Below are 109,877 nucleotides of genomic sequence, written 5' to 3'. Positions count from 1 at the left end.
GATGCTATATCGTTCACAAACTCCTAGCATGCAAAATTGACATACTCGGCAGGCAAAGGGCACTTCATGGGGTAAATCTAGAAATTTACATAATATCTGCCTGTTCTTTACCTGCATATGAAGGATAGTGAGGGAGACCACAAAATACACCTGCTGAGTTATCTAAGCAGAATCAAAGTCAGGCGAGGGCCATTGTGCCAATCTTGGCTTCGCTTTAACAGCTACCTGTTTGAAACCTATTCCTCAGATCTTTCCCCTCACTGTTTAGTACTTTTCTGGATCAAATGTCTTTTTTCATTTCCCCAGAACTATTACGATTGACTTGACTTCAATAGACACATATGTTAAAGCATTCCATTTTCCAACAATTTGTGTGTGAAAGAGAATTCTTTTAACCACCCCCTTTTTGTTTCTACTACAAACGTTAAATTTTTGTACGCTTCTTACTGATTCACCAACCAGTGGAAATAATTTTTCAATATTTGCCCTTTTAGATCTTTTCAAAACTTTGAACAATTCTGTTAGTTCCCTTCTTAAATGTAGCCCTAGTTTTGAAAATGTCTCATCCCAACTATATCTTTTTATCCTGTGTAACAACTCCTATGGGCTGAATTTTATTCTCCTGCCGCCAGAAGCAGCGGCGGGCAAACAAAATGGTGGGCCACGTGCGGGCCGTGCGCCGCCGTGCCGCCGCGGTCTAGCCCCCAGCAGTTCATTTACATACGCAGGACTGTCTGCACCCCCCCCAATCGTGTGGCGGCGGTGAGCTCTGCAACCAACAACGGCGTCAGTTGCCTCTGCGCAGGCGCTGGCGTCGTTTTTAAAGGGCTGCCAGACCTGCACAGTTGAAGCCTGTAACCACCACCCCCCCCCCCCCCCCCAATACACCTTAAATTGATTTCCAGCCCGTAACCCCCACCCCCAGCCAGTACACTGTAAATTGATTTCTGGTACGTACCCAGGCCCCAATACAAAGAAAATAAACGTCCGCCCTCTTCCCCTCCCCTCCCATCCCAAAACACTTACCTTTAATCTCCGACCTTCTCCCCCCAACCACTGCACAAAGTGCAGAGGTCACCCTTTCCCACCCACCCCACCCTCCCCCCACTCTAGTAATACAGAGTTGACCCTGTTCCCCCACCCCATTTCATTAAAAATCCTAAGTTCACCCCTTCCCCACATCGGTGGCAGCTCAACAAAATCCAGCCTTATGTTGCAATGGGCTGGATTTTGTTCTCTCCTAGGCGTCGGGTTCTGTGGTGGGGTGGGGGGGCCTAAAGATGCCTCCAGGAGAGGGTCGCCATGCACCCCGACGCCGGGAGGGCCCGGCCCGATATTAATGGTGGTGGCGAGGCCTCGTGGTGGCCCCCATGTCGCTCGACAATGGGGGCCCAATTTGAATATTTAAATAAATTAAAACTACTGAATTACTGATACGTCGCCACCTGATGTCCCGCTGCGATCTCCGGCCCGGTGGCCGGCACACCCGTGCCTTCAGATCTCTGTCCGGGGAAACAAGGTGCAACACTGGTGGGGGAGGGGGGGAGGTACGTTTCTCAGGGCGGGGCAGTGGGGGGGGGGGTGTTGGTGAACAGGGTCAAATTAATATCATGGGTGTAGGAGATGGTGGGAAGGGTTGGAGTTGAAAGTTTGTTCGGTTTTGGGGGAGGGGAGGTCAGATGGTAAAGGTAAGTGTTTTTTAGTGGGGGGAGAAGGGCAAATAATTAATTTAATTGTTATTGGGGAGGTGGGAGGGGGGTAAAAGAGATGTATTTATTTATTTTATTTCCATTTTCGTTTAAATATTTATATTTCCTGGTAGGCCCTTTAAAAATGGCGTCAGCGCCTGCGCACAGGCAGCTGACACCGTTGCCGGGGACGGACAGCCCGTCCCCTTCACGTGATTGTGAGGGTGGGCAACCCGCCCTGGCTATTTAAATGAGCCGCCGAATGGAAGACTGTAGTGGCTCCGCAACATGCGGCCCACACGGGCAGACCGCCGTATATTTCGGTGGTGGGCACAAAAAGTTCAGCCCAATATTTCCAGAGCTCCAATATCCTTTCTATAATGGGGTGCCCAAAACAGTAGACACCAGTCCAACTGTATCCTATCCAATATTTAGCGCAGATTCATCATCACCTCCTTGCTTTTGTATTCAATGCCACAAATAAAAAACACAGAATTTAATTTGCCCTTTTCATCTCTAATTCTGTTTCTATAGGTCTGTGTATATATATCTCTAGCTCTCTGTCTTTCCACTATATTGAGAATTTCACCATTTACCTTATAGCTCAATTCTCTTTTTATCAAAAAAGTGGTTCACGTTATCTGGGAATACAGGAACAGAAGCAGGTCATGTTTACCCCCTCGAACCTGTTCTGCCATTCAATGAGATTATGGCTGATCAGTGATCCAACTCCATTTACCTGACTTTGCCCATATCCCTTCATACTTTTGGTTAACAAATATCTATCAATCTCAGTTTTAAAATTAACAATTGATCTAGTATCAATCACTGTTTGCGGAAGAGAATTCCAAACTTCTACCACCCTATGCATAAAGAAGTGTTTCCTAATTTCACCCCTGAATGGACTTGCTTTCTCTATGCGTCCTAGATCTAGACTCCCAAACCAATGGAAATAGTTTCTCTCTTTCAAACAAGCACTGATGTGGTCAGATCCTTCATGCGCACCCGGAGTCTCAGCGGCACCGTCCACTTTTCTCGAGGTGGCTGCGATTGAGAAGAGACAAACTCCTTCTGGAAGGGTACTTTGCAAAGAAGGTCTGGAAAGAGATGCAGTGGTTTCTGTCGAGGTTCATCCCGAGCAACACCATAACCCAGGACTTTGTGCTCTATGGGCTGTTCCCAGGGACGCACACCAAGATAAACATCAACTGTTGCTGGAGGACCATCAACTCGATGCAAAACGCTTTTTGGTCTGCCTGAAACTTGTTGGTCCTCCAGTGCAAAGAGTTATCCACGACCGAGTGTTGCAAACTGGCACATTCCATGGTCCAGGACTACATGCTTAGGGATGCACTAAATCTTGGGGCAGCCATTGCAAAGGCTCAATGGGGAAAGGCCACAGTCTAAGGCCTCCCTCCATAGTACACCAAGGGGCTGGAACCCATGTAAAAACCCTTGGGCTGTATGTACCAGAGAATGTTTGATATGAAATGTATACTGTAAATATAATCTGTAATTGTAAGTGCAGTGAGGCACCTGAGTGCCACACACAGTATGAAAGAAATTGAACTGTATTGCACTTAATGTCAATTTGAACTGTTACGGAATGTACTTTTACAAATTTTGTGAATAAGGTACACTTCTTGAAAAAAAAAGTTTTTCTCTATCTCCCCTATCAGTTCCTTTTAATATCTTGAAAACTTGGATCAAATCATCCCTTAACCTTCTAAATTCCAGGGAATACAACTGGATGTTTGTGTGATCTCTTATCGTAATTTAACCCTTGGAGTCTAGGTATCATTCTGGCAAATCTACATGGCACTCCCTCCAAGACCAATATATCCTTCCCAAGATGCAGTGCCAGAAATGTTCACAATATTCTGGCTGTGGTCTAACCAGGGCTTTGGATAACTGAAGCATGACTTCTACCACCTTATATTCGAATCCTCTTGATACAAAGGCCAACACTCCATTGGCCTTTTTGATTATTTTCTATACATGTTCTTGATATTTTAATGGTCAATGTACCTGGACACTGATCTACGTACTCGTTTAATAGTATTTAGTACAAAGCTGCCCAGTCCGCTAATTTATGTTTCACATTCTTCCTCACAATTTGCCATGCTTCCAATTTTGTCACCAAATGTGGTATTATTCATTCTATAACTAGGTGTGTGTCAGCTGTGGCTTCGTTGGTAGCAATCTTGCAGCTGAGTCAGAAGGTTGTGCATTCAAGTCCCACTCCAGAGCTTCAGCACAAAACTCGAGGTTGACATTCCAGTGCAGGACTGAGGGAGTGCTCCACTGTCAGAGGTATCATCTTTTGCATGAGACATGAATCCAAGGCCCCATCTGCCTTCTCAGGTGGATGTAAAAGAACCCATGGCACTATTTCAAAGAAGAGCAGGGGAATTATCCCTCCATCAACATTACAAAGGCCGATGATTCTAGTCATTATCACATTGCTGTTTGTGGGAGCTTGCTGTGTGCAAACTGGCCATCATGTTTCCTACATTACAACAGTGACTACACTGCAGAAGTACTTCAATACCTGTAAAGCATTTTGGGGTGTCTGCTGTTTGTGAAAGGTATTATATAAATGCAAGTTTTTCTTGTATAACTATGTACAAATCATTTAAGTACATGGAAAACAAGAGAGATCCCAACACAGATCCCTATGGCACACCAGTAACTATATTTTACAATACAAGAAGCATCCATTTACCCTGTATATCTGCTTGTCTATGTCTTTCTTCACAGTAAAAGACACAAATTACATACCATAAATAGAGGGCAACCACGGGACTAATAAGAGTGAGGAACTTAATGGACTTAATATCAGCAGAGAAAAAGTATTGGAGAAACTTAAGGGACTAAAGGGCAACAAATCCCCAGGACCTGATGGCCTACATCCTAGTGTTCTAAAAAAGACAATGGATGCACTGGCTATGATTTTCCAAAATTCCCTAGCTTCGAGAATGGTCCCAATGGATTGGAAGTTAGCAAATGTAACACTGCTGCTCAAGAAAGATGGGAGAGAGAAAACAGGGAACTACAGATCAGTTAGCCTGACTTTAGTCATTGGGAAAATGTTGGAATCTATTGTTAAGGAAGTCTTAACAATGCACTTAGAAAATCACAGTATGATCAAACAAAGTCAACATGGTTTTACGAAAGGGAAATAGTGTTTGAAAAATTTCTGAGAGTTTTTGAGGATGTATCCAGTAGGGTAGATAAAGGGGAACCAGTAGATGTAGTATACTAGGATTTCCAAAAGGCATTCGATAAGGTGTCATACAAAAGGTTAATAGGCAATATAAGGGCTCGTGGAGTTGTGGGTCATATATTTAGCGTGGATAGAGGATTGGTTAATGGACAGAGTAGGGAGAAATGAGGCATTTTCAAGTTGTCAGATTGTAACGAGTGGAGTGCTGTAATGATCGGTGCTGGGGCCTCAGCTATTTACAATCTTTATTAATGGACTAAATGAAGAAACTGAGAGTAAGGTATCTAAGTTTGCTGATGATGCAAAGCTAGGTGGGAATGTAAGCTGTGAGGAGGACACAGAGAGTGAAAGACAGGGTAAGTGAGTGTGCAACAAGGTGGCAGATGGAGTATAATGTGGGAAAATGTGAGGTTATTCACCTTGGCAGTAAGAATAGAAAAGCAGAATATTTTTTAAAAAGTGTGAAGCTACTAAATGTTGATGTTCAGAGGGATTTGGGTGTACTCGTACAAGGAACACAGCAAGTTAGCATGCAGGTACAGCAAGGACGCTCTGCACCTGAACAGGACTGGGACAAATATCCTTGCAGGAAGGTTTGTTAGTACTGTTGGGGATGGTTTAAACTAGATTGGCAGGGGGATGGGAACCTGAGCGCAGTCTTAGGACAAGGGAGGGAACAGGAAGCAGAAAATTAGTAAAATTAGTGAGTGACTCTGAAAGACAGATGAAGCAAAGGTTAAAAAGTATGCAACACAGAAATCTGGCAGTATTAAAGGGTATTTATTTAAATGCAAGGAGTATAGTAAATAAAGCCGATGAGTTGAGGGCACAGATAGACACGTGGCAACACAATATCGTTGCTGTAGCGGAAACTTGGCTTAATGTGGGGCAAGTATGGCAGCTTAACATCCCTGGATATAGAGTTTTCAGGTGTGATAGAGAGGGAGATAAAAAAGGAGGGGGTGTAGCATTATTAGTTAAGGCATCAATAACAGCTTTGAGGAGGGATGATACGCTAAATGAATCATCAAATGAGGCCATATGGGTGGAGCTCAGAAATAAAAAAGGGGCAGTCACATTACTTGGACTATACTATAGACCCCCAAATAGTGAGAGGGAGATGGAAGAACAAATATGTAGGCAGATTTCTGAGTGCAAAAACTTTAGGGCAATAATAATTGGGGATTTCACCTACCCCAATATCAACTGGGATACAAACAGTGTGAAGGGCACAGAGGGGACAAAATTCTTGAACTGTGTTCAAGAGAACTTTTTTAGCCAGCACATAACAAGCCCAATGAGAGAGGGTGTAATTCTGGACTTAGTCTTCAGTAATGAAGCTGGGCAAGTGGATGAAGTAACAGTGGGTGACCATTTTGGAGATAGTGACCATAATACAGTTAGTTTTAGCATAATCATGGAAAAGGACAAAGATAAAACAGGAGCAAAGGTTTTAAATTGGGGGAAGGTAAATTTTACGAAACTGAGAGGTGACCTGGCGAAAGTGGACTGGATACAGCTACTTGAAGGAAAATCAGTGGCAAACCAGTGGGAGACATTCAAGAACAAGATACTACGGGCACAGTGTAGGCATGTCCCCACAAAGAAAAAGGGTGGTACTGCCAAATCTAGAGTCCCCTGGTTATCTAAAAGCATACAGGGTATTAAAGCAAAAAAAGAAAGCTTATGACGATCACAAATATCTTAATACTTTAGAAAGCCTAGAGGAGTATAGAAAGTGCAGGGGTGAAGTAAAAAAAGAAATTGGAAAAGCAAAGAGAGGACATGAAGAATTATTGGCAGGTAAAATAAAGGAAAACCCAAAGATGTTTTATCTGTACATTAAGAGCAAGAGGATAACTAAGGAAAGGGTAGGGCCTATCAGAGATATACAGGGGAACTTATGTGCAGATGCAGAAGATGTGGGCAGGGTTCTTAATGAGTTGTTTGCCTCTGTCTTCACAAAGGAGAGGGTTGATGTCGCCATTATAGTTAAAGAGGAGGAGTGTGAAATATTAGATATGATAAGCATATTGAGAGAGGAAGTGCTTGAGGGTCTGACATGCCTGAAAGTGGATAAATCACCACGACCGGATGGATTGCATCCCACGTTGTTGAGGGGATCCAGGGAGGAAATAGCTGATGTGCTGAGGATCATTTTCAAATCCTCACTAAATACAGGCGAAGTGCCAAATGATTGGAGGTCTGCAAACGTTGACCATTGTTTAAAAAGGGTGCGAGGGATAAGCCAAATAATTTAGGCCAGTCAGTCTGACCTCGGCGGTGAGTAAATTGTTAGAATCTATTCTGAGGGATAGGATAAACTGTCACTTAGAAAGGTATGGATTAATCAGGGATAGTCAGCATGGAGTTGTTAGGGGAAGGTCATGTCTTACTAACTTAGTTGAGTTTTTTGAGGAAGTAACAAGGAGGATTGATGAGGGTAGTGCAGTGGATGTGGTTCACATGGATTTTAGTAAGGCATTTGACAAGGTCCCACATGGCAGACTGGTCAGTAAAATGATAGCCCATGGGATACAGGGGAATGTGGCAGGTTGGATCCAGAATTGGCTCAGGGACAGGAAACAAAGGGGAGTAGTCGAAGATGTTTTTGCAAATGAAAAGCTGCTTCCAGCGGCTTTGCACAGGGCTCAGTGTTGGGTCCCTTGCTGTTTGTGGTATATATTCATGATTTGGATTTAAATGTGGGAGGCATGATTGGGAAATTTGCTGATGACACAAAAATTGGCCGTGTAGTTAATAGTGAGGAGGAAAGCCATGGACTCCAGAGTGATATCAATGTTTTGGTTGAATGGGCGGAAAAGTGGCAATTGGAATTAAATCCAGAGAAGTGTGAGTTATTGCATTTGGGGAGGGCAAATAAAGCGAGAGAATACACAATAAATGGGAGGATATTGAGAGGGGTAGAAGAAGTGAAAGACCTTGGAGTCCACAGGTCCCTGGAGGTGGCAGGACTGGTGGATAGAGTAGTGAAGATGGCATATGGATAGCTTTCCTTTATTGCCCAAGATATAGAGTACAAAAGCAGGGATGTGATGCTGGAACTGTATAAAACACTGGTTAGGCCACAGCTGGAGTATTACGTGCAGTTCTGGTCACCACATTGCAGAAAGGACATAATTGTTTTGGAGAGAGTACAGAGGAGACTCACAAGAATGTTGCCAGGGCTTGAAGGTTGCAGCTATGAAAAAAGATTGGATAGGCTAGGGTTTTTTTCCCTAGAACAGAGGAGGCTGAGGCGTGACTTGATTGAGGTGTACAAAATTATGAGGGGTCTAGATAGAGTAGACAGGAAGGACCTGTTTCCCTTAGCGGAGAAGTCAATTACCAGGGGGCACAGATTTAAGGTGATTGGTAGAAGGATTAGAGGGGATGTGAGGAAAAACTTTTTCACCCAGAGAATGGTGGGTGTTTGGAATTCACTGCCAGGAATGGTGGTGGAGGCAGAGACCCTCAATTCTTTTAAAAGGTACCTGGACCTGCATCTGAAGTGCTGTAACCGGCAAGGCTATGGACCAGGTGCTGGAAATGTGGGATTAGAATGGGAGGCTAGTTTATTGGGCTGGCGCGGACACAATGGGCTGAATGGTCTCCTTCTGAGCTGCACTTTTTCTATGGTCCTATTAGGAAGGCAAGTGGTATGTTGGCCTTTATTGCAAGGGGATTGGAGTATAAGATAAGGAAGTCTTGGTACAATTGTACAGGACTTTGTTGTGACCACATCTGGAATGCTGGGCTGCATTTTAAAAGCCTGCCGCTGAAATAGGCAGCGGGTGTAAATATTTGCGGCCTGCACTCACAGGGCCCACGTCGTGGACCTCTTGCGATTCCAAATGTGGCAGCTCATTACCATGTCCAGGGCGACTGCCCACCCCCAATGACATGGAGGGGGCGGGCGAGCTGTCCCCGGAAATGGCGTCCGGCGCCAATGCGCAGGTGCTGGCGCCGTTTTTAAAGGGCTTACCGCCCTCAATGGGCATTTAAATTTTAAAGAGACAGTGGCCTTTAAGTTTAAAAAAAAAGTTTTCCATGCCATCTCCCCCCACCCCCCCAATAGCATTACACATTATTCCTGCCCTTTCCCCCATGCCCCCCCAGAACCCTTACCGTTACAATTTGACCTTTCCCCCAACATAGTTCAGAACCTTTGTTCTTTACCGCTTCCCATCACCCCCCCAACCAATCAGAAGCATTTTAACCTCACTCCCCACCCTCCTCTGCACAAAGAAAATCACCTCCTCCCCCCTGGTGTCGTGCTTCGTTTCTCCGAACGGGGATTCGAAGGTGTGGCATTGCCACCCGTCATAATGAAGATACCAACCTGCTGGTAGAATTGCTGCAGCCTGCATGTTCATTACAGGCAAGTATCAATTTGCATATTATAATGCAGGTCCCGTCATCAAGTGGCAGGGCAGCCGCCAATGAGGTCTCACTGCTGCCGCCGAGATCGGTACGGGGCCTGTGGTGGCGGGGTCGGTGGCAGGCCTCCTCCATTGCAATCTTCATCCCCCCCCACCCCCCACCATTCCCGGCGGTGGAAAGGCTTTAAAATCCAGCCCACTGTGTGCAGTTTTGATCTCCATATCTAAGGAAGGATATACTTGGAGGTGGTACAGTGAAGGTTCACTAGATTGGTTCCTGGGATGAGAGGGTTATTCCATGATGAGAGACTGAGTAAATTGGGCCTTGTAGTATAAGGGTTTCAAAGCGTTAATGTTTGAGACAGTGTGAGGAGTACCTCCCACCATGATGATGTAAGTGATCACATAAGAGAAACTGGAGGGAGAAGCAGTATGGCTTCAGAGAAGACATACAGACATATGAAAAGCTGTATATAGTTAAAATGTAATGAATGAGTGACTGTTAAATTACTGAAGCCTCAGTAATCTCTCCTAGCTAGACTGACCAAATATACAAATAGTGGCAGACTAACCAAACATACAACAGGCCTATACTCTCTGGAGTTTAGAAGAATGAGAGGTAATCTCATTGAAATACACAAGAGATGTTTCCCCTGGCTGGAGAATCTAGAACACAGGGGCACAGTGCCAAGATAAGGAGCCAATCATTTAGGACTGAGGTGAGGCAAAATTACTTCACTCAAAGGGTGAATATTTGGAATTCTCTACCACAGAGGGGAGTGGATGCTCCATCGTTGAATATATTTAAGGCTGGGAGAGACAGGTTTTTGTTCTCTCAGTGAATCAAGGGATATGGGAATGCCCGGGCAAGTGGATTGAGGCAGAAGATCAGCCATGATCAGATTGACAGAGCATGCCCGAAAGGCCATGTGGTCTACTCCTGCTCCTACTTCTTATGTTCTTATGCTCCCATGTTCTTTTTATCCTTCAGCTCTCTTCCTATCCATAATCATATGTTTACTTTTAGTACCACAGACTTTAGCCATTGCAATAGGCCTATGCAACACTTTGCCATAGAGCAAATATACCTGCCTACTATATTCCCAACTGCTTGATAACTTCCTTGAAGACTTTGATTAATTTAGTCAAGTATGACTTGCTATCTTCAAATCCATATTGATTCCCCTTAATTAATCAATACCTTTTTGGATATTCACAAATTTTATTCCTTATGGTCTGTAGCAATTTTCTGCTGCTGAAGTGAGCCCTTATTAAGAGGCTTACCTAAAATAGTAACAAGTTTCATGCAAGAGCAGGCCATTGGCAGAGATAGGCACCAACATGTTGCACCACGGACATTTGACAAAATTACTGACTCAGCCATGGACATGGGGGAAATTAATCCGCATATGAAGTGTATAGCCAACCTAATTCCATCAAAATACAGTCCAATTTAAAACATATTCCTCCTTATTTAGTGGGATACCTGGTACTGTTTTAGCTTGCACAAGTAGTCAATGTCTGCCCACACACTTGATGTAGAGATGTGAAGAATTTGGATAGACATCCATCTGTCAGGAGTGATCATGATCTCTCTTTCCCCCCTCTCTGTGTCCATCCATCTCTCTCTTCTTTGTGTCCATCCCCCTCTGTGTCTCAATCCTCTTATCCCCTCTCTCTGTCAATCCCCCTCTCTCCTCTCTGTGTGCCCATCTCACTCTCTCCACATCCCTCTCCATGTGTTCCATTCCTCACCCTCCCCGTGTCCATCCCCCTCTCCTCTCTCCCTGGGCTGGATTTTATAAGCTCGCTGCTGATCTCGCCAGCGAGCTTCAAAAGGCAGACCGCATGTCGCGGAGCCCGCACGATATTAAACACGGTGGCTCATTTAAATGGCTGGGGCAGACCACCCCCTCTCCCCTGCCCCACCATGACGTGGAGGGGGCAGGCGGTCTGTTCCCGGCAATGGCGTCAGGTGTCACTGCGCAGGCGCTGATGCCATTTTTAAAGGGCTTCGAGTCCTACACTGCAATTTAAAATTTAAAGGGACATTGTTTTTTAAAAATTAGATTCTGACCCTCTACCCCCCCCCGCCCAATAACCATAGAAGTAAGTACCTGCCCACTCCCCTCAACAAAAGCTTGGTGCACCTGACCTTCCCTCCCCCAAAGTTCATAAACTTTAAACTTTAACCCTTCCCACCATCCCCTAGACCAATTAGATTACTCTGACACTGCTCCCCACTGCCCCCCCCCAACACTGCCACACAGAGAAAGGGACCTTCTCCCCCCTTCCCCACCAGTGTTCCGCCTCGGATCTCTGGACGGAGATACAAAGGGGCGGGAGTGCCGGCCATTGATACCAAAACGGATGGACGGCGGAAGCGGGTAAGAAATTAATTCATTTATTTAAATAAGTTTACCCTATGCAAATTTGGCTCCGGTTGCAAGTGGTGGGAGGACCGCCGCAAAGCCTCACTGCCGCCGGCAATATCAGGCCGGGCCTTCCCGGTGTCGAGGTCCGTAACGGGGGGACTGTAAAATCCAGCCCTGTGTGTCCATCCTCCCTCCACACTGCTGTGTCCATCCCCATCTCCCCCATCGTGTGCATCCCCCTCTCACCCCCATGTCCATCTCCCTCTCCTGCACCCCCGTGTCCATCCCCCTCTCCCACCTCCCCGTATCCATCCCCCTCTCCCGCCCCCATGTTCACTTCCCTTCCCCCCCCTCATGTCCATCCTGCTTTCCCGCACCCCCTGGTCATTCCCCTCCCTACCTCCCCTGTGTCCATCCCCCTCTCCCCCCACCCCTCCTCCATGGGCCAGTGCTTGTTTAAAGGGCTGCCTGACTCTCAGTGTGCTCCATCCACACCAAGGTCCTGCTCTCCCCTTGGCCTTTCTCTCGCTCTCCCCTGCAGCAGACATTCCTGCACACTCCCTGAACCGTGTGAAAACATGCAGGTCCCACCTCTGCCTGACGTACCCTTTAATAGGAGAGCTGTCAATCAAAGCCGAGCCATGGGCAGCCCACTGTCGATCACAGAGCATTGGTGGGCTGGATGGAAACCACAGAGCTCAAATTTTTTTTACCACAGACACTGGTGTGAGTGTATGGACATGTTGCCGAGCCTGGATATTGGGTCATCTAAATCATCATTCAGCCCCCTCTTTTCCAAAAAAAGCCACCTGAACACCATGGGCCATCCTCAAATCATAGCTGGAATGAACATAGTCTTCCTGCCTCACACTTCTTTCAATAACGTAATATCCTTTCTGCATGCCCTGTCTATTCAAACCCCAGAATCATTGTCCTATTACAACAGAGCAGGAGCATTTCCATTTAGTATATAATCCATTCAATCCTTTAATTTTGTAACCTTACTTGTCTCCATATAAAATTACATCTACCAGTTCTTTTTCCACAGCCTTAGCTTCTCTACGTTGCTTTGGATTTGTACACATCAATAACTAGCATGTAAATGCTTCTCCCAATTAGCATCAAGTGCAATTTTTCACACTTTGGACACAATTCCAGCCTCCAAAACATTATAAACAATGCTAGTCCCAAAATTGACTCCTGTGGCACACAACTAACAAGTGACCACCACCCACATATCCCCTAATATACCATAACTCATTATCTACCAACCAGTCAAGTCCTAAACCCATCTGGTATATTTCCAGCTATCTCATGGTCATGAACATTTAACAGTTATCTTTTAATTGAGCAGTGCTAAATGTCTTTCAAAAATATAGGTGCACAACACCCACCGTCTCATCCTGATTCACCAGAGATAGAAAACAACTGGTAATGATTAAAGGAGTCAGGCTGGGGTGGGAAGAAGATATTGCATGGGTTACCCCAGGGTTTAGTATTAACTCAATGCAAAGGCCATGGAATCAAAGAAAGCAGCTAAGAAAGTACAGAGTGAGTTAAACAAAATGTGTAAGTGGGAAGAACAATGTCAGAAGAAATGTAATGTGGACAAGTGTAAAGTTTGGAAAATAGATAGTTAAGGGAGGAGTCGAAGGACACCTATTAGCATTAGTAGACTCAATGCTCAACATTTATTTAGAAATACAGCACTGAAACGGGCCCTTCGGCCCACTGAGTCTGTGCCAACCATCAACCACCCATTTATACTAATCCTACATTAATCCCATATTCCTACCACATCCCCACCTTCCCTCAATTCCCCTACCACCTACCTATACAAGGGACAATTTACAATGACCAATTTACCTATCAACCTGCAAGTCTTTGGCTGCGGGAGGAAACCGGAGCACCCGGCGGAAACCCACGCGGTCACAGGGAGAACTTGTAAACTCCGCACAGGCAGTACCCAGAATTGAACCTGGGTCGCTGGAGCTATGAGGCTGCGGTGCTAACCACTGCGCCGCCACATGTCCAACCAATGCACAGCAGCAATCAATAAGACTAATAGAAAGTTGAACTACACAGCCAAAACAAAAGAATACAAGTCAGAGAAAGTCATGATCAAACTGTATAGTACTTTGGTCAGACTGCACCTTGGATATTGTGTCCAGTGCTTGTCACCGAGAAATGATATACATTCAAGGACAGGAGGCAGTGCAGAGAAGAACTACACAGCTGAGACCCAATGCCAGGGGTTTCTCAGCCTGGAAAGAAGGCGCCTGAAAGATGATCATGAGATAGTTAAGGAAATGGAAAAAGTAAATCTAAACCATTACTCTAAGTTTTGAGAGTAAGACAAGGAGACACAGGTTCAAAGCTCTGCAGTCCTGGCACATCCAGTCATGAATGGTGGTGGATAATTAAACAACTGATGGGAGGAGGAGGCTTCACAATCATCCACATCCTCAATGATGGTGGAACCAAGCACATCAGTGCAAAATACAAGGCTGAAACATTCAAAGAAGTGGCAAGTGGATGATCCATCTTGGCCTCCTCCTGAGATCCTCACCATCACAGATGTCAGTGTTCAGCCAATTCAATTCACTTCAGGTGATATCAAGAAACAGCTGAAGGCACTGGATACAGCAAAGGCTATGGGCCCTGATAACATCCTGGCCGTAGTACTGAAGACAGTCCAGGTAAGGCTCACAGATTTGTAATTTCCTGATTTAACCTTAGTCTCTTTTTGAAAGTAGGAGTCACATTTACCAATATCACATTATCCCATCCTGCAGGATATGACCTGAGTCAAATGAGCTGTGGAAATATTTGGTGAAAGTATCCACAATATCCTGAGCCAACTCTTGCAATATCCTAGTATCAGAGCCACATGCCTTATCTGCCATCAACTTCTGTACTTTGTTACAACTGAGGTGGGAGGAGTGCACTGTCTTTTCTCGTCCCACTTCTCTGCAGGTCACAACATATTGTCAGGCAAGCTCCCCACCTGCCAAGAATGAGGAAAATCAATTTCGCCACATGAACATTGATTTTAAACTGTTGTTGAAGAAAGAACTTGCTTTAAAAAACAATTGGAGACTTTGGCTGGAGAGAAATATTAGCATATCAACAGACAAGTACTTCAAAGGACAAAGGGGCTATTCCCTGCTCCAATTTAATCCACAATGGACTTTTGATTACCAGACGTTGAAGGTGGAAAGGCTCCCCTTCCAGGTTAACTGCTAAAATAGCCGAATGCACAAACAGACGTGGTCAGACCAATTTAGTCACATGACTAACTGACTGTTGGAGTTTTTTGAATTTGAACTTCCAACAGGGAATTTGAACTCAGAAAGCTGTTTGCTCCTGAACTGGAAAAGATCTCTCTTCTGTCTGCTCTCACCAGCTTTGGAAACCATTGAAGACATATGAACCCCTAGAGAGAAAAGTCTCCAACAGTGACCAAGGTTTAAGAAGAATACTGGGCCCCAACGAAAAGCAAGACTACCTACAATCAAGGACCTTACAGTGAGCTTGAAAAGCACTGTAAAAAAAACCCTCTTCAGAGATTGCCTCAAACCTCTCAATTTTATTTTTCTTCTGCTCTTTTCTGTCCTTATTTGCATGTGTGTATCGTGAGTGCATGCTAGCGTGGGCGCATCGTATATCCGTCGGGGTTTACCGAATTAGAGTTTAAATTTAACTTTCAATAAATTTCACTTTTCTTCTTTAAACCTAAGAAAACCTGTTTTTGCTCATTTCTTTGCCTTATAATTGGAAAGTGGTGAACAAGGATTCACCAAAGGAGGAGCTCAAAACACAGTGTGTTTTAAAAATTTAACCCTGCTACAATAAGACCAGGTGAAGACAGTAAAAGACCCCTTGACACCTTTCTCACCTGGTTGTAACAATATATTTGAAAAATGTTGACCCAGTTACTGAATCGGTCAATTATCGCAGAATAAAATACACCAACCAGGTTTCTTTAATAAACAACAAAATTATTCGTTTATTTTCAAACAAGACTTATCCAGTACTGAATCAAAGCTTTAACACACAAATTAAAATATGAAAGTTTCCTTTTTAAATCCCCCACACACACACTGAAAAAAGTACAGAAATTCTCTCTGCAGAGATATGTTACAAAAAAAGAATACTTTGGCCAAATACTTGCTAATTCTTGAAGAAAATAGAGAAGATATGGAAGTAAGTCAGTTGTCCCTTTTGGTCTTCCGTCTGGGTATACAGTGATGGGTTACTGGGGATCGTTTCTGAAGCAGTTCTTTTCAGGCGGCATTGAGAATTAATCTGGCAGGTTTTTCTAGCTTCTTTGCAGGGTTTCTTCAAAGAGGTAGAGAAAGTAGTGATCTGGGTGATTTTACCTTGGCAAGTTGACCTCCAACTGTCTTATAAACAGTTCATACCCTAAACAAAAAATCAACCTCCTGACCTCCATAAACCTTGACATGTGGCTTCTCCGTAAACATCTTCCCTAGGTCACCAAGTTTTCTGTTTTTTAATGTGCCCAAAGCACATGATTTCCAGTGAATGTTGTTTTCAAACAAGATCTCATTGTCCTTTCAGTGAACTGTCAACACCAAAGCAAAGTCCAGCATTTATGAAATCTTCAGCCTTCCAACGCATCCATCTCTATAAATTAAATGAGTCCGCAACCTTTGCTAATATATCATCCCTTATAACCATTCAGTCCCTCCAACCCATTCCTCCATTCAATGAGATTATGGCTGATCTGCAACCTAACTCCGTATTGCTTAATACTTTGGTTCACAAAGGCCAACAATCTCAGATTTAAATAACAATTGAAGCAGCATCAACTCCCATTTGTGAAAGAGAATTTCAAACTTCTACCACCCTTTGCATGAACAGGTGTTTCCTAACTTCATTCCTGAAAGGCCTGGTTCTAATGTTTAGACTATGTCCAGAGTTCTAGATTCCCCAACCAGTGGAAATAATTCCTGTCTTTCTAATCTATCAGCCTTAATATTCCCTTAGTATTTCTTCAGCTTCCCTAGCCCCAATTGCCACCTCATGATTTCCTAGTTGCCCAAAGTCTCTGCACTGTTTGCTTGCTTCTCACATATTTGAAGGCTTTGCTGTTCTCCTCTATGTTGGCAGCTATTTTTTGCTCATGTTTTCTCTTGTGTCTTTCTTATCAATTTCTTTGCATTCCTTAGCCTGTCTTTATACACCTCCCAATCATATTCACTTCTGCTCTTTTAAAAATTGTGTACCAGTGGCGGTGGTGGTGAGGCCTCTGCTGCATGGGGAGGATGCCTTGTGAAACGAGACACCCTCCTGCGGGCTTGGTGAGCCCCTACTACATGGGCAATTTGTGGCCCACAAAGGACCCCCCACCGGGAACATCTTTACCCCCCTGGGCCCCTCTCCCCAAACTACACCTGCCAATCATATTCCCTTCTGCTCTTTTAACAATTGTGTATGTTTCCTCTTTCTTCCTAAAGCCTTTCAGAACACAAAGGCTTTCAATCAGAAATGATGGATAAGATGTAACTTAGGTTAACTTTTGTTTCTAAATTTGTCCAAACGTAAGAAAGGGTGGAAACAGATTCAATAGTAACTTTCAAAAGCGAATTGGATAAGATAAATACTTGAAGAAGAGAAAATTGCAGAGCTATGCAGGAAGAGCAGGGGAGTGGACTAAGTGGATAGCTATGCCAAAGAGCTGGCATAGACACGATGGCCGGGATTTTGTGAGGCCCCCTGAGGCAGGTTCAGAGGTGGGGGCGCACAGAGTATCGCATCGGGTGGTGGGTGCAGCGGGGCACAGGACCCGTCGCCCAGTGATCTTCCCAGGGGCAGGATAGGCCGACAATGGCTTTCCTGCCCAGAGGCCAATTGAGGTCCTGAGGTAGCCTAATAAAAGGGCCTTTTCCCGCTGCCGCTGGGATCTTACCAGTGGCGGGGGCGGTGCAGCCTCCGCTGCATGGGGTGGATGCCTTGTAAAATGAGACACCCTCCTGAGGGGTGTGAAGGGGCCCTCCTTCACAGGCAATTTGTGGGCCACCGAGGACCCCCACCAGGAACAACTTTACTCCCCAGGACCACCCCCACCCCCTTCGCCGCGGCATTCTGGACTGGCACGAGGCGAACCTGGCTCACCTCCCTTTTCAGGCGGCATTGAGAATTAATCTGGCTTATTTTTCCAGCTTCTCAGGAGAGATGCAGCACCAGGGATTTTAACTCTCCCACACTGGATCTTTGCAGGGTTTCTTCAAAGAGGTAGAGAAAGAAGTGAGCTGGATGGTTTTTCCTTGGCAAGTTGATCTCCAACTGTCTTAAAAACAGTTCACACCCCAAACAAAAAGTCAAACTCCTGACCTCCATAAATCTTGACATGTAGCTTCTCTGTAAACATTTTCCCCAGGCCACCAAGGTTTCTGTTGTTTACTAAACCCAAAGCACATGATTTCCAGCAAAGGTTGTTTTCAAACAACATTCAGTGTCCTTTCAGTGAACTGTCAACAACAAAGCAAAGTCCAGCATTTATGAAATCTTCAGCCTTCCAATCAATCCATCTCCACAATTTAAATATGAGTCTGCAAAAAAATATTGAACAAAAAATATAGAAGCATCTTCATAACAACCTTTATGAATATATCATCCCTTATGACCTTAAAAGTGTCTAAGCCACACATAACTTTTAAAATGCTTCTTAATTTTTGGCACTTTTTTCCTTACTTCATTTATGAGCAGTGTTGCAACATAATGGTTTATAGGAACAGGAGGAGGCCATTCAGCCCCTCCAACCTGTTCCTCCATTCCATGAGATTATGACTGATCTGCAACCTAACTCCGTATGCCTTAGTATGATTACTATAAATGGGTGGTTGATGGTCGGCACAGATTCGGTGGGCCGAAGGGCCTGTTTCAGTGCTGTATCTCTAAATAAATAAAAATAAAATAATGTGCAGACTACGTCCCTAGTTCTAGATTCCCCAACCAGTGGAAATAATTCCTGTCTTTCTAACCTATCAGTTCCCTTAGTATTTCTTCAGCTTCTCTAGCCCTAATTGCCACCTTATGATTTCCTAGTTGCCCAAAGTCTCTGTACTGTTGGCTTGCTTCTCACATATTTGAAGGCTTTGCTGTTCTCCTCTATGTTGGTAGCTATTTTTTGCTCATGTTTTCTCTTGTGTCTTTCTTATCAATTTCTTTGCATTCCTTAGCCTGTCTTTATACACCTCCCAATCATATTCACTTCTGCTCTTTTAAAAATTGTGTATGTTTCCTCTTTTTTCCTAAAGCCTTTTGGAACACCAAGGCTTTCAATCAGATATGATGGATAAGATGTAACTTAGGCTAGCTTTTGTTTCTAAATTTGTCCAAAGGTAAGAAAGGGTGGAAGCAGATTCAATAGTAACTTTCAAAAGCGAATTGGATAAGATAAATACTTGAAGAAAATATTGCAGACAGAGCGATGCAGGAAGAGCAGGGGAGTTGGACTAAGTGGACAGCTGTGCGAAAGAGCTGGCATTGACATGATGGCCGGGATTTTGTGAGGCCCCCTGAGGCAGGGTCGGAATCAGAGGCACACGGAGTATCGTGTTGGGTGGTGAGGTGGTGGTGGTGGTGCGGGGCACAGGGCCTGTTGCCTCCCCGTTGCCCAGTGATCTTACCAGGGGCAGGATAGGCCGCAATGGCTTTCCTGCCCAAAGGCCAATTAAGGTCCTTAGGTAGCCTATTAACAGCCAATTAAGGGCCTCTTCCCACCATAAGGTCATTCAGCAAGTTGAAAGGTAAATTCATAATACTATTCGTAACCAAACTTTTGAGACTAAGACAAGGGAAGAAAAGCTCAATCTACTAACAGATAAATTTAGTACTGATATCAGGAAGTTCTTCAAACAAAGAATTATCAAGACTTGCAGTTAGAATAGTGAAGGCAGAAACTCTGGAAACATTTAAGAAAGGTTTATTTGGGGCAATGGGGAGATTGTAGGGTCTTTCTGGGAAGGTGAATTAAGAAGGGCTGAATGGCCTTCATCAGTGAGTATCTTGAGATTTTGTGACCCTCTTCATTGTGGTACAATCTTTTTATTGTCAGTTTGGCTCTGTGGGTAGAACTTTTCCCTCTGAGTCAGAGATTATGGCTTCAAGTCCCACTCAAGAGACTTGAACCCATAATCTAGGCTGACACCTAAATGTACTACTGAGGAAGTGCTGCACTGTCAGAGGTGATTGAATGGATTTTAGGAGCTTGGCAGTGAGCTCAAAAAAGGCTGGGGTGCACGCAAAAAAGCTTAAACAATCTTAAGCGCGGCAGCTCATTTAAATAGCCAGGGCGGCCCACCCTCTCCAATCACCTCCTTGAACCAGCTTTCAGTTATTCCTATGATATTTATTCACAACACTTCCAGCTTACACACTTTGCTCTTTACACTCCTCATATTCATACAAATACGACTCAGGTCATCCTTCACATGCCTTCCTTTAATTATCCTTGGCAAGTGTTCTGCTCAGCTTTCACCTATCCCCCTCCCCTCCCATGTTATTACATTAAAGCTTTTGCCAATGCCCTATTTCCTAGGATATAGGTAGCAATTTTCTCTTTATTTGAACATTTGTCACCCGTAGTCCTTTGGTACAATATTCTTTTCCAAAGAGTTTTGGAAGAGTTAGCACCTGTGCTATTTCAAAACTAACCTCCCTCAGTGCCAGTTATCTTTTGTAAAAGGCTTTATGACAGTGACATCTGGAGGCTACATTTCATTTAAAGTGCCTCCGCACCGGAGTTGTTTTGCCCTGGTCCACTTTTAAATAGACAGTTTCAACCGGCGTATCAGAAATGTTTGTGCTTTTTAAATTACTTGTGTGTCTCGTGATGTGGCAGTATTAATTACTGAGGCTGTTAAAAGTTTTCAATGAATTGCTTTTGTCAGCAATGCAAATCTCAACACTTGAAACATGATCCCACCATATCTGGTTTTAGATTGGAAGCCATGGTGTATATTAATTCAGCTTCTTTATACTGTCAGGCAAGCCCCCCACCTACCAAGACTAAAGCACACATTATTTCGCCATATGAACATTAAGACTTAAAATTGCAAGCCCCTGACTGGAAAGACATTTGCATAGTAACAGTGTTGGAACAATGGGGGACCCAGTCGTTGCTTCCCCAATACACAGAAGAAGTGGTCAGACCAGTTTTGGTCATATGACTAACTGGCTGTTGCAGAGATTAGAACTGAGAGAGTTTTAAATTGGAGAAAGAGTGTTTGAAAGAGAGAAAGCAGAGTGCTCCTGGTTGGAACAGAACTTCCTCTCCAATCCTGCCTGCCTCCATCTCTTTCCCACGGAACTGAATCTTGTGAAAACACATGAACCTCAAAGACAGAAAAATCTCCGACATGAACAATGTTTAAGAACAACACTGGGTCCCAACGAACAGCAAGACTACCAACAATCAAGTGAGCTCGAAGCACAGTAAACAAGAAACTGTTCTGATACTACCTCAAAACCCTCTCTACTATATTTTCCTCTCCTCTTTTCTGTCTCTATTTGCATGTGTGTATCGCATGTGCATGCTAGCATGGGCGCATCGTATATCCATAGGCGTTAACCTTATCAGAGTTTAAGTTTTAATAACATTTCATCTTTCTTCTTTAAACCTCAGAAAACCTGTGAATTGGTTTCTTTGTCTTATAATTGGAATGCTGTGAACAAGGATTCACAAAGGATGATCTCAAAACACAATGTGTTTCAAATTAAACCCTGTTACAATAAGACCAGGTGAAGATAGTAAGAGACCCCTAGACACCTTTCATACCTGGCCATAACAATACTGTCAGTGTGAGGGTCTTCTCCCAGTTGGTTGCTCCAAAGATGTTACTTAAAGGAAATCAACAGAAACAGATGAATAAAAGCAAATTTCCATGAACCTAATTTATTTATTCAGAGATACAGCACTGAAAAAGGCCCTTCGGACCACTGAGTCTGTGCCGACCAACAACCACCCATTTATACTAATCTTACATTAATCCCATATTCCCTACCACATCCCCACCATTCTCCTACCACCTACCTACACTAGGGGCAATTTATAATGGCCAATTTACCTATCAACCTGCAAGTCTTTGGCTGTGGGAGGAAACCGGAGCACCTGGCGGAAACCCACGCGGTCACAGGGAGTTGTTTGTAACTGTTTGATTTATAAAAGGGACCAGATTCCATCTTCGAATATTAGCTGAGTGTTACAATTGGCCTCTGCACTCCTGGATTAGTTGGGAGTGTAGAAATTAGCTTGAGGTTCCCACTCCAGATCACTATTCAGGGACTCCTGTTGGAATTTTGTCTGTGATAGCATATATACGTATGTGGACATCTGGTAGGACGGAATTGGATTTGGTTGTGATATTGCGAGGGCAGAATTGGAATCTTATACGTTAGTGGCAGTTTATAAATGCAAGTTGTTGTTGTTGAATATCCTGTTGGCTTTCATTGTTCAGACTCACACATAAATGACTGCTTGGGTGAGGTCACCAGCGGCATCCAAACCCAGTGTGGAGTCAAGATGGGCAAGGGAGAAAATTGAAAAGGAAAAAAATAGAAGGAACAATAGCAGCTCCTCTCTAACATACTCGGTCTATTCATTTCTATACAGGTGTCTATTTTTTGAAAGAGGCATTCAGACAAAGGATGTCTATTTTTTCATTCATTGCTGCCTTTGCATTACTGATATTTCTTCTGGTCGTAATCCTCTTTTGAGTAATAGGTCTGATGGAATGGCTCCTCTCAGTCATGAGTGCTCTTTAGAGCTTTTATTCTTTGCAGCACAAAGGACCTTGTGCACAATCTCAAGCAAATTGTAAAATAAGAAATTACATGAATGGCCCACCAGTGAGGAGATATATTAGGACAATTTTGTGCCAGCATGTTTTCAGCCTTTGTGATGGATAGGCTTCTCAGTTCCAGCACCTTGTGCCTAGAATTGAACTGCACTCCTGCCATAGATCAAAGAACAAAATGTTTTCTCTCACCAAGTGCTTATATAATCCTCTATATGAAATCCAAAAACAAAGTTTAATGGCAAAAGAAAGAAAATCAAAAACCCAGGTACTGATGAGGAGATTAATTTTGTTGAGTATAGAGGATGACTATGTGCTTGGGCCACACTTAACATATTGTGTTTTAAGTTTGTGCACTCTACCTCAAGAACTGTGTCAAAGCCATGAAGAGGGTTTGTAGAAAGGGATTCAATATACTGGGAATGAAATATTTATGAACAGAAACAAGAGCAACTGTGGTTCCTTTCATTACAGTCAGCGGGTTAAAAGGAGATCTTATTAAGGGGCTTAAAATTATAAAGGGAAGATAAATAGGGGAAAACTACTATCACTGGTCGCTAACATTCATAAACAGTTTCTGCCCAGTCCAGCAATGTTTCTGAGACATTTCATCAATGACAACAGCGTCCCTTTAAAGAGCCCCATGCCCTGTCTCTCAGTGTCACTCGCCTTCCATGCAACTAGAGGGCATAAATTTAGGACCATAATCAAAAGAGAGGAGAGATTAGGAAAATGATATGGGGTGGAAATTTGCCTTGGGTGATGGTGGAAAACAGAGAGTATCAGATCATCCACCCGTTATATGCACCACCTGATATTGACCACAATGGAACAGAATATTGGGCAGTGTGTAACTGGCAGCCATTGCGATACTGCCCGGTTTGTACTATCACCCAAGTTGAGTTTCAAACCCTATATATGTTATTTTACAAACAGAGAGCTCTTGACATGGAATATATGAACAGAAATAAGAAAAGTGGATAGAAGCAAAATCCATAACAGCTTGTAAAAGAGAAATGGGTACATATGAGACTTAAACAATAGAAATGGTATGAAGGGCAGAAGGAGAAAACAAAGTGGATTACTTGTTCAGGGCTAGCACAGACAACAGGCCTCCTGCTGTGCTGTAAAATTCTCTCTCTTCAAAGCAGCCATTGCATGGATCCACAGTACAAAACTATCTTCAGTCTAGTCTAAGTTCGGTAATTTTTTTTTTTTAAGAGAGGTGCTGTGTGAATGGAAAATACATTGATAAATCGAAGATTACAGCACAGGAGGCCTTTTCAGCCCACTGTATCTACATTTCTTCTTTGTGAGAGTCATTCAGAACTAATCCCATTGCCTTGCTCTGTCCCAGCAGCCCTGTATCTTCCTCTATTTCAATTGCTTATCCAATTTTCCTTTAAAAGATACAATGGTCTCTGCCTCATTGGAAATGGTCCAGATGGCATTTAGTCTGGATAATTGTAATGGCACGCATGTTGGTAGGACGAGGCACAGAATACATTTACAGGAAATGATACTGAACAAAGCACAAAAGAACAAAGAACAGTAGAGCACAGGAACAGGCCATTCGGCCCTCCAAGCCTGCACCGATCTTGATGCTTGTCTAAACTAAAACCTTCTGCACTTCCGGGGTCCGTATCCCTCTATTCCCATCCGATTCATGTATTTGTCAAGATGCCTCTGAAACGTCGCTATCGTACCTGCTTCCACCACCTCCCCCGGCAGCAAGTTCCAGGCACTCACCACCCTCTGTGTAAAGAACTTGCCTCGCACATCCCCTCTAAACTTTGCCCCTCGCACCTTAAACCTATGTCCCCGAGTAACTGACTCTTCCACCCTGGGAAAAAGCTTCTGACTATCCACTCTGTCCATGCCACTCATAACTTTGTAAACCTCTATCATGTCGTCCCTCCACCTCCTTCGTTCCAGCGAAAATAATCCGAGTTTATCTAACCTCTCCTCATAGTTAATACCCTTCAGACCAGGCAACATCCTGGTAAACCTCTTCTGTACCCTCTCCAAAGCCTCCACATCCTTCTGGTAGTGTGGCGACCAGAATTGTACGCAATATTCCAAGTGTGGCCTAACTAAGGTTCTGTACAGCTGCAGCATGACTTGCCAATTTTTATATTCTATCACCCGACCGATGAAGGCAAACATGCCGTATGCCTTCTTGACTATCTTATCCACCTGCGTTGCCACTTTCAGTGACCTGTGGACCTGTACGCCCAGATCTCTCTGCCTGTCAATACTCCTGAGGGTTCTGCCATTTTCTGTATACTTCCCACCTGCATTAGATCTTCCAAAATGCATTACCTCACATTTGTCCGGATTAAACTCCATCTGCCATTTCTCCGCCCAAGTCTCCAACCGATCTATATCCTGCTATATGCTCTGACAATCCTCATCACTATCCGCAACTCACCGACCTTTGTGTCGTCCGCAAACTTACTAATCAGACCAGCTACATTTTCCTCCAAATCATTTATATATACTACAAACAGCAAAGGTCCCAGCACTGATCCCTGCGGACCACCACTAGTCACAGCCCTCCATTCAGAAAAGCACCCTTCCACTGCTACCCTCTGTCTTCTATGACTGAGCCAGTTCTGTATCCATCTTGCCAGCTTACCTCTGATCCCGTGTGACTTCACCTTTTGTACCAGTCTGCCATGAGGGACCTTGTCAAAGGCTTTACTGAAGTCCATGTAGACGACATCCACTGCCCTTCCTTCATGAATCATCTTCGTCACTTCCTCAAAAAACTCAATCAAGTTAGTGAGACACGACCTCCCCTTCACAAAACCATGCTGCCTCTCGCTAATAGGTTCATTTGTTTCCAAATGGGAGTAAATCCTGTCCCGAAGAATCCTCTCCAATAATTTCCCTACCACTGACATAAGGCTCACCGACCTATAATTTCATGGATTATCCTTGCTACCCTTCTTAAAAAAAAACAACATTGGCTATCCTCCAGTCGTCTGGGACCTCACCTGTAGCCAATGAGGATACCAAGATTTCTGTCAAGGCCCCAGCAATTTCCTCCCTTGCCTCCCTCAGTATTCTGGGGTAGATCCCATCAGGCCCTGGGGACTTATCTATCTTAATGCTTTGCAAGACGCCCAACACCTCCTCCTTTTTGATAACGACATGACCCAGACTATCTACACTCCCTTCCCCAGACTCATCATCCACCAAGTCCTTCTTATTTATTTATTTTATTTAGAGATACAGCACTGAAACAGGCCCTTCGGCCCACTGAGTCTGTGCTGACCAACAACCACCCATTTATACTAACACTACACTAACCCCATATTCTCTACCACATCCCCACTATTCTCCTACCACCTACCTACACTAGGGACAATTTACAATGGCCAATTTACCTATCAACCTGCAAGTCTTTTGGAGGTGGGAGGAAACCGGAGCACCCGGAGGAAACCCACGCAGACACAGGGAGAACTTGCAAACTCCACACAGGCAGTACCCAGAATCGAACCCGGGCCGCTGGAGCTGTGAGGCTGCGGTGCTAACCATTGCGTCGCCCCTTTGGTGAATACTGATGCAAAGTACTCATTTAGTCCCTCGCCCATTTCCTCTGGCTCCATGCATAGATTCCCTCCTCTGTCCTTGAGTGGGCCAACCCTTTCCCTGGTTACCCTCTTGCTCTTTATATACGTATAAAAAGCCTTGGGAATCTCCTTAAACCTGTTTGCCAATGACTTTTCATGACCCCTTTTAGCCCTCCTGACTCCTTGCTTAAGTTCCTTCCTACTTTCTTTATATTCCTCAAGGGTTTCATCTGTTCCCAGCCTTCTAGCCCTTACGAATGCTTTCTTTTTCTTTTTGACTAGGTTCACAATATCCCTCGTTATCCAAGGTTCCCAAAACTTGCCAAACTTATCCTTCTTCCTCACCGGAACATGCCGGTCCTAGATTCTAATCAACTGACGTTTGAAGGACTCCCAAGTCAGATGTTGATTTACCCTCAAACAGCCGCCCCCAATCTAAATTCTTCAGTTCCTGCCTAATATTGTTATAATTAGCCTTCCCTCAATTTAGCACGTTCACGTGAGGACTACTCTTATCCTTATCCACAAGTACCTTAAAACTTACAGAATTATGGTCACTGATCCCGAAATGCTCCCCTACTGAGACTTCGACCACCTGGCTGAGCTCATTCCCCAATCCCAAGTCCAGTACAGCCCCTTCCCTAGTTGGACTATCTACATATTGTTTCAAGAAGCCCTCCTGGATGCTCCTTACAAATTCTGCCCCATCAAAGACCCTAGCACTGAGTGAGTCCCAGTCAATATAGGGGAAGTTTAAAATCACCCACCACTACAACCCTGTTGCTTTTACATCTTTCCAAAATCTGTCTACAAATCTGCTCCGCTACCTCCCGCTGGCTGTTGGGAGGCCTGTAGTACACTCCCAACATCGTGACCGCACCCTTCCTATTCCTGAGCTCCACCCATATTGCCTCGCTGCATGACCCCTCCGAGGTGTCCTCCCGTAGTACAGCTGTGATATTCTCCTTAACCAGTAATGCAACTTCCCCACCCCTTTTACATCCCCCTCTATCCTGTCTGAAGCTTCTAAATCCCGGAACATTTAGCTGACAATCCTGTCCTTCCCTCAACCAAGTCTCTGCAATAGCAACATCATAATTCCAAGTACTAATCCAAGCTCTAAGTTCATCTGCCTTACCTGTTATACTTCTCGCACTTCACACCACCAGTCCCGCTGTGCTCAGCAACATCTCCCTGCCTGCTCTTCCTCTTAGTCTTACTGGTCTTATTTACTAGTTCCACCTCAGTTATTTCACCTGCTGACCTACTGCTCTGGTTCCCACCCCCCTGCCACACTAGTTTAAACCCTCCTGAGTGACACTAGCAAACCTCGCAGCCAGGATATTTGTGCCCTTCCAGTTTAGATGCAACCCGTCCTTCTTATACAGGTCCCACCTGTCCTGGAAGAGATCCCAATGGTCCAGATTTCTGAAACCCTCCCTCCTACACCAGCTGTTCAGCCATGTGTTTAGCTGCACTATCTTCCTATTTCTAGCCTCACTGGCACGTAGCACAGGGAGTAATCCCGAGATTACAACCCTCGAGGTCCTGTCTTTCAACTTTCTACCGAACTCCCTGAACTCCCCCTGCAGGACCTCGTCACTCTTCCTGCCTATGTCATTAGTATCAATGAAAGCGGTTGACAGAAAGAAATCTAGATATTAGTGTGCTTAGATCAGTGAAGATTCATGACCAATGCAGAAAGTCTGTGGCTAAAGCAAACAGGCCATTGGATTGTATTAATCGAACCTTTCAGTACACCATTCTGTCATGATATAGGCTGTTAGACTTCATCTGGAGTACTGCAGTCCTTTTTGTTCCCCTCACATGGTGGCTTTAGAAAAGCTTCAAAGGAGAGCTGCAAAATTATCCCTAGTATAAAAAGAACTTTAGTCACTCAGATAGGTTTAAAGAGCTGGGTCTACTTACTCTTAGGCCAGTGTAGGTTTAGAGGCAACTTGATAGAGGTTCATATAGTAATTAAAGAACCAGATTGCATTCCTATTGATAGATTATTCCAGTTTGGCAGACTGGGGAGGATCAACTTTTAGATGTTTAAAACTATACAAAGGTAAAAATAAGCTAGATGTTAGGAGGTTCTTCTTTTCCCCAGACATGGCTCAGTTGGTAGCACTCTCACCTCGAGTTAGAAGGTTATGGGTTCAAATCCCATTTCAGGACCTGAGCACAAATATCAAGGCTGGCACTCCAGTGCAGTACAGAAAGAATGCTGCACAGAGGTGCCGTCTTTCTCACAAGTTGTTACACTGAGGCCCCATCTGCCCTTTCAGGTGGGTGTAAACGATCGCACGGCACTATTTTGAAGAAGAGCAGGGGAGCTATCCTCAGCGTCCTGGGCAATATTTATCCCTCAATCAACATGACAAAAAAACAATTCTGATCATTATCAAATTGCTGCTTGCGGGAGCTTGCTGTGTGCAAATTGGCTGTCGCAATTTCTACATTACAACAGTGACTAAACTTCAAAGTATTTCATTGGCTGTAAAGCGCTTTGAGACATCCAGTCGTCGTGAAAGGCACTATAAAAATGCAAGTCTTTCTTTTTAACCTGTATCTGAACTGGGAAAATTTTGATGCAAATACTAGGTGCCAAAAGCAGACAAATACATCATTGCCCTGACATCCTTCACCATGATGAGAACAATTTCGCATTGTACTTAATTAACTTGGTCCAGTTGCTATTTTAGACACTGCTTATAGAAGCCATCAGAATTTGCTTTCATAACATCACACAATCAATGCTCCCCTTTCAGCTCCATTTACAATCTCCCTTCATACTTCACTGCCTTTTTATGCTTGATTTTATATGCTGATAGCAGTTGCCATTTATAGATCCTGTGGTTAAATTTTTGAACAGGACGATATGCTATCAAATCAGTTGTTGATCCTGTGAACTAGATTCCAAATGCAGCGGAATGGTTAGCTCAGTATTTCTGGTGCTTTCATGATAAACATGGTAGCACTGCCTGCCAAGCTTTGTAATGTTAAGCCTTCCTCTACTGATAAGGAACTGGAAATTTTGTTAACTCTAAAGAAAACTACTGAGCAGCTGTCAGATCAGCTTTCTAATGTCTCACTGATTCTTGTATTGATGAAACAAACACCACATGCATGGACTGGCTCAAATTCTCCCATTGGCAATGAAAATATAGCTTGATTATTCACGGGATGTGGTTCATTTTTTTGTAAAGATTAATAACAAGAGGTACAGGGTGGCACGGAGTCAGAACAGTGGCCTTTCACTTGACAGATTGAGTTTGAATCCAGCTAAAACTTGCCATGAAAGAATTTTTAATTCAGCAATAATTTGACAAAATCACTCAAAGAGCATGAGACTAGCAGGCACAGAAAATGGAAACTTCATTAATTCACAGCAGGTCTGCTTCAGAGGATTGGGTAGTGTAGAAGAAACTTCATCCTGTATGTCTGATCATTCTCCTATCCACTGAAAAAGTGTTTCCTCCCATGCACTTTCTCAGCTGCTGATCACAATGCACACCTTCCTCTGCATGCTTAGAGCACTATAGTGCACATATTTTGTCTATCAAAATCACCAAAGTTACTCTGTGATCCTTTCTAAGGAGGAATGATTCAAGCCAGTGTCACTGGATATCACTTTACAGCATTCAATACATAATCTGATCAACAAGCAAAATTGCCCAAGTGAGAAAAGTAAAACACATACTGCGTTGATATGTAACATGACCGTCTAAATGCAGTTAAATAAACCAAGCACCTGTACCTACCTGAATGAATATTTTAGTCCAGACTCTATACTGTGACAGTTGACATAACACAATTGAATGAGAAGTGTTGATATCACAATTTGCAAAGGTTAATGATGACAGAAAACTGTGATGCAAAATCATGACAACAGGAAGTAACATTTGAGAGAACAAAATGAATTCCTTGTGCAATCTATCTATTAAAAATCTAGCAACGTGTTACAACTGGAGACTACACATTATGGTAATGAACGTTTAGTTGGCGACATTTAAGAAAAAACTGCAGAAAATATTCCAAGAGGTCTTTCTTCTCAATTATTAAATTCTTCTTTGGCCTCCATGTCTCGGGAGACAATGGGTAAGCGCCTAGAGGTGGTCAGTGGTTTGTGGAGCAGCACCTGGAGTGGCTATAAAGGCCAATTCTAGAGTGACAGACTCTTCCACAGGCGCTGCAGATAAAATTGGTTGTTGGGGCTGTTACACAGTTGGCTCTCTCCTTGCGCTTCTGTCTTTTTTCCTGCCAACTGCTAAGTCGCTTCGACTCGCCATTCTTTAGCCCCACCTTTATCGCGGTCCGCCAGCTCTGGCAATCACTGGCAACTGACTCCCATGACTTGTGGTCAATGTTACAGGCCTTCATGTCACATTTGCAGACGTCTTTAAAGCGGAGACGTGGTCGGCCGGTGGGTCTGATACCAGTGACGAGCTCGCTGTACAATGCGTCCTTGGGGATCCTGCCATCTTCCATGCGGCTCACATGGCCAAGCCATCTCAAGCGCCGCTGGCTTAGTAGGGTGTATATGCTGGTGATGTTGGCTGCCTCGAGGGCTTTTGAGTTGGAGATACGGTCCTGCCACCTGATGCCAAGGATTCTCCGGATGCAGCGAAGATGGAGTGAGTGGAGACATCGCTCTTGGCTGACATAGGCTCGAGAGTCTGAATCGCCTATTCCTGCTCCTAAGTCCTATGTTCCTACCTCAGTACCCCAGGGTTAAGAGGAGGCAAACCATGCTCCCACAAAACAACTAGAATTCCCACTCGCGACCTTTATCATGACCCCTGCTGGAAAGACGTGTGCAAGATCTGATTGGTGTCCGCCCCTCGAGCCTGCTTCGCCATTCCATAAGATCATAACTGATCTGGTTGTGGTCTTAACTCCACTTTCCTGTCTGCCTCCCATAACCCTCAACTCTCTTGTCTATCAAAAATCTATCTAACTCAGCCGTGAATAAGTTCAATGACCCAGCCTCCACTGCTTTCTGGGGAAGAGAATTCCACAGACTAACAACTCTCGAGAGAAAATTTCTCCTCATCTCAGTCTTAAAAGGAAGACCTCTTATTTTTAAAATTGTGTCCCCTAGTTCTAGTCTCCGCCACAAGGGGAAACATCCACCCAGTATCCACTATATCAAGACCGCTCAGGATCTTGTATATTTCAATAAGATCACCTCTCATTCTTCTAAACTCCAAGGGGTATAGGCCCCACCTGTTCAACCTTTCTTCATAAGATACAATCCGAGAACACACTGGTCTAGCCTCACAAATGACTAGCCATTCGGGTCAGGCACCAAATCTGTTAAGAAGAAGGGATACAAACAATCAAGGATTTTTGCCCAAAACTCAGATATGAGTTTTGCCTCTGTCAAAATGTTAACTGATTTTCAGGACATCAGTTATCTGGAGGTGCCAATTCGATGCTGGAATCTAATAACCATCCAAAACCAAATGTGACACTTTTGTAAAAGGTTTATTGTATAAAGCTTCTCACAGTGCAACAATGTCCAAGAAATTCTAGAAATTAAAACCGATCAAGCACATAATATTGACGTGGAAACAGTAACAGCCTCGACAGCGCACTCCGACCTGAAACCTCTATCTCTTTGGCCAACTGTGTCTGAAGCCTCTACATATTGGGGGAAAAAGGAAAAATACATAGAATTAGTCATAACTTGATTTCAAATTGCTGACAATCCACAACAAAGGGGATAAATTAAAATTAGAGCTAGGTCATTCAGGGGTCACATAAGATTGGTGCACTATAAGCACAAATCGCCGTGTGGGAATATGATGTAGCAGCAATAACGGAAACTTAGCTTAAAAATGGTGAGGACGGAGTGCTTAATATTCAAGGATACAAAGTGTTCAGAAAAGACAGGGAAGGAAAAAAGGGAGGTGGAGCGGCTGATTTGGGAAGACAGTGCAGTGTTGGAAAGAGAGGATGTCCTTGAGCGAGTATACAGAATTCATTTTAGTCATAGAGAGATACAGCACTGAAACAGGCCCTTTGGCCCACTGAGTCTGTGCTGACCAACAGCCACCCATTCATACTAATTCTACATTAATCCCATCTTGCCTACCACATCCCCACCATTCTCCTACTACCTACCTACACTAGGGGCAATTTACAACGGCCAATCTACCTATCAACCTGCAAGTCTTTGGCTGTGGGAGGAAATCGGAGCACCCGGCGAAAACCCACACGGTCACAGGGAGAACTTGAAAACTCCACACAGGCAGTACCCGGAACTGAACCGGGGTCGCTGCAGCTGTGAGGCTGCGGTGCTAACCACTGCGCCACTGTGCCGCCCCTTTGATGAGAGCTGAGAAGCAAAATAGGGATGATCACTCGACTTGAGGTATTCTATAGGCCTCCAAATAGTGAGATAGAGGAGCAAATCTGCAGGAAAATCACAGAGATGTGCAAGAACTATACAGTGATGATATTGGGGGATTCTAATTACCCAAATATCGATTGGGATAATGTTAAAGTAAAGGAAAAGGAGGGGGAAGAATTTCTGAAATGTGTTCACGAGCAGTTCCATGACCTATATGTTCTCGGTCCAACGAGAAAGGAGGCATTGCTGGATCTGGTGCTGGGGAATGTGATGGGCAAGTGGACCAAATGCCTGTGGGGGAACAGGTGAGTAAGAGTGATCATTCTATCATAAGGTTTAGATTAGCAATGGAGGAGAGCGAGGAACAATCTAAAGTAGAACTTCTAAATTGGAAGAGGGCCAACTTCAATGGGATGAGAGGGTATCTAGCCAAGATAAAACAGAACCAGAAATTGGCAGGAAAAACTGTAATGGAATAATGGGTGATCGTTAAAGAGGTAATGTCTCAGGTATAGGCTAGGTACATTCCAACAAGGGCAAAAGGTAAGGGAACCAAAGCCAGGGCTTTTTGAAGGAGAGGGAGATAGAGAATATGAAGAAACTAAAAAAAGGGTGTATGATGTGTGACAGGTGAATTCTTCAAGCGATAATCAATCCAAATACAATAAGTTGACGGGGAAGAGAAGAGGAAAATACAACTGGCAAAGAGAGAATATGAGAATAGAATGGCAGTTAATATCAAGAAAGGAGAGAGACAAAAAGCAGGAAACTACAGGCCAGTTAGCCTAACATGTGTAATAGGGAAAATGCTAGAATCCATTATTAAGGAAGTAATAGCAGGACATTTAGAAAATCATAACACAATCAGGCAGAGTCAACATGGTTTTGTGAAAGGGAAATCGTGTTTGACGAATTTATTAGAGTTCTTTGAGGAAGTAACAAGCAAGATGGATAAAGGGGAACCTGTAGATGTGGTGCATTTGGATTTCCAAAAGGCAATCGATAAGGTGCCACATCAAATGTGACTAAACAAAATAAGAGCTCATGGTGTAGGGGGTAACATATTAGCGTGGACAGAGGATTGGTCAGCTAACAGGAAGCAGAGAGTAGGGATAAATGGGTCACCTTCGTGTTGGCAAGCCGTTACTAGTGGAATGCCACAGGGATTAGTGCCGGGGCCTCAACTATTTACAATCTACATCAATGACTTGGATGAAGGGACCAAATGTGTGGTAGCTAAATTTGCTGATGACAAAGATAGGTAGGAACGTAAACTGTCAAGAGGACATAAAGAGTCTACAAAGGGATTTAGATAGGTTAAGTGAGTGAGCAAAAATTTGGCAGATGGAGTATAAAATGTGGGAAAATGTGAACTTGTTCACTTTGTCAGGAAGAATAGAAAAGAAATATATTATTTGAATGGAGAGAGACTGCAGAATTCTATGACACAGAGGGATCTGGGTGTCCTGGTACATCAATCACAAAAAATTGGTATGCAGGTACAGCAGGTAATTAGGAAGGCAAATGAAATGTTGGTGTCGATTGCAAGAGGAATCAAGTATACAAGTTGAGAAATTTTGCTACAGCTGTACAGAACCTTAATTAGACTGCATCTGCACTATTGAGTGCAGTTTTGATCTCCTTACTTAATAGAGGAATTAATTGCATTAGAAACAGTTCAGAGAAGGCTCACTTGACTGATTCCTGGGATGAAGGGGTTATCTTATGAGGTAAGGTTGAACCTATACCCACTGGAATTTAGAAGAATGAGAGATGATCTTACTGAAACATATAAGATCCTGTGGGGGAGTCTAGATTAATTCATTCATGGGATGTGGGCGTTGCTGGCGAGGCCAGCATTTATTGCCCATCCCTAACTGCCCTCGAGAAGGTGGTGGTGAGCTGCCTTCTTGAACTGCTGCAGTCCATGTGGGGTGTGTACACCCACAGTGCTGTTAGGAAGGGAGTTCCAGGATTTTGACCCAGCGACAGCGAAGGAACGGCGATATAGTTCCAAGTCAGGATGGTGTGAGACTTGGAGGGGAACTTGCAGGTGGTGGTGTTACCATGCATTTGCTGCCCTTGTCCATCTAGTTGGTAGAGGTCGCAGGTTTGGAAGGTGCTGTCTAAGGAGCCTTGGTGCGTTGCTACAGTGCATCTTGTAGATGGTACACATTGCTGCCACTGTGCGTCAGTGGTGGAGGGAGTGAATGTTTGTGGATGGGGTGCCAATCAAGTGGGCTGCTTTGTCCTGGATAGTGTCGAGCTTCTTGAGTGTTGTCAGAGCTCCACGCATCCAGACAAATGGAGAGTATTCCATCACACTCCTGACTTGTGCCTTGTAGATGGTGGATAGGCTTTGGGGAGTCAGGTGGTGAGTTACTCGCCACAGGAATCCTAGCCTCTGACCTGCTCTTGTGGCCGTGGTATTTATATGGCTACTCCAGTTCAGTTTCTGGTCAATGGTAGCCCCTAGGATGTTGATAGTGGGGGGTTCAGCAATGGTAATGCCATTGAATGTCAAGGGGAGATGGTTAGATTCTCTCTTGCTGGAGATGGTCATTGCCTGGCATGAATGTTACTTGCCACTTATCAGCCCAAGCCTGGATATTGTCCAGGTCTTGCTGCATTTCTCCACAGACTGCTTCAGTATCTGAGGTCACGAATGGTGCTGAACATTGTGCAATCATCAATGACCATCCCCACTTCTGACCTTATGATTCAAGGAAGGTCATTGATGAAGCAGCTGAAGATAGTTGGGCATAGGACACTACCCTGAGGAACTCCCGCAGTGAAGTCCTGAAGCACAGATGATTGACCTCCAACAACCACAACCATCTTCCTTTGTGGTAGGTATGACTCCAACCAGTGGAGAGTTTTCCCCAAATCCCATTGACTCCAGAGTTACTAGGGCTCCTTGATGCCATACTCAGTCAAATGCTGCCTTGATGTCACGGGCAGTCACTCTCACCTCACGAGTTCAGCTCTTTTGTCCATGTTTGAACCAAGGCTGTAATGAGGTCAGGAGCTGCATGGCTCTGGCAGAAGCCAAACTGAGCATCACTGAGCAGGGTATTGCTAAGCAAGTGCTGCTTGATGGCACTGTTGATGACACCTTCCATCATTATACTGATGATTGAGAGTAGACTGATGGGGCGGTAATCAGCCGGGTTGGACTTGTCCTGCTTTTTGTGTACAGGACATACCTGGGCAATTTTCCACATTGCCAGGTAGATGCCAGTGTTTTAGTTGTACTGGAACAACTTGACTAGGGGCGCGGCAAGTTCTGGAGCACTGGTCTTCAGCCGGAATATTGTCAGGGCCCATAGCCTTTGCCGTATCCAGTGTCTTCAATCGTTTCTTGATATCACGCAGAGTGAATTGAATTGGCTGAAGTCTGGCACCTATGAAGCCGGGGACTTCAGGAGGAGGCAGAGATGGATCATCAACTCGGCACTTCTGGCTGAAGATTGTTGCAAATGCTTCTGCCTTATCTTTCACATTGATGTGCTGGGCTCCCCCCATCATTAAGGATGGATGTGGCAGGACTGCAGAGCTTAGATCTGATGTGTTGGTTATGGGACCGCTTAGCTCTGTCTATTGCATGCTGCTTACGCAGTTTGGCACGCAAGCAGTCGTCTGTTGTAGCTTCACCAGGCTGACACCTCATTTTGAGGTATGCCTGGTGCTGGTCCTGGCATGCCCTCCTGCACTCCTCATTGAACCAGGGTTGGTCTCCTGGCTTGATGGTAATGGTCGAGTGGGGGATATGCAGGGCGATAAGGTTATAGATTGTGGTTGACAAACTAGGGGACACAGTTTAAAAATTAGGGGTCTCCCATTTAAGACTGAGATGAGGAGGAATTTTTTTCTCCCAGAGGGTCGTTAGTCTGTGGAATTCTCTTCCCCAGAGAGTAGTGGAGGCTGGGTCATTGAATATATTCAAGGCTGAGATAGATAGAATTTTTGATCGACACAGAGTCAAGGGTTATGGGAGACAGATAGGAAAGTGGAGTTGAGGCCACAAGCAGATCAGCCATGATCTTATCGAATAGCAGAGCAGGCTCGAGGGCTGAATGGCCTACTCCTACTTCTTCTACCAGCATGTGAATAGTAAATGGGTCATAAAAGGTGGGGTGGGGCCTATTAGAGACAAAGAAGGCGATGTATGATTAGAGGAGCAGGGTAAGGCTAGAATACTTAATGAGTACTTTGTATCGGTGTTTACTAAAGAAGAGGATGCTGACAAAATATCGGTAGAAACAGAGATGGTTGAGGTAATGGATGAGAGTTAGGTAGTGTGTACTGGAATGGCTGGCTATATTTAGAGTGGATAAATCGCCTGGTCCAGGTGGCTTGCATCCCAGGTTGCTAAAGGAAGTGGGAGTGGAGATAGTGGAAGGGCTTCCCATAACCTACCAATCGTCCCTAGATACCGGGGAGGTGCCAGAGGATTGGAGAGTGGAAAATGTGACATCCTTATTCAAGAAAGGGCGACAGGCCGGTCAGTTTAACATCTGTAGTGGTTAAGTTTTAGAAACAATAATCACTGAAAAAATGAACGGGCAATTTGGAGAGGTTTGAGTTAATTAGCGAGAGACAGCACAGATTTGTAAAAGGTAGATCATGCTTGATTTTTTTTTAATGAAGTAACAAAGACGGTTGATGAAGGGAAAGCAATGAACATTGTCTATATGAATTTTAAGAAAGCCGGTGATGAAGTACTACATAAAAGGCTGGTTAACAAAATTGACTTAAGGACAGAAAACAGCAAGTCATGGTAAATGGTTTTTCAGACTGGAGGATGGTAGACAGTGGTGTTCCCCAAGGTTCAGTGCTCGGACCACTGCTTTTGTTGATTGATATATATATATTATATACATAAAAATGATTTTGATATTGGAATACAGAGTAAAATTTCAAAATTTGCCGATGATACAAAACTTGGAGGTGTGACAGACAGTGAGGATGATACTCATCAACTGCAACAGAACATAGATAGGCTAGCAAAATGGGCAGACAAGTGGCAAATTGAACTTGAGAGAAATGTGAGGTGATACATTTTGCCAGAAGGGATAGGGAGAGGCAATATCGACGATATGGTACAGCTCTAAAGAGTGTACAGGGGCAGAGATATCTGGGGGTTTATGTGCATAGATCATGAAGGTGGCTGGACATATTGACAGAGTAGTTAGCAAAGCATAGGGGATCTTGGGCTTCATAGGGGGTATCGAGTACAAAAGCAGGGAAGTTATGCTCAACCTTTATAAAGCTTTGGTTCGGCCACAACTAGAGTATTGCGTCCAGTTCTGGTTACCACACTTTAGGACAGATGTGAAGGTCCTTGAAAGGATGCAGAGGAGATTTACCAAAATTGTTCCAGGGATGAGGTATTTTAGTTATGAGGTCAGGTTGGAGAAGGTGGGGTTGTTCTCCTGGGAGCCAAGGAGATTGAGAGGAGATTTGATAGAGGTGTACATTTTCATGATAGGTTTAGATAGGACAGACAAAGAAAAGCAGATTCCATTAGCCTACGGTACAAGGACCAGCGGGCACAAATTTAAAGTTTTGGGCAGGTGATGCAGGCGGGATGTAAGGAAGAACTTTTTTTACGCAGCGAATGGTAATGATCTGGAATTCGCTGCCTACAAGAGTGGAGGAAGTGGAGACAATGAATGATTTCAAAAGGAAATTGGATGGGCACTTGAGGGAAATAAACTTACAGGGCAACGGAGATAGAGCCAGGGAATGGGACTAATTGGATTGCTCTAGAGAGCCGGCATGGAGTCAATGGTCCGAATGGTCTCTTTCTGTGCTGTTAAGACTCATGATTCTGTAAAACACTTCTTCATACAAAGGATGATTAAAATCTGGAATTCTCTCCCCCAAAAAGCTGTTAAGTCTGGGGGTCAACTGAAAATTTCAAAACTGAAATTGATACATATTTGTTAGGCAAGGGTCTTGAGGTGTACGGAATGAAGGTGAACAGTTGTGAGTTAAGATACAGATCAGCCATGATCTAATTGAATGGCAAAACAGACACGAGATGCATTAAGTTTGAAAGTACATTTGCACATGTTCATGGGCAAGGCCACAGGCTTATAGTGAGCATTTAAGTCAAGCATCTCTGTTTATTAACAGATTACAGGCTTTTTACTGGTATTCTGGGAATCACATTCAGTGATTCTGCCTGGTTTACTGAGAACGGGGCTACCTGTGGATTCGGTTACAATATACAAAGGGGCTGCTCTTCCCACTATCAAATGTGTGCTTGAAAATATAGGGATGTTTTAAAATGAAACCACTTAAGAATCAAAATATTTTCAGCGAACGGTCTCAGTTCTTTCCACAATGCAGCATATGATTACTATACATTGTAGTATCCAGTGTTACTCCTTCATACAGGTTGTTACACGCCTCACATCTTGGTGCAAAGCTGAAACTTTCAGAGATAACTAGTTTAAAAACACTTACCTGTCTGATTTACTGCTGGTGAAGGACATGCTTTTATTTCCCGCAGATTGACGATTCTTCTTTCCAGTTTTCTAAATTGAGGAAAGTTTAGTCAGGACAGTTTAAAGATACCTTTAAGTCTTCAATAAATAAATGTTCATAAGAAGAAATAACTCTTTATAGCATTTCATCTGACTGTGGCATCGAGATGAGGTCAACATCACAGAAAAAGCTGTAATCAGATTTTTAAAAGTCTGCCAAAACACTTATTAAAAGTAATTTTGACTTAAAGATATGAAAGCTGATTTTCCGATTCAGTTATGGTGATGAACAGATGTAATCTAGGAGTGCAGGAGAGAAAAGGACTCCAATCTTATTGAAACAAGGCCCTGAAGCATCAATGCACCCTGGCACAGATCTGGACAGTTAATCCCTGACTAGCATGATGGCAAAAAAAAATTCATATTCTCCTTTAGTCCCCTCCAAATTATTTTGTGTATTTAATTGATACGAACCTGTTAAATTTCTGTAATGACTCAAGTAACTTGCTACTCAGAGTTAATTAGAGCAGCCTTCTTTTTTAAAGAATGAAAATTGTCATCTGATACTTTGATACTTAACAACACTTTACAATCCAAAGTCTGTTAAGACATGGAATGCCGTACCAGATGTGGTGGAAGCAGGATTCATCATTCCTTTCACTTTTAAAACAAAAGGAAGCAGATAAATAGTTGCAAAATAAATTCTTTAAAAAGGGTATATGGAAAGGATAGAAGAACAGGACTAAGTGGACAGATTTCAGAGAGCCGATGCAAATGCGATCAGCTGAATAGCCTCCTCCTGTATGGCAAAATTCTATGTTTCAAAATCTATGCAGCATCATTTAAAATTCTCAAATACGGAATAATGACAGGTGGCTAGGGGTAATCTACTGATATGCCTGCAGACAATGGGCTGAATATAGAAGGAGCTGTAGTCCAGTTATAAATTTGATATCAATACACCAATCTTATAACCAACAAAGGCCCCATACATGTGTCATATATCCCGTCATTTTAGTGAATAATACAGGCACTACAATTCACATTTTTGTTGTGTAAAAACCATGCCTAAGTCTGCATGACTAGTTAACTGTAAATAATGTTCCATAATGAAGAATAATAGCCCTGTAACATCACAGGAGACCAAGGACAATAGGCCCCAGAAAAATAACACATTTATAGGGATGCAATTTTCAGAACTTACAGGGAGAGATAGAATATGGCAAATATCATAACTGAACATCTCACCGATGTCAATATATTCCTAGCTACAATACTGACACACTTTATCAAGTGACTGAGCACATATCCAATGTCTGCTACATTACGCTTGCAATTACACATGCCTTTCACAGCTTTAGGATGTTCTAAAGTGCTCTCAACAATCGACCAATACTTTTGAAAAGCAGTTATTATTCTTAAGATGGCAGTTGATCTGTGAAAGGCAAGGGCCTGCAAACAGATGAATGCCCACTTAAACTGTTTGGTGGTTAGGGTTGAAGGATAAATGTTGCCCAGGACACTGGGAAAACTCCTTGTCCTTCGAAAAAATTGCCATGGAATCTTTTCTAATTCATATGCATAATATGGGGCCTTGGTTTAACAGCTAATTTGAAAAACAGGACTTTTGACAATGCAGCATTCCCTTAATACAACTCTGAAATGCCAGTGTGGATTACATGCTCAAGCCCTGGGGTGGGTTGCACCTACAAACATTCTGATGAGTGTTAGGAGTGCTATCACTAAGCCAAACGGACACAGCAAATCATTATTAATGGTTTAAAAATAAAGATTTATTTTTATAACAGATAACAATGAATGTTATAATATTTATTTATTTTACCTTAACAACAAAATAAAGAAGCAACATGCAAGTCATTTGCTTACATTTTTCAAACGTTTTTATTTCTCCCTCTAATTTTATCTCAGTTTTTGCTCCTGCAAGCCTCGTGCTGGGTTACAGTGCCGCTGGTGCACAGTGCCAAGGAGTCGTTTCTGCTCTGCTACCTTGTCTAAGCAGTCATTCTTCATGAATTAACCTGGACACTAAGCTATTGAAATTTTTGGGCCTTGGAAGGATGCTGGGCAGTGTAAACTAAGACCGAATTTGGGAAAGAACAAGTTCCGCTGGTAAAAAATCTACAGTCGAAGTGTAGGCTTCTTGCAGTCACACGCCTCTGTGCTGACGTTGGAGGAAGAGGTGGGATTAGCGAGATAGCGTCACCCACCAATTCTGCTCCAGTGCCTGCAATGCAAAGTAAGTGTGCAGGGTGCTGGTGCACATGCATCAGGGTAAGATCCTTGTGGTTGTGGATCCAGGTTGCTGGTTTTTGAATGGCTTCTTTAAAACAAATAATTAGCTTGTTTTAAACAAGTTTTTACTGATCTTTGATTGGAATGGCACAATCCCTGCAGGGAGCAGTAAGGTGCCAGTTTACTAAAAAGAAAATCGAAGTTGTATCAACGTATGAGTTGGCCCTCAAATACAATAAACAAAAACTTGCAGAATGCTGCAATTTATGCACTATATTTTACAGCAGTGGTTTTACCTTAGAATGAGGCACATCTGCTTCATGACTGGGATCAAACTGGGTTGATTCCTTAGACTTGCTGCCAGCTGAAAGGATAAAAATATTGTAATATAAATGCACACTTTACACAAATAACATCTCCTAGCGGCTGAATTTTTCAAAATTGGCTACAAACTTGTTTTACCCACGTCTGTGGGTAAGAGAAGTAGAGTACAATCCTTTTCCCTCTTTGCTTCCCAATTCCCTGAAGGTACAGATTCCTGCTGAGAAATGATTTGACAACACTGGTCACTCTCCTCTGCCTCATTCAAAATCTGCAACTTCCATGTTTTAAAGATAGATAGGGAATGCTATGCTAATAGGCTATTCATCATGGAAGGCATCACAGCTCAGCAGACCTCATCAAATGTGTGCATACAAACATAGACCACTGTCTGACAAAAATCCTTGGGTGGTGATCAGAAGTAGAAATACCAATTGATTTTCCTCTTGCCAGCTCAGGGGGCTATGGCTAATCCTGGTGCCCCTACAGCTCTTCGAACTGAAATAAGCTAACTCGGTACAAACCCAGCATGAACCTGGACCCTCCTAATTGGTGTGCTTGGTACTGGGCTAGATAGTGTCAATACCCAGTGATTCATCAGGGGGACCTTCCCTGCCATAAGTTAAAACCACATTAACACTGAACCGCTGACAGACATGATGGCCGATTCTGGTTTGTCCAATAGAGAAATGCTCTGGATGTTGGAAACTACACACAGTTTACTAGGGTTAAAGCATAACAGGGTGTAGGTTACCAGCAAGTTGAATGCTTTCCAACTTGCTCAAGTTTCCTGAGTGTGAACACCAAAGTGTTTGACTTTTCGCCATAGTGCACACAGTGGAAAGTTCTGTCTCAAGAGGGTAGAGAAGCACCAGATGGAGTCTTACCCGTGCATCTTGTGTCAACTGATTAAGAAGATGCATCAATGCCATTGTGCAGAATTCTACCACATGAATCGGTGTTTTGTACTGATCCTTTCTCCAAGGCTACAATAACAAATATTGCTTGAGTGCCAATGTCAGGGAGGCTCCTAAATCTTGCAGTCCAGAATAAGAGGTGGGGCTGCACCAGCAAGTGAGTTCCTAATTTCAACCTGTTGTGTAGTTCTCAAAGTTCAGACATATCACCACAAAAAAGGGAAAAAACTGACGGACAGTTCTGTTAAAGACACAACACCTATAGGTTCAACAGAACCCCTTGTGCTCTATGGATACAAGACAACTTCTCAACAGGTTTCATGTGCAGGAGAGGGGAGATAACACTGAATGAGATCTCCGGGCTCAAGGAGAGTTTGGCTGCAGAATATCCATTAAAAATTAACCTAAAGATTAAGCCACAACTGACCCGCAAAAACTTTGAAATCGGACTTGCTGTAATCGAATGGTTTGAAGTTTTTGGGATTTTTCGGCTCCTCTATCCCTGATTTTGGCTTCTTCTTTTCTGGAGGTGCTGTCTCACTTCCTGATCCACTCTTTGCTCGCTCCCTCTTCACCGATTGCTGTTCTGCAGCCATCTGAGGTGGGAACACATGATTAAGAGTTAAGGTATACATCGATCCTGCTATTCCCAGCCATTTCAAATCTTCCGACGAGTGACCATGTCATGTAGCGCCTAAATCTACGAGGCACAACATTTTGTAGAATAAAATTACAAAGCAGTGAATGAGACAATTAGAGATACGAATTACATCAACCTTTTTCCTTGAATTTAATATGAGAAACCCAAATATTGAGTTTGTGAATTGAATGGACTAGGCTTTGCTGATGGAACGGGGACGCAGGGAAGGCAACTCCAAAGCACTATTGATACCACAAAACCTAATGCTCAAGAGAAGCAAAGCAGGTCAGAAATGAAATCAAAACAGAAAGGAAGGCAATAAAAAAGTAAAAACAGACTACAGCTCGAGGACAGACAGCAAGGCTACAGTGTGGATGACCAACCCAAACTAGGTTGACCACAATAGTTATAATAGAACAAGCAATGCTACATAATAATGAGAATCTGTACTAGGACCAAGTTATGACAGAGTAACAGTCTGCAACTGGGGTAGAAACTCCAGATTTGGAGAGTATCGTAAGGTCATTGAAACCGCGACAAACACACAACGCAAACAGAAACCGCAACAGACACTCAGCAGGTCAGGCAACTTCTGGCGAGAGAACTTCTTGAACTTTCCAAGGAAGTGTCCTGGACCCAAAATGTTCACTGAATTGTGTTCTCTCAGCAGATGTAGCCTGATCTGCTCAGCGTCTCTAGCAGTTATTTTGTTATTTGCTTAAAGAAAACAATCTTTTGATAAAAGCCAATTACTTCTTTAATGGTTGTGCGATATTGTACAATACTAGACTCAAGCGACTTGGTGCTGTGGTGACCTTTAACCTCAGGGTCCTAGGTGCAAATCAAGCTACTGAGATAAAAGGTTTGATGTGAATGAGTTTGGGCCATCCTGAGGTCCTAGTTGAGATGGCAGCATAAAAACCACTGAATTGGGAAATCCACTCACAGAAGCCAGACAATGGCTGGTGTGGAAAACAGAAATGACAGATTAGTGCAGTACAGGAAATTCTCCTGAGGTTATGGTTAAGGCACATTGTTGAGGCTAAGCAAAGGTACAGCTTTACTCTTTATTTTAGTGCTAAACCTGACCTGTGAATGCTGGATGACTGAAACGAAAAGTGTTCCATTTCCCAGTACTAAATTCCTTTCACTGTACCTCAATGCACAAAAATGCTTTCTAATGTGTTTTGTCTTCTCCCAGACTCCAACTCCCAACCCTCCCAACCTGAGAGCTCACTTCATTCATGGTTGGAGCAGCACCTTTAGCTAAAGTCACTCACAAATATAACTCTGGTGCTGATTGGTTTCAAATTGTTCCGTTTGTACTATTGATGGGATCGATAAAGCTATTACTAAGAGGCAGTGCTTAAGTACTTCATATAAAAACATTGCAAACGTCAGTTCAGAAAACCAATCTTGGGCAAATTTCTTCATAGTGCTTTGATGATAGAATTCATACCACTTTATCAGAGTTTAATTTGAACTAAAATTACTTCAATTTGAATTAAGTATAAAGAAATGTCTCTTTGCAGCTACACTTTCAGTACTAACAAAGGCACCAACCATAACATGAAAGCAGATAACACATGAACAATGAGCAGTGACAATTATTCTTGGCTCTGACATTAACTAGGAAAACTGGCAGACAATGTTATATGGCGGGCACTAGCAATATGAACCACCTCCAGGCGCTTACCCATTGTCTCTTGAGACAAGGAGGCCAAAGAAGAAGAGCAATATGAAGTGGGATATGAAGTTCACTTTTTTTTTAAAAAACAGGGAAGCAGCTGAATTGCCATTTTATCATGCACTGCAATATTAAGAGTTTTCTAAAAGTTTTCAAAGCACCACATTTATTTCTCTTAAGCCACATACTCTAACTCAACACATTCTCCTCCCTGCATTTGTGATCATTGCACCATATCCCACTCCAATTCATTCTCTCCCAAGACATGAAAATGGTGCAGCTTGTTACCTCTCCCATACGACTCCCTCCCTCATCTCCTCTCCAACTCTTTTTAGATTAAGATTAGATTAGATATACAGCACTGAAACAGGCCCTTCGGCCCACCGAGTCTGTGCCGACCATCAACCACCCATTTATACTAATCCTACATTAATTCCATATTCCTACCACATCCCCACCTATCTATATTTCCCTACCACCTACCTATACTAGGGGCAATTGCTAATGGCCAATTTACCTATCAACCTGCAAGTTTTTGGCTTGTGGGAGGAAACCGGAGCACCCGGAGGAAACCCACGCAGACACAGGGAGAACTTGCAAACTCCACACAGGCAGTACCCAGAATTGAACCCGGGTCGCTGGAGCTGTGAGGCTGCGGTGCTAACCACTGCGCCACTGTCCCTTTTTTTTTACTGTATTACAGGCCTTGGCTCCAGCTTTTTCAATAAAAAATAACTTCACCTTGCAATAATACAACAACATTTTTGGTGATTTAAATATTCTAGCTGTGGTAATATTTCCTCCAAGTTGATGTTCCCTTTTCTCAGCAGGAAATCCATTTCACTATTCACAGCTGAGAAAGTCTCTCTGAAAACAGTCACTTGGAATTCCACAAACATAGTCCAGGGAAGGCTAGCTCGCCAGATTTCTCTGCCTTTGTAGAACTGCCTGGCTTTAGCTCATTGCTTTCCCATGGGGTTTCAGTGTAAGTCAGGAACTCAGTGGTGGAGGTAAAGACAATAATTGATGGGAACCCACATCACAGTACTCCTTAGTATTGTACACACCAAAATGTCGAAATTATAGCAAGTTAACAGCTTTGGCTTATACAACTTGTCCCATTCTAGCAAAGGTTTAAAAAAAAAACCCTTAGACTCACTGTGGCCTGCTGTCTGACTGAAGGGATCTCTTGTACTGCAGCAATATAATCCTGTTGCACCTGTTGTCGCACAACTGAAAGGCAAAGATACAGTTCTCAAAAAACTAGAACTAAGGATAAACAGCACTGGCAATGAGTCTTCGGGCTATAACGACAACAATTAAAAGCCTTTCCTGCTCCTTTTCAACAGATCTGGTTGCGTGTAAATCACTATAAAACAAGGAAGTGCTACTGTAGTTACTGTGTTGAGTTTAGGGCATTCACATTAAGAAGGTTGCACTGGCTTTGGAGAAAGTCCAGCCATGATAATACTGGAGGGATAAAGGGACTGAGCTATGATGACATAATGGGTAACTGTAGGAATATTCCCTAGAGATGAGCATGTTCAGGTATGATTGAATGAAGGTGTGTAAAGTAATGAAGATAATTGAGAGCACAGATAAGGAACGGCTCTTCCCTCCAGTCAGGGACTCCAGAACAAGGGGACACTGCCCTAGAATTTAAGCTAAACCAGTTAAAAGTGAAGCCAGGAAAAATCTCTCCACACACAAGGTCGTCAGAATATGGAACAAACTGCCCCAGAGGAAGATAGCTGCAATGTCAAAGGTTATTTAAAAGGGAGGGAAGTAACTATATTCCGAGGTAGGGAGAAAATATAGCTACTGCGGCTGGCAAAACAGTGCAGCAGGTTTGAATGGCCTTCTCTTGTTCCTATGTATATTTTATAGATGCATATAGTTTTAGGAACATGTTCAAATACTTCTAACAGAATATACATCTACAGATATGTTGATATGCAGGAATCTCTCCTGTACTGCTCTACTTTAATTAAGCTGAAACCTCATGTCTAATGTTCCAAATCGACTTTTACAACTGAACCTGATTTTTTGTTGTTTCTCACTGGATATTTCTGACATGTGTGATTACATGCATGAATTAAATTTGAAGCAGCATTTCTAAACACAGGGAGAGCATTACTTCAAGCACTGATACACAAAAAGGATGGTGAAATGTTATCTTGTCTTTGACTCATGGGAGTCACTCAAGGAATGCTGCTACACAAGATATGAAACAATTTTCTAATGCTAAATAAATTACGGCGCCACAGACAAGAAAATATGAACATAAGCTTCTGCTACAGCTCTGACTGGCAAACAAATACACGGAATTATTGCATTCAGTCCATGCCAAACTATCTGACAGTTTACCACCTCTAATTTAAATGATGCAAGACAAGTATAATTTTGGATATATAGTCAAGTAAATGCAGTCCCTGACTGCTTAGGTGCTGAGGCTGCAGCTAAGTAGGCGGAGAGGTGCTGATGGCAGAGAGAGAACATTGGCAATGATTTTACCAGTACTTACAGGCTCCACAAGCGAAAGCGCTCAGGGTGACTGCGACTTCTCTCCGAGAAGTGTACACAACTTGGTTACAAATAGGAGAAAATTTCAATCAATAAATTGGGAAAAAAATTGAATCATGTTTCTAAAATAAGAGTGCACACATACAGCTTCAGCTGCCTGTCTAGATTTATCTAAAACCAGTTCAAAAGGAGAGTGTGAAATGGCTCCCCTCTCTTTAGTCATGTGCATTATCCCCATTAAAGGATACGGAACTTAGGCAGATAAATGGAGTTAGGATACAGATCAACCATAATCTATTTGTATGGCAGAACAGGCTCAAAGGGCAGAACAGGCTCAAAGGGCTGAATGGCCTAGTCAAGTTCTCACGTATTATCAATGGAGTCCATGGATGGCTTGCTCCCGAATGCATCAATGAATTAATGCACGTGGTGAGTTGTGGATACAGACTGGGGTGGTACCACCCACAGTATGTTGATGTACTAACTCTCCAGTTCAGTGTTCCTTGTTAGAGGCAATTCTGTTCATATGGTTCTGTGATCTAATGGAAGCATGAACATCAGAAAATAAAAAACAAAAAAAACTGACTGTGTTCAAGAGATTTGACAGACACTGGTCATGTACAAACGACAAAGTTGCTGATGACAACCTGCAGGCTTTGGGGTGTCTCTTGCTTTCTTGATTTGCTCTTGCTGTTTGGTGGCTTCTTTCTGTAAGTGTTCCTGGCTCAGCAACTTCCACCTGTTACTGACCTGAAATTACAAAACACTGAAAGGTTGAGGTTGTTTGATGTACACTAGCTCCTTTTAACAAACTTGCAGGTACTAAGCATCAATGCCCGCTATTTTAAACAACATACACACAAACTTCAAATAGATTAGGTAGTGTTATACAAACATGCTCCATTCTGCAGTCAATCAATTATTATACTATTGTGCTAAAGTTATATTCCCACTGGTATGTTATTTCAATGATAAAGCAACCAATTGTCAAAGGCTGCAAAAATATGCAATACCCTAAAACTGCAAATCAAAATTTATAAGTCGTAACCAGAGTATGATACAACACGTATGTACACTTGTGGGAAAGACACTTGAACTACCCAAACAGCTTCACTGATGGGTGAATTTACACTGCTGGCCATGACGTATCCTCTATAGCCTGCTCCTGTGCTTCTGTGTATATCATCACCCTTAGAAACTGAATATTATTCTCCATCTGTTCCATGCACTGTACAGATATTTGACATCAGCAGGTAGTGTGTGCTATCCAAAGTAGCTCCAATCAGTGCTTTTGTTTTATTTGCAGCACGAAATGTCACTTAGTTCAATGGGTTTTAAAGGTTTGTGATGTGGATCCCCGACAAACACTGGCAGGTTCCCAAAGGACACCTTCATATTTTGACAGATACCCAGGAGACCTGCTGTAAATAACTGACACTCTCCCAGGAGACCTGCTGTAAACACTGACACTCTCCCAGGAGACCTGCTGTAAACACTGACACTCTCCCAGGAGACCTGCTGTAAACACTGACACTCTCCCAGGAGACCTGCTGTAAACACTGACACTCTCCCAGGAGACCTGCTGTAAACACTGACACTCTCCCAGGAGACCTGCTGTAAATACTGACACTCTCCCAGGAGACCTGCTGTAAACACTGACACACTCCCAGGAGACCTGCTGTAAATAACTGACACTCTCCCAGGAGACCTGCTGTAAACACTGACACTCTCCCAGGAGACCTGCTGTAAACACTGACACTCTCCCAGGAGACCTGCTGTAAATAACTGACACTCTCCCAGGAGACCTGCTGTAAACACTGACACTCTCCCAGGAGACCTGCTGTAAACACTGACACTCTCCCAGGAGACCTGCTGTAAACACTGACACTCTCCCAGGAGACCTGCTGTAAATAACTGACACTCTCCCAGGAGACCTGCTGTAAACACTGACACTCTCCCAGGAGACCTGCTGTAAACACTGACACTCTCCCAGGAGACCTGCTGTAAATAACTGACACTCTCCCAGGAGACCTGCTGTAAACACTGACACTCTCCCAGGAGACCTGCTGTAAACACTGACACTCTCCCAGGAGACCTGCTGTAAACACTGACACACTCCCAGGAGACCTGCTGTAAATAACTGACACTCTCCCAGGAGACCTGCTGTAAACACTGACACTCTCCCAGGAGACCTGCTGTAAACACTGACACTCTCCCAGGAGACCTGCTGTAAATAACTGACACTCTCCCAGGAGACCTGCTGTAAACACTGACACTCTCCCAGGAGACCTGCTGTAAACACTGACACTCTCCCAGGAGACCTGCTGTAAACACTGACACACTCCCAGGAGACCTGCTGTAAATAACTGACACTCTCCCAGGAGACCTGCTGTAAATACTGACACTCTCCCAGGAGACCTGCTGTAAATACTGACACTCTCCCAGGAGACCTGCTGTAAATACTGACACTCTCCCAGGAGACCTGCTGTAAATACTGACACTCTCCCAGGAGACCTGCTGTAAACACTGACACACTCCCAGGAGACCTGCTGTAAATAACTGACACTCTCCCAGGAGACCTGCTGTAAACACTGACACACTCCCAGGAGACCTGCTGTAAATAACTGACACTCTCCCAGCGGACCTGCTGTAAACACTGACACACTCCCAGGAGACCTGCTGTAAATAACTGACACACTCCCAGGAGACCTGCTGTAAATAACTGACACTCTCCCAGAAGATCTGCTGTAAATAACTGACACACTCCCAGGAGACCTGCTGTAAATAACTGACACTCTCCCAGAAGATCTGCTGTAAATAACTGACACACTCCCAGGAGACCTGCTGTAAATAACTGACACACTCCCAGGAGACCTGCTGTAAATACTGACACTCTCCCAGGAGACCTGCTGTAAATACTGACACTCTCCCAGGAGACCTGCTGTAAACACTGACACACTCCCAGGAGACCTGCTGTAAATAACTGACACTCTCCCAGGAGACCTGCTGTAAACACTGACACACTCCCAGGAGACCTGCTGTAAATAACTGACACTCTCCCAGCGGACCTGCTGTAAACACTGACACACTCCCAGGAGACCTGCTGTAAATAACTGACACACTCCCAGGAGACCTGCTGTAAATAACTGACACACTCCCAGGAGACCTGCTGTAAATAACTGACACTCTCCCAGAAGATCTGCTGTAAATAACTGACACACTCCCAGGAGACCTGCTGTAAATAACTGACACTCTCCCAGAAGATCTGCTGTAAATAACTGACACACTCCCAGGAGACCTGCTGTAAATAACTGACACTCTCCCAGGAGACCTGCTGTAAATAACTGACACTCTCCCAGGAGACCTGCTGTAAACACTGACACACTCCCAGGAGACCTGCTGTAAATAACTGACACTCTCCCAGAAGATCTGCTATAAATAACTGACACTCTCCCAGGAGACCTGCTGTAAACACTGACACACTCCCAGGAGACCTGCTGTAAATAACTGACACTCTCCCAGAAGATCTGCTGTAAATAACTGACACACTCCCAGGAGACCTGCTGTAAATAACTGACACTCTCCCAGAAGATCTGCTGTAAATAACTGACACACTCCCAGGAGACCTGCTGTAAATAACTGACACTCTCCCAGAAGATCTGCTGTAAATAACTGACACACTCCCAGGAGACCTGCTGTAAATAACTGACACACTCCCAGGAGACCTGCTGTAAACACTGACACACTCCCAGGAGACCTGCTGTAAATAACTGACACTCTCCCAGGAGACCTGCTGTAAATAACTGACACTCTCCCAGGAGACCTGCTGTAAATAACTGACACTCTCCCAGGAGACCTGCTGTAAATAACTGACACTCTCCCAGGAGACCTGCTGTAAATAACTGACACACTGGGCTGGATTTTGTAGTCCCGCCACCGTGAGCGATGGTGACACTGAAAATGGCAGCTGCTCTGCGCGGAAAATCCGCCTCCATGTGGCCGCCACCCACCAATCACGGGGTGGGGGCTGCAGTGGCAATGCCATTCGCGACATCACCAATGCAGAAGCAGATGCTGGCGCCATTTTTACAAGGCTGCCAGTCCTGCAAACAGTTCAACAAAGTGCAGGGCTGTCCCCTTCCCCTCCTTCCCTATGCACAAAGTGCAGAGTTCAGCCCTTCCGCACCACCCCCACTATACCAAACCGCGTGCAGAGTTCACCCCATCCGCACCTCGGTGGTGCCAGCTTTCCCTGGACAGGAAGTGAAAGCGCATGAGTGCCGCTCATTGCGCTGAGAATCAGGAAGTGAAGGTAAGATCGCTGTGGTTTAGATTTTAATTCATGCAAATGTGTAATTTAAACATGCTAGGTCGGGTCCTGTCACAGAGCGGCGAAGGGGTCATCATGGAGCTTCCCTGCCATTGGGAAGATCGGGCCCGACAATCCCGGCGTCAGGTTCCATGGCAGCCGTTACCGTTCTGATTTTCCAGCCCGCCCTGCCACGGAGCCCGACGTCAGGCTGGGAACAAAATCCAGCCCGCTCTTTATCGAAGTTCCAAAAACTGGGGTTAGTTTCCTTAAGACAGTTTGAAAACCTCTTTAGTTATATTATAAAATGTATTTAATCCATATAATGCCTGAACAGCCAAATAGGTTGTAACTTCTTGCGGTGCATTCAAACACCATCTATTAATGATAATGAGAGGAAGGAACCATTTTCTAGCAATAATGAGGATGATCTATTTGATCTGCAGACCTAAATGCCCATGTCCAGCTCTTGGTAACTTCAGACCACAACGTAAACATGATATTTTGGCGTGCAGGTCCCAGAATGCAGGGCTAGGAGGAAAGTTTATTCCCCACAATTTCTGAAATTGTTGCAACATTGGTGGTTTCTCCTGGATAAAATGAAAAACAATTCCAATGTCGCTAAAAGTTATCTAACTGGTGTACATGCATCATCAGACAAATCTCTACAAGCTCAGTTTGTGTTTTGGTGGTGCCTGTGTGAACAAGAACTTGGGAGCAATTCACTCCTAGTTCAATCATTGGAATACTAATGAACCTTTAGTTGCCTGTGGTACTTACTTCATAGATCTTGGTGGAAGGGTCAAACTTTGCTGCTTGTGAGATGTATACATTACTGTCCTTGGAAGGCAAATACTGAAAACAGACAGAAAAACGCATTAAAGAATTTTGGGAAATTTCAAATCAAAAACATTTTTCAACGATGATGGAAACTTTTCTTTTAATCAGAACCTGAAGGGAAAAAAAATCATGCATTTACCAACCCCCAACTGAGTGTGTGCCTGGTCACCTCTCCACACCACAGACATGGCAGCTCAGAGACAACCAGGTAGATAATGTGTTCAAGCAGGGAAAACTGGAGATCATGACCTCTTACTGCAGTCCCCCACCACCTCCCCAATAATGAAGTTTGTTCTTACAATTGTCAAAATTTTCCATAACAGGGTAAGAAAACAAGGCTTGCATTTAAATAGCGCCTTTCATGACCACTGGAGTTCTCAAAGTGCTTTACAGCCAATTAAGTATTTTTGAACTAAAAGCAAAAAATACTGGAAATACTCAGTAGGTCAGGCAGCATCTGTGGAGGGAGGAACAGTTGACAATTCAGGTCTGTGACCTTTCATCAGAACTGGGCAAAGTTAGAAATGGAGGTTTTCAGCAGGTGAAAGGGGGAGGGTGGGAACAACAACAAAAGGAAAGGTCGGTAATAGGGTGGAGGGCAGGAGATTAAATGACAAAAGGTTTCATGGTGCAAGGCCAAAGGGAGTGGTAATGAGCCGAGTAAAGAAACAGAAAGCTGCATCTAGGGGAGATGTGAATGGCAGGATTCTGAATAGCTGCTGTCCGAAAGCAAAGTGAAGGAAATAAAAGAAACGAAAAAAAAAACTCAGCACAGAAAAACAAAACAAAATGGGGGCAGAGGTTACGATCTAACACTGATGAATCCAATGATGAGTCCAGAAAGCTGTAATGTGCCCAGTCGAAAGAAAAGGTGTTGTTTCTTAAACTTGGAACGTTGGAACACTGCAGCAGGCCAAGGACAGAAAGGTCAGAATGGGAGAAAGGTAGAGAATTAAAAAGACAGGTGACTGGAAGCTCGGGGGACGTTTAAGGACTGAACGAAGATGTTCTGAGAAGTGCTCACCCCATCTGCGTTCGGTCTCCCTAGTGTAGAGGGGATCACATTATGATCAGTGAATACAGTATACCAAATTGAAAGAAGTAAAAACAAATCGCTGTTTCACCTGGAAGGTGAGAAGGGAAGAGGTAAAAAGGCAGGTGTCAAACCTGCTGCACGCAAGAAAAGATGCTGTAGAAAGGGAGGGAGCGTTTGGGAAGATGTGATTGGTGGTGCAATCACACTGGAGGTGGCAGAGGATGATTCATTGAATACTGAGAATGGTGGGGTGCAAGGTGAGGACAAGCAGAACCCTATCGTGGTTCGGGGAAGGTGTGAGAGCATAAGTGCGTGAAATAGAATAGTATAGCATTTCCAGCATTTTCTGTTTTTATTACATATTATTTGTATTCGCACTGTTGAAATGTAGGAAACGTGGCAGCCAATTGGCGCACGGCAAACTCCCAGAAACAGCAATGTTATAATGACAAGATAATCTGTTTTTCTGATTCTGATGGAGATATAAATATTGGCCAGAACACCCGGGATAACTTCCCTGCTCCTCTTCGAAATAGTGCCATGGGGTCTTTTACGTCCACCTAAGGGCAGACGGGGCCTCAGTTTAATGTCTCATCCGTAAGACAGCAACTCTGACAGTGCAGCACATCCTCAGTACTGCACTGCAGTGTCAGCCTCAATTTTTGTGCTCAATTCCCATAGTGGGACATGAATCCACAACCAACTGAGCCATGGGTAACACCATAAGATTTATTTTGGTAGCAACATGTTGGCAACATTGTAAAAACAGTTGGACATTTCCTACAATCAGATTCTCAGGAAATCCTGAACATTTTGCAGTGCATTTAGATTTTTTTTTATATTTGTTCCTGGGATGTTCCTGGCTAGGCCAGCATTTATTGCCCATCCCTAATTGCCCTAGAGAAGGTCGTGGTGAGCTGCCTTCTTGAACCGCTGCAGTCCATGTGGGGTGCTGTTAAGAAGGAAGTTCCAGGATTAAGACCCAGCTGCTAAAGTTATGACATCACTAACAGATTGAGATCCAAGGAAATCTAACCTTCCCCCACATTCTAGCACCAGTCAACTCCCTCATGTTGTTGACAACAATCACTTATCCTTCCAGGTTGCCAATAAAAATAACGCATAAACTTTTATTACTGAAAAAAATACTGAGATTCACTCATAGGGTTAAACGAGATGCACTGGCTCATTTACATACATACATCATTGCTGCTAATAGATCTTCCATTAAAGTTGAAAAAGTTTCACTGAAATTGTGATCAGCTATTAATTTACATAACATGCAAACAACAAATGCATTTCTTCAAATTTTGATAACCTCATTAGATAAAGCAACAGCTGTTAAATTGATCACAAGTTTGAGAAGGTTTTTTGGGTTTTACTATTGACACCAGTAATAAGTGAATTGGGATTATTTCTGCCTCAAATATTTGCGATAGGCTTTATTTTCATGATAAACGGGCAGAAGTGACAATCAGCAAAACCCAGGCAGAAATAACCCACCTTATAATTGCTTCAGCATACCATGGTGCTGTTAACACTCACTTGGGCCTTTTCTTACTTTCTGAACTGTTTTATCTATTCTTGTACATTTTATGTACACTCTTTATATAGTGTGAACATTGCGGAGGCTGTACTGTTCCTGGCCTTTTACTCTAATAATGTTTTGAGATTAGTAAGTCCCAATATTTTCTCTCCAGTCACATGTCACCTCTGGCAATGAGTACGAGTGACGTCCCTCCAGAAATTCTGTTGCGGCTGCTAGGAAGTCAATAGCAACCACTCTTGTTACTTTATTTATTTATTTCCCATGTTCCTTGGCACCGCCTTGTAGCAGCATGAGCCAACATTCATCCGAAGTAATAAGGATTACACAACTACCATGATCCAGCATATTGTTCTTACATCAACACTTCTGCGAATCACAAAGGTGTACACCATGGAACCATGGCAGCCATATTGTATTTAAATCCTGGCTCCTATCAATCTGCATGAATCTTATGTTGCTCACACTAAAAGATCTTGGTGTTCTGATTTAGAATTTATATGAGGCAAAAGCACCAAAAATGGTTCTTTTCAAATCTCCAGCTCCAAGGCCACCTTGCTGGAGCTCGGGGAAGGTGTTGCAGTTTGGAAATCCTGAATTAATCCATTCAAAAAATGATGGGTAAATTAGAAACAGGACTGGAGTCTATAAACTGATATCAAAGCCTTCCTCTAGAGATTAAATTCATGGTGGAAGAGATTCTACAAGATCTAAAAAAAGAAAAAAAAACATTTTGCACATCACAGCGTAATTTGAATGTCCCAAAGGACTTCACATATTGCGTCATGTGGGCCAGCAACATCCAACAATTAGGATGAATAACTGTGTCTTTTCCCAGTTAGTTTGGTGTAGGCAAGGAATGTTTGCCAGGACACCCGGGGCAAATTTGAATAATGCAATGGGATCGACCACAAAAAAAGACGGGACCTCTATTTAGGAACATCAGTAGTTCATTCAGCCCCTTGAGCTTGCTCCATCATTCAATTAAATGATAGAGTTCTTTATCTCCACACCATTTGCCCACCTTACCTCCATATCCCCGATACCCTAACAAAAATCTATCTCAGTCTTGAAAGGTCCAACTGTCCCCCACCATCTGCAACCATTTGATGGAGAGACACACAAATTTCTATTATCTTGTGTGAAAAGTGCTTCCTGATATCCCTCCTAAATTGACTGGCTCTAATTTTCAGATAATTTCCCATGTACCTGATTCCCCCAGAGAATACAGTTTCTCTGTATCTACCTTATTGAATCCTTTTAACATTTTAAAAACCTCTATCAGATCACTCCTCACCATCTATTGTCATCTCATTTTACATCTCATTCAAAGGATGACACTTTCAACAATGTAGCACTTCCCAAGCATCACATTGGGAGACCAGACTACATAATAACATCCTTGTGTGAGTATTGAAACCACAACCTTCTCATCTAAAGACAGTGCTACTGAACAAGCCAAGCTGACAACAGTGGAAATAGTGTGGTTTAATGAACTGTTCCCATTCAGTTTCCTCATGTATGCTTATGTAAAAATATGCAATGTTTTGAACAGACAAAATCTGTACAGTAGCTTACCATTCTGAAAGGATTTTCAAATGATTCTAAAATGGCTCTTGCTTTTTGTTGTGCTGTTGTCAATGTTTCATGTTCCTTTTCATTTGTAACAGAATCCTGTGGAGGGGGAAAAAAGTCACTTCATCTACATTAGTGTTGCACATGGAGTAAACTTTGTTCAGGTTATTTACCAGATGGTTCCTTTTAAAAGAAATGTTTTATCGACACCTCTGCTTTTGCCTAATTAGTTAGCACTGCCCTGTACCAGTCAACTGTGATCATTGCTGATCTGTCATTATCTGGAGTGGAGCCAGCCTGGGACCACCTGGTTGTGAGATGTGACATGTATTGTCCAACTGTATGGCGTCACTAAGTTATACCCTGGATAAAGTCAAGCAAAGTATTAGAAATTAAGCCCCAGCTGGTACATACAACTCTAATACACAAGTGAGATGAACATATTTATGATTCTACTGTAGCTAACAATTTCTTGTTTGTCAATTGGGGTGGAGTGGACTGAGGACAGAAAGGGGAAACATTACTTTAACAATGCAAGGCCTCTCTCAGAAAAACACCTGGCTCAGTTGGTAAAAATACCATCCCGTGTGGGTGTGCCACACACACCAAGAATGCTAAGCTGGCTCATTTAAGCTGTGGTACTAATAGATGTGTCATAGGCAGTACATAGCACCCCCTGCTTTAGGAAAGGGAGAAAGAAAGGGAATCAAGGTTCCTCCTCCTGAACATTGTCCAGTTACCCTTCTGGAAAGTGAATGCGCACACGGATATTGGATGACAAGAAGATTGGGTGCAGATGTGAAACTACTTGTAGCTGACTATCTTGTTAATGTTCACCATCTACGCTCACATGTAAAGAATGGCCATTTGGGTACAGAGGGACGTCTGGTGCCAATAAAACAACCTCCCAGCATTGGTCAGCACCTTCACAAGAGTGTAAGGGTGGAACCTGGAGAAAAATGTTAAGAAAATTACTTGGACTATCAATATTTTGTCAATACAAAGACATTGCTAGTCCCTTTTTTGATTCTACGATCTCTGAAGCTGTTCATGGTGTGGATCATCTCATTGTTTTGGAATAAAGTACAGTTTTATGGTTAAGCTAACTAATAGAGTACATTTCCCAGGATTTGGAAAAAAAAGTTGTCTCTCATTCAGCAGCTTTGCTGAGATCTACTAAACCATTCCCCCAACCCCACCTCACAAACTGACTGGTTCCCCCCCCCCACCCCAACTCCACAAACTGACTGGTTGAACTGGAATCACTAAGGTGCAGCATATACCAGTAATAGGTGGCATTTATAGTATTGGAAGCACTTACATCAAATATGGTAATGATCGCTTTGGCAGAAGTGAGTGGCAAGCTCACATTGTCATTCTTCAAATCTGGGAACAGTTTACTGGTTTGGATCAGTGGCACTGAAAAAAATAAGGTATAGGGCACATTGTTTATTTTCTCAATTTGTATCATATATCCTTCTCATCTAAGAGTGTTGTGATGTATTTTACAGTAACGAGTTTTCTTTTAAAAAAAAATGAAAATAGCTATCAGAGTACTGTGATTTAGGAAGGAACAGTTACTGGAGAATAATGAAGAGGGTGCGGTGGGGTGGGTGACAGGAGGGTGTGCAGGTTTACTGCACTAGTGCTGCTGAATGACTAATCCTGGGGCTCTGCTATAGGCAAGCACATGCCAGAGCTAAGCACCTCCTTGTGGCTGGCTCAGAGTGGCAATAATTGATGTCTGGGAACAGTTCCGGTGTTCAACTGCTTCATCACTGTGCAGAACAGGTAAAACTGACAAATGGGCTATATGAAAGCCACAAGCCTTCGCTAGCAGCCGCAAAGCAACGGTACATCTCCCTCCTGCAATCTGCTCCTGAAATATAGCAGCGCTTTCAAACGGTAATATCAAATTTTAATGGTTCAGTTGCAAATAAACTGGAGGGGTGGTTAATTACATCAAATCAATTCTGAAAATTTGAATCTAACTTAATGTTTGACCAGGAGTTGTGTTTATTCCCTGAACTCAGTATTTTCTAATTCCTTGTGTTCCACGGGGTTCTATGATGTACAACTAAATGCCTCAAAATGTCACCAAAACCATAAAAATGGAATACAGTCAAGTTAATGCTGAAGGCATCTATTTAAAATTCCTCTTTCCAGTATTTTGGGGTGCAGATGCTTTAAATAAGATTAACTTTTATACTGAAACAATGGAAAGGAATTTCGGATGAATTATAGTAATAGTTCATACTCATATCCCATTGTGTAATTTCAGGGTCCAGGTTTGAGACTTGGTGGGTGAATGAGGTAATGCATTATAATGGAATAGTATTGTTCCAAAGAGATTATTTTACCAGCTCAACAGTATTGCACTGAACCAATTAGTAAAGAACTTCATCTTATCTGATGTATGATGATTCTATTAACATTCTATGCTTGTGCGTATTCTTTTGACTTAATAAACCAATGCAGGTTAATATGACTATCCCATATAATGCAATATGAAATAAGAATCAACAATAAGACCCATAAGCTTTAGAACAGCAGGAGGGGTAATTTTCTATGATTGTGCACTTACTAATATTTACATGATAAATTCAGCCAAATGGCCTGTTTGTATGCTGTAAATACTATAGATAGAAGGATAGATTTGCATTTATATAGCACCTTTCATGGAGTCCCAAAGCGCTTTACAGTCAATGAAATACTTTTGAAGTGCAGTCACTCTTGTAATGTAGGAAACATGGCAACCCATTTAAGCACATCAAGCTCCCGCAAACAACAAAGTGATAATGGATTATCTGTTTTTGTGATGTTGTTTGAGGGATAAATATTGACCAAGGCACCAGGGAGTACTCCACTGCGCTTCTTCAAAATAATGCCATGGGATCTTTTATAGAGTCATAGAGAGATACAGCACCGAAACAGGCCCTTCGGCCCAACAAGTCCGCGCCAAGCATCAACCACCCATTTTCCCTCTCACATCCCCACCTTCCTTCAATTCTCGTACAACCCTACCTACACTCGGGATAATTTTTTTTTTTTTGCAATGGCCAATTTACCTATCAACCCGCAAGTCTTTGGCATGTGGGAGGAAACCAGAGCATCCGGAGAAAACCCATGTGGTTACAGGGAGAACTTACAAACTCCGCAGATGCAGTACCCAGAACTGAACCCAGGTCGCTGGAACTGTGAGGCTGCGGTGCTAACAACTGTGCCGTCCCACTTGAGAGCAGACTGGGCTTTGGTTCAATGTCTGATCCAAAATATGGCACCTCCAACAGTGGACTGGAATGTCAGCCTCGATTTTTGTGCTGAATTTCTGAAATGGGACTTGAACCCACAACCTTCTAACTCAAGAGTGCTACCTACTGAGCCATGTGTTACAGCTATGCAGAGAGAAGGCGGTGGCGTAGTGATAATGTCATTGGACTAGTAATCCAGATATCCAGGCTAGTCTTCTGGGTACATGGGTTCGAATCCCACCACAGCAGATGGTGAAATTTGAATTCAATTAATAAATCTAGAATTTTAAAAAAAAGCTAGTCTAATGGTGACCACGAAACCATTGTCGATGTACAAACCCATTTGGTTCACTAATGTCCTTCCCTATTACTAGCTTCCTTTAGGGAAGGAAATCTGCCGTCCTTACATGTGACTCCAGACCCACAGCAATGTGGCTGACTCTTAAAATGCCCTCTGAAATGGCCACTCAGTTTAAAGGCATTTAGGGGAGGGCAATAAATGCTGGCCTAGCCAGCGTTGCCCAAATCCCATGAACGAATATTAAAAAAATCCCTTTTGCACTATTGTAACACAAACATGATCCATTTAAAATAAACTGTTTAAAATGTATAAAACAAATTTTACGCAAATACATCTAACCAGTGTGCTACCAGAGGAGGTTAAGCCCATTAATGAGGACAGTGTTGAAAATTCACTGCACTGAAATGGTACAACATGAGATCACTAAAGCAAATGGGGAAAAATAAAATCAGGAACTGAACTCAGTTTATCAACTCTTATTTCCTTTGGGTTATTCGAACATAGCAGGTTCTTTCTGGAATGCACTGCGGTCATTACTGGTTGAAGTATAAAACTTGTGGAAAACAATATTGTTTCTAGTTTTGAAGATTTTAATGTCACAAAATGATTTTAAAATGGATATCTGGAGTGCTCCAACTGCACTGCTACTACAATCAGTGCCACAAAGTTCCTCTTTGCTTTAATGCACTCTGTCTCTTATGCCCTTAGACTAAAGAGCTAATTTTGAGCAGTTTAATTGGCGAAGTGGCCATAGCTCAATGAATTATTGACCCTGCAATTTTCCTATATTGCTTCAACCCTCAGACCAAATGATCTGTTGGATTGGCACAGAGTAAAAGCAATATTCTATCATTACGTGTTCTAAGTAACTTAAATCCTTTAGCGAGTAGACTCTGAGAAACTAAGAAAACATTTGAAGCATTTTGAGAAATGTACCCTTGTATAAAGTGGACTTATCCATGCAGACCCAATATGCCAGGAATTGTTTGTAAGCAGAAAAATCAGTGAAGCAAGGCCTGGAGCTATTGTTACTGAATCTGGAACAGGTAATAGACTCAAAAGTTAGGAAGCATCAGGGAGGACGGGAGAGCAGAGGGGAGGAGGGTGGACCAGAGTGCAGAATCAAATCCAGAGTGGAGAAGGCACATCATTAGTTTGTCTGGATAAGACAATACATACATCACTCTAAATGAATATGGTTTGAGCAGATGTGGTTTGCCTGTTTTTTTTTAAACTGACCATCTTGACAAAGTGCAGTTGCTATCAGTGGAACAGAATCTACAAAAGGCCAGCAGAAGCAGTGAGAAAATAAAAATACACACAAGCCTCAGCCTACCTGAGCCATGAACAACCTGCATGTTGTCCAACACGTGGGAACTGTCATGAGGTCCAAACAGCAGGTTCTCAATTTTCTGCAAGAACAAAATTACAGTAAAATCTCCTTATTTATCAGGAACAAATGTTAATTAACTATCAAACAGCACATTGCTTATTAAACTCAAAGTATTATGGCAACTGATACTTTGCATGAAAAGACCATGATTTTTCATCTAAGGCAACAAATGATACTTGCTCCTCAAATAGCAAGCAGCAGGCTATATCATACATACATATCACATATTGTTATAATGCACAACATAAAATGCTAACCATCAACTAGATCAATTAGAATTAAGTACTTACGTCTGCCTTTAATAATGGGCCTTTCTTCTGTTGCAATGGCGTTGATTCCACCTGGAGAGGAAAGCATAAGCAGCTAAGAGTATTTGTCTCTGTTTCTTACTGTATACTGTGGTAAGTCAAAGGAGTTTCCATTACACTCGGGGATCAAATTCAAGAACTTTATCACCTATAAATGTTCAATAATTTTGACAGATACATGTCCAGATGTAAAGAAAAACATGGGTGGGGGAGGGGAGAGAAGAAAATCAATAAGTGCGCGACTTTAGTGAATCGAAGAACCATCATACCTGTGAACACAAAAGCTAGGTTTGTATGGTGTATACAAGCCCAGATATACACACTTCTGCTGGTAGCAATTTCCAGTTTGTTTACGTTGCGTTTGGTAGGGGGCTATTGCTGTCAGTTTGCAACACGCAGATATGTTACACCAAACTCAAAATGAAACAGCTGGTTTTACTAATTTTGCGAGACCAGCACTTGCGAAGCACTGGTACCAGCAGAGTACTAAACCCAGAACAGTGGCAGCAGTACTGGGCACTAAACCCAGGGAGGTGGCGGCACTAATAACAACTTGCTTTTAAATAGTGCCTTTAACATAGTGAAATGCCCTAAAGTGCTTCACATGAGCATTAGCAAACAGAATTTGACAGTAAGCCATATAAAGAGACATTAGGACAGGGGCTTGGTGACAGGGGCAGTTTTTAAGAAGCATCTTAAAGGAGGAGAGAGGTAGACAGGAAGAGAAGTTTAAGGAGGGAATTCCAGAGCGCAGGGCCTGGGCAACAGAGGGCATGGCCACCAATGCTGGAGCAATTAAAATCGGTGATGCTCAAGAGGCTAGAACTGGCGGAGCACAGAGATCTCGGAGGGCTGTAGGAAGTTACAGAGATCAGTAGGGGTGGCGCAATGAAGGGATTTGAAACCAACAAGAGAATTTTAAAATCGAGGCGTTGCTCAACTGGGAGCCAATGTAGATCAGTAAGCATAGGAGTGATGGGTGACCGGGACTTGGCACAAGTTAGGATATGAGCAGCAGAGTTTTGGATGAGCTCAAGTTTGCACAGGGTGCAAGTCTGGAGGCTGGGCAGGAGAGCATCAGAATAGTTGAGTCTAGAAGTAACAAAGGCACGGATGAGGGTTTCAGCAGCAACTTAGCTGAGGCAAGTGTGGAGCCAGGTGATGTTAAAGAGGTGGAAGTGTGTGGTCTTGGTGATGGAGCAGATATGAGATTAGAAGTTCAAATAGGATGCCAAGGTTTTGAATTGTCTCATTCAGCCTCAGACAGTGACCAGGGAGAAGGATGGGCGTTGATGGTAAATGAACAGAGTTTGTGCAGGGATGATGTCACTGAGGGGAAGCATGCAAATGAGAAATAGAAGGTGTCCAAGGATAAGTTCTTGGGGGGACTGCAGAGATGAAGGAGCAGGAACAGAAGCCATTGCAGGTGATTTTCTGGCTATAACTAGATAAATAGGAATGCTGCGATCAACCATATAAAAGGCTGCAGATGGTCGAGAAGGAGGGATAGTTTACCAGTCACATAGGATGTAATTTGAGACTTTGATAAAGGCCATTTCAGTGCTGTGGCAGGGGTGGAAGCCTAATTGGAGGAGTTCAAATGGCAAATCGCAGAAAAGATGGGTGTGGATTCGGGAGGTGACAACACATTCAAGGACTTTGGAGAAGAAAGGGAGGTTGGAGATAGGGGCCACTAAACACAGGACACTGGTAACACGAGCAGGTCACTCACCCCATAGAGCTGCAGGCACTAATAAATCCACTATTTGAATTATTTTGAGCGATTAGGGGTGGAAAATGGGTTGTGTGGAGGGAGATCCATTGTCTGAACATGTGGTGACAGGAATCACTTCACCTTGCCTGTTGCCCAATCATTTCTGTTCTTGGATCCACTGTACTTTGACAGCAATACCTGTTTAAATTCCTAATATTTTAATTTCAAACCTGATCTTCAGGTGTTCTATATTTTCCATCTCTGCCATTTTCCTTAGGCCTTCCACTAACTTAGCTGGTTGCATACCTTTTGCTTCTTTAATACCTTTTAGTTCAATGCCTCTCCTAATACTGGACTCGAATGATATGTCAGATATTCCAGCAACCACTCCACAAATAGTTCCTCTGTGTTTATTTGCTGTGCCCTCCTGCTGTTAATATGTCAGACCATCTTTTAGTCTTTAGTTCTGAAGATTGTTATGAATGCTGGACTTTGTAATATGATTGTTTTAAAAACTGTGATTTTGAAAAGTTTGAGATGGAGTCAGAAGTCAGGTGACCTCACATCCACTCTGCTTCAAGACAAGACAGAAATCTTGGTTACAAGGACAACAGAGAACACAGATCCAAGACATTTTTTTTTGAAAAAGAGACTGCAGGGGTGTAACACCTGAACAATGGGTTTCACCCTCCCAGACTTTTGGATCATAAACAAGGAGTCAGTGATTCTGAGGATGCAAATGTGTATGGCAACTGCTAAAACCTGGTAACAATGGAAGGCCCGGGTGGTGCTGCTGAAACCAGACTTCTGGACTTTGCATATTGGAAAAGGACAATGAGCTATTGACTTTTGATGCCAGATAAACTGAACAGATTTTCTGAAAGCGGGGAGGCTCTAAGAACGGAAGACAATCAGTGGTGGAAGCCTCGAGAGAGAGTGAGAGGGAACACCTGCTCTCAGAGAAGTTTAATACAGCGAAAGGCTGCAAAGACTTGAACCTGTTTTTTTAAAGTTGAAGTTTGCAGAGAAAGAAAAGACCAACAGGATCGCCAAGGGATCATCTTATTCACGAATGTCCAGGTCAGAAGTGCTCGGAGAAGTGAACGAAGAGGACATGGATTTTGAAATGGTCTGGGAGATCCAACCCATTGCAACTGGGAGGAGTTTGGGACTTTTAACTGCAAAGATTTCACCATCAAAGAGAACAGTGTAACGTATAAGTGTGATGTGAGGTTTTCAAGTACTTTAATAAGTAAAGAAAATACCTTTCTTTGTAATCTGGGGTGTCAGCTACACACAAAGTACTATTTAATTAATGGGGATTTTTTCTTAGTTTAGTGTTATAAGAAGTCTTAAAACATGAATTCTTGTTCTGTAATTCTTTAAATTGGTCCAGGGGTTCATATCTTGTATTTTTAATGTTAACTGTCTCAGGTCGTAACAAGGTCACAAGCCCAAAACTTCAACCAGTTGCTCCACAGATGCTGATTGACCTGCTGCATGTTTCTAGCTTTTTCTCTGTTTCTCATCAGACCTAGACCCAATTCAGTCATTGATAGATCTCACTGGGAAGACGTGAAAACTTCCTCTGTGCGCTGTTTATAGAGATTGAAAACCCTTTCTTTCTGTGTGCTTTTACAATCTTGTTACAAAAAACAAACAAAACATCTCATTTCCTCTACCCCGCACTCCCATTACTCAACACAATCTTTGGCATCACAAAATAGCATTAAGATACATCAGGTTGGGGTACCATTTCAAGCTCTACAGTGGTCTAAATAATGTGGCACCCAAAAAACAATTGAAATAACTGGCTCTTTATGCAGACTGATAAAATATAGCGGTAATCAGCAATTGTTGATAAGCGCAATGCTATCAGGTAGCTCAGATCTGTATATGCCACTTCAGAATGCACCAGATAGAGATTCCAGGCTGCTATGTGCAATAAATGCCCAGCCATTTGTCCAGACTCCATAATCAGTTATTTATCAATATTTATTATTCCATACATTTGGAGGAGATAAAAATCAGTTTATTACCTTAAGAAGAGGCATATCACGTGCCTGCTGGACCAGGAGGTGCAGCTCATTTATCTGCTGGCGAACCAGTGGAGGAATGGGGTTGCAGCAAGCTATGATCCCCTGAGTCTCTCTAAGGGGAGTGGGGGGGCGGTGGGAGAAAGTAAGAAAGTAATAACTATCCTGGGCTGGAAGAATTCAGCTGAGTCAGAACATTACAGTGATCAGAAATGAATAATTAAGATTTACAACTGATTTGTTCATTTAAAATGCTGCAGATCAACTCTCCCCTGACCAATGAAATATAGTGATAGAAAATCTATCAAAACCGAACAGGAAGAGCACAGTAAACTTTCATTAGATACAGAATGCCACTTCAACCCTTACATCTACCATAAACAGAACGATGGTGTAATGCACAGCTGGCAGCCTAAATTAACACTACCAGTTCTATATCCCTGTGCAAAGAAGCTCTTACTGACCGGTGAAAGGCATTTGGTAGCACTTTTGCCCAAGTCAGAAGGTTGTGGGTTCAAGTTCCATTCCAGGATTTGAGCACAAAAATCAAGGCTGACTCTCCACTGCAGTAAAGAGGGTGTGTTGCACAGTCAGAAGTGCTGTCCTTTGGATGAGACATTAAACTGAGGCCCTATCTGTCCTTTCAGTTGGATGTAAAAGATTCCGTGGCATTATTTTAAAGAATAGCAGGGGAGTTTAGCGCCGGTGTTTTGCCAGTATTTTTCAATCAACACCACAAAAAACAGATCATCTGATCATTAGAATATTGCTGTTTGTTGGAGTTTGCTGTGTGCAAATTGGCTGCTGTGTTTCCTACATTACAATAGTGACTACACTTTAAAAATATTTCATTGGCTGTAAAGCACTTTGGGACATTGTGCAGTCACGAGACACTTGCATTTATATAGTGCCTTTCTTTTTCCTGTTCATTTAATACTCAAATTCAAGTTTAAACCCTGTATTCTCAATTTGACTCCCAAGTTATACTGTTGAATTTATACAACACACATTTGAAACACTATTATTAGAGTACAGTTGAAATAGGAATTCAAACAGTTAAACAGAAAAAGTGTTTGAGTTGTTACTGTATCCACAAAATTGTTTTGGTCAATTTTATTAAAAATCTTAAGTTGAATTGCACATTATTAGGCAGGTGACATTGCTTTTCTACTGTGCGAGATCCATGCTGGTGCCAATGGCTCCTGATGCAGGACATCCACATTTTGCGAGCTGGCTGCATTTTAAAGTAAACTTGCTGGATTTTCTAGGGCTGGTTGCCAGGAAGACTTAGCCAGGCAAACCTATCGTTATGTATTTTGGCTGTAGGAGATACACGCAACAGGAATCAGTAGTGCCAGGACAGTACTCAATCCAATATGAAAGGAACTTTGCTGAGTCAGATGGCAAGAGAATTGAATGCTTTAATAAGCACCACCCATAGTAGCTCATGCCCAACTTGAAACTGACCTCAGACAAGTACGCAGCTCATTCTCATGTGAAATGTAGACACAGGGTAAGATTTTTGTTGCCACGCTGACATTATTACAGTGGGAGAATAACTTACTTTGGCAACTCCTCTGCTATTGTGATCATCATGTGGTTGGGTAGCACATACCTGTTAAAAAAAAAAATTAATTATCTTTTTCTTAAATTGTTATTTCTGCCAGCTTCTCAGAAAACTTTTCACATGAAATGCAATCCAAGTGAAGTAATCAGGCAGTTTGATTCAAATGGTTCAGCTATTTCTGGGACTGAAGAACACTTGGGGAAGCAGAAGCAATAGATTGCAGTGAACACAGAACTCAATGAGAACGGAGGTAGCATTTTTAAACTGCACTTCTAATATGAAATATTGACGCAATGAGCAGTTCTGGTTTTCTAATATGTTTGAAATTGATAGAGGAATGCCACTGACGCTCTCCACTCATGAAAGCCAGAACACTGGACACTTGTGGATTCTCTACAGATAACAGCATTTGCAAAAATCACAATGTTAAAAACATATGCAAGGAATGCAGCACAATTCCATCACTAGACAGGCTGTGGCGGTCAACAAAGCCAAATTCAGATTCCTGTCTTCAGTGACATTTTGTGTGTTTTTTTCGTTTGGGGGTGGAAGGAAGTGTCAGTGCCAGCAAAAATTGATCTCACTTGCAGAGAAGCAAGTCTGACCAAAACTTCTTGCACCAGTGTGACCAAGGGAAGTCTCCCAAGGAAATGGAATGCAGATATTATTTTAGAAACACAAAGATAAATAGAAAAGGACCCCAGAAGATAGAGATTTGTAACTATAGTAACCTTTGTTTCAAAGAAACTAGTTATGCTGAGCAGTTAATGATTTTACATCAGCACCTAACATGCAGGCTCTGTAAAATACAACTTAATTATTTTTATTAAACACGAGATATACAATTGCTACAAAATAATAACTACTATGAGTGATGCATATGTCTCGCAGGAATTGACTGTGATTAAGTCTGTGCATGCAATATCAGCACGTATACCAATAGCCTCAAGGGACATTTTCCCTCAGGTTCTAAAAGCAATGAGATTGTACCCTGTGCTTTCGTCCTCGAGTCGTGAAATCTTGTCCCGCCAGGCAAAAAGCAGTCTGAACGCTGTCAGCTGCTGTGTGTTCAACTGCTTTTTCTGCTTTCTGTACAGCTCCAGGTAGGATTCTTCTGTAAAAATTGGCTTGTAGTATTTCTGTAGTTAACAAAAGATTACACAAATGCCATTTTATGTCTTGTTTGCAGTTTCTAAAATGGAAGCCATATGGAATATGCACCCTTGGTACCCAAATACACACATGCTCAATTGTTTGCAGTAATTGGGAATATCCTTGGAGATGTTTTTTGTTGAAGTTTTAAGTGTTGACTCCTCTCTTTTTCAAAAAAAAGGGTTGTAGTTTTGCTTAGTTTAATTCACTATTCCCCTCTCCTTACTCAATGATCAAATGCTCAAAATCCAAGGTTTCCTTGACAAGACTATAGTCCTGAAGGAGCAGGGGTGGTGGTTCTGTGTACTGGAGCACTAGTGTATTACAACATGGAGAGGTGAGCTCGGGTTTACAGCTACCAATTCTCAAATTGAGGCACTGATAACAACCATGCCATCATGAGGGCTGCTGAGAAAAAGGCAATACTTCTTATAGGAAGGGAGGGAAAGCTGGTTGCTGCTCAGAAACATATTTGTATATTTGCCTGCACTGCCCCTATAAGGTCAAGTAACCTGTAACACTCAACACTATTGCCTGTATGAGGAGCAGCCATGAGATATTTACCATAGAACTACCTTCACCCTGACTCTACTCCAAAGTAAATTTCTTCCTTCCATGGAGAATGGAGCAATGTATTGCTCTCAACGGTGAAATATCTGACAAATCACCACTAATCTAAAACAAAAATTATCTTGATCAAGTGTGTAGGAATGTCAGTGCCCCCCAGGGTTACAAGTTTAGCAGCTCATGGGCAGTGGCATCAGTCCACCATTTAAACTTTTTGTACGGCATAGACAAAGTGAATTCAGAATAAATGAACCCAAATTATATAGAACTGGCTTATTCAAAACTTATTCGCAAGTGAAAGGTCAACTGTAGTCAGGAAAATTACACATGTAATCTTCTAATGCATTAATGGGCTGGGTCAGCAACATGTGCATAGTTTAATGCGATTCAAATGGCTCCAAAATCAATTCAGAATATTTATATTAGTTTGGTGCAAATTTATACTGGAAAAAGTTGCAATGGTGTGAACTTGTCCCCAGTCTGAGATACTATGAAATTTACTCCATGAAATGGGGTGTTTAATTTGAGTTAGTCATTCATGTTTTTGTAAAGAGGGCCATGTGTATAGAATTTTATGTTAATCTGACCAAACTATTATCACACCAATTAACTCATTAGAGATTTCAACACTGCATAATTTTAAATAAAGAAATCGAACTAGAGAATGAATTCTCAAGATGTAGACGCTGCCTATTTGTTTTACTTATATGAAGCGCACTGAAAGAAAGACATGCAAAAACACTAACATTCTCAGCTCCAAAGTGCTTCTGATACAATGAATTACTTTGAAGTGCAGTGGCTGTTGCTATGTAAGTATATTTTGCAAACAGCAAATTTTACTCACCAAATTTTTATTTTTAATTCAGAATGGTCGGCGCTGGCGCGTTGGGCCCAAGGGCCTGTTTCTGTGCTGTAAAACTCTATGACTTTATTTTCTTCATGTGTATTTAAAATTGCACTAAGGAACACCCCCGCTCTTTAGCCCCAGTATGAATCTACCTTAAGACAGATATCCCTGCTTTTCTGCCACACCAGTTGAACGAGATTCGCCTGTTCATTCCCCTGTTCCCATAATTGATTCTTCATCTTGTCATAAATGTACAGCAAATAGTGAGTGTCTTCTTGAGCGTAACGTAGCATCTCATCAGGCAGCGGTCTGTAAATGGAGAGGTAAAAAGCTGTAAAACAAAAACAAATGTCTTCTCTAAGCACCCCAATGGCTAAGTGGGTTGATGTGCTTTGTGGTGAAGTACTGAGCTCCATAGATCAGAAAAGTCCCATGTTCAATCGCTGCTCTGTGCTGAGGCAGCAAACCTTAATAGTAATGGGGCAAATGAAGGGATACAACTGACCTCAGCAGACTCAAGGTCGGGTGGGTGGGTCAAGAGGAGGAAAAATAAACTACTCCTGATGACAACCCAGTAATCTACTAGAAGAGTTCACATGCCAGCAGATGAGATTTCATACAATCGTTCAACAGCAACTATATTCAAGCAAAACGTCAAGTACTCCAAACCAAATTAATAAAATGAGACTGCAGAAATTAGTTGAAGAAAAAAGTTAATAGTTAATTCCATAGCTACGAGGAAAACCTGGGAAAATACATGCACATAACTACAAAAATCCTCGCTTTTGATCGACAGATACCAGAGTAATTTCTATATATTCCATTAAATGAAGGTTAATTTAGCAGAACTCACTGCCATAGTGTCCTGGGGAGTAGTACAAGCAGGGTCTCTGCCAGGGTCTCTTTTTGCAAAGAGTAGGCATATGGTTGGCAGATGGGAACAGAAACATGTTCAGCTGTGATGCTTCCAATGATCAATTAATGTGACAACACTGCCTGGGCTCAAACTTTTAAGAATGATCAGCTGCACTGAAGTGAATGCAGTACCCCGATATACTTCAACACAAGGAGTGTCCTCAGGAGAGGGAGAAAAATAGGGGGGAAAATAAAATTAATACCAGAAGCTCAATGCTGCAGTGCTATTTATTGGACTGCAAAGGGATTGGAGTGAGGTAACTGGATTTACACCTCCACTATGACAGACATGATTGTGAAGAACAGAGTTGAATTTAATTTTGCTTAATTCTGTCTTTGAATTGTAAAGAAGCCGTTTCATACATTGTTCTTCCATTACTTCTAGTTCAGTTTCTTCTCTCCCATATATCCCATGGTCCTTTCAGGATCATTTCCCTATCAGTACTAGCTCAATCTCTTCCACTTCGAGTACTGTCTCATTCTTTTCAGACTTTTGACATCAATGCCGCATACATATACTTAGAGTGGTGAGAAGGCATACGAACAGCAACAAAAATAATGAATGACACCTTGTTGCCAACTGAACACTTCCACTACACTGTCTCTTGCATTTCTATTGTGTTATTCTGAGCAGCACTGTATGGAGAGTTTACATTAATAAATTAGTGGAAGAAATTATGCTGGAAGCAGTCAAATTATTCATGATGTTACGACCAGGTGAGAAAGGTGCCTAGGGGTCCCTCTCAGCCTTCACCTTGTCTTACTGTAACAGGATTTAATTTTAAACACACCGTGTTTTTAGCTCACCCTTGGTGAATCCTTGTTCACCGCTTTCCAATTATAAGGCAAAGAAACCAGCACAAACAGGCTTTCTTAGGTTTAAAGAAGAAAAGGTGAAATTTATTAAACTTGAACTTAAACTCTAATTCGGTTGATGCCTATGGATACATGACATGCCCACACTAGCATGCATATGTGATACATTCATGCAAACAGAGACAGAAAAGAGAAGAAAATAAAGTGGATAAGTTTGAGGCAATATCTAAAGAGTTTTTGTTACAGTTCTTCGAGCTCACTGTAGAGTTGTTAATTATAGGTAGATCTTGCTTATCGTTGGGGCCCAGTAGTCGTCTTAAACTTTGTTTGCTGTAGGAGACTTTTCTCTCTTGGAGTTCATGTGTCTTCAGTGGATTCAGAGGCTTGTGAGAAAGAAATGGGAGTAGACAGGAGATCTTCTCAATCCAGGAGCAAACAGTCTTTGAGTTCAAACTATCTATACAATTCAGAAAAACCCAGGTTGCCCAGCAGGTTAGTCATGTGACGAACTGGTCTGACCACGTCTGGAATTACAGCAGTCTCTGGAATGCTCTTCTTGCATACAATACCTGGTGATCAAGATCCATTGTAGGTTGAATGTGTCAGGGAATGGTCCTTTGCTCTTCCAATCACCATCTGTTAATATGCAAATGTCTTTTCCAGCCACGGCTGATCTGTTTAACAAGTCCTTCACTCCACTAACAGTTTAAAATAAATGTTGATGACAAAATCAATGTGCCTCAATCTTGGCAGGTGGGGGCCTAGCATGACAATGATCACACAACGTTTTACATATTGCAATGCATGGCATAGTTTAAAAAGATGTACATGCATAATTACACCAGATATTTTGTGTAGAACACAGCTAATAGCGCACCAAAGTTAATTCCATGTGTGACTAAGTTTAAATCTAAACTCATGCTAAAAAGATTATTTTACTTCATTACAACTTGGCTTGCAGATTTCAGAAGAGGTGTGTATGAAATTTCTTACCGTAGTCTCCAGTCTGCCAGCTGGTATCGTTTATCAGCCTGCACGTCACAGTACTGTTTCAACAGGTAATCCAGAGAATGCCGTCCCAGGTTGAGAATGCGAGCAGCTTGGTGTGTGTCAAACATGTTGACAACGTACAGTCCTAGATCTCTCTGTAACCATTCAATATCTGAATCTGCACCATGGAAAACCTACACAATCAAAGGGATATCACTTCAATAAGCAGACTCGACAGCCTACAACAGAGCATCTCCTGAGCCACCTGCAGTTTGCCCACAAATTATTTTGGGATAGAAATTCTTCCTATCAATTTTCACATAAAAAGTGGTAACAGTTCAAGATGGGATTTTACTTTGGCTTTTTCCAGTGAAATCATCAACAGGAATTTCACTTGACAGCTTTACTCTATTAATGCATCTTTGAAATATCAAGCAAAGCAAGGAATAACTATTAACCTTCCTGTACACCTTTTAACACGTTCCATTAAAGATTGAGCTATGATGGTCTAAATGGGGCAATCTGGCTAGAAGCAGTATCTAGAGCCTGATAACTAAGATCAGTTACCATCATTACCATGACGCTTCAGAAGCCACAATTTTATCATCAGTGCATGCTAATTCAGTTCCTTACTATGTCACTAATATTATGACCCTTTCCATTAATAATATTGCTAGCAAATCAACAGACCAGACATCAATATAATAAAAGCAAAATAATGCAGATGCTGAAAATCTGAAATAAAAACAAAAAGTGCTGAAAATACTCAGCAGGTCAGGCAGCACCTGTGGAGAGAGAAGCAGAGTTAATGCTTCAGGTCTGTGACCTTTTGGACAGACATCAGCATGGATTCAGCATCGATAATCTACTCCTGTTAATCCAGTCATTTTTGCATCAAAATACTAAATTAGGCAAAATAAATGATGCAATGTGGGAAATTAAGCAACATTAACTTATGAGGAGTAAGGAGACTGTGCAGAACCATCAGTGAAACAGTTGCACTTCCAAGCTAAGACAAGAATGGTTTAATTTGTTTTGTACGGGATACATTCCCACTTTCATACTCTCTTTTCCCACTCATTGCAGGCTGCATCAGCAGTAACCGCACTTCATTGTGTCTGATTCAATTCATTAATAAATTGGCTTGAAATTTACCAAAAAGCAACAAACTTATATTTCATTAAAAATGCATTAACCACACCATGTGCAATTAAGGGTTGGATTTTAATAGTGCACCCGCAAATCGCGGCGGCGTGCTTTGAAGTCGGCGGGCTGCCCATGTGGCCTGCTGAGGCCCCACGATATTTTGCATGGGGCCTCATTTATATGGAGGGGCGGAGCAGCTGCCCCGATGACGTAGAGGGGGCGGCTGCTCCGTCTGGCGTCACTGCACAGGCACCATTTTTAAAGGGCTTTAGGCCCTTCACTTTCATTTACACGTTTAATAAGCCATTTTTGTAGAAAGTGTAGAAAATGTTAATTTCTCTTTGATTCCCCTCTTCCCCCCCCCCACCACTGAGTTCTCATTTAATAAATTGACATATCCCCCCCCAAAAAAACTTCTGAAAATGCCAAACTTTCACTGCCTCACCTTCAGAACATTTGAACCTTAACCTCTTCCCATCATACCCACAACCAATCAGAGCAGTTTTCCCCACTCCCACACCCCTCAGACCTGAAGATTTCACTCCTTCCCCCTCCCCGCCAGTGTCATGCCTCAGAACTCTGAACGGAGGTCTGAAGACGCGTGAGTTCTGACCGACGGCCGGAATATCGGCATAGGACGGCCACGAGGACAAGGTAGGTTAACTTGAATGATTTTAACTTAATTTTAATATTGAAATGAAGGCCCCATCACCATGTGGCAGGGAGCTGCACCAAGGCCTCGCCGCCACCGGTAAAATGTGGCGGGGCCTTCGTGCCGTCGGGGGTCATGGCGGGCCTCTCCCGGAAGAATTTTCCAGGCACCCCCGCCACGACCCCCGATGCCGGAGGGCTCTTAAAATTCAGTCCTAAGATACACAAACAGAAATGCCAGAAATCATTTTTGCAAAATAAACCACTCATGGCATGGCTATCTTCAGTCTCATACAACTGGGTGGTACAGATCACTCATTTCTATCATGCATCTTCATGATAAAGAAGATTTGTGTCATTGTCTATAAATCACTAATACTGAACATACCTCTACTAAAAAGCCAATTACTGCCTGGAACTGTTGTACCAAGTGACCAGTTAAATGTCTTAAGACTTACCATATACCAAACTCATCGGTTAGTAATCATGACCAAATATAGATTCCCCATGCTAGACTGCATAAAATTTTGTGCAGAGTAACTCGTGCAGCAGGAGGGGTTGAGACTATAGTCACTTTGATTGTAAATTGGAAGCCTTACAATACAGTCACTGATTTTACAAATACCCAACAGACTTTTTGGTTTGGATTTATAAAGGGTAGGTCATGCCTGACAAACCTGACTGAATTTTTTGAAGACGTGCCTGAAGTAGTAGGATAGAAAGCCACATATCTAAATTTGACAATGACACACTTTGTAAGCAGTACACATGGAAACATAAAATTACAAAGTGATATTGCTAGATTAAGTGAATGGGAAATGGATTGCAATGTAGACAAATATGAGATCATCCATTTGGGATCTAAAAGGGGTTAAACAGAGTACTTTCTAAATGGTAAAAGGCTGGAAGCAGTGGAGGTTCAAACAGACTCAGGGTTCAGGTATACAGATTATTAAAATGTCATGAACAGGTACAGAAAATAATCAAAAAGGCTAATAGAATGCTGGCCTGTATATCTAGAGGGAAGCGGTTAGAAGTCAAGCTTCAACTATACAAAGCCCTGAAGTACTGTGAGCAGTTTTGTGCACCATACCTTGGGAAGGATATACAGGCTTTGGAGGGAATGCAGCGTAGATTGAGCAGAATGATACCTGGACTCCAAGGATTAAATTACAAGGAGAGATTATACAAACTAGGTTTTCACTGAACAGACCTTAACAATGGAAGGATCTGTGAAGACTTCATTCAGAATGTACATTTCACTGCGCAGTTCAAGTGTATCGATAACAAAATCCTCTTCTCTTGTTGATATTTGCATTAAACAGGTTAACCCCAGGAAACTTCGGTACGAATGGTGCTGGTGGAAGAAAATTAACCATACATTACAACCTATAATACAGCATACTGACTGGCTTTACCTCCTTCACATACCAGAGCTAAATTAATGTACAACAGTTTGGATACATAAAACTGTCAGTTTGAATGATTTAATAAAACTCACGCAATTGCTGTCCATTATTACTGTATTGGACAATTGTCTTAAATTGCACTTATGGATAACATTTGTGACTGTAAACCTATTCCCAACTCTTTGAAGGCAAAGAAGTAACACATTTAAGGAAATACACAAAATCTTCAATTCATGGAAGATCCAAGGCAGGGAGAATTGAGAGGTTATTCCGCTGTTGGGGACAACCCAGTGGAGAACAATCTCACCTTCACTCGGAATCAATATACTTTACAGGAGGAAGGGAGCAGTCATTGAACAATGATCAATAGTGGCAAACTGGCTTATATTTTCCTGTCCCAGTCCAGGGACACTTAGGCCAATAGTAGTGCTTTAATTGCCATCTAGCTGATATTAACTCAGCACACATTGCAGACCTAACCTTTAAAGCTCAGTACACCACCCAGTGCATTTGCCCATCATTTCGCCTTAACAACTTAAATCATGCCTTTTCTGCAGTGATACACATTTTAAGTACAAGCAGACTGTTCAGCTAAAAATCCTCTCTTTTTCTCAACAGCAGAGAGTTTCTGTGTATCATTGCAGCAAAGGCATTATTCAAGTTTTTAAATCAAAATAGCTACATGTTTTTTCCTCCTCTTACTCCAGATGTGTCAGCTTACATATTTTAGGAGTACTCTCCTAGGGCAGTATTGGCTCGTTATGGCCTCGATAGCATCTTCACTGCCTCTGATAGCTAGCTGTTTGACAGTGTGCCCAGAATAATGAACTAAAAAACCTTTCCTGAGCTACTAAATCTATCATTTGGCTCCACAGGAATCTTCAAGCACCTTCTGAGAGCATCAGACAATCACAACTCCAGATCTCATGACAGACTTTAATTGCCCAATGAATGTAATAAACTGTAGATGAAAAAATAAATAGCAATCATTTAAGGTACATAAATACAGCAGATGTTAGACTATACTGCCCCCACAGAACAATAGCAAATAGTTTGCTAAATAGTTTATAATTGGGTATATGGGGTACAGTTGAGGAATTTAAATTCAGTTAAATAAATCTGGATTTTTACTTGAAAAGCTAGTATCAGTAACGGGGACCATGAAACTACCGGATTGTTGTAAAAACCCCATCTGGTTCACTAAATGTACTTTAGGGAAAGAAACATGCTGTCCTTACCCATTCCGATCTAGATGTGACTCCAGCCCCATGCCAACCTGGTAAACACTTAACTGAAATGGTCTATCAAGCCATCCAGTTGTATCTCAAGGTCAATAAATATTGGCCTTGCTAGTGATGCCCACATCGGTTATCCAATGTAAAACAGCCCCAGCTAATTAAATACCCTCAGATCAGTTGCTGAGCCTTCATGAATTTGAATAATTATCAGCGAAATTCGGAAGTACAGGTCCAATATTCGGCACCCTCGGGACCGAGACTATGCCAGATTCCGGAAATTCCCAGATTTTGGACAATAGTATCAGTAGCCTATCCTAGGCCAAATTCAGTTAATGAGAGATACTTGTTTATGTACACTGTGTTAATGTTAATTGTGTATCAATGGTTTGATTATATGCAGGTGAAGAGTGTTAATTGGGGTCTTAGGTGAGCACTTATAAGCAGACACTCACTGAAACTGGAGGAGGGTTTTTAAACTGAGGACCTATATGTTTATAATCCTTTTACTGTGCACAGTAAATGTGAAACTGAGTAAATATAGGCTACAGCATTATCCTTCCATAACACACTTTCTTGAATTTAACATGGTAGCAGAGGATGGCTGCCTAAAGCTGAAGGTTGAAAAATAGGATTTTCTTTTTGATAGAAAACTAAAATTGCAAGGGCTATTGTGGAAAATATGGCAGAAAGCAAGTATAAATTGTCAGGTATGATTATTTTCTGATGTTCTTGGAATCTGAACCATATAACCAGTAGAAGAATGAAGTTAAAAGCAAAATACTGCGGATGCTGGAAATCTGAAACAAAAACAAGAAATGCTGGAATCACTCAGCAGGTCTGGCAGCATCTGTGGAAAGAGAAGCAGAGTTAACGTTTCGGGTCAGTGACCCTTCTTCGGAAGAATGAGGTTGATTTGTGGATATGGGTGACCTCTTTACCAAAGAGGAAACAAGGTATGGCTTTGGTGTTGTCACTTCTTACCAAAAGTAAAATCAGAAGTAAAGTGTTTTGTGAACTGGATGCTTGTAAGTTGGATACTTATGAAGGGTTAGATCTTCTGGTAGAATTCTTGGATGAAATTTACAAGAAAGGTGCCTATTGAATGCATATGAGGCATGGTCAGACTTTGATAGATTTTGGAAAACAGATTCAATGGAGGAATATATCATGGACTTCAACAGACTGAATTTCCTCAATATTTTATACAATTTGGAGATCCCTGGTTCTGTGCTAGCTTTTAAATTACTAGATTATGCTCGGGTGTTGCATATGGACAGGCTCCAAACTGGGGTTTGTTTCTTGGACAAAGACTCCCTGTTGGACCAAATGTCTGTGACCTTTTAAAAAAAATTCCTAGGGGAAACAGTCATTTTCTGCAATCCTGACAGAACATGCAAGGCACTCTGCAATGACAAAGAATGGAGCACTCAATATTTACTAGATTTAGAAATAATCCAGATGCTGCAAGTAGGTACAAGGATAATTGAAGAGTTAAAGACAGGAGGAATGAGGATGAAAGCACCTTTTTAACAGGTCTGAATATTACAGTGGAAGACAGAATTGGAACAGCAATCATGGGCAATGCCCAAGGAACAGTGCTTCAGATGTAACTCAAAGTATCATTACGCAACTAACTGCCCTAAGCGGAGGGGTAAAATCTTCGAAATAACACATGACGACAGAGAATTCTGAGGCAGAAGAGGAAGATACTGATCGATGTGAATGAACTGTACTAGTCACAAGGAGATTTCATCCTGTGATGAAAGTGTTAGTTGCGGATTCGTTCAACTGTGCTATGCTGGATAGTGCTTGTACGTCTACTGTATATCGAACTGATTGGTTACAATGCTATCTGGATTCACTGAGGATCGATGCAAGGTTGTGTACAAAATTGCTACCAACTTTAGATTTGGCGATGACAACACATTTAAGTCACTGAAGAGAGTAGTAATCCCATGTAAAATAGATGGGGTAAGCAACTATCAGTACTGATGTAGTCTCAGTGAGATACCTTGACTCTTGAGTAAGCCTTCAATGAAAAAGGCACAGATGAAACTTGATATGGAGCATGATAAGGCAATTGTTTTTGGGAAGCCAGTGAATTTGCAATTTACCCAGTCAGGGCATTATTGTATAACCTTAACAAAACTTGATACTTCTAGTCAGAGTGTTCGAGGAGTATTAATGGCATCAGGTGATAAGAATCAGAGATAAAAGGCAAATTGTCTTAAAATCACAGACAATTTGCTCACCAGTCTTGTCAGAAATTAAAAACCTTACTAAAAGATGCAGGTGTGATTGAAGAGTATATGAGGATAATAGAAGACATTAGTGAAGTCCTCTCAGCAATGGGCTTTGTGAAAAGAATCATGCAGTGGTTCATGAAATGTTATATCAAATCTTAGCTAACCAACCAAACTGCAAGTTGACAACTGCCTTGGCCTGGGTGGTTCATGCGAAGAATTCACTTCAGATGGTTGGAGGATATAGTTTCTATCAATTGGTCTAAGGGCGGAATCCCAAATTGCCTTCTGTACTGTGTGACAGTCCTCTTACTCTAGAAGGTACGACAATAAGTTTTTTTCTCTACACATTTGAATGCTTAAATTTAGGGAGATGGGCTTTCATCAAGGCTAAGGTTTTGAGAAAATTCGCAGAGCTGAGGCATCGTATAAGGCTTTCTGACTCGGTATTGAGTTCAGGTAATTTGGTGTATTATAAAGGAGAGGGCCATAGGGAATGGAAGGGCCCTGGTAAGATAATTGGTTGTGATGGTAAGACAGTAGTTATCAAGCATAGAAATCAAACTGTTAAGATTCATTCCTCGCGATTGATAGGGATTGATTATAAAAGCTCAATCTGAGCAGCTGTTGGAGAGAAAAGAGGCACCTTGTACCTCAAATACACGTGTTTTGTGATGAAGGTCCTGAGGCACAGATCAACAGTTGGATAATAATGTGACCGATCATCATGATCAGGAAAAGGCCATCACATCCAAAGGCCAACTGCCCCGAGTAGGTACTCGGATGACATATATTCTGGGAAGGGTCTAATAAATGGAGGGATGCAACAATTGTGGGACGTGCAGAAAATTCGACATACTAGCGTACAAATTATGAGCAGAAGTGGGCCATTCGGCCCCTCAAGCCTGCTCCGCCATTCAATAAGATCATAGCTGATCTGTTTTGGGTTTCGAACTCGACACTCCCATCTAACCCGACAACCCTTGATTCCCTTGCCTAAAAATCTATCTACCTCGACCTTTAAAAATATTCCATGGCCCCACCTTCTACCATCTTCTGAGGCAGAGTTCCAAAGGCACACAACCCGAAGAGAAAATTTCTCATCTGTCCTAAAAGGACGACCCCTAATTTTAAAATGGTACCCCATACTAACATACAGTTAAGTTTAAATATTGGATAAATGGCCAAGAAGCCAGAGCCATGGACTGGCAGAATGGGGTGAAAGAGTGGAGGGTAAGAAAGCGCAGTGCAGATTTTGATAGTGGGTCTGGAAGTGACACTTGCATAAGGAAGTGATCACGGACTGGAGAAATAGCCTCCGATAAAGTGCGAGGGAGATCTCCAAGCAGTAGTTCTGAAAAACAGCAAAGTGCTAATAAAGGCTGTAGTTTAAACAGATTCCACAATTAAACGAAGGCTAGAGAGTAGTCTCTGAATAGAACTAGAAGCAGAAGTCTTCATGATTGCGAAGTTTTAGTGACTGCCAATAAACTTGAGGATAAACTAATAAGAGAAGCAAAACATAAGGAATAAGAGTTGGAGAGAGTTTGGAGTTTATTCTGAGGTACCAGATAGGGGATGGCCAGCCTTGTCACAGAGATGGATTTGGACTGAAAGTCATTCTTAATGGAACTTAAGGCTGAAGTGAGGCTAGTTGCGAGGGGTTTTCAACAGCGACTGGGGATTACCCACGTTAGAATGGACTCTCCCACAGCTGGAAAAGTAATCTTGAAAATCTTTTGGGCTCTTTTGGCCACATTCACGAGTGTGGATCCATTGAGACAAAACCTGCATTTCTACAAGGTGATGCACTTCTCTGAAAAGTATCTGAAATCACCTAAAGAGGCAGCAGATGCAGAAGGAAAATTATGGAAACCAAACAAAGGCATATATGACAATGATGCTAACTGTTGTTGGAAATTGGTTGTGTTCAACTAAAAGCAGATCCTGAAATGTTTTATCGATATCATAAAGGGAAACTTTCAGACATTATATGGGGTGGCTCTGCAGATTTTGGGAACTATGTTAAGATTAGGGAAGAATTTAAGGTTGGGAGTCAGGCTTGTGAGGTCTTTAAATATATCGGTTTAGATATTAGGCAGACCAAGTCTGGAATAACTTTTCAATGAACCATCCTATTTAGAGAGTGTTACTCCCATCCAGTTAATTATGTTAGGTCATCACAGAAATACGATTATGATCTATCTGCGTCTGTCTATCAAAGACTCAGCAATTGCGAAGCCTGGTAGGCCAGTTAAACTGGTTGTATTCTCAGACTAGGCCTGATGCTAGTTTTGATGTGCTGGAGTTAAGCATGATGAAACATCCAAAAGTTGAGTGTTGTAAGGGCAAATAAAAGTGAAAAAACTAAATCTGGAGAAATGTGTACCAACAATCTCATCCTTAAGTGACCCAAAGCACATGGAAGTTAATAATTTTTAGTGATGCTTCACATGCTAATCTTGCTGACGGGTATTTGAGTGCAGCTGGTTTCATAATTCTGATGGGAATAAAGGGAAATGTTGTCTTTCAGCTTAAGAGGCTACAAAAATAAAACTGCTGGTTAAAAACACTGGGTCTTGTAGAGACAGTGGATATGGGGTTCTATTTGTCAAATATTTTGGGTGAAATTCTGAACAAGGGACATACTGAAGATAGGATACCCATTGAATGTAATGTGGATAATCATTCTTTGTGGGACAATGTACACTCTACAAAAAGCGAGAGTGAGTAAAGACTAGGTATTGACCTTGCTGGATTGAAACAAATGCTGGAGAGAAAGGAAATCTCCTCCGAACTTAAATGGGTTGATGCAAGCCATCAGCTATCTGTTCTTTCACAAAGAAATGCAAGTACAAAGAAATTGAGGTGTGAGAGGAGGGTGTCTCTCAATGTAATATTTTGTACCCAACATAAAATTTATTTTTGTTGTATTTTGAAATGTTTGAGCATGTTAATCTAAGCTGTACTGCAAAAGAAAGAAGGGAATCTGTTAATTGTCAATGGTTTAATTATAATGTAGGTGATGGGCATTAATTGGGGTCTTAGTTGAGCACTTTTATAAGCAGACACTGAGACTGGAGGGTTTTGAGTGAGGAGCTATATGTTTGTAATTCTTTTTACTCTGCACAATAAATGTGAAACTGAGAAAATATAGGCTTCAGTATTATCCTTCCATAACAAGCTTTCTAGAATGTAATACATTGGAACTTTAGGGTTAAGTTACAATATTTAAATGGTGCATAGGAGTATAATACAAGTTTTTAAAGCTTTGTACATGAGTTTCTACCCTTTTACATATTTTTACTCTTCAGAGTAAGAATTTATCTGGGTTAAATGAGTTTTGACTATTTTCAAAAATGTCTGGTTTTCGGACAATTCCGGCATTTGGATATCAGACCTGTAGTGCCACTCATGCACATAACCAAACAAATCACATTATATTTTTGTTTGAATTGTGTATCAGGCTCTTCCCTAAAACTGTCAGCTCAGAAGCAAAAGTCAAACAGCAGTCCTTATAAATATTGTACCAAGCTGCAGAGTGTTCAACACAGCTGGTTTTAAATACCTGGAGTAAATTAAAGATGCTGCTACCAAGCTAAAAGTTGTCACAATGAAGAACTAGAAATGTGCACAATCGGAACAACTTTTTAAAAATTAATTAATTCATTCATTCATTCATGGGATGTGGGCATCACTGGCTAGGCCAGCATTTGTTGTCCATCCCTAATTGCCCTTGAGAAGGTGGTGATGAGCTGCCTTCTTGAACCGCTGCAGTCCATGTGGGGTAGGGACACCCACAGTGCTGTTAGGAAGGGAGTTCCAGGATTTTGACCCAGCGTCACTGATGGAATGCCGATATATTTCCAAGTCAGGATGGTGTGTGGCTTGGAGGGGAGCTTGCAGGTGGTCCCAACCATTTGCTGCCCTTGTCCTTCTAGTTGGTAGAGGTCACTGGTTTGGAAGGTGCTGTCTAAGGAGCCTTGGTGCACTGCTGTAGTGCATCTTGTAGATGGTACACACTGCTGCCACTGTGCATCGGTGGTGGAGGGAGTGAATGTTTGTGGATAGGGTGCCAATCAAGTGGGCTACTTTGTCCTGGATGGTGTCGAGCTCTTGAATGCTGTTGGAGCTGCACCCATCCAGACAAGTGGAGAATATTCCATCACGCTCCTGACTTGTGCCTTGTAGATGGTGGACAGGCTTTGGGGAGTCAGGAGGTGATGCTGCAGGAATCCTAGCCTCTGACCTACTCTTGCAGCCATGGTATTTATATAGCTACTCCAGTTCAATTTCTGGTCAATAGTAACCCCCAAGATGTTAGTGGGGGATTCAGTGATGGTAATGCCGTTGAATGTCAAGGGGAGGTGGTTAGATTCCCTCTTGTTGGAGATGGTCATTGCCTAGCATTTGTGTGGTGCAAATGTTACTTGCCACTTATCAGCCCAAGCCTGGATATTGTCCAGGTCTTGCTGCATTTCTATACAGACTGCTTCAGTATCTAAGGAGGCACGAATGGTGCTGAATATTGTGCAATCATCAGCGAACATCCCCACTTCTGACCTTATGATTCAAGGAAGGTCATTGATGAAGCAGCTGAAGATGGTTGGGCTGCAGACACGACCCTGAGGAACTCCTGTAGTGATGTCCTGGAGCTGAGATGATTGACCTCCAACAACCACAACCATCTACCTTTTCGCGAGGTGTAACTCCAACCAGCAGAGTGATTTCCCCGATTCCCATTGACTTCTGTTTTGCTAGGGTTCCCTGATGCCATACTCTGTCAAATGCTGCCTTGATGTCAAGGGCAGTCACTCTCTCCTCACCTCGAGTTCAGCTCTTTTGTCCATGTTTGAACCAAGGCTGTAATGAGGTTAGGAGCTGAATGGCCATGGTGGAACCAAACTGAGTGTCACCTGAGCAGGTTATTGCAAGTGCTGCTTGATGCACTGTCGACAAAATCTTCCATCACTTTGCTGATGATTGAGAGTAGACTGATGGGGTGGTATTTGGCCAGGTTGGACTTGTCCTACTTTTTGTGTACAGGACATACCTGGGCAATTTTCCACATTGCTGGGTAGATGCCAGTGTTGTAGCTGTACTGGAACAGCTTGGCTAGGGGCATAGCAAGTTCTGGAGCCCAGGTCTTCAGTACTACTGCCGGAATATTGTCAGGACCCATAGCCTTTGCAATATCCAGTGCCTTCAGACGTTTCTTGATATCACACTGAATTGAATCAGCTGAAGACTAACATCTGTGATGCTGGGGACTTTAGGAGGAGGCGGAGATGGATCATAAACTCAGCACTTCTGGCTGAAGATTGTTGCAAATGCTTCAGCCTTGTCTTTTGCACTGGGCTCCCCCATCATTGAGGATGGGGATATTTGTGGAGCCACCTCCCCTAGTTAGTTGTTTAATTGTCCACCACCATTCACGACTGGATGTGACAGGACTACAAAGCTTAGATGTGATCCATTGGTTATGGGATCGCTTAGCTCGGTCTATCACATGCTGCTTTCCCAGTTTGGGACACAAGTAGTCCTGGCTTGTAGCTTCACAAGGTTGACAGCTCATTTTTTTTTGAAATATTTTAATCTGAAAACTGAAATCTCCGGGTATATTTTAACTGATACTTTAAATTCTGAAGGAGTTTAAGACCAGTAAATTGCAAGAGTATCAACGTCCTGGATACAAAGTTCTATAAGGTTTTGACAATTTTAATAAATGTGCATATCAGCTCCTTGTTTCTTCAGTAAATGGGCTTACCTCCAAATCCACGGCAAATTCTTTACATTGTGAGAGTTTTTCATTCAGTTCCACTAGTTCATCAAAGGTTGTGATTAGCTGAAATTTAGTCTCTGACAGAGGTTTGTACATCTATAGAGGATAAAAGAGCAAACCTGAGTTCAGCATTCAGACCACGTTCTAGAATACTTCACTGCAAGTTGTTTTGCAGTTTCCAATTTTTCTGTGTTCACTATTTTTCAGGAAACATTTGAGGATACAATATTCCTATATGTTCTTCCCAGTCACAACATGTCATGCACCTTTTGTGACTTAAAGGACAGCACGTTGACCTCCTTAGACCTCCAGTGCAAGTTAGGCATTTGAGGTATGAGAACTACATATAAAAGATAATTGTAATAAAAGCAAAATACTGCAGATGCTGGAAATACTCAGCAGGTCTGGCAGCATCTGTGGAGAGAGAAGCAGAGTTAACGTTTCAGGTCAGAGACCCTTCTTCAAAACAGACAAATATTAGAAATGTAGAAGGTTTTAAGCAAGTAAAGCGGTGGTGGGGCAAGAGATAACAAAGGTGAAGATGTTGATAGGACAGGGTCACAGAGAATAACTGACCAGAAGGTCATGCAACAAAGGCAAGTGGGATGTTAATGGTGTGCTGAAAGACAGTGTTAGTACAGAGAGGGTGTGAATGACTAAAGCACAGAGCACTCCAAGTGCAAACATAAACACATTTAAAAAAAAAAACAAAAACTGAAAAGCCTAAAATAAAATAACCAAAAAAAGGAAAAATAACTAAGCTTAAAAAGGGGGACCAGTCATGCTCTGAAATTATTGAACTCGATGTTCAGTCCAGCAGGTTGTATTATGCCTAATCGGTAAAGGAGGTGCTGTTCCTCGAGCTTGTGTTGATGTTCACTGGAACACTGCAGCAATCCCAGGACAGAGATGTGAGCAGGGAGCAAAGATAACTGTATACTGTTCAAACTTTTGTTTTACATCCACTAAAGTTTCACCCCCCCCCCCTTTTCCACCCACAATTTCACAATAGAGCAACCTGGTGAGCTTCTCAGACCCCTGCAACCAGTTGCCATCAAGTACACAAGAATATCTCAGGTGGCTTTGTCTGTCAGTTTTCCTTTTTGCTATAGAAAAGGACCCTTAGTGCACTTGCCACTCCTGAATTTAAGCTTCACTTGCATCATCCCCTTCAAGCTACCCAAGAGTATAAGATGCAGCAGGCAGTCAATGCTCAGCTTTCTCACACTTCCATCACTGACCTGTGGCTCTGGTTTGGCAAGTACAGATTCTGATGGTTCAAAGTGATTCAGCTCATACTGATAAGGATGTACAAACCTACAAAGGAAGAGGAACACTAATTAATTCAAAGGCCTGAAATCTAGCGAGAATAGCAGAAACTTCACTTATTCCCAATGCGTGGGGAGAGACAATTAATCTTTGCTGACCACTTTTTTTCCTTTGATCCATTTCTTACACATGGCAAAACCTGTCCTATGCATACTAAAGTATAATTTCCAGTGATTACATATATAGTTCACCGCTTTGTGCTGGTGGATCATTGCCTTTAATCATTTCACTAAGCCATCGCAGTGAGGAATGGCTCAACAATGGTGGTGGTGGAGAAAGAGCAAAATTCTTCAAACTCAAGACAGTCACTCGCAGAATCTTGCTTCCCAGTATTACTCTGGGTATCATCGCCTCAACACTCAAGTCACAAGGGTGCACTCGAAATTGTAACTCACATGTTCTGCTCCTTTTGCTGTGTTCTCTGCTGATGAATGAAGTCAGCCAATGCGGCTGGCACATCGAGATCCTCTGGACGTTCAATTCGACTCCGCCTGTTTAAAAACACTATCAACCCGGAAACAATGGTCACATGATCTCACCGACAACCGACAGCAAATATATTTGCATAAAGCATTAGGCTACAGTGCTCCAAGTTCGCCCCATTTACACTGCAAGGCAGAATTCTAAGCACCTTTGGTACCAATGAACAAACTGCATGAGTGATCTTGATTTCCTGTCTGCAAACATTTCTCAGTATCAATGGGGTGTCTGTGCAGGCCGTCAACCTAAAGAACTAGACTGCTGGCTTGTTACTAGTGGCATGGGGAGAAATCATTGTGAAGAGATCCTCGCAGCACCTTATTTACACTGCCACGCTGCCAAAAGCGAAGCTGGAACAGGAAGCAGTCAATAAAACGATGCAGGTATAATGAGGGTCAAGTGTTTGTGACAGTTAAAATCTAAAGCAAACATATCACTTGCAGATAGGAACTATGCTTGGTTCTCAGGAGCTGCTAGTGGGAGGGGAAGCCAAGTTCTCTCAATTATAATTCCTTTATTTGTAGACAATACAGTTGAGTTTTGCTAGGTAATATTATCTGCCACTTCATTCCCCTACTATGATCTACAAATAAATCAGTTATACAACCTGCAGATCTATGTTCGAATTCTTGCCAGCTACATAAAATACCTGAAATACAATATCTCTAAAGAACACTGCTGGAGGTACAAAGACCGACAGGTTAATAAAGTCAAAGCAGAACATTTGCAACCATCTTCAGCCAGAAGAGCCCAGTAAATGATCCATCTCTGCTTCCTCCCGAGATCCATCACACAAGCTAGTCTTCAGCCAATTCAATTCACTCCATGTATATCAAGAAACAGCTGAGCACACTGGATACAGCAACAGCTATGGGTCTCAACTACCTCCCAGCTGTAATGCTGAAGACTTGTGCACTAGAACGAACTATGTCTCTGGCCAAGCTGTTCCAGCTACAACACCTAGCATCTACCCGACAAAGAGGAAGATTGCCCAGCTGTGCCCTGTCCACAAAAAGCAGGACAAATCCAACACAGCCAATTATCGCCCCATCAGTCTACTATCAATCATCAGCAAAGGAATAGAAGGTGTGTTGAGAGCTTTGACTGCCCTTGACATCAAAGCATCAGTTCACTGAGAGTGATAGCAGGACCCCTAGTAAAGTTGAAGTCAATGGGGATCGGGGAAAACTCTTTGGCCGGACCTACTTAGCACAAAAAAAGGTGTTTTTGCGGTTGTTGGAGGTCAGTCGGTTCATCAATGAGCTTCCTTCTGTCATGAGGTCAAAAGAGGGGGGTGGATGTTCGCACAGTGTGCAGCTCCATTCGCAATACCATAGATCGTAAAGCAATGCAGGCCCGCATGCAAATCCTGGACAACATCCAGGCTTTGGGTGATAAATAACAAGTAACATTTGCACCACACATTTGTCAGGCAATGACTATCTCCAACAAGAGTGTCTAACCATCTCTCCATGATATTCAACGGCAGTACAATCGTCTAATCTCCCACCACCATCAACATACTTTTGTCGGGGGCATGGGGGGTGATGGCGCGGGTGGGGAGGGGTCGTCATTAACCTGAAACGTAATGGGACCCGCCACAACAGCAGGTCAGAGGCTGGGTATTCTGCAGCGAGTGACTCTCCCTCTGACATCCAAAAACTTGTCCACCATCTACAAAGCACAAGTCAGGAGTGTGATGGAATATTCTCCATTTACTTGGATGCGTGCAGCTTCAACAATGCAAGATACTCTACACCATCCCGGAACAAAGCAGCCTGCTTGATCTGCACCCCATCCACCACCTTAAACATTTACTCCCTCTACCAATGGCGCACAGTATCTGCAGTATCTACATCGACAAGATGTACTGCAGCAATTTGCCAAGGCTTCCTCAATAGCACTTCCCACACCAACAACTTCTACCACCTAGAAGGACAAGGGCAGGAGGCAGTTCGAAATTCCACCATCTCAGGTTCCCCTCCAATGTCCATGATAGTACTGGTAGGAGTGACCACCGCACAGTCCTTGCGGAGACGAAGTCCCGCCTTCACATTGAGGAGACCATCCATCGTGTTGCGTGGCACTACCACCGTGCTAAATGGGATAGATTTCGAACAGATCTAGCAATGCAAAACTGGGCATCATTGAGACGCTGTGGGCTATCAGCAGCAGAAGTGTACTCAAACACAATCTGTAACCTCATGGCCCGGCATATCCCCCACTCTACCATTACCATCAAGCCAGGAGACCAACCCTGGTTCAATGAAGAGTGCAGGAGGGCATGCCAGGAGCAGCACCAGGCATACCTCAAAATGAGGTGTCAAACTGGTGAAGCTACAACACAGGACTACTTGCATACCAAACTGCATAACCAGCACGCAATAGACAGAGCTAAGCAATCCCATAACCAACGGATCAGATCTAAGCTCTGCAGTCCTGCCACATCCAGCCGTGAATGGTGGTGGACAATTAAATAAATAACTGGAGGAGGTGGCTCCACAAATATCCCCATCCTCAATGATGGGGGAGCCCAGCACATCAGTGCGAAAGATAAGGCAGAAGCATTTGCAACAATCTTCAGCCAGAAGTGCTGAGTTGATGATCCATCTCGGCCCCCTCCTGAAGTCCCCAGCGTCACAGATGCCAGACTTCAGCTAATTCAATTCACTCCGCGTGATATCAAGAAACGACTGAAGGCATTGGATACTGCAAAGGGTATGGGTCCTGACAATATTCCGGCAATAGTACTGAAGACCTGGGCTCCAGAACTAGCCGCACCCCTAGCCTAGCTGTTCCAGTACAGCTACAACACTGGCATCTACCTGGCAATGTGGAAAATTGCCCAGGTATGTCCTGTACACAAAATGCAGGACAAGTCCAACCCGGCCAATTACCGCCCCATCAGTCTACTCTCAATCATCAGTAAAGTGATGGAAGGTGTCATCAACAGTGCCATCAAGCAGCACTTGCTTAGCAATAACCTGCTCAGTGATGCTCAGTTTGGGTTCCGCCAGGGCCACTCAGCTCCTGACCTCATCACAGCCTTGGTTCAAACATGGACAAAAGGGCTGAACTCAAGAGGTGAGGTGAGAGTGACTGCCCTTGACATCAAGGCAGCATTTGACCGAGTATGGCATCAAGGAGCCCTAGCAAAAGTGAAGTCAATGGGAATCAGGGGGAAACTCTCTGCTGGTTAGTCACACCTAGTGCAAAGGAAGATGGCTGTGGTTGTTGGAGGCCAATCATGAGCTCCAGCACATCACTGCAGGAGTTCCTCAGGGTAGTGCCTGCGGCCCAACCATCTCCAGCTGCTTCATCAATGACCTCCTTTCAATCATAAGGTCAGAAGTGGGGATGTTCGCTGATGATTGCACAATGTTCAGCACCATTCGCAATGACTCAAATACTGAAGCAGTACATGTAGAAATGCAGCAAGACCTGGACAATATCCAGGCTTGGGTTAATAAGTGGCAAGTAACATTCACGCCACAGAAGTGCCAGGCAATGGCCATCTCCAACAAGAGAAAATCTCCCCATGACATTCAATGGCATTACCATCACTGAATCCACCCCCCCCCCCCCCCCCCCATCAACATCCTGGGGCTACCATTGACCAGAAACTGAACTGGAGTAGCCATATAAATACCATGGCTACAAGAGCAGGACAGAGGCTAGGAATCCTGCGGCGAGTAACTCAGCTCCTGACTCCCCAAAGCCCCATCTACAAGGCACAAGTCAGGATGGAATACTCTCCACTTGCCTGGATGGGTGCAGCTCCAACAACACTCAAGACGCTCGACACCATCCAGGACAAAACAACCCGCTTGATTGGCACACCATTCACAAACATTCACTCCCTCCAGCACCGACGCACAGTGGCAGCAGTGTGTACCATCTACAAGATGCACTGCAGCAATGCACCGACTCCTTAGACAGCACCTTCCAAACCCATGACCTCTACCACCTTGAAGGACAAGAGCAGCAGATGCATGGGAACATCACCACCTGCAAGTTCCCCTCCAAGCCACACACCATCCTGACTTGGAAGTATATCGCCGTTCCTTCACTGTCGCTGGGTCAAAATCCTGGAACTCCCTTCCTAACAGCCCTGTGGGTGTACCTACCCCACATGGACTGCAGCGGTTCAAGAAGGCAGCTCACCACCACCTTATCAAGGGCAATTAGGGATGGGCAATAAATGCTGACATAGCCAGTGATGCCCACATCCCATGAATGAATTTAAAAAAAAATCACACACCATCCTGTCTTAGGAATGCATCTTAACAGTAATGCTGGTGAACCTACACCCCAAAGACTGTAGCGGTTTAAGAAGGCAGCACACCACTACCTTTCAAGGCAATTGGGGATGGGCAATAAATGCTGGCCCAGCCAGTAACACCCACATCCCCCGAACGAATAAATAAAAATATCGCTGGGTCAAAATCATGGAACACAATTGCTAAAAGCACTTTCACCAGACTGACTGCTGTAGTTCAACATCTTCTCAAGGGCAATTAGGAATGGGCAATAAATGCTGGCCTTGACAGCAACACCCACATCCCATGAATGAATTGCAATTTTTTTTTTAAATCATCTTCAAATCCCTCATGGCTTTGCTTGACCTATTTTCATTCCTGTGCCCTTCAGTCTTCCAACTGGCCTCTGTCCATCCTCCACCCCACCACTGTGGTTGCAGGATTTAGTCACCTCGGCCCTGCTCTCTGGATTTTTACAGTGCTCTCCTGCTATAAAAACCTTCTCAACTTATCTTTTCCCCCAAATCTTAAATTAAATATCTCCTAAATTCTCTCCCTTAGCTTAGTAACTTATTCCTCATACTACTACGAGTCAATAAAGTGCCTTGGGATGCTTTATATGCTAAAGTCACAATATAAATGCAAGTGGCTGTTGATGACGACTACTGGCTGAGCAACATAAGCCTAAACCTACTGCTGTAAGGAAGGACCAGGTTCTGCACCAAAGTGGAGGAGTTTCACACCCAAATACCAGAACGCTTCAAATCAAGGTGTGAAGAGGACTGTGCAGTGACAGTAGAGGAGAAAATGGGCTGCCAATGGTAACATTGTCGAAATGTGTCCGATAAGTAGAAATTTATTAAAAATACTAAGCTTGAGATTACAAATTTAACAAAAATCCCATAGACTATAACTTTAGAAATACAGACTGTACACACTTTATTGACTTCTGTCTTCTGAATTTTGGTTTCAATAATCCTGGAATTAGAACTCAACAGCTGCTATTCCAGAGTGTATGCACTAATTTAACCTATTTTACAAAAATTGCAGCTGAAAAATGCATTGTCAAACAAGCCTCATTTCGTAGCTTTCTAGGTCATACCTTCTGGGAGTGGCTTCAGGGCATTGGGTTTGGTGAAGAGTTTTGGTACGAAAGGAGTATTGGAGTTGTCGACTTTGTCCTTGAACTTCATTTGAGGACGTGGGATGTTTTTAGCATGAAACAGGCGGAACGTTTCCGACTTTGATCTTTTTGTTTCAGTGTTCTGAAAAAGAAACAGTGAAAACATTCGGAGCTGCTTCCCACTTGTGACATGCACCCTGACAGAGCCCAGTGTTTTACTTAAGAGTTGAAAACAAATTAAAATCCATTTGTTGTACACTTAGTGCCTATACATTTTTGATCTACGCATAACACAGACCATACCAAAATCATTCAGAACTAACCCTGCGGTTCCAGCTGGAGATGATTGTTTTTGGAGGCTGAAGTCCTGCTGGGAGAACTGGCTGCTGATTCTTGTTCACACCTGAAGCTTCATCCAGCAAAATACCCTAGAACAATAAATGCAACATGCAGTCAGGAATATTCATGTGACATGAAAAATCTATAAAATAAAAATCTTCAGTAATAGTAAGTCATAAAAAAACCTTAACACTCGCTTTGCTGCCTACGTAAATCTCTAACAAATGTATTACATATCCCAGGTCTTGCTAACTGATCTTGCCTCCCTTTCTGTATATAATAAATACTGAACTCAGGAGAATCCTGCAATTTGGTATTCAGGAAAACAAATAAGTTACACTAGCATAAAAACACTTTGGCAGGTACACTTTCAAAAACAGTTCAAAGGTTAATAAGTTACAAATTGTATTTTGTGTTGATTCGTACAGTATCAAATCTCTGTTCCCAATCAGACCTGCCAAACAAAAGTACATAGGTCATGTCTGTTAAATTAAAACCGATGTTTGTTCTGCATATTTCTCCCATATGACGGTCTTGTGAGTGAGAATATCAATATAAATACGAGGTATAAGAAGAACTATATCATACGTACTACTTGCTCCAGAATGACATCGTTTGCATCCACCAGTAAGTCAAATTTATCCTCCAGTTCTGTCACCTTATTTTGACCTTTGATGTTACTCCGACAGCTGTGGTATTGCATAAGCTGAGTCATGCTGCAACATTAAATTTTTGAAAATTAATTAGCTACTGTGTTAAGTTAGCTTAATGAGTTCATCCAGAGTAATGCGATCACTAAGCTTATTTATGTCATTGATACCAAAACCCTATTGGAAAAAGGCTGTTTTAAAATTGTAGCGTTTCCTGTGATACTAAATTTGTCACCTAAAATTGTACCAATCACAGTCACTACCAGACGATGACTTACCATGGGGGGTGGAGGTGTAGGGGAGCGGAGGGCAGGGAAGCATGAAATAAATTCATCCATAATAAAATGAGCAAAAATATGTCTATAGTGTCTTCATGCTGGCTATTCTCTCACCCACGTTAATAGTTTGAATGGACAGCTGTCATTTTTAAAACCTTTGCATGCTTATAAAGTAGTTCATTCAGGATTAGCTGAGTGTTGGGGAGCCTATATTAAAGCCCTCTCTTCTCCAAAATAACTTTATAAATATAATGGGAACAGACGTAGCTTTTTCGACAAAGTGCACCTCTAGGGATTTTGCGCTGCTGTCCTGTGACATGCTACTGATACAGGGTATTTTCAGCTAGGTAATAGTTGAGGTTCCCATGACTAAGACGCGCAATTTCAACCCAGAAGAAAGCTGTAAGCAAGCTTGCCCATTTTGCATGTTGGCGACAGCATCCCACACAACAAGCACATCCAAACCTGAAGAGTAACAAACTCATAAAGGAGCACAAAATTAAGGGGTGGAGGTGTGGAACATTCTCCAAATACCTTTTCCCAGATTGTCCCAAGCCAGGTTTCCCATAAACAATCCAGTATCACTCCCAAAAGGACATTGTTTGTGCAACAATTCAGATAATAAGCATTAGCAGACGACTAAACTGCAACAGTCATCAGTGAGAAACTCACTTTCACTCGTCACATCTCCTTCCTCAGCAACTATCTACAGCTCCAACTTACGTCACGTGGATTCCAACTAAAATTCCACCCTCCCTGTTTCGGATCTGCCCACGATATCTCCTAGACATTCAGCATTCCTCGGACCGCTGATCTTGCCACATCCTGAGATCCACACTCAATGCCATGTGCCACCACATGCACATTCTCAACCTCTCTCTCCAGCACACTGACTCACTATCTCAAAGCTGTCTTGGTCCAGTTTCATTTCATTCTTCTCATCCCAAAAAACAAAACTTTTTATCTTCCTTTCAGGTGTGAAGGATCGAAAGCCCAAACAACTCATGGATACCAACACCACTCCAGATCTTTCTTCCTTTCACTTCTCTCTGACCCCATCCCTTCTTCTAATCTTACCTCTTGCCGTGTAGTCACAATACCCCCCACCCCCCTGACCTTCCCCCCTCTAACTCTGAACAATCTGTCCTTAGCAAAGGCCTCAGCATCATCCCCTTATGGCCCCACCTCAATGAATTGAGCTCGTCATGATGCTGAGCTCTTCTTCCGTCGCCTCCACACTCACTTCCTTGCCCAGGAATCTTCTCCCCACAGAGCAGACCCTTTTACTCGTTTCCAGTATTCTCCCTCCACCTGGACCCCTCCCTCTGCCATCTTACCCTCTCTTGATCTTTTCATTGAGAACTGCCAGTGTAACATCGGTCATCTCAATTTCTCTGCTCCCCTCACTTACACGATATAACGTGTCTCCCTCTGAACTTGATGCACTCCGTTCTCTTAGGTCCAACTCTAACATTGTCATCAAACCTGCTGACAAGGATGGGGCTGCTGTTGTATGGAGTACTGACCTCTACCTAGCAGAGGCTGAATGCCAACATTTCCTCCTACCTCCTCTTGGACCACGACTCCACCACTGAACATCAAGACATTGTTTTCAGGACTACAGTCGCTGACCTCATCTCCCCTGGAAATCTTCCTTCCATGGCCTCCAACCTCATTGTCCCCCAACCCTAAACAGCCCGCTGCTACATCCTTCCCAGGATCCAAAAACAGGACTGATAGGTCTACCAATCATTTCAGCCCCACTCAACTGATTTCTTCCCATCTCAACTCTACTTTCCTTCCCTTGTCCAGCCTCTTCCAATGCCCTCCATCACTTTAACAGTTTTCAATTTCCTGCCCTGACAGTCTCCTCTTTACCACGGATTCCCAATCTCTCTAGACCTCCACAACTCACTAGGTCTCAAGACTCTGCTTCTTACTTGAACAGAGGCCCAATCAGTCTCCATCCACCACCACCACCCTTCTCTGTCTGGCTGAACTTGTTCTCACACTGAACAACTTCCTCCAAATAAAAGGTGTTGCTGTGTGTACCTGCATGGGTCCTAGCTATGCCTGCTTTTTTGAGGGATACATGAAACATTCCTTGTTCTAGTCCTCCTCGGACCCCCTCCCTCATCTCTTTTTCCAGCACATTGACTGTATTGGTGCTGCTTCCTGGTCTCGCCCTGAAGTGGAAAACTTTATCAACTTTGCTTCCAATTTCCACCCTCCTCTCACCTTCAAATGGCCCATCTCTGACACGTCCCTTCCTAGACTTCTCTGTCTCAATTTCTCTGGACAGGCTATCAACAAATATTCACTGTTAAGACCAGTGACTCCCATAGCTAGCTCGACTACACTTCCTCACACCCTGCGTCCTGAAAGGACTCCATTCCATTCTCCCAGTTTCTCTGTTGCATCTGTTCTGATGATGCAACCTCTCATGCCAGCACGACCAATACGCCTTTTTCCTTCAGAGGTCTCCTCCCCCACTATGATAGACAGGGCCTTCGACTGTGTCCGTTTCATTTCTTGCACTTCTGCTCTCACCTTTTCTCCCTCCCAGACCCATGATAGGGTTCCCCTTGTCCTCGCCTTCCACCCCACTAGGTTCCATATTCAACAGATCATCCTCCACCATTTCTGCCACCCCTAGCATGATGCCACCACCAAGCATATTTTTCTCTCCCGTCAGCCTTCTAAGAGACCACTCCCTCCACAATCAGCCCCAACACCCACTCCTCTTCCCACAGCATCTTTCCATGCAAGCGCAGGAGATGCAACACCTGTCCTTTTACCTCCTCTCTCCTCGCTGTCCTAGGCCTCAAACACTTATTCCAAGTTAAACAGCAATTTATGTGTACTACTTTCAATTTAGTATACTGTTTTCACTGCTTACAATGCAGTCTGCTCTACATTAAGGAGACCAAACACAGATTGGGGAGCACTTTGTTGAACACCTCTGTTCAGTCTGCAAGTATAACCCTGAGTTACCAGTCCTGATATTTTAATTCTCCACCTTGCTCTCACGCTGAGCTTTCTGCCCTTGGTCTACTGCAGTATTTCATTGGAGCTCAATGTAAGCTCGAGGAACAGCGCCTCATCTTTCGATTAGGCACTTTACAGCCTTCTGGACTCAACACTGAGTTGAACAATTTCGGTCAGTAATCTCTGTCCCCATTTTGTTTCCTTTTCGTTGCATGTTTGAGTCTTACCCTTGTTTTCTCTTGTTTTTGCTTTCTGATGGCAACTGTTCATTCTGCAATTCACATCTGCTCTAGAAACCTTTTGCTACTTTTCTTGCTTCATCACCACTCCTTTTGTCGCTGCACGACAAATGCTTTTGTCATTTAATCGCTCCCATCTTCCACCCTATCAAAGACATTCCCTTTTGTTCTTTTCACCTGCTTAAACCCTACTACATCTCTAAATTTTCCCAGTTCTGATGAAAGATTATCGACCTGATACGTTAACTCTGTTTCTTGTTCCACAGATGCTGCCAAACCCGAGCATTTCCAGCATTTATCCCTTTATTTCTATTTTTTCTATTCATTTGTGGGCGTCGCTGGCTAGGCCAGCATTTATTGCCCTTGAACCAAGAGGCTTGCTAGACCATTTCAGAGGGCATTTTAAGAGTCAACCACATTGCTGTGGGTCTGGAGTCACATGTCGACCAGACCAGGTAAGGACAGCGGATTTCCTTCCCTGAAGGACAATAGTGAACCAGATGGGTTTTTACAACAATGGTTTCATTGTCACCATTAGACTAGCTTTTTAATTCCCAGATTAATTGAATTCAAATTTCACCATCTGCTGTGGTGGGATTCGAACCCATGTCCCAGAGCAGTAACATGGGTCTCTGAGTAACTAGTACAGTGATATTACCACTGCCTCCCCATTTCCAGCATCCGCAGTATTTTGCTCTTAGAACAAAGCCCAATCCTGTCTTCGTAACAGCATAAGAAACAGGAGCAGGGTAGGTCATAAGGCCCCTCAAACCTGTTCCATCAATTAATAAGATCATGGCTGCTCTTTGACCTCAACTCCACCTTCCTACCTGATTCGCAAACCACTCGATACCCTTAGAGTCCAAAAATGTATCTATCACAGCCTTGAAAACACTCAACAACTGAGTTTCACAACCCTCTGGGTCAAGAACTTCCTCTTATCTCAATCACCTGATAACCATGGGCACAACTTACCAGCAGAGGATAACTGCAGGGCATCTGCAGTAGTATTTGATTTTTTCCCTTTCCAGACAAGGGAGCTAAAACCAATTATAGCAACCAAAACATGGTTTTGTGAAAGGCAGATTGTGCTTGATTAATCTAATTGAATTTTTTGATGAAGTAACACAACGTTGATGAAAGGAATGCAATGAAAGTTGTCTATTTGGATTTGAAGAGTGTTTGACAAAGTACCACATAAAAAGCTGGTTAACAAAGTTGCAGCTCATGGAATGTCAGTGTCAGCTTAGATATAAAATTGGCTTAAGGACAGAAAACAGAGCGCCATGGTAAATGGTTACTTTTCAGACTGAAGGATGGTAGACAGTGGTGCTCCCCAAGGGACAATGCTAGGACCACTGCTTTTTTGATATTTCTAAATGATATGGATATTGGAATGGAGAATAAGATTTCAATTTACCAATGATACCAAACTTGCAGGAGTGGCAAACAGTGAACGATTCAAATTGACTGCAACAAGACATAGGCTAGCAGAATGGGAAGACAAGTGGCAAATGGAATTTAATAGAGAAGTGTGAGGTGGTGCATTTTGGCAGAAGGGATGGGGAGAGGCAATATGCACTTAATGGCACAGTTCTAAAGAGTGTTCAGGAACAGAGGAACCTGGGGTGCATGTGCATCGATCTTTGAAGGTGGCAGGACATATTGAGAGAGTGGTTAGTAAAGCATATGGGATCTTTGGCTTCACAAATAGAAGCATTAAGTACAAAAGCAGGGAAGTTATGCTGAATCTTTATAAAGCTCTGGTTAGGCCACAACTAGAGTATTACATCCAGTTCTGGTCACCACACTTTAAAAAGAATGTGAAAGTCCTTCAGAGGGTGCAGAGGAGATGTACCAGAATGGTCCCAGAGATGAGTGACTCTAGCTACAAGGTTAGGTTGGAGAAGCTGGGGTTGTTCTCCTTGGAGAAAAGGAGGTTGAGGGGAGATTTGATTGAGGTATACAAGATTATGACAGGTTTAGATAAGGTGGACAAAGAAAAGCTGTTCCCATTAGCTGATAGTACAAGGACTAGGGACACAGATTTAAGATTTTGGAAAAGTGATGCAGGGGGGGAATGAGAGGAGGAACTTTTTTAATGCAGTGAGTGGTAATGCCTACGAGGGTGGTGAAAGCAGAGATAATCAATGATTTCAAGAGGAAATTGGATTGGCACTGGAGGGAAATAAACTTGCAAGGCTATGGGATAGAATGGGGAATGCGACTGACTGGACTACTCTACAGAGAACAATGGGCTGAATGGCCTATTGTGCCATAATGACTCAACGCTATCTTACCTGGTCTCAGCACAAACTGGGGATTACATCTCGAAACGTCCACACCTGGTATGACACTAAGTGGTGCTATTATCCACTAAGCCACCTGGGGAGCTAGAGGTACATATTTTCACATGACAACTTGATTAAAGGAAACATATCTGTTGTATATTTTCTCACCAGCTCAGGAGTCGATCAGCTTGTGTGTCACAGAATGCCTGAAAACCAGGGAAACTCCGATAAAAATCAAACTCATCACCAGGTTGAGGAAGTCCATTGGAGGCTTTTGTGGCTGAAACCACTGCTCCTAGCACATGCTGCACAAAACAACAGGGAAAAAAATAAACCGCCTGATTAGAGTTTTTTTGGTCCTAAGCCACATTGCAGTCTGGTAGCCCAGAGCACAACAAAATCGTGTGTATTGAAAATAAAGTGGAATAGATTCAAAGTGTTTTCAGCCAGAGGCCATCAATTAGACTAAGATGTGGTGACAAAGAGGTTGATAGTAAATTCAAAAGAAATCAATGGCCCCTCTCAAGTGGAAAATAAATTAGTTTTGGAAATGATGTCACTGCACTGTTCTGCATATTATTTATAAAGTGTAAACAATTACAGTACTGTCAAAATATTTGAGATATCATTTGTGAACCAACTGCTATTACATTAATACCCTATTATAGTTAGAGTTTGCATTTATATAGTATCTTATTACAAAATATCCCAAAGAAATTCATATACAATGAATAACTTTATAGACAAATAGTAACAGTAGTAATAGTAACAGTAATAGAAACAGTAATGAGGTAAATCAACAGTTAATCTGTTTTTGGGGTTGTTTGAGGAAGGCATGTTGACTAGTACACTGGAGAGAACTCTCTGTTTTTGAAATAAAGCCTCTGGATGTTTAATGTCAATTTCAAGCACTGAAACCAGCTTACAAGTCTTCGGTTTAACATCTCATCCGAAGTAAAGCACCTCCAACACGGCAGAATGCTTTCAGTACTGCACTGGAGTGCCAGCCCAGATTAGATTCTCAAGTATCGGAACTGAGCTTGAACAAAGAACAGTACAGCACAGGAACAGGCCATTCGGCCCTCCAAGCCCGCGCCGATCCTGATGCCTGCCTAAACAAAAACCTTCTGCACTTCCGAGGACCGTATCCCTCTATTCCCATCCTATTCATGTATTTGTCAAGATTCCTCTTAAACGTCGCTATCGTACCTGCTTCCACCACCTCCCCCGGCAGCAAGTTCCAGGCACTCACCACCCTCTGTGTAAAGAACTTGCCTCGCACATCCCCTCTAAACTTTGCCCCTCTCACCTTAAACCTATGTCCCCTAGTAACTGACTCTTCCACCCTGGGAAAAAGCTTCTGACTATCCACTCTGTCCATGCCGCTCATAACTTTGTAAACCTCTATCATGTCGCCCCTCCACCTCCGTCGTTCCAGTGAAAACAATCCAAGTTTATCCAACCTCTCCTCATAGATAATGCCTTCCAGACCAGGCAACATCCTGGTAAACCTCTTCTGTACCGTCTCCAAAGCCTCCACGTCCTTCTGGTAGTGTGGCGACCAGAATTGTATGCAATATTCTAAGTGTGGCCTAACTAAAGTTCTGTACAGCTGCAGCATGACTTGCCAATTTTTGGATCCACAACTTTCTGATCAGAAGCAGTAGCACTATCAAGCTGACATCATTGGCAGCAGAGCTAACAGAGTTTGAAACTATTGCCTTATATTAACAACATGTTACTGGACTAGTAATCCAGAGGCATGAAATAAGAATTCAGAAAACGTGAGTTTAGGTGCCACCATGACAGTTTGTGAATTTGAATTCAGTTTTAAAAATATGGATATAAAAAGCCACTAGCAAAAGTGACCATGAAGTGGTCGTAAAAACCCAACTAGTTCGCTAATATCCATTAAGGAAGAAACCTGCTGTGCTTTCCCAGTGTGGCTTATATGTGACCAGTTCCACCCAAATGTGGTTGCCTCTTAACTGCCCTCTGAACTAACCCAGCAAGATACTCAGTTGTATCAAGCCAACACAAACAGTAAGAGAGATTTAAGAAGAAAGCCCACTACTGCGTTCTCAGGACAACTTGCAGTGGGAAATAAATACTAGCCTTGCCGTTGACACCCACATGCTGACAAAGCCACTCAGCTTAGACCTAGACACAGGCGACCTACAAGGTTGTCCTCACGAACATCTGGGGACTTGTGCCAAGGTCTGACAGCTCTCCCACAGATTAGTCAAGCAACAGCCTGACAGTTATACTCACAGGATTGTACACAGCCAGCATTCCAGACTCCTCCATCACCATTACAAAAGGTAAAATATTGCAGAAATCTGACAACGGGTCACAGAACTGAAACATTAACTCTGTTTCTCTCGCCACAGATGCTGTCTGATCTGCTGAGTATTTTCTGTTTATATATCCTCCACCACCATCCCTGGGTATGTCCTGGCCCACTGGTATAAAGTCAGGAGGGAGTGGCCTGGCAGTCCTCAACATTGACTCTGGACCCTGTGAGGTCTCATAACAGCAGGTCAAACATGGACAAGGAAACCAGCTGATTATCACCTACCGCCCTCCCTCAGCTGATGAATCAGTCCTGCTCCATGTTGAACATCACATGAAGGAAGGCCAGGTAGCAGCAACAGCAGGAATAGTACTCTGGGCGGGGATGACCCAGGGCTCCCTCTCCTGCCCGCCACCCACTGATTTCCCCTAAACTGGGTGTGTGCGAGGCTGGCCATTGGTTTCCCCGCACGGTCCCTCCACCTGGTCTGGACCCAGCCAGTGTCGGCGTGCGGTATCACCCCGGGCCGCCGCTCCCGCTCAGTAAAGCGCACTACACCGCCAACCTTCACAAAGCTATCAGCATCGCTGAAGCCGGGGATGGGGCCGCTACCGCCGGCGGGCCGATCTGTTGGTCCCCGATCCTCCACCGTACTCCTCCGTGCCGCCATCTTGCAAACCGACAAATCGCGCGAGAATTGGGGGGGGGTTGGGGGGAGAATTGGAGGCCGGAAACTCTCGCGAGAATTGGGGAAAATCATTCCTCGCGGTAGGGGCGGTCCCGTGCTATTGGGGATGGCACGTGGTGTCTGTGGTTCCACAACTGGATGTGAACCTCGCCTCACTCAGAGTGGCAGCTGTATTTGAGACGGTAACTTTGCAAATCCTCTCCTGCAGGAAACAAAAAAAAATGTACATGAAGGGGATCCTGCAGCAGTGTGGCTCACAGATCTTAGGCCTCATTTACTCACTGCACAGATTCGCTGTATCAATTATGACCACTGTCCAGTGCAGTACTGAGGGAGTGCTGCACTATTGGAGGTGCTGTCTTTCGGATGTGAAACATCCCAGGGCACTATTCGAAGAGGAGCAGTGCATTTCCCCCAGTATCCTGAACAATGTTTATTCCTCAACGAACATCCCTAAAACAGATAAAATAAAAGCAAAATACTGCGGATGCTGGAAATCTGAAATAAAAACAAGAAATGCTGGAACCACTCAGCAGGTCTGGCAGCATCTGTGGAAAGAGAAGCAGAGTTAACGTTTCGGGTCAGTGACCCTTCTTCGGAATTAGCAAATATTAGAAATGTCAAAGGTTATAAGCAAGAGAGCCGGGGGTGGAGCAAGAGATAACAAAGGAGAAGGTGTAGATTGGACAAGGCCACATAGCTGACCAAGAGGTCATGGAGCAAAGGCAAACAATATGTTAATGGTGTGTTGAAAGACAAAGCATTAGTACAGATAGGGTGTTAACGAACTGAAGATTGAACAGCAGCAAGTACAAACATGAAAAAAAAACAGTGGGTAAGCAAACTGAACAAACTACAATTAAATGAAATAAAAGAAAAAAAATTGTAAAAAATGTAAAGAAGAAAAAGTAACTAAAAATAAAAGTAAAATGGGGGGCCCATCATGCTCTGAAATTATTGAACTCAGTCCGGCAGGCTGTAGTGTGCCTAATTTGGAAAATGAGATCCTGTTCCTCGAGCTTGCGTTGATGTTCAGTGGAACACTGCAGCAAGCCCAGGACAGAGATGTGAGCATGAGAGCAGGGGGGAGTGTTGAAATGGCAAGCAACCGGAAGCTCAGGGTCCTGCTTGCGGACTGAGCGGAGGTGTTCCGCAAAGCGGTCACCCAGTCTGCGCTTGGTCTCCCCAATGTAGAGGAGACCACATTGTGAGCAGCGAATACAGTATACTACATTGAAAGAAGTACAAGTAAATCGCTGCTTCACCTGAAAGGAGTGTTTGGGGCCTGGGATAGTGAGGAGAGAGGAGGTAAATGGGCAAGTATTACACCTCCTGCAATTGCAGGGAAAGGTGCCATGGGACGGGGACGAGGTGGTGGGAGTAATGGAGGAGTGGACCAGGGTGTCGCGGAGGGAACGATCCCTTCGGAATGCTGACAGGGGAAGGGAGGGGAAGATGCGTTTGGTAGTGGCATCACGCTGGAGGTGGCGGAAATGGCAGAGGATGATCCTTTGGATATGGAGGCTGATGGGGTGGAAAGTGAGGACAAGGGGAACCCTGTCACGGTTCTGGGAGGGAGGGTGAGGGTAGAGGTGCGGGAAATGGGCCGGACAAGGTTGAGGGCCCTGTCAACAACAGTGGGGGGGAATCCTCGGTTGAGGAAAAAGGAGGTCATATCAGAAGCACCGTCATGGAAGGTGGCATCATCAGAGCAGATGCGTCGGAGACGGAGAAACTGGGAGAATGGAATGGAGTCCTTACAGGAGGTAGGGTGTAAAGAAGTGTAGTCCAGGTAGCTGTGGGAGTCGGTGGGCTTATAATGGATATTAGTAGACAACCTATCCCCAGAGATGGAGACAGAGAAGTCGAGGAAGGGAAGGGAAGTGTCAGAGATGGATCATGTAAAGGTGAGAGAAGGGTGGAAATTGGAAGCAAAGTTGATAAAGTTTTCCAGTTCAGGGCAGGAGCAGGAAACGGCACCGATACAGTCATCAATGTACCAGAAAAAGAGTTGGGGGAGGGGCCTGAGTAGGACTGGAACAAAGAATGCTCGACTTATCCCACAAAAAGACAGGCATAACTAGGACCCATGCGGGTACCCATAGCAACACCCTTTACTTGAAGGAAGTGAGCGGAGTTGAAGGAGAAGTTGTTCAATGTGAGAACAAGTTCAGCCAGGCGGAGGAGGGTGGTGGTGGATGGGGACTGGTTGGGCCTCTGTTCAAGGAAGAAGCGGACAGCCCTTAAACCATCCTGGTGGGAGATGGAGGTGTAGAGCGATTGGACGTCCATAGTGAAGAGGAGGTGGTTGGGACCAAGAAACTGGAAATTGTCAAAATGACGTAGGGAGTCAGAAGAGTCACGGATGTAGGTGGGAAGAGACTGGACCAGCAGAGAAAAGATAGAGTCAAGATAGGAAGAAATAAGTTCAGTGGGGCAGGAGCAGGCTGACACAATGAGTCTGCCGGAACAGTCCCGTTTGTGGATTTTGGGAAGGAGGTAGAAGTGGGCTGTCCGGGGCTGCGGGACTATGAGGTTGGAAGCTGTAGACGGAAGATCTCCAGAGGAGACGAGGTCAGTGACAGGCCTTTGAACAGGAGGGACTGAATGCTCTATTTCTATTCCTATGCTATTTGTGACACCTTGCTGTGTGCAAGTTGGCAGCATGTTTCCTACATCACAAGTGAATACACGTCCAAAATATTTAAATAACTAATGCACTTTGGGACATCCTGAGGTCGTGTAAATACAATTTATTTCTTTACTACTGCCGGATGTTTCTTGTACAACTTGTTTGTATACCCACTGCTGGTTTTGATGAAGGGCTATGTCTGAAATCTCAACATTTATTTTTCTTCACAGATGCTGCCAGACTTGCTGAGTGTTTCCAACATTTTCTCTTTTTGTTTTGCACACCCACTGCCTCTGTGACTGGGGTCCCACCAGTCACTTATTTCCCTCTTCAGACAGCTACAGACAAAATATAACAAGGCTGAGTGGAGGACCTAAGGCTCAGGTTGAGGTTGACCCTAGATCAAGGTATTATTTAAAGTTAAATCTAAATACTCAGAAAATAAATACAGTATCCTAAGACATGTATTGATGTATCACTATGTGGAACAACTCTACAGATTCAATAAAGTTGGCAGGGCAGGTAGGGAACTGTGATAGCAGCTGAAAGAAGGTTGAAGTTTTTTTTTTGAACAGGCAAAACATTATTTAGGCGAGCAGATATTTTAAAATGTGACTGTTACTGGAAATACTAGACTGAAACATTTAATCTATTCGTGTTATAGCTGGGGCAATTTCAACACTTTTAGGCTCATGCAGAGGCAGGCTCCAATTTTGAAGCTAGACAAGAAAAATTAGATTTCATCTTACCTTTAGTTAATTCATTATAGTGTCGTGTAAAACACTGAGATTATTCTGATTTGATTCAAGCTGAAAACTCTGCTTATGTATTTCCAAACCTTTAGTTTTGAACATGGATTATGAAATTTTCTAAAGGGACAAAAGGAAAACTTTTTTAAAGAGAATTTTTAACTCATCCATTTGATAGATGCTGGTGAAAGGAATTCTTTCCATTAAAGCATTAAATGCCAATGCCAGGCCTTCTGAGAGGTGATATGGTATGGTTATGTGCAAAATAATGTTCTCTCTACATTACCCCAACTTCAAAAGAACATCCCCTCTCATCCAGTGTGATAGTTTCCCCAAACTGTCTTGAGTCAGGCGATCAATTTTTTTAATTCTTTCATGAGATGTGGATGTCACTCGCAAGGCCATCATTTGTTACCCATCCTTAATTTCCTTTGACAACTGAGTGCCTTGCTAGGCCATTTCAGAGCACAGTTAAGAGTCAACCACATTGCTGTGGGTCTGGAATCACGTGTAGGCCAGATCAGGTAAGGACATGAGTGAACCAGATGGGTTTTTACGACAATCGATGATAGTAATGGTGCCATGAAACAGAGACTAGCTTTCAATTCCAGATTTTTATGAATTAACTGGATTTTTATTAATTAATTGAATCCCAGCTGCCATGTGGGATTTGAACCCGTGTCCCCAGGGCATTACCCTGGGCCTCTGGATTATTAGTTCGTGACATTGCCACTACACCACCGTCTCCCTCACAATTGAATTGTGAATCAAGGGAAGTTTTATCCAATGGGCCTAACTCCACTACAGATGGAGTTAAGGTCTTCACCAAGCTCATTTTATAAAGCACACTTTCATCCAATTAAATTTAAACTTAGTATCCAGTTGTAAAAGTCCGAAACCAACTCCATTCACCACTCAATCATCCCATGCAAAGTCTCAAATCATGGAATATTCATACACATATATGGATCATTTTCTCTTGAGAATGAGCTGAATCTAGTACAATGATGTAAGGGGACCCAGAATTTGAGGGCAGATAGTTATAACTGGAATAACCTTACCAAAGACGTTATTTGTTGCCCCACAATAATGTGTACATAGAAAAACAAATTGCAATTTCATTTCTGTAAGCATTTTGACTTTGCTAGTGCCTGAAATCTTGCCCTTTGGGAGGGGAAGGAAGAGACTAAGAAATGTGACCCTCATGCTCCTATCAAATAGTTGTCATTTCTACAGACAAAATACACTCATGATTGCATTAGTATTGACTCAAAGACCTCACCATTCCCATTTTTGGGGTACTTCCTTCCTATTTTTGCTAAGCGGGAGCCTCGAAATCACCATCAATAAGTATTGATGCAGAAATATTTGGTGACATCATCCGAAAGCATTAGTTTTCACATGTATGCTGATGACAACCAGCTTTACCTCACCATCACCTCTCTCACCACCTCCACTACTGCTAAATTATCAGACTGATTATCCAACATCCTGAATGAGCAGAAATTTCCTCCAGCTAAAGTGAAGACTGAAGCCATTGTCTTCGGTCCCCACTCTAAACTCCATTCCCTAAGCTACTGACTCCATCCCTCTCCCGGGCAACTGTGAGATTAAACCAGACTGTTCACAACTTGGTATCATATTTGACCCAAGATGAGTTTCTGACCACAGATCTGCACCATCACTAAGACTGCCTATTTCCACCTCCATAACTCTGCCCCTGCCTCAGTTTATCTGCTGCTGAAACCCTCCTCCATGCCTTTGTTACCTCTAGACTTGTCTATTCCAGTGGACTTCTAGCTGGCCTCCCACGTTCTACCCTATGTAAAATTGAGGGCATCCAAAACTCTGCTTGCCCATGTCCTTACACGCACCAAGTCCTGTTCACTTATCACCCCTGTATTTGCTGACCTACATTGGTTCCCAGTCAAGCAATACCTCGATTTTAAAATTATCATCCTTGTTTTCAGATTGCTCCATGGCCTCGCACCTCCTTAACCCTGTAATTTCCTCCAGCCCCACAACCCTGAGATATCTGCGCTCATCTAATTCTGGCCTCTTGAGGATCCCTGATTTTAATAGGTCCACCATTGGCAGCCATGCCTTCAGCTGCCTAAGCCTTGGAATTCCCTCCCTAAACCCCTCCGCCACTCTTTCTTCCTTTAACGCGCTCTTAAAACTTAACTCTTTGACCAAGTTTTTGCCATCTGCCTTAATATTGCCTTATGTTGCTCGGTGTCTAATTTTGCTTTATAATGCACTTGTGAAGGGCCTTGGGACATTATATTACATTCTTTCAGTCTTTGGCCTCCTTGTCTCGAGAGACAATGGGTAAGCACCTGGAGGTGGTCAGTGGTTTGTGGAGCAGCGCCTGGAGTGGCTATAAAGGCCAATTCTAGAGTGACAGACTCTTCCACAGGTGCTGCAGATGAAATTGGTTGTCAGGGCTGTTACACAGTTGGCTCTCTCCTTGCGCCTCTGTCTTTTTTCCTGCCAACTGCTAAGTCTCTTCGACTCGCCACGCTTTAGCCCCGCCTTTATGGTTGCCTGCCAGCTCTGGCGATCGCTGGCAACTGACTCCCCTGACTTGTGATCAATGTCACAGGACTTCATGTCGCGTTTGCAGACGTCTTTAAAGCGGAGCCATGGACGGCCGGTGGGTCTGGTACCAGTGACGAGCTCGCTGTACAATGTGTCATTGGGGATCCTGCCATCTTCCATGCGGCTCAAATGGCCAAGCCATCTCAGGCGCCGCTGGCTTAGTAGGGTGTATATGCTGGGGATGTTGGCCGCCTCGAGGACTTCTGTGTTGGAGATACGGTCCTGCCACCTGATGCCAAGGATTCTCCAGATGCAGCGAAGATGGAGTGAGTGGAGACATCGCTCTTGGCTGACATAGGCTCGAGAGTCTGAATCGCCTATTCCTGCTCCTAAGTCCTATGTTCCTACCTCAGTACCCCAGGGTTAAGAGGAGGCAAACCATGCTCCCACAAAACAACCAGAATTCCCACTCGCGACCTTTATCATGACCCCTGCTGGAAGGACGTGTGCAAGATCTGATTGGTGTCCGCCCCTCGAGCCTGCTTCGCCATTCCATAAGATCATAACTGCGAAGATGGAATGAATTGAGACGTCATTTTCGCTATATAAATACAAGTTATTGCTGTTGAAAAAGGAAAGTAAGTTGGAAGGAAATAAAAGGCATATTATTGAATATCTGTGACATTTGCATTGTTTAATATATTTCCTGTGGTCTGTTTTTGTTTCTTATTGTATTTTGGGTTATTGCTTAAAGAAACAGCTCATTTTTGAAGCTCCAAATTTCATTGTATCAGTATATTTGTGCCCAGTATCACACTCGCAATATGAACTTATGAATTATAAATATGAAATTACAAAGTATAAACCCAAAATGGACACTTTCCTATAAAACAAAATGGATTAAATGGATTTGAGAGGTCAGATGAGCTTTTCTTTCCTGCCAATACACATGGAACTGCAAGAACCCAGAGCTAATTGTCACGGCCCCCGCACCGCTCTCCGGCCTCTCGCTTCTGGCCCCCACCATCCAGCCGCTTCCTCCAGGTTCAGAACCCCCCATCCAGCCACCTCCTCCAGGTTCAGAGGCCCTCATCCAGCCACCTCCTCCAGGTTCAGAGGCCCTCATCCAGCCACCTCCTCCAGGTTCAGAGGCCCTCATCCAGCCACCTCCTCCAGGTTCAGAGGCCCTCATCCAGCCACCTCCTCCAGGTTCAGAGGCCCTCATCCAGCCGCTTCCTCCAGGTTCAGAGCCCCCCATCCAGCCACCTCCTCCAGGTTCAGAGCCCCTCATCCAGCTGCTCCCTTCAGGTTCAGAGTCCCCCATCCGACTCTCGCTCCCCTACTTCTCAACTGTACGGCAGGTATTCCAGGTGTCTGGTCCCTGCCTTTTACATACCCCTCTTCAGGCAGATGTGATTTTTAACTACCCCCCCCCCCCCCCATAGTTTTAACTACCACAGTTGAAATACCTGAAGTACAGTTGCAAAGTAAGGAACAATATCAACAAAGTAACCTCAACAATTCCGTGTTTAATTATTGAGCAATTTTGTGAAGTACATGAGGCATTAGAGGCACTGCTGTGCATGGATACATGAGTTTTGTGTCACCAGCATTCCTGTGAAACAGACAGGCTGAGTCTCTGCTGTGCAGAACTGAAGAGATTGTTTATGTGAAGAAGGCAAAGTCACCAGAGTCTGGGCTGCAGATAATGCATCCCAATGTCCACTTCATCCATAATTGCAAGGTTCCTTTCCACATCGTGACGTTCCGCTGCATGAACCGGTTGCTCAGCACATCCTTGTGTCTTGACCTGCACTGCCTCCGTTGCTTGAACGCCGTCCTTAAATCTCAAGGATTGTTTTCTCGAGGGCATGTTTTACATGAAAAGAAAAAAAGAACATCAGTGTCAGAGCTTCCCTCCCTTCAATGAAATTACTGTCGAGCACACTTTAAGTTCTGCAGTAAAGGCATGTACTGATAACATCGCCAATGAAACACTTAGTACCCACCTCAGCTGTAGGAGGCTGGATGATATTATTGCCCCTATCCCGTGGATACACACAGGAAATACGAAATGAGATGAGAAATATAGATG

General features: G+C 43.1%; 1 protein-coding gene across 1 annotated transcript; it reads right to left on the bottom strand.

The window, feature by feature from the left end:
- Nucleotides 1-31,551: 31,551 nt before the first annotated feature.
- On the bottom strand, nt 31,552-101,853 carry exosc10 (exosome component 10). The gene is made up of 25 exons (XM_068017504.1): nt 101,738-101,853; nt 99,048-99,184; nt 93,026-93,149; nt 92,418-92,522; nt 92,074-92,236; nt 86,628-86,736; nt 86,145-86,220; nt 84,889-84,999; nt 75,445-75,588; nt 72,438-72,628; nt 69,866-70,022; nt 68,138-68,286; nt 67,145-67,195; nt 65,584-65,695; nt 61,813-61,863; nt 61,466-61,541; nt 57,899-57,996; nt 56,581-56,676; nt 52,361-52,435; nt 47,919-48,021; nt 45,908-45,981; nt 42,849-43,017; nt 41,480-41,547; nt 38,911-38,981; nt 31,552-31,724 (listed from the first exon to the last, which is right to left on the bottom strand). The coding sequence occupies exons 1-25, from the start codon at nt 101,840-101,842 to the stop codon at nt 31,694-31,696; spliced, it is 2,646 nt and encodes an 881-aa protein (XP_067873605.1). The 5' UTR covers nt 101,843-101,853; the 3' UTR covers nt 31,552-31,693.
- Between the last annotated feature and the right edge of the window lie 8,024 nt (nt 101,854-109,877).

Source organism: Heterodontus francisci, chromosome 37, assembly GCF_036365525.1.
Source record: "Heterodontus francisci isolate sHetFra1 chromosome 37, sHetFra1.hap1, whole genome shotgun sequence".
In the NCBI taxonomy this organism is placed as follows: Eukaryota; Metazoa; Chordata; class Chondrichthyes; order Heterodontiformes; family Heterodontidae; genus Heterodontus; species Heterodontus francisci.
Note: the sequence above shows the minus strand (reverse complement) of the source record. Positions and strands in the feature narration are given on the sequence as shown.

What these genes read in the sequence shown, in the direction of transcription:
- exosc10 (XM_068017504.1), bottom strand. Translation starts at nt 101,842, where the DNA reads ATGGCGGCACGGAGGAGTACGGTGGAGGATCGGGGACCAACAGATCGG. An exon ending in ATAGCAGAGGAGTTGCCAAA is followed by an intron (nt 65,696 to 67,144) that starts GTAAGTTATTCT and finishes CACTCCCCTTAG; the next exon opens with AGAGACTCAGGGGATCATAG. An exon ending in GCCCATTATTAAAGGCAGAC is followed by an intron (nt 61,542 to 61,812) that starts GTAAGTACTTAA and finishes TTGTTCTTGCAG; the next exon opens with AAAATTGAGAACCTGCTGTT.